This window comes from Cricetulus griseus (genome assembly GCF_003668045.3).
Source record: "Cricetulus griseus strain 17A/GY chromosome 1 unlocalized genomic scaffold, alternate assembly CriGri-PICRH-1.0 chr1_1, whole genome shotgun sequence".
In the NCBI taxonomy this organism is placed as follows: Eukaryota; Metazoa; Chordata; class Mammalia; order Rodentia; family Cricetidae; genus Cricetulus; species Cricetulus griseus.
The window spans coordinates 32847460-32991638 of NW_023276807.1; the positions used below are offsets into that span (position 1 = coordinate 32847460).

At 37.4% G+C, this 144179-nt stretch overlaps 3 protein-coding genes across 10 annotated transcripts in view; 1 reads left to right on the forward strand and 2 right to left on the reverse strand.

The window, feature by feature from the left end:
* Positions 1 to 46919: 46919 nt before the first annotated feature.
* Wdr17 (WD repeat domain 17) lies at positions 46920 to 115729 on the forward strand. 7 transcript variants are annotated; one of them, XM_035452822.1, is made up of 30 exons: positions 46920 to 46985; positions 51274 to 51402; positions 54072 to 54255; positions 56513 to 56747; positions 61084 to 61331; positions 63128 to 63250; positions 66150 to 66334; positions 67178 to 67346; positions 68392 to 68483; positions 70448 to 70530; positions 72308 to 72394; positions 79052 to 79216; positions 80976 to 81178; positions 82896 to 83045; positions 83134 to 83264; positions 83568 to 83693; positions 84557 to 84712; positions 87393 to 87457; positions 90365 to 90497; positions 91316 to 91407; positions 94309 to 94408; positions 95234 to 95373; positions 97499 to 97519; positions 98583 to 98694; positions 108432 to 108573; positions 108854 to 108956; positions 110169 to 110270; positions 112679 to 112777; positions 113391 to 113574; positions 115557 to 115729. In XM_035452822.1, exons 1-30 carry the CDS (start codon positions 46920 to 46922, stop codon positions 115674 to 115676), a joined length of 3945 nt encoding a protein of 1314 aa, XP_035308713.1. In that variant the 3' UTR covers positions 115677 to 115729. The 7 variants fall into 7 exon arrangements, with proteins under 7 accessions (XP_035308713.1, XP_035308715.1, XP_035308714.1 ...); XM_035452824.1 differs by having other exon boundaries at positions 56513 to 56743; positions 61131 to 61331; XM_035452823.1 differs by lacking the exon at positions 97499 to 97519 and having other exon boundaries at positions 56513 to 56743; positions 61080 to 61331.
* Positions 115730 to 120246: 4517 nt separating this feature from the next.
* Positions 120247 to 129159, reverse strand: Spata4 (spermatogenesis associated 4). Its single transcript, XM_027391008.2, has 6 exons — positions 128963 to 129159; positions 128083 to 128212; positions 127614 to 127732; positions 127283 to 127503; positions 123766 to 123882; positions 120247 to 120365 (listed from the first exon to the last, which is right to left on the reverse strand). The coding sequence occupies exons 1-6, from the start codon at positions 129157 to 129159 to the stop codon at positions 120247 to 120249; spliced, it is 903 nt and encodes a 300-aa protein (XP_027246809.1).
* Positions 129160 to 137107: 7948 nt separating this feature from the next.
* The window catches only part of Asb5 (ankyrin repeat and SOCS box containing 5), a 38658-nt gene continuing 31586 nt past the window's right edge, over positions 137108 to 144179 (reverse strand). For both annotated transcript variants that reach the window (XM_027391041.2, XM_027391040.2), the window contains 5 exons: positions 143027 to 143134; positions 142056 to 142206; positions 141765 to 141899; positions 139252 to 139443; positions 137108 to 137710 (listed from right to left, as the gene is read on the reverse strand). In XM_027391041.2, the coding sequence (XP_027246842.1) occupies positions 137583 to 137710; positions 139252 to 139443; positions 141765 to 141899; positions 142056 to 142206; positions 143027 to 143134 (714 nt within the window). In that variant the 3' untranslated portion in view covers positions 137108 to 137582. The remainder of the gene's footprint in view (positions 137711 to 139251; positions 139444 to 141764; positions 141900 to 142055; positions 142207 to 143026; positions 143135 to 144179) is intronic.

The following is a 144179-nucleotide window of genomic DNA, read 5'->3' on the forward strand; positions in this document are numbered from 1 at the left end:
AGGCAATGTTTTGGAGCAAGAGAGGCAGTTGGAACTCATCTGGTTACCCACATGGAACGCCTTCTTAGTTAGACATACTTGCGTACCATCCATTTATCCTCTGTTCTATAGCTGACCCCAACTTCTTAAAACTACAAGTCAAGCTACAGAATAGCCTAACAATACACTCCACTTAAATAAAGAAAGAAAATTTAAGCAATTCAAATGGCCTCTTGGGTCCCTCACAATAGGGCTACCCTAATATTTTCCTTCTGACCTCACTTGGTTGTGATTTCCTTCATTGATCTATTATGTTCAACATTCATAATATCAAAATGATATTTCATTTTGTTCCTACAATCTAGCAAGCTTCCTCTCCGTGAAGGGCTTTTAGTATTCTGTTCCTTCAACTAAAGACCATTTTCCCTTCACTAAATAACCTCTGACATTCTGTACTTGATGCTGTCATTATCTGTTGCTTTCATTTTCCAACATGGATGGAAAATGGATTTTCCAGTCATGACTTGGAAACTTGGATAAACCCTCATTTTTCACAGAACAGTTCTTTCTCCTTATGTCCATGTCTTCAAGAAATTGGGACCATAAAAGTGAAGACAGAGATTGACTTGTAGACTACTTTAATTCCTTGTTTTTATTTGTTAAAAATCTTCTAACTCTAAGTGAACACAATCCATCTTAGTCTCAGAGAGGTCTGTAAAGGAATTGGGTAATAACCCAGAAAACCGAGCGAGGCCTAGTTCTGTTTTTGAGCATGCTAGTCAGGTTCAAGTTACAAATGATTAATTTTAATATCACTCCATTCAGGTTTTGGTCCTATTTTTTGTCATTGAATTCAGCCTCTGACAGATTTTCTATTTACTAGTTCTGTTGGACAAAATCACTATAGCTTCAATTTAATTAAGAGAGAAAGTGGGGAATCTCATTTTTCAAAAGAGACCAGAAAACTGAACTTTAATCCACTCACATGACTTTCATCTAGATCATGTTTTCATTCCTGGGCTCAACAAATAAAAATCATGGGGGTATACTCAAAACAGATGGACTGAGAGAAGGAAAACAAAGTAATTGCTGGCAAATGTGAGAAAGTAACTTTGCTCACATAAAAATCTGCTTTTCTTATTGTTAAAAAATTATATGACAATTTTTTTCTCTTTCATACGTACACTCATGTAAATGAAGTTCATTATTTGTACATTGGAATCAGGCTGAATTTCTAACCTGATCACTCAAAAAATGGAGTGGAAGCTGTACTCTTCCAGGGTCAGAAGTAGACAATGTATCTCATGAGATTCTTGAGCCACTAAGTAAAATTTCCAGAATATCATGATTATACAATGGATCTGTGAAGAATTAGACACCACATGGAGAATAAGATGCCACAGTAGTGGTCAGTGCTCATGTCCCTGAATTTGCAGGTTTGGGGGAGTTATCAACTGAGTATAGACATATTAAGAATCCCAACCGCAGCCACATGGAGAGAACCACTCAGCAATCAGTCATGAACAGAGTAAATCACTGCTCTTTTAAGCCATTAAGTTCCTTATCCATTTCAAGAACACCTCACAGAGAGAAGGAAGCACTGAGCCAGTCACGTGCTAACAGACAAAGGTGAAGAAGAATACAAACAGAGCTAATGCCATTTTTCAACCCATCATTCTTGGAATCCACTGGTTCCTAACTGGTTGACTACCACCTGTGATATTGGTCCTCAACTATGAATCAAGTGTATACAATTGCCAAATGTGAACTGGACTGGCAAAGAAAATGACTGGGCATTTGGCCTCTTACAAAGTATAAATTAGAGCTCTTGGAGAGAAAAAAAAAGAAATCATTTCAGAAAAATGCCATCAAAACCATAATGTGACTGGGCATTGGTGACACACACCTTTAATCCCAGAACTTGGAGGCAGAGGCAGGCAGATCTCTGTGAGTTCAAGGCCAGCCTGGTCTCCACAGCGAGTGCCAGGATAGGCTCCATAGCTACACAGAGAAACCCTGTCTCAAAAAACCAAAAACAAAACAAAACAAAACAAAAACAAAAACCCAAAAACAAACAAACAAACAAACAAAAAAACAAAAAACTATAATGTGAAAAATTGTGTAAAATAAAATTTTATTATCTAAACTGACCAGAGGAGTATAATAAATTCAAATAGTGGTTTATCTTACAAGCTCAAAAGACAGGTGTCAAGCTATAAAGCTCTCATTGTCATTATTTTTCTTTTATGTCATTGATTTTCAAATTATATGATACTAATTCAAACTATGAATAAATCACTTTATCAGAATAAAATACATCTTACATATCTGTTGCCTATGGTCCTGTAAAAATTACATTTACTAAGACTGCATAATAATCCAGGCAGTGGTGGCACACACCTTTAATTCCAGCACTCAGGAAGTAGAGGCAGGCTGATTTCTCTGAGTTCCAGGCCAGCCTGGTCCACAAAGTGAGTTTTAAGACAGCCAAGGATACACAGACACACTCTGTTTCAAAACAACAAAACAAAAAGAATGCATAATAAAGTTACAACAACATTTTTCCATGTACAAGTTTGTATTTATACTTTAACAATGTGATTGCTTACAATCCACAAAATGTTACTTTAAAATTAGGCCATTCTAAAAGGGGTCAAGACCAGGCTGGAGAAACCCACAGAAACAGCTGACCTGAACAAGGGGTTGCTCATGGACCCCGACTGATAGCTGTGAAACCAGCATAGCTGGTTTCACCTGATGGAGGAAGTCAGTTTGGAGGTCTGGACAATCTATGGAGCCACTGGTAGTGGATCAGTATTTACCCCTAGTACACAAATGAACTTTGGGAATCTTCTCCTCATAGAGGGATACTCTCAAAGCCTAGACACACTGGGAAGGGTCTAGGCCCTGCTCCAAATGATATGACAGACTTTGAAGATTCCCCAAGGAAGGCTTCACCCTCTCTGGGGAGCAGAAAGGGTTTGGGATAGGTGGGTCGGTGGGGGGCAGGGGAGGAGGCGAGGGAGAGGGAACTGGGATTGACATGTAAAATAATCTTGTTTCTAATTTAAATTAAAAAAATAAAATTAGGCTGTTCTAAATCCTTGCATTAAAACTTGTTTAAGATTTCTTTGCCAGTTTTGAATTTTTTCTTGATTCAAAAACTTCATATTCTGATCTATGAATATATTCAATCTGTGAAAATTATATACTCTAAACATGTATCTCTAAAAATAAAACTAGTTCTTAATTTGCAGAGTACAAAGACAATGCCCAGGGTCAGAAAAAAATCTTCACAAAGCATGTTTGATAAGGGAATAATATCAAGAATACAGAGAACTCTGAAATCTTGGTAACAAATAATTAGATTCAAGATGTGAAAAGGACTTGAATAGACATTTATTCAAAGATGATAAACAAATTGCCAATAAGCACATGAAAATGTTCAGAATCATTGTTGCAGAAATGCCAATCAAAACTACAGGGAGCTAGCACTTCATACCTATTAATATAGAAATTCTAAAGAAGAAAACCACAGGTATCAGTGAGGATGTGAACTCACTGAACCCTTATACACAATTAATGGGGTGTAAAAATATACAGTTTCTATGAAAACACTATGAATGTTTCTCAACCTGGTGATAAGGCTCTGTGGCTGAAGACAAAATTTACTTAAGTCACTGAACACACAGCAGTTGAGCTGGTGCCTAGCTAGAAGCTCTGGGACTATTGATTACTGTTCACTGTAGCACGATAAATAAAAGACCCAATGACAGATATTGGGGCTCAAGCTTCAAGCTGAAGATCAGAAAAGCAAAGCAGCCGGCCACTAGCTCTTACCTTCACCTCAGACTGAAAACCTAATACTGTTATTCCACTAAAGAAGCACAGCAATAAAATAACTCCTAGTGACATACAACCATACCCATAGATCAGTGCCTTGCTCAACACACATCAGAGATACTTCCTCTCTCAATACATGGAAATTAACTCAGACACCCATGTTGTGGAGTATCACTTTAACTATGTAAAGGTGTGTTACATTTTGTTAATGCTACATCTGTTTAACATGTAAAGATGCATTGTTTTGCCTACCTAAGGCACTTGATTGGTCTAATAAAAAGCTGAATGGACAATAACTAGGCAGTGGAGAGATAGGTGGGACTGGACGGCAGAGAGAATAAGTAAGAGGAGGAATCTAGGCTCAAGAGAAAGAGAAAAGAATGAGAGAGAAAAAGAGGGAGATGCCTGGGGCCAGCCAGCTAGACAGCCACCAGTCAGCCAGACACAAGAAGCTTAAGTAGAACATACAGAATGAAAGGAAAGTAAAAAGCCCCAAGGAAAAATTTAAATGAAGAGAAACAGGTTACAGTAAGTTGTAAGAGCTAACAAGCAATGAGCATACGCTAAGACTGAGCATTCACAACTAATAGTATGTCTCCATGTCATGATTTGGGAGTTGATCAGTGGCCCAAAAGAAAGCCTGCTACATATCCACAACTGGAAAATGAACAGAGAGTGAGACAATTTGGAGCAGCCAGTGCTAAATTAAGTAAGTTCACCAAACCCCTCCCATCTAGATTCAGAGATTCATATAGAAGAGGAGGCAGAAAGATTATAAGAGCCATACTGATTCCAAGGAGAAGAGTGTCTTTCACACTTAAGAACTCAAAGGGACTGTGACAGTACACACAAGAGCTGCACCGGTTAAAAATAGGCAGGTTCCCAGCATCTAGACAGGGAAGAGGACACAGAATTCTACCCCTAACCAAGAAGCTATTTGCAATTTATACCCACTGGCAAAGGAAAAATCCCTATCAACCTCTTCTGTCAGTCAAATTTACATTCAATAAGCTTGTTATTTAGACCACATTCCCAGTGAGCAAATATAACGTGTGTTTAACGAAACAATAGGGAGCAAATCCAAAAGTATAACAAGTTAGAGACAAAAAAAGTAGACATCTGAAAGCTTTCATTAGGAATTCATATGCAAATTATTTTTCATGATAGTGTTGGATGTTAAAATTAATTATCCACAAACCACCAATAAATGTCACTCCAGAGTTCCATGGTAGAATTTTTTGTACATTCAATTTTTCTCAAAGTTATTTTCAAATTTTCTTTGTGGCATCACCAATTTATATCACTTTCTAACAGTGAAGACTTCCTCCATTCTTTTTAAGTAGACTATAAAATTTGACAATGATGATATATTGAATCTGAATATCCAGAGATAAAATGTGTATAGATTTGGAGGCAATGTTTGCCTATTGGTAAAGATTTTCTGCCCTTCACATCTTCCTATCATATGTATACATAGAGAAAACTTTAGAATGCAAGCAATATCCAGCATTTTAGTTTGTCTATTCAAATTGGTAAATTTAAAAGCTGCCATTGCTATAATTGCTTGATATTATATTCATATATACATATATATCCATATAGTTACATATTATCTCTCACAATATGTCAGAATACAGACAAAACCATGACACATGCTGAACAATGCCTTGGGGAACTGTGAGAGAGGCTCCAGGAAAAAAGGCAAAGGGCTTCTTACCTCAGGTAGATTTTGTTCCCTGGTTTGTTCTTGGATGTTCATGTCTTCTGTGTTAAACATTTGCACTCAATTTATAAGACATGTCTATTCTTGTTGGATGTCAGAACATAGCTAAAGAACCCAATCTGATTGGTCTACCCTGAATCTGTATATGGCCTTCTGCCTTGCTTTCATGCTCTACCAGATATAAGCTATAGTACATGCCAGGCAATTGTCTTTAAATCAATCTGTCCTGAGAAAGTTCTGGGAAAGGGCTGCTTTGGTAATATTTAGTCTGTGCTTACTGGTATTTATTTATATGTTTCTCTAAACTCAAACAACTTTCCTTGGGTTGTTGCTTTCTTATATTTGTGAATATAAGTACACTGAAACTGAATTAAGGTTGTCTACAGCGTTAGACTGTGGTGCACCCAATCTTTGAGTCCTCAGGTTGCAGATCCGCATCCATCAGCAGAAGTTGACTATGATATACTTAGAAAAAGAATATAGTTTAGCATAAAGACAACTTTCCAAGACTGTAAGGAATACTTGAGGCAAATTAGTTTATTAAGAAAAGCTTTATTAGGCTCAGTCTTTGCATATAAACATAATTGCTGTACATATAGTCAGGAAAATATATATATATTGTATAATATATATTCGTGTACTGTATGAAGTTCTTTTCCCAGCAGTACTAAATAATACTTTCTCTAAACTCACATTCATTATATAAAATAAATTTTTATCTTTGTAAATCACACTGTGAAAGTCGGGCATTGGTGAACATCTTTAATTCCAGCACTTGGGAGGCAGAGGCAGGTGGATCTCTATGAGTTCAAGACCAGCCTGGTCTACAAGAGCCAGTTCCAGAAGAGCCTCCAAAGCCACAGAGAAACCCTGTCTTGAAACACCCCCCCCAAAAAAGTAAAATAAAACACACTCTGAAATACATCTAAGAAAAAAGTAAATTCAAATGAAAGTCATTTTAATTAAAAAAATCTACCTATTAACTCTGCTTTCTGTGGTTATCATACTGTCAATAAGATGAGAATGACTTGGTGAATTTCATGTTTATGAGAAAATCTAACCTATGTCAGTTAACATAAAACATTAATCCATCTTTATAATGCCACATTCCAAATTTAAAAATTATACTCTAAAAGATATTCAGCATCATTTCTTAAAATGATTAAAACAGTTAATACAAATAATTGTTTTTATGTGGGAAAGCAAATGAACCTATAAAATAGCTTTTGATCAAATGGCCTACACAAATTTTAGAAACTTTGATATTGGGAAAGAAATGGAAACATAAAAACCCATTAGGAATTACACTATGAGAGCATAAAAACAATTATAGAATATATCTTATTTCTGATTAAAGCAGGACTATTAAGAATTAGATAGTCATGTCTTGGCAGCCATTATACAGCAACTGATTCCAAAAGAATCATTAACAGATACTAAAATTAGTGGATGAAGGTCTGATGAGTAAAAGGATATTTATATCTTAGTTTCAAATCATCTCTTATAATAAATATACTTAGTTAGGAAAGGAATGTAGCTTAATTTGGAGACAATGGCTGTATAAGTCAGTGTTCCAAAGCTGTAACAAAATACCAGAGGTATATCAACCTTATTGGAGAAGCTCTATCTTGCTTAAAGTTTTAGAGTATTCATTTCTTGTTTTTTTTTTGTTTTGTTTTGGTTTGGTTTGGTTTTTTTTTTTTTTTTGGCTGCTTTTCACCCTGTGATTGTATGTTATATTGGAAAGGCATGCTAAAGGAAGAAAGCATTTCATCTCGTGTCAGCAAACTTATACAAGCAAATCAAGGAGTCCTGAGCAATAGTTCAGACTATAGAGGAAGACATTCAGCTGACAGCAATGCATGGTCAGGAATTTATTTGGAATTACTGAGAAATATGAAAATATTTGAGTGTCTGTAGACTAGCTAACAATCTCAATATCAAATTCCTAATTTAGATAATTAAAATTGATTGGTTAATAAGTTGTTTTATTTTTGTAAAAATCTTTATTGAAATACTTAATGGCAAAGGAACACACACTGTGCCACCAAATTTCTAAAGAATGCAGCTTCTCAGTGAGGGATAGAGTCCAGAGAACAGTTCCCCAGTCTACTGGGCCTTTGGCTGGATCAATCTTGTGCATGTCTTACGCGGGTAAACACAGCTACTGTGAATTTTTGAGTGTTGTAGTCTCTCCATCCCAGATGTTGGCATTTCACACAACTTCTCACCATCTTCTGGCACTTACATTCCTTTCACTTCCATTTGCACAATGCCCCTTGAGCCTTGAAGGAGTCGGATTCAGGGTTAAAAGTGACATACCACTCAGGGGTGAGCACCCAGACTCTTATTTTTGTCACTTGGATGAATTGTGTACTTGCAGCATTGACTGATTGACTATAGGCCACTGCATAAGGAAGTTTCTCTAAGACTGAGTGCCTCCCAACAGCCTATAACCTCCCCAACTGTACTTGCTACACCTCTATTGCTGTGATGAAACACCATGACCAAAAGCAAGCTATGGAGGATAGCGTCTATTTGGGTTACACTTCCACATCATAGCACATCACTGAAGGAAGTCAGGACAGAAACTCAAATAGGGCAGGGGCTGATGCAGAGGCCACAGAGCAGTGTAGCATATCAGCTTGCTCCTCATGACTTGCTCACCCTGTTTTCTTAGAGAAGCCAGGACCAACCAGCCCAAGGATGTTCTTACCCACAATGGCATGGTCTCTCCCCATCAATAACTAATTTAAAAAATGTCCTACAGCCAGATCTTATGGAGACATTTCCTCAGTTGAGGTTTCTTCCTTTCGGACAAGTCTAGCTTGTGGCAAGTTGGAATAAAACTAGCCAACACACCAACCTTGGGCTTTTGGAGAAAATTATAGTACCATGTATGAAATTCTGTCATCTAGAACAGGCCTTAACTCCGATCCAAATGCAGTTAGTGTCTCCATAACACTTATGCTTCTCTGGCACCAGTGGAACATCTGGCCTGAGGGGTCAGTATTGTGGCATGTAGGACATGCTGCTTGGTGAGGTTGCTGGTGTCTTTTTTTCCCAGCAGCCTGCTAGCACTTTCTGGTACTAGGAAAGCTATGAGCAGGGGATAGTTGCTGGGTAGAACCATTCTTTTTTGAAGCTGTGGCCACGGGTCGATTTCTAATACTCCAGCAGATGGCTCCACACCCAAACACATCATAGAAGCACTAATTGATCTTTGTGAATTAGCAAAACAAAATAGAACAACAACAACAACAACAACAACAACAACAACAACAATAATAATAATAATAATAAAGTTTTAAAAGGACATGACATTGGAAGGGGCCATTGTTGAAGGAATTGGGGCAGTTGGAAGGAGGAAGTAGCTGTGAATATGGCTGTGTTTCATTGTTACATGTTGAAATTCTCAAGCAAAGCTGCTGACCTTTGTTCTGGATTCAGACATTTGATTAACTAACTTCTCCATACAAGAATCTTACATAGGTTTTTAGATAAAATTTTTGCTTTTACACTAATTTTTACTTTGATGATGTACTCTCTGAATCTGACATTAGTTCACGGCCTGTCCATTAAGTTGAGAGTCCATTCCACACATTCTTGGATTGCCCAATTTGCCTCCATTTTATGTAATCATATTGTGGCTGGCAAGTCACCATATGCTTATACTGTATGACATATTTCTATAAAAATTCATGTTTTATCAGTTCTAAACACATCCCTAGTTTTGAAGCTACACTGGGAGGCCTCAGTGGCACAGAGAAGAGCTAAAGTGGTTTGTTCTCCTTTGCTCCCCACATCCACAGGTTTTCCTCTTCAAGCCACAAGGCAGTTTGAAAACTTTTATCTGTTACATATATTTTCTTCTTGCCTTATAGTAAAGTGTGCTCTCTTCACTACTATTTCTGTGGTCATTCTCCCCACTAACCTGGCTATAGAGTGAGATGTAGAATCTCTGCTGCCCTTACCTTCAATAAAAACAAATACGATGACCACTTAGTGTTAAGGAATTTACTATTGATTGATTCTGTTTACAGTGTTTGAGACCTTCCCTTTAGAATGGGAAGAAATTAGTGGGAATACTCTATAGTACCAGGTAGAAAAGGAGGGCTTCGGATGGTGATTCGACAAGGCTACACCAAAGACCAATGGGTTGCAAAGTGTAACAGTTAAGATCATTTCCATAATATCCACATAAAAATCATTAGGTTCCATTTGCTGTGTTTGTATCATGTTTTCAAAATGAAGCTCTAGAAGCCTCACCACAGCACCAGAGCCAGATTAATGTCAAGCATTCAGTCTAAATATTCAATCCACTAGTCATGTTCTGTTTAGATACTCATTGGAGAAATTTCAAAATATCAAGTAATTTTTTCTAATTATTTTACTCTAAGTATTCTAAATAGAAATATTTAATAGAAGACATTTACCCAGTGGCTAGCCATTGGTGGCACACGCCTTTAATCCCAGCACTCGAGAGGCAGACACAGGTGGATCTCTGTGAGTTTGAGGCCAGCCTGGTCTACAGAGTGAGTTCCAGGACAGGCTCCAAAGCAATACAGAGAAACCCTGTCTCAGAACAAAAATAGCTAATTATATTTGCAAGTAATTTGTTGGTGCTGTAATAAGATAAATTAGAAGTATTTTAAATATTGTTTTAATTTATCATAAATTTCAATATACATGAGACATTGAAATACCCCGGGAGGCACAGGACTCCAGGATCTCGGTCCAGGACCGAGGCCACCCCAATCACCATGCAGAGGCAAAAGCTTGATGCAAACAGCAAGAGGCTTTATTGTAGTTGTTTAACGAGCTAACCCCATATTAGCTCGGGCCTTCCATCCACCCGCCATGATGGATGGCTAGGAAAGATGCTGCAAAGCCACTGCATAGAGATCTTATAGGGCAGCATAAGGGGAGTGTCCAGGGGTGCACAGGCTCAGGATTGGTATGCCTCCAGGCTTGGAGGGTTTGCCCTGTATTGATTGGTCAACTGGTTGTTATGGCCAGTGGGCCCTCCCAGGGTGGTTGCTATGCTCTGCGCATCATTGCTGTGCACTTGTCCAAAAAAGCACACCCAGAGCCGTAAAGCATAGCACCACCAGCTAACTTCTGATTGGTTACTTGCCACGAGGCAAGCATCTGACCTCCTAGTGACCAAGATAAGGTCAGGCAAGTACATGTTCAGCTGTTACGGCTGCCAAAATGGGGAGCTGGTCCCTTCAACATAAGCATAAACTTTTGGGGTTCCCCAAGAATTTTTAAGGATATAAAAGACCAAGGTCATAGGTTCCTGCTTTTCAACAGAGACCTGAGTTAAGGGAATCAAACAGCTATACTGTGAACAAATAAAGCCTATTTTAAGAGATTTCAAGTTTGTTTTATGTATACACACATTCACAGTTCATGTATGCTATATATGTATATATACATACACACATAAGTAATAAATACATCATGGATATGTTTTATATATGGATACAACATTGCTGACATCTTAAGACTCTTCATATTTGCAACTTTAGTATGTTGATCCTCAGAATTATGGAATCAATCTGAGTATGTTAGAACAAAATAGAGACAGTGAAGATAAGGAAAAAAGAGGCTTAACTTCAGAACAGGTCATGTATGAGGATGGCATCACTGTGTGCAGAAGCAATTAGAGAGAAAAGCATTATGCCATGAAGTAAGGTCGTGAGCACAATAGGGAGTTGAGAGAAGGATTGGCATATGAAAACAGATTAGGGCAGAGTCTAAAACAAAAGGCTTTTGTTTCTGCTCACAACCCTTCATCCTCAAGGTGAGGGAAGAAAGAGAAAGGAAGAACCGCAACAACATGGAAGAATGTAGCTATGGGAGCACAAAGTCTGTGTTTAGGTGCTGGGAGCAGAGGGATCAGTAACACATTGTCTATTTATTGACATGGAATAAATTATACTTGCATTTAAAATTTTTATTTTGTGTTTCTTTTGCTCTGTCATTAAATTAGAACATTTGGAAAATAATAATATTTTGTTTGACCAGACATTTTTTTCTCTATGAAGGCATCCCAATTTCTCAAATACTTTTCCATTTCTAAAACTCCACATACTGATCTATTAGGACACTTATCACGCTATGTCAGAGTTGTTTTTCTGTGTTTCCATTAGACTCTGACCTTTTTGAACACAGAAAATTGGTCTTTCTGAGTTTATTATCTCAGAACCAAACACAGGCCTACATCACAGTCATAGTCAAGAGGTTGGTAAAATCAAGAATGAGTAAATGAACATGACAGTATAAAGTGAAAGTGGATTAAAACCATTGCATTTTCTGGTGTCTCTAAAACAAGCTAGAGAATACTCTAGTTTTCCCAATGTAGTTTTCATTATTAATATATAATTTCATAAATTAGATCTTCCAGCTCTTTAAAAGTGAGCCTACCAATTCCTATTTATTTATTTATTTATTTTGCTGGGAGAATCTGGGTATATCAGTAAACTAGTACCAAGAATTGGTTTTGGGATTAGTCAATATAGAAAATGCAGTTTTGTTTATTTGTTAAGTTCAAAATGACAGCTGATGCTGATGGCCACTCCTGATGACAACTGAAATGGCTGCATGGCAAGAAAACTAAGTCATTTGTCAATGGTGTCCAAGCATTCCTGAAAACTGGAACATGCTCTATTGTTCCTTCCTCAAGCATACATATTGTATCTTGTTGATTTTGTTCCCGTCTTTTGTCAGCAAGAGTAGACATCTCTGCTCATTCTACAGTAGTTTTCTTATTTTTCAATTGAATTACAATATGCTCCCCATTCCTCCCCAAACAACATCGAGTTTCAAATTTCTAGATGTCAAAACAATCTTCTCAATCTTTCTGTTCTTTACAATGTGGTATAAATATATTTTGAGATATAAAAGGAATTGTCTTTGCATTGGATGGAAAGTGTAATGTCAGAATCTCCAAAGCTAAAGTTTTGTCAGTTTTAAAGTGACACAAAGACATTTTTTAAAAAGTACAAAGGATGTGGGATGTTATTTTAATAAAATATGGAAAGTGGTACATGTCTCAGATAACAGTAAGTTATTGGTAACAGTGTAGGAGATGACCAGATTACTAAAATGTGGTTGTTTTTGCGTTTCTAATCAACAGTGTATGGCAGGTAATACAGCTGGCTTATAGCTTAGAACACCTGGTGGGAAGAAGTGGCTTTATAGAGGGGTGCCAAGGTAAGGTAGGCCTGTGTTGTGGTCTGGTGTAATCTCATTATTAATGCTGTCTGGAGCCTTCTCGGCCATGACTAGTGTTTTCACTGGGTTCTCATTTTTTTATATATTTATTTTTTATATATTTGAATTACAAACAAGATTGAATTACATGACGATCACAGTTCCCTTCTCCCTCCCTTCCTCCTCTACCACCCCCCAACTAAAATCCTACCTTTCAGATGTCCTTTCTTCTAATCTACACCTGACTCAAAATTTCTGCTTCCTCATGACCTCTGCATCCTTCCTTTTCTTCCCTTCTCACTCTTGTAGCTTCCTCCCCCTTCTTCCCATGTTCACAATTTGCTCAGGGAATGGTGACCCTTTCCCTTTCTCCAGGGGACAAAGTTTGCCTTTTTTAGGGACTTCTTTGTTTACTAGTATCTCTAGAAGTGTGGATTGTAGGATGGTTATCCCTTATTCTATGTCTAAAATCCACATATGAGTGAGTACATATCATGTTTGCTTTTTGTGATTGGGTTACCTCGCTCAGAATGGTTTCTTCTAGTTCCATCCATTATCCTGCAACTTTCAAGATTCCATTGTTTGTTTCTGCTGAGTAGTACTCCATTGTGTAAATGTACCACATTTTCTCTATCCATTCTTTGGTTGAGGGTCATCTAGGCTGCTTCCAGTTTCTGGCTATTACAAATAATGCTGCTATGAACATTGTTGAACAGATGTCCTTGTTGTATGAATGTGCTTCTTTTGGGTATATGCCTAGGAGTGGAATTGCTGGATCTTGTGGTAGACTCATTCCCGTTTTCTTGAGGAGTCATCATACGATTTCCACAGTGGCTGTACAAGTTGGCACTCCCACCATCAGTGGAAGAGTGTTCCTCTTTCTCCGCATCCTCTCTAGCATAAACTGTCATTGATGTTTTTTATTTTAACCATTCTGACAGGAGTAAGATGGTATCCCAGAGTTGTTTTGATTTTCATTTCCCTAATGGCTAAGGATGTTGAGCACTTTCTTATGTGTCTTTCAGCCATTTTAGATTCTTCTATTGAGAATTGTCTATTTAGTTCTGTACCCCATTTTTAATTGGATTGTTTGGTGTTTTCAAGAATAGCTTCTTGAGTTCTTTGTATATTTTGGAGATCAGCCCTCTGACAGATGTGGGGTTGGTGAATATCTTTTCCCAGTCTGTGGGTTGCCGTTTTGTCTTGCTGACTATGTCCTTTGCCTTCCAGAAGCTTCTCAGTTTCAGGAGGTCCCATTTATTAATTGTTGATCTCAGTGTCTGTGCTACTGGTGTTATGTTCAGGAAGCAGTCTCCTTTACTGATTAATTCAAGGGTATTTCCCACTTTATCTTTTAGTAGGTTCAGTGTGGCTGAGTTTATGTTGAGGTCTTTGATCCATTTTGACTTAAGTTTTGTGCAGGGCGATAGGCTTGGGTCTAACTGCAGTCTTCTACATGTCTGCAACCTGTTATGCCAGCACCATTTGTTGAAGATGTTCTCTTTGTTCCATCATATAAATTTGGATTGTTTTTCAAAATCAGGTGTTCATAGGTGTGTGGGTTAATATCAGGGTTTTCAACTCTATTCCATTGGTCTACCTGTCTATTTTTGTGCCAATACCAAGCTGTTTTCAGGTCTATAGCTCTGTAATAGAGCTTAAAGTTAGGGATGGTGATGCCTCCAGAAGTTCCTCTATTGTACAGGGATGTTTTGGCTATCCTGGGTCTTTTGTTTCTCCATATAAAGTTGAGAATTGTTCTTTCAAGGTCAGTGAAGAATTGTGTTGGGATTTTGACGGGGATTGTATTGCATCTGTAGATTGCTTTTGGCAAGATTACCATTTTTACTATGTTGATTCATTCCAGCAACTTGCTAGAGTCTTCTGCCTCATAGAGTGTATCAATGACTATGGAGCTCAGCTGTTTGACATCATTGGAATTACAGTTCCATATTGCCAATGCCTCTGGTATGATTCATATAGAAAAGCTAAAATTGAGTGTTTGATGGAGAAGAGAGGTTAGGAACAGGGAAGGGTATATCATGACAGTTGTCTATTTAATAGGAAGATTATCACGTTCTTAATAATATAGTACCATGATTACTTTTCGCTTGTTCTGAGAGTAGTTTTGGGAAGGAGTAGGGGGACCTTTCCAACTCCGCTGCAATATCTATGAAATGTTCACAAAACTAAAATAGCCCACTAAATTTTTGTTTAACATTTTAAGCCTTTCAGTGAAACACAATGCTGTTTTTGGCTTGACATGGCTAGACATGTTGGTAATGTCAATTTAAGTTGCACAGACTGAGCTAATTGATACTTGCCTTCAGAGTGTGTGTGTGTTGTTCCTCTGTTTATTTTTTCAGTGACTCATTTGACAGCAAAAAAAGAAGCATAGCTCAAAGGCAGTACCAGAAGATCTTGAATGGAGCAGGCCTAGATTACTCATTTCTATTGGGATTCTTTCTTTTGTTTGTTTTTTATTTTGATTTTGAAGACAGTTTCTCTGTGTAGCCCTGGCTGTTCTAGAACTCACTCTGTAGACCAAGTTGACCTCAGACTCATAAATCCACCTGCCTCTGCTTCCCAAATGATGGGATTAAAAGTGTGAGCTACTACCTCTACTGAGGTTCTTATTGTGAACTCACAGTGGCATATGGTTGCACTAAGAAACTGACTATGCCAGAGCAGACCCTCCCTTTACTGTTTCTGCTTCCCTCCATCCTCATAACTTCCAAAGGTGGTATTTTAGAATGCCCCTATTTTTTATGACACCCATTCTGCAAAAAAGACAAAGATGGATTCTGAGACAAAAATAAGCTTTGTTGGTAAGATGTGGAGTCCTAAGAGAGTGAGTAGAGAATCTAAAGGAAGAAGTGACTTGGTTACTGTTCTATTGCTGTGAAGAGATGCCATGCCCACAGCAACTCTTGTAAAGGAAACATCTAACTGGGGCTTGCTTACAGTTTCTGAGGCATAGTCCATTATCGTCATGGTGGGGAACAAGATGAACAACATTTGCAGATTTGGTGTTAAAGAAGTAGTTAAGAGTTCTACATCCAGACTCCAGCAGCAGGAAGAGAGAAATAGCTGAGAGTTCTATATTAGAATCTCCAGGCAGCAGGAAGAGTAAGACACTGGGCTTGACTTCAGTTTTAAAACCTCAAAGCCCATCCCTAATGAAATTTCCTCTAAACAAGGCTACATCTACTCTAACAAAGTCGCACCTACTGTAACAAGGCCATACTTCCTAACCCTTCTCAAGCAGTGCCACTCACTGATGACTAAACATTCAAATACATGAGCCGATGTTGGCTATTTTTATTCAATCCACCACAAGATGGAAATAGTTTTACAAAGTAACAATTACTGATGGAAAAATACCAAGATGAGGAATTTCTGAGTACCCATTAGGAAAATCTTTACATTGCAAAATTAATTTAATAGTGTTGTTTAAGTTTGGTTTTGATGCTTGGAATTTGAATGGTAATGAAACACATGTTTTGCATTTAGTGTGAAGTTCTATCCTATTACATCAAGTTCTTTTGTGATAGCAGTTCTTTTAGGAAGTCTGATGCATCCTTTATTTCTAGGTGCTGCAAGGGTGGAATGTGAAGAGACTGAAAACTCACCTGATCTGTGAATATTATGTACTTACCCATTCTTTCAGCTTTGGCAAACAGAACAGCATCTCACCAGAGTAATTCTGCTTAGTTATCTAGTCATTGTTGGCAAAGGAGTGGCAAAAGAGAGAATAAGAACAGCTAGGTAGGCGAAGCACAGGACTCAGAAGCAACCTCCTGCTTTCCACAAAACACAAGGCAAGAGGCCCTCTTGAAGAAGGAAAGCTGATGCTTGGATTTCACTGAATTAATTCTATTGGTTTGAATGGGTACTCCATGATTTCAAGGTTCGGAAAATCAACAATTTAGAGCTATTTGAATGAGCAAGCAGATGAAATGAACACGTTAAACAGGGAGTATGGCTTCCGTTTCCCAAACATTCACAATAGAAATCAACCTCTATGCTAACTCTTCTAAGGAGGCAATAGTGTCATCTAGTGGCAATTTAGAATTGTTTCACATTTTAAAAACACTAGGAAAGCTAGAATTGTCTGAAATAAGACATTTATAAATTTGTTCAGATAATATGAAAAATATTGTCTTAAGCTATATACTTTGACCAAGCAAAGAGTAACCATAATTTTTACTATTAAGAATTTAATACTTTTCCCACTAGAGAGCAATTCTCATCATATATTACTCCCTGTTCCTAGTTCCTTGCTCTACCAAAAACATTCTGCTAGAAACCACTTTAATTTTGAAAATAGAAACTTTGGAATAACAGTAGGTAATAAATGAACCAAAGTCTTCTTTTGTAACTACATGACCACATATTATTCTGCACCCACATTTTTTATTAATTTATTTTTTACATTCGAATCCCAGTTCCCCCTCCCTCTTTTTCTCCCACCCCTTCCACCTCCTTCCTCCCATCTGCTCCACAGAGAGGGTAAGTCCTCCCACAAGAAGTCCACTAAGTTGCACCCACAATTTTAAAGTAATTTTTAATTTAAATTAAAAAACAATCTTATTCCCTCTCCCTCATGCTCTCCCACTCCCCCCACTATCTCCCCATCCCACCCCCCCTATCTACTACTCAGAGAGGGTGAGGCCTCCCATGGTCGATCATCAAAGTCCATCACATAATTTGGAGCAGGACCAAGGCCCTCCCTGTGTACCTAGTCTGAAAGTCTCCCTCCATAGGGATTGGGCTCCACAAAGCCAGTCCATGAACTAGGGATAAAAACTGGTTCCACAACCAGCAGCCCTCTAGACTGCTCATGCCCCTCAACTGACACCCACATTCAGGGGACCTAGTTTGGTGAACCTTATACAGGTTCCCCAGCTGTCAGTCTGGAGTCCCTTAGCTCCCACTTGCTCAGGTCAGCCATTTCTGTGGGCTTCCCCATCATGGTCTTGACCCCTTTGCTCATTGTTCTTCCTTCTTTACAACTGGATACCAGGAGTTGGGCTCAGTATTAGCTGTCTGCACCTACCTTTGATTATCATTTCAATCTTTTCATATGCTAAGAATACCTTTGTTCTTAGGGAACCTACATGTCATGATGTCAGTGAATGTGACATGTGCCTCCACAAACTCATTTTTTTAAGCATGGCTCCCCAGCTAGCGGCTGTGCTTTGGAATATGGTAGTGAGTATGGTGGGTGGGACCCATCTGGAGGAAGTGTCTCACTATAGGATGGGACTTGAGATTTTAGAATCTAGTTCTGCTACTGGTCTGATCCACCCAGATGTGATTAAGTTGTCACATTTCCCACAATGGTGATGTACTTTATCCCTTCATACTTTGAGTGAAAAACAAACTAATAACAACAAAAACAAAACAAAACAAAAAACAAAACAAACCCTCCTCCTAGTATTCCTTTCCTTGAATTTTAAATTAATTTCTAATTTCTTTAAAAACAACAACATAGTATTGTAATAAAATAGTAAGTCAAACACAATAGGGGTTCCGTATATAACTCTAACAGATTGTTGACATGTTGTGGTGTATTCACCAGGAAGACTGCTTCAACATGGGTATAAGCTAACAGGAACTTTCTTAGCCACCCATTGAGTACACTTGGTGTTCAGGATCCCAGTGTAGCCTAAAGCCTTTCTCACTGTGAGCTGTTAAGCACAAAAACCACGTCCTGGGTTGACACACTTCAGTTAACAAGAACCGTTAGCCAGAAGGACTACAGAAGCCAAAAACAAAACAAAACAAAAACAAAAAAACAAGGTTAGTACATTTAGAGACTTTCCAAAAACTATCGACTTAAATGAATCGAGTCTTTGTTTTCATTTTTCATAAGTGATGCTGCCTACATTCTGAGTTTTGCAACCTTTATGGCACTTCCATCCTGGGAGTCAGTTGTGCTAAGGTCTGGCTGGTGGCTTCCTAAGGTCTGGGGCCACTGGTCTTAGTGAATGAGTCAAATCAGGACTCATCCTGTTTTAGTATAAGATGCTGGGCCCCACTGTTAATCCAATCAGAATGAGATTAAAGGCCCAACCAGTGCTGATGGCAAAGTACTTAGCCATGAGGACCAAGAGATCAGAGACAATATGTCTCTCTTGGCTTTTCTCTCTCTCTCTCTCTCTCTCTCTCTTTCTCTCAATTCTCTCTCTCTCTCTCTCTCTCTCTCTCTCTCTTGCCTCTTCTCTTTCTCTTTGGTCATGGCAAGATTTCTTTTATTACTTCTAATCAATTAGCATATAAATAACAGGTCCCCTCCTCCCCCCAACCAAAGCCAAACATAATTTGCTTTATTTCCTGAGTAGTAAGTCTAAGCCTCTCTGATTTTATTTGATTATTTCTGTAAGGGATCATTTCTAAGCGTTGTTTCATTACCTCTATGTCCTCATCAACCTGTCTACTTAGTTTGGAAGGCCTCAGAAGGGGCATATTTAGTCAAACCATTGGCATGTGTCTACCAAGTAGCCTCAGGTGCTCAGTAATATTTCTGTTATTGAGATGAATTAACCCATAATGCAGAATAGCAGGTATCAGAGTAAGGGGAGTTGTCTTGGATAAAAGTTTTGGATATTAGACATATTTTAGCCCCTTGTAGTTCTCCACCATTAATTTGGGATGCCCCCAGTCACAGTAAGTTTTTTTTTTCAGTCAATGGACTGGCAATCTGGTTAGTTCCTTTCCCTATGTAGAATAAGGGCTGGGTGTCTAATCATAACCAGCAATCCTTGCTGAATTTTGGCTGAGAGTGATTAACTCTATCCTTGGGTTCCCCTGCTGGGGCACAGAGTCTGATTCTCCAGGCTTTTCCTGTTTCTCAAAGGCAAGAATCTGTTTAAAGGTATTTTTTTTTAAGGAAGCTTTAGCTTTATACAGTTTTTGTAAAGCAATTTATTCCTTTACTTCTGGTAACTAAAGGTGGCCAGCAGCAGGGCATGCATAGAATTGTAAAGTTTGTGTTTTCATCTCAAAAAATAAATTCCCATACCTTTAAAAAATGCAACATGATGTTTAAAGTGGGTGTCAGTAAGTAAAGGTTAAGATGGAAGCTGGGTCTCTGTATCTGTCTCTGTCTTCCTCAGTTTGCAGTCCAGGCCTGAGGGCAGTGAGGGTTTGGAACATGACCCTGTAGTCATACCAAACACAAGACTCAGGAGAAGGTAGAGGGGCAGGGAGTGGAGGGGCCCAGGGGTCAATGAAACCTTAATTTCAATGGGTCCATAGTCCAGAGAGTCCATTTAGCAGCAGTGTCTGTGGCTTCCACTTTTTTGACCTGATGGGTGTGGTGGACTCATGGTGTAATGCCAGCTATCTTCACACTAAAAGAGTGTAGAGGATTACCTTGTAGGGTCCTTCTCAGGTTTGTTTCAGCACCCCCTTGGCTATTTATCTGATCCAGATGGTATCACTGGACTCAATCAAGGTGAAACTGGTGGTGGACTCTGAAGGTGGCTGGATCTTTCAGATAGTTTAATGAATAGCATGTATGGAGAACTGGAGGGCCTGTAGTGGCTTATCTTCCAGAAACAACCTCAAAATACCTATGACATTAATACAAGTTCAGAAACCAACAGAGGAAAAAGTAAGAACTATACCTGCTGAGAACTTAAAATAGGGCTCTAGATGCTCAGAAAATGAGACCAGTGTTTGACAAATGGGTCCTCATGAGATTAAAAAGTCTCTGTACAGCACAGGGAACTGCTAATCAAGTAAAGAGGTAACCCTGAGAATGGGAAAGAATATTTGCCTGATACACATCTGATAGAGAAATAACATATTGTACATACAAAGAACTAAAATCCCTAAATATCAGGAAAACAAACAACCCAATAAAAATAGTCTATAGAATTGGCAGGGTGTGGTGTCACACACTTTTAATCCTAGCACATGGGAGGCAGAGGCAGATGGATCTCTGTGAGTTGAAAGCCAACTTGGTCTACAGAGTGAGTTTCAGGACAGCCAGAGCTCAATAGTGAGACTCTGTCTAAAAAAAAAAAAAAAAAAAAAACAGCAGTAACAACAGAATTCATCACTCAACAGAGAGTTTTCAAAAAAAAGAACTGCAAAGGAGCAATAAATATTCTTTTTAACGTTTCCAATGGAGCCATCAGGAAAATGTAAATCAAAACCTCTTAGAGATTCCATCTCAACACAGTCAAAATGGTCATAGTAAAGAAAGCAACTGACAACAAATGCTGGCGAAGATGTGGGGAAAGAAGAAACCACATTCACTGTTAGTGAGAATACTAACTGGTGCAACCACTGTGGAAATCAGTGTGGGGTTCCACAAACCTCATAATAGAAGGACATCACTATTACACAGGTGTGTGCATGCTCACACTCATGCTCACACACACACACACAATATTACTGTAAATATATAAATATATATATATATGTGTGTGTGTGTGTAGCTATTTCACATACATATATATATGATATATCTTACTGAAAATAAGATATTTAACTATATCTTACTGCAGAGGTTGATGAATACCCATGTTCATTGTAACATTCTTAGCTTATAGCTACAAGAGGAATTAACCTAGCTGTCCATCAAAAGATGAACAAACTTACACAATGTATTTTTAGTCAACTGTAGAAAAATATGGAATTGTGAAATTTTCTGGAAAAAAAGTAGAAAATGCACTTACTGAGGTAAGCCAGAAAGACAAACATCATGTGTTTTCTCTCAGGTGTGAGAGCCTCACTCTGAGTTTTTAGATATGTATTTTTCAATTGTAGTGAATGTCTACAGAGGCTGAAAAGCCAGAAAGGGGTCATGGGAGGTTAAAGATGGGAGGGAGGGTGGTAGAGCATGTAAATATGAAAGTAGAGGGAGTGACTACTGGGAATCAGATGCTTTAAACAGAGATAGAGTGAAGGAGTGGAGAGCAGAGGAGGATGGGGCGCATTTAATTAAGATTAGAAATATATGCAAAAATGTATGGAACTCTACTCTGTAAGCTACCAATTGATTATGTAATTCTCAATGCAGAGCCCAAAACAAACACACAAGTAACATTTCACAGACTGAGCAGGTTGGGTTTATATATTCTGAAATATATATACACATACAGACATATACATACACACATATACACATATACATGTGTGTAGGTATATAAGTTCGTGTGTGTATCAAGTATGTGATCCCTCCTTTGGATTGCTGTTCAGGGAGGTCCCAAAGACCTCAAGACAATACATGGTTTTGCCATCTATTTGTGACTCACCAGACCCAAATAACAAAACTATTGCTGAAGATAACACACACTTTGGTTGTAGGACAAAGGAACATCAAACTGCAAGCTTCCTGCCCACTGGCTTGTTTCATAGGACTGGAAGGTACTGTAGGCTGCTAGGGGAGAAAAGACATCACTGACCTTGCCCTGTACTAGAGTTCCTCATGAGGCCCCACTCCTCTCCCAGTGGAGGCAGTTATAGGTTGTAGAGGGAGTGGGAAGTCATATTCCTCAGTCGGCTAGCAGATGATAAGCTGCCATTTTTGAGTAAGTCACTCCTCACTGAAGCTCATGCAAGCAACTTTAATTAAACATGTTAGGTCACACAGACACAGTATAATTAAAAAGAAAAGAAAGTGGAGGAGTGTTGGGGAGACGTGGCTGTTCAGGTAGAAGGGTTAAGCAAAGATAATGAGTAAATATGACTGGTGTACATTGTATATTGTATGAAAAAATAAAACTGTGTAACTGTTGAATGAATTTTGGCTTCAAATTAGGACACAATGTCCAAATACTTTGAAATGGCCTGAAACACACTTCTGTACTAAGTGTCATGTTTAGTGTTTACCATAACCAAATAAGAATATTGCTCAGTTAAAAGCTTTGAAGATGCTCTGTGCCCTACAGTGTCAAATAATTGGCTGTGATTTAGTGATTTATGTAAAAACTGACCAAGCAATCTGTCTCATTAGTATGCAAATTTACTTTAATCTTTAATAAACATTAAAAAACATATCCTAGCCAGGTGTTGGTGGTGCACGCCTTTAATCCCAATACTCGGGAGACAGAGGCAGCTGTATCTCTGTGAGTTTGAGACCAGCCTGGGCTACAAGAGCTGGTTCCAGGCCAGTCTCCAAAGCCACAGAGAAACCCTGTCTCGAAAAACCAAAAAAAAAAAAAAAAAAAAAAAAAGTATCCCGAAAAACTGTTTTAAATCAAGATCCTTTATTATTTATTATCAAAGTATGTATTCATATAACATGTATTTGTATGGTTTTGAGTTTTCTTTTGAACTGTTTATCATACAATTCTGATCCCTAAATTGCTTATAAATGTGGAGAGATTATATTTATTGAATAAAAGAACACTTAAAAATAATTTTTGGAGACAGGTTCTCACACTGTATCCAAAGCTATCCTAGAACCTACTATGTAGCCCATGCTGGACTCAGACACAAGACAATCTGCTGGAGTCTCCCAAGTATAGGGGTCACAAGTGTGAGGTACCATGCTGGCATACAAACATCAAAATTTGACCATGTCTTTCAAGAACTAGTTGGAAAATTCCTTTGCATAATAATAATAATAATAATAATAATAATAATAATATAGGATGCTCTAGCAATTAAAGATTTAGACAATACCTAGAAATTGATAACTATTCTGTTTTGCTTGCCTGTTGTAATAAAACACTGATCAAAGAGAACTTGAGCAATAAAGGGTTTATTTCATCTTATGTTGTGCGAGGTTCTCGGAGTCCCAGAGACTAACCCAAGGAGTCCACACTCTAATGAAAAAGCAAAAGTTTTCTTTTTATTGTTAAAGCTGGCCAGCTTTGGATCTCTCTCTATGGTGGGGAAATGAGATACCAACCAGCCAAAAAGAGAGGCTTTTAAAAGGGCAGATCATAAGGTTGAAGGCCACAAATTTCAGAGTTTCCATGGTTACTTAAGGTCATACAAAGTACAGAGTAAAACAGTAACTATATATTTTAAGCAATATACATTTGAGTGAGATAAGACAGGGCATGGGCTTGCAAGATTATGGGGTCCCAGGGTCTGTCAGTTATCCCCTGGGCTGGGGGATCTTTACAACCAGCAGGGTACCTTTATGACCAGCAATTAGCAAAGGGATGTTAACAGGAGTGGTGGTCAATCACTTCCCCTTCTCTGAGAGCAGGGACTCAGGTGCCAGCCATGGCACTCCTGATTTAAGGAGTTAAATTTTCCTTTACCAGTAGAAGTTCCCTTTCTGTGTATAGATTTAGGGCCTAAGTTTTTAAACTTTTATTAATTTTAATTTTTGGTTCTTCACTTACACTTCCAAATGACAGTCTATCATCCAGCAAACCCACGGCAGGAAATGAAGCAGAGACCATGGAAGAGCAATCCTTACTGGCTTGCTCTTGGGAGCAGAGGCCAGAATATCTCTGAGTTAGAGGCCAGCCTGGTCTACAGAGTAAGTTCCAGGACAGCCAGGGCTATGTGAAGAAATTCTCTTTCTTGAAAAACCAAAAAATAAAAAAATGAAGAAGAAGAAGGAGAAGAAGGACAAAAGAACAAAGAAGATCTATATAATAAACCCATCATTTTTTTTAATTTTACTATCATGAAAAATATAAAGCAGTGCGCTAGTTTCATATTTTATAATGAATTCCTGAGATATTTTTCTTTCTGGTGAGCATTCTATGAACTGAAAATACCATGGTAACAGAGGCAATGCCCTGAGGCTTAGTTTTGTAACCACTCTGAAAAGCATGCCCAAAGGGAATTAGCCATATTCTGAACAGATTTTTATGAAGACTGGATTTCTACTTATTGCTATGATTTTAGGATTTAAGATGAAAAATTAACTTCCTTTCAACCTGGTGTCATTAAAAAAAAACCTTAAACCTTCAATTAAAAATAAGTGCTGCCAGCCAGTTTTAAACAAAATTGGTTGTATCTAGGGACTCTAAGTCTTCTGAAATATTCTCAACAAATTGCCCCATATGGGACTCCCAGACAGCAACATCTTGCTTTGTTTTCACAGCAAAATCGCTCCAGGTATACTTTCTGGAACCAGAAGTCTAAACTTTGCTTTTATCTTTTGTACCATGTTAGCATATTTTATGCTCATTTTAATGATGATGAGCTCCATGTTCTGGAATGGCAAGAACTAATAATGATTCAGAAAATGTCAGTCATCCAGAGTAACTGACATATTTTTCCCTGGTGAGATGGGAACACGACATCAAATATCAGTTGAATAAAAGACTGAAGAGCAGAGTGAAGCCGCCCTTCCTTTAGAAATGAGATCACGTTGCTTCTCTGCACCCAATTGTTTAAATCTCCTATTTAAAAACTACTGAATCAAATTGTTAGATGAACAGCTCAACTGCCTAGCACCAAACTAGACAACCATACTTCAATTCCCAGGATTCACAGAGTGGAATGCTCTCCTCTGGCATCCATATGTGTGCTATGTGTATGTGTTCATAGACACATGAGTATATGTGTCCATGTATTTAATAATCTTTTTCATGCATCAGTATTTTCTTTGTCTATAAAAAGTGAGTACACAGCTAGAGACTGCTGGGTGTGGATACCTGATTCAGTGTATTTTCTTACATGGAGAGAATTTTTTTTTTTCTCTTCAGGGCCATTATGAAGCATCCATCCCTGGAAGATAAGCCAACCTAAAAATTGCAGATTTTTTCATATGAATGTTCTTGTTGTTCTGTGATAGCCCAGACACAAATACTTATTTTTATCCCAATAAAGCATGCATTTTACCTCTCTGTATTCTTATATACAACCTCCAAGTTATCATTCCTTAAGGAAAAGGTCTGTTTTTATTAATTTTAATGGTGTAGTATTTTGAATGTAATTGTCCTGCATAAGCTTATGAATGGCAATTTTAAGAGCTGTGGCATTGTTGGAGGAAGTGTGTCACTGTGTGGGTGGGTTTTGAGGTCTCCTTTGCTTAAACAAGGCTCAGTCTACTTCTTGTTGCCTAGGGATCAAGTTGTAGAACTATCAGCTCCTTCTCCAGCACCATGTCTGCTTGCACACTGCCATGCTTCCTGCCATAGTGATAATGTACTAAACCCCTGAAACAGTAAGTCAGCCCAATTAAATGTTCTCCTTCAGATGAGTTGTGGTCATGGTATTTCTTCACAGCAATAGAAATCCTAACTAAGACAACTGAATTCTGGTGGCCACAAGAGATTAATGTTTGACCTAAATACTGATTTCTGTATCTCCTTTAATCTGGCTTTTCTATTCTTCTAGCTTTATCTTTGTTTTCATAGTCTTTAGACCCTTTCATATCTGTGGATAGCCACCCTCACCTCCCACAAAGAAGGCAAACAAGACAAAATTAAATTCATGGTATACTTTTCCCAGTGTGGTCTATGTTGTACAGTTTGCCCGTCTCTTTCCCCATCTAGTAAAACCCTATTTGTTTCTGTTTTCTGAATAATGTGAAAGGAAATTTTCTCCACAACTCCCTCAGCTAAAATCAACTCCTGACATCATTGCATAACTACATTGAAAGTTTAACAATAATGTTCTATGTATTAATTCTTATATGTTTTCAGGTATATTGTGTGCCATTTAGTTTTCATTCACTCATTCCTTCATCAAACATTTGTTGGATATCTACTATTATTAGTTACTTTGTTATGATGTAGGGCACACAGTTGTAAGAAATAGTCTCAGCTTTTATCAGATTTATCTTCTGCAAGGAGTCAACTTTTAAGTTAATTTTGATTTACAAATATAGTGTAAGTGACCCCAAGGGAACAATATTTCTAGAGAATATGTTGGAAGAAAATAGCAGCCAAATGTATTATGAAGGTACGTAGGAATTACTTCACACACACACAAAAAACTCCTGTAATGGTAGATGATCATTCAGAACTTCTCATATGATTGAAACTCTAAATGTCACAATGAACTACATTCTGTGAGCTGAATCTTTCTGAAAAAAATCACAGTTATGTAGAAGAGACTTAAAACTGATGAACTAATTAAAACGCTAATGATTGTAGAGAGTTGGGAAAAGATTCACAGCCAAAATTATTTTGGATCTCTTTACTCCCTTTAGTAGCTGTTTATTGTTCAGTGTCTAATATAAAATCCCTTTCACTATTATGTAAAACTTTTCAAATGCATTAACTTAGCAGACCATTAGCTTCTACTAACCAAAGGCTAAGCATGTCTCTAGACAGCCTCTAGATTTCCCAGCTTGCCTGATGTTCCCGCATCTGACAAATGCTTTATTTGTGACTTTTGTTCTGTGACTATAACGAGTTGGTTAACTACATCCATGGTGGAACCCACTATTTGGGGCAACTTAAGAACCTTTGCTATGGCCATTCACATTGATTCTGAACACCTGTTTTCTCCCCCTTGGGAGTGAATACTGTGCTTTTTGGGGGGGTCAATGTCAAGTACACGAAGGCCAAATTCCTCTAATGTGTTGACTAAAGGACCTAATTAAAGAAGCTATTTTAGAAATATGTAGACTCTAATTACATGAGTAACAGCACCAAGCATTTGCATTCCAGCAGAGTCCACAGGGGAAATACATTTTGGTCATTGTATGGACAGATATGTGCATGCAGTTGGATTAATCGAAACAACCTTAATTCAAATATGTTGTCTATGGGGCTACTTAGGCCAATCAGATTTAGAAGGCTGTCTGCGGAGCATTCTACATTCACATTCCAAGCAATGGTTCAAGACTAATGTAGAAATCAGGTGACTTGTTTCTTGTTCATTCGACCCATTTTTATATATGGTACAACTCTGATGTGGAATATTAGGCGGTGACAACGCAGGTGGGTCATAGTCCTTTTGCCCCACTTTTAAAAACCTGGTTGCTCACACTGGGCTTGAAGCTTAGCCTCAGTGCTTAAGAATTGCATCTTCCAATGAGCAGCCGCGTTGCTAGGTAACCAGTTTGCTCCCAGCCTGGTTTCCAGAGGTCACCAGAGACTTCCGCCTCCCTGTCCCAGGTGCTCCAATCAGACAGTAGCATGCCTGTCACGTGCTTTAGGGGGCGGGACCCGGAGTGCTGTCGGCCCCACCCTGCACTGTAGAGGGTGGGCGGGATCCAACTCTGGCTCAGGGATGCTCAGGGCCTCCCCGCCCCTGAGAGTTGAGTGGGCGGCGAGGAGGGCGTGGCGGGTGCGCGGGCCGGGGCGTTCCCTCTGGCCGTTCCCGCTTCAGCACCTGCCAGTTGTCCTCACCTGCAGCTGCCGTCTCCTCCAGGTAAGGCTCCTTGCGAGATGACAAAGTAGGCGACTCGGGTCAGCGCCCCGTGGAAGAGGGTGATGTTGTAGGAGTTGGTTTTTCCTCAGAAACCAGCACTCTGAGGTGGCAGACTGGGGCTCTGTGCCTCCTGCAGTGCTGTGCAAACTGTGATGCCTAACCGGCTAATCTCCGGAGTTTTACAGCCACACACCAGAGGATTAGAAGGCACAGTAAGAACTCAACAGTTATGTATGTGAACTCCCTCTGCATGGAAACTGTGGTTGTTTCCAGACACATTTATTTTATTTCTAAGGTTATTAAGAATGTCTAGAGCCTAGAATGTTACTCTTTCAGTGTGGCAGACACATTTGCATAGATTACCCACTCCCTTTGAAATGTGGTGCCAAGAAAGCTTCGAAAAAGAAATTTACTATAATACCACAGCTATGCTAAACCTGAAGAAAGATTGTTGCATGTTAAGAAAATCTTGAAAATACTTTCTTGTCCTGATCCCCATATATCCGTTTTTTTTTAGGAGCAAAAATTATACGTTTTAAAATCAATTAGAATTAAATGCACCAAAAAGTTGGCTCATATCTCAAACACAAGTCATTTATTTCATATAAATATTTCAACATAAATTTGAAGATATGTTATATTTCTAGTTTATTCAGAGCAAACTATCCTCGAAAGAAAACTAAAAAAGTAAACACACATTTATTCTTTAAGACATGAAATATTCAATTTAAAACTCAATGATATTATATTGTAATGGCCAGTTTTAGCATTATAATATCATTTCTGGGTTGCAATAATTAAAAGTTGGTTATATGCAAGAGAATTTATGAGGATTTAAAAATTTGAGTTCAACAAAGATGGAAACATTCTACATATTTGTTGGCTCACGAATTGTCTTATCATTTCACATGAGGAGAACCTAAGGTTGTCACAGTAGTGACTAACATGTATAGAAAGAGTATTCTGTATTCTTTAAGGTGTGCCATAAGCAGCCTGAATGTGCAAGGCCAGAGTTATAGTTTTATGTTGGAAGGCAGAAATTTGAGATTGTCTGATAAACACAAGTTACTCTGAAAAGTTGTCAGTTTAAGAAAATGGGGAAAGTTTGTTTTAGTGAATTATCTATGGATTAATGTAACTCACGGTAGTTTTAGGTCATTAAACTAAGAGTGCTTTGGAAGTTTTCTAAATTGAAATCAACAAATGATCTATTTCAAAAAGACACCCATTAAAGGAAAAGCATGTTGTTTTTGAGTGCATGCTACAAACTTACATATAAACACACACACACACACACACACACACACACACACACACACACATGCACACACACGCATGCACACATAAAGACTAGTTGGATTTTTTAATTTATGGTAAACTTGTTAGATTTTGTGTTTGTTTTAATAGAAATTGTTCAAGAATCATAGACAACTGAGGAAAATATTATATGTAATTTACTTTTAAAAACATTCTTTTTCAATTTATAATTAAAAATGTGTATTTTGGAATTCTAAAGTCACACTTTTGTAACAATATATAATAGTATTATGTATAGAAAACTAAAATGCAGAGGCAGGCGGATCTCTGTGAGTTCAAGGCCAGCCTGGTCTCCAGAGTGAGAGAGAGCTAGTGCCAGGATAGGCTCCAAAGATATACAGAGAAACCTTGCCTCAAAAAAACCAAAAATAAAAAGACAGAAAACTATAAATAAATTAGCTTAGAAAATTCATTTCTAAAATTCATCTGCTCTAAGTAAAGATGACTAGAGTTAGTTTGTTATTGTTTTTTTGAAATGACTTTGAAGCCCTTAATCTGAGCAGAGATGGGCCAAGAGAATTCTTTGAATCATCCTGAGAAGAATGTGACCTGGTTTGTGTTTGTTTCCTTGTATGTTTTGTTTGTTTTAATTTGCTGAGCCATAGAAGGTCAACATGAATGGTTACCATGTCAATATTAATAAGATGTATAAATTCTCTAATTTAATCTAATTTCGTTTTCTGAAGCATTGTAATGAAGACTAAAATGTCTTCCATTAATTTGGAGGATTAGCATTCCTATATTCTAGATTTAGTTGAAATCTGATATATACAGGAAAAGTAGTAGTTAATGTTATTTGCATAACTAGTTTAGTTAGCCATTCATGGAGATGCTGAGTCTATGCATAGAAGGATGAAATGCTGGTCATGTGACTACCAGTGTATTTTCATGGATGGATAATCTATGCAGTATATTTTATTTTTAAATAAACCTTTTTTAGGAGATAGGAAAGGATTTCTTTTTTCCTTCATATTTTTACTTCTTTTTTTCAGGAAAGATTTCTTATGAACTTATTAATCATGCTCTTTCATTTGTATTAGAAGCATGTTAAACTACAAGTCATATTTCCAGTACCTATGACCATCAGTTCCCCTTTGATAATATCATAGCCATTATTCTTCCACGGTTAATGAGACTGTGCCTTTGAGGTTTGAGGGCAAGCAATTACATATGAATGCCTAAAGAGAATTTTAGAAATTCCCCTAGAGAATCTGCTATAGAAACAAAACCTAGAGGAAAACTGACATTATTTCAAAGTTCCAAGAAGGACTCACCACTCCTTGGGCACTGTGAAGTTGCAAAGCATCGTTAAATCTTTGTGAAGTCTATTAAAATCATTGTAGTGCTGCTTGTCTGACAGCAAGCAGGGACTCCATAACACTAAATTTGCTAGCTCCTGGGACAGGTTTCCTAGCACAGCATACCATCAGTCATTGCTTGACTGCTGAGGAAAGGTGGGGTGGAGGCCTTAGATATGGCACAACTGTAGGCTCCATGGATCCTGCTTCCAGTGGTGACGGGGAAGCCTGTGCCTGATTGATTCCAACCACACTTGACACTCTAGTTTTTGAACAACCCCCTGGGTGCTCTGGCTTCCAAGTATTTTGAGACAGAGGTAAATATTGCTAGTTCTGGCAGGGACCACTGATAATCAAAAGTTCTAGAGTGGCCAGGGCTGGAGGAATAAAACCTGCAGATATTGATCACTAGAAAAGTTTCAGAGAGCTCTTAATCTTCAGGGTCAAAGGTCTCATACCAGGGGCTGAGAACTGTTAATCTTGTAAGGCTAATGATCCCTATGTCCCAGGCCTGCATCGGACCGTGAACTTGCTACTACTTCCCACTGCCTACTGTCACTGCCCCAGATGCCAACACTGAAACAAAACCTCCTACAGTCCAGGATTTGAAAAGTTTCTTATATATCTGAGACTTTAATCCAGGTGAAGGAAAGAACCCTCAAGCAGCTGGTTGGAGACAAATATGTAGAAAGAAAATACCATTCTTATTTTTAGAAAGATTGAAGGGAAATTCAGTAATTTCAAATTTGCTAGATTTTGCTGAAAAGAAAGGAGAAGGGGCATTCTGAATTAGGAGTCACAGATGTTCCTTTCCATACCACCTTACTGTCAGCTGTGTGGATATGAAATAGTGTTTCTGTTTGCAATGGTAAAGATAGCATGTATAATCTTACAAAATTAAAGAGTATGGCTTCTTAGGCTATCTCCAAATTCCTGGAATTCCACATTCCAATTTATAAATCCTAGCAACACAGAAACTGGCAGTAATAGAAGTCTTCAAAAGTAAGACACGGTAGGAGGTAGTTCATCAGCCTCATTTGCCTTTTCAAGGTTGTCTGATAAATTTCATAGTCAGGTGGTCCTGGCAGAAGAGTCATCAGATGTGTCCATGAGGATGTTAGAACATGTAATGCTTGATTCTTGACTCATGCTGGGAGATGTGGCGTTCAAACAGAGTTCCTTAAGTAGCTTTCCTTGTACTCAGCTTTACGACTTACCAATTTCAAATTCTTGACACCTTAAGTTACGTTGTTAATTTTCCAGGACAATTTCATCTATAATCAGCTACATGTCATATTATACAAGCAGAAAAGTTACTTTGTAATTTAAAAGTACAAAGGAATTTTTATTACACAGAATACTCATGTTTGATGTGGTTAAAAATAGCTTTCATATTTTTTATTTAAATTAAAAACAATCTTATTTTACATACCAATCCCTGTTTCCTCTCCCTCTGGTCCTCCTATGACCTAGCCAACTCCCATCCCACACCCATCCACTCCCCCGGAGGGTGAGGCCTCCCTTTGGGGATCATCAAAGTCTGTCACATCATTTGGGAAACCCTGCCCCATGTAGGGTAATCTGAGAGATTATCCCTCCATAGGGAATGGGCTCCCAAAGTCCATGCACTATGGATAAATACTGGTTCTACTGCTAGAGGCCTATAGACTGCCCAGGCCTCCCAACTGACACCCATGTTCAGGGGGCATGGTTCAGTCTTATGCAGGTTTCCCAGCTATCAGGCTGGGGTCCATGAGCTCCTATTTGCTAAGGTCAGCTGTTTCTGTGAGTTTTCCCAGCATTGTCTTGACCCATTTGTTCATCACTCCTCCCTCTCTACAACTGGATTCTAGGAGTTCAGCTTGGTACTTAGCTGTGGGTCTCTGTTTCTGCTTCCATCAGCTACTGGGTGAAGTCTCTAGGATGGCATTTAAGATAGTCATCAATCTCATTATAGGAGAAGGGCATTTAAGGTAGCCTGTCCACTGTTGCTAAGATTCTTAGTTGGGGTCATCCTTGTGGATCATTGGACATTTCCCTGTCAGAATGGCTAGGTTCACAACCAAAAATATGAGCTTTCATTTTTTATACAAATGTCTGCACACAAAGTATTGAAAATTGTGTAGTTGCTTAATTCTTTGTTTTTCAATACACATTTGAGTAAATCTCAATACAAATGTAATTATATAGTGTTTTGTTTGTTTTGTTTTGAGATAAAAACTGACACTGGCAGCAAGGATGGCCTGCAAATCACAGCAATCCTCCTCCTTGAGCCTCTGGAGTGTTGGGTTTACAGGTGTAAGCCACCCCACCCTTCTATCTAGTATTTCTCTTAGATAAAAATATGACAATGGATTTGAAGAGGTCATTACAGAATTTAAGATGGAAGGTCTGTAGAGCATGGTTATTGAATGAGTGAGGACCCAAGGCATTCAAATTGGCTCTTAAAAAGGCTCGGGATTCCTAGCATTCTTCATTCCCTCTCAAGAATTGCGAAGTGTACTCCCAACATTTTTTCTCCCTCATTGTAATTCTTCCAATGCTAATCCAATTATTTTGAATACTTCAGGTTTAAATTACTTAAATATTCCTAAAATAATAATTGCATCTAACAAACAATATACATGTATTTGATCTCATCATATAAAACTGCTTACTTAAAATACTATTTGAAAACTCCCTTTCCACAATTATTGTAACTTGTTGATTTGCTTATAAATGAATGCAGTTAAAGTTTGCATGGAAGTCTTTTGTGCCTGCAATTTTGTCCTTCAACCCAATGTTCCCCTTGGTGCATAAGTTTACAAAGCTGACACACTTACAATTAGTCATTAGGAATATTAGAGTTAAGATGCTTTGGGAAGTTCTATGTGAAGCATAGATTATGGCTACCTTTAGTTAAAATTTTAAAGTGGGACATGTTTAAAATCTAGACTTCTCACCTGCTTTGGTACTAAATGGCATCTATAACCCATTTACTAAAAGTGTACCTTTGACCAGCTGCATTAGCTTTGATAATTAGAGTTGATAAACATTAAATCAGCAGGTCACACATCTGCTAAATAAGAATTTCTATCAAGTTCCTGGGAATTTTTTTAAAACTAGCCTCAAGTTCTGGTGAGGTGGACACAGGAAGATCTCTGACCATGTACTCCAGCCTAATTGGGGAGCCCCAAACAGCAGTCCTGAGGAAGAACCCCCAAGGCTGTCCTGTGGTATCCACATACATGCACAGATGTGCACACATAGCTACACATACATGCAAGTCCACACATAAAAACACATATCTACACACTTACATGAAAATAATTACATTTAGATGGATGGTGAAAATAACTCATTACATTTCCACCTCTTTGAATAAGTATCTTGCTTTTCTGGTTTATACCTATTATTAGACCTTACACACAACTCCTGGCTTTGCTGTCAAATTGAAATTTACACAGGTATAAGCATCAGTTTGTGAGCCATTTAATAACCTTACTCTTTACTCACAACCTAATCCAGGATTTCAAAGTAGGCTAATACTGTACTTATTGTAACCTATTTTTATCATGTAAGCTTTTAAGAACACTGCAAATTGGCATACACTGAGAATCTTTACATGAAATGTTGTGTCAAGCATGCAAAACATAAACTCAAGTACGACAGGAATTTAAGAGATTAATTCTTGTTCTTATAAGATGCTGGATGTGCCTTTCCCAGTAAATTGTCTCTACTGTTGACCTTAGCCATTAGTAGTTCTCTTGCTTTGCTGAGAATCTAACTCATGTGAGGGTACGCTGCCACACACCAACCACGATTCTGACTCAATAGAATTACACATGTGATCCGGATGCCTGCATTGGTAGAAAATTTCTAAGTCACCTGAAAAACACAAATGGTGATAAACTGATTTAGAGAATTATAAAATACACTTTCTGTTTAATAAAGCATCACCTTGAGGATAGCAGTTATTTCGATTTATAAATACTAAGAAGAAGAATCTGTGATATTTGTGAGCCAGAAAGATGATTAAAATTAATCCTTGCAATTTTCTGTAGTTTTCAAATGTCTTACCAAACATGAATAAAACATTATATAATTAGAGCACAAATTTTTTGCATGTCTCTATTTGCATTCATATTTTAAACACTGCTAGCTACTGGCCATTTTTACCCACCACAAATCATTTTATTATATATATGTATATATGTATTTATTATATATATGTGATATATACATATTTGAGTTTATGTTACATATATATGTATTTATTGCTTTGATTAATCACATCTAATACTTGAAGATACATGTATATGTATGTATAAAACACTTGATTGTTTTGGTCATTTTATACCTCCATTCTATAAAATAACAGTTCTAGAAAAAGGTACTTTCATCAGTTTTGTTGATTAAATTGTCTTTCCTGTCTAGTATATATTGGTTAATGAATGTTTATCTTAATAAACAAATGATTTGAAAAGTGGTCAATAAAATTATAAATAGCCAAAGGACTATTATATTCTCCCAGATCTTATCACTCATAAACAGCTAAATATTTTGTGATCCATATTTAATTTTTAATGATGTTCACATACCGATATATAGATGTAATTGTTTTAATAATATGCTACTTAAAATACCTGGAAACTTTTTCCAAAATATTTATTTCTAATAATTCTTTGTATAGTAATATACTTTATTAGTCCCTTTATCTGAAGTAACAAAACCTAGTATTTGAACTTTTATAGCTAACTTTGTATGTCATCTGCCTTCTTTCTAAGTTTGCTGTCTTCACTGTTATCTTCACAATCATGTTCAGGTTTTCTGCTTAGTATATTTTAAAAATTACAGTATCTTCAATATTCCAGATTTTTATTTTCCTTTTTTTTGAGAGAGAGGGAGAGAGGGTGTCTCTGTTTAGTCCTGGCTGTCCTGGAAATTACTCTGTAGACCAGACCAGGCTGACCTCGAACTCACAGAGATCCACCTGCCTCTGTCTCCCAAGCACTGGGATTAAAGGCATATGCTACCACTTCCCTGCTGTTTTCTCTAATATTCAGAAGCCTAGAATTTTTGGTCAAATAATTTTAACAAGATAGTGTGTGGAATTTTTTTCTAAATTGTAATTATAAGGTTATTTTAAATTTTTTCTTAATAGATGAGTGATATTTACTCTATAAGACAGTTACACTACAATAGTTCTTCAGCTAAATATATAATTATTGTGGCTCTGATTTTATGTTTCTTTTCTTTTCCACTTGCTTTGTTTCAGCATTAGTTACTGAACCTATGGCATCACATGTGATAGACAAGCATACTATCTCAATAATACACACCAGCTCTTTTTGACTTTGTGTTAAGGTCTCACTAATCACCTAGGTTGGCTTTGAATTTTTCTGTAACCTAAGACAAGCCTCAAATGTGAGACTCTTATACCTAACCCCAAGTTACTCAGATTACAAGCTACCACCAGGGTCAGCTATATCTCTGGGTTTTTAAATCAATATAACAGAAAGAAATGATGCCAACATGAATTTTCTCCAATTGCATACAACTCTTAAAAATATATTTATAACCTCAGAAGGCTGTGAAAGAATGAAATCTATACTCCTGGATACATAAACAGGTGTGTGTGTGTGTACATGCTCTGAAACACATGTGGAGGTCAGGCTTGACACAGAGTCTCCATTTGTTGTTGAAAGCTGCATACAGCAGATTAGTTCACTTAGGAGCTTCTGGGATTCTTCAGTCTCTGCCTCTGGTTTCCCCATTTAAGCCCTGAAATTACAGAACATGTTGCTGTACCCAGTTTCACCTCGAGTCTGGGGATTTGAACTCAAGTCTTCTCCCTTGTGTAGTGAGTATTTTACCCACTGAGTTCCTCCAGCCCATTTTTTTTTCCTTTTGCCTATTTTTTTTCTTTAAAGTGAGACATATAATGAGTTATGACATTCTTTCTGGGATTAAGGCTTTTGAATTTCTATCAGCATTGTCAGATATTAAGATACCATAGTACCTTTCAAAAACAGCTATTATATCCATGTTATAGGTTCTTTAGTGAGAACTCCTCTTAGTTTATCATGTAGCCAAGAGATATCATTTCTCTACCCTCCACATTTTGGGTCTAAGCCTCCATGTCTGAATTAGTTCTAACCATTGACATCTGATATCTACTCTGCACTCAATGTATCTGCTGTAGGTGGGATCCTGGGTGACCCGAAAGGAGGTAGAGTCCTCACAAGTGGTGACACAGTGACATCTTCAGATTGTTAGGGTCATGAATTGAGGGAAATGTGGGACCCCATCCCCCTCTTCCTGTCTATCTTGTCTTACATGCATGGGGTATATTGTTTTGTTTGGCTGTGTGCTTCTACCCTGCTGTTTTGCTTTTCCATAGTGGAGGAAAAGCAACAGAGACCACCAATCGATGACACCAATGAGTTGATTTGCTTGGGAACTCACTACAGTGTCAGAAAGCTGACACACTATCTTAATAAAGCTTTACCCCATATATGATATCCCTATTAAATGACAGGGATCTAGAATCTCCCTTGGGTCTTCCCTATCCCTCATTTTCCCTTAGCTTATTAGATGAGAATCTTGCCATTCTCTATGTAGCTCATGTCTTGCTGTTCTGTTCCCCATCTGCATAGTATTAGAATGATATTTATCAACCATCAAATCTGATTATCAGTGTGTTTAAAATGGTTCAAAGACATCATGTCACTCACAAAATACCGTTCATATTCTATGTCATCAGCTATACAATTTGACATCTCCTTAGCCCCACCAATTTGTCCATTCTCACGTTTCACTATCTATTCCATTTGGGCCATTTCGTCTTAGATGTAGGAAAAGAATGTTTACCTGAAAGCTTAAACTTCTCTTTTCTTTCTTTTGTATAGCCTTCTTGACTACCTAAAGCAGATTAAAGCACTCCCCCTGCCCCCCCTCTGTTCTGAACTTCTGTCCATTCTCTGAAGTAGCTGCTGTTACATATTGTACATGCAAGTGTTTATGTCACTAGAAATAGTCAGGTTCACATAACAGAAATACCATAAATTGAAACACTACTCTTACACACCTATGCAGATGAAAATAGTGTGTCTCAATAGTGTTAGAAATTCTACAAGCCTGCATATTTCTTGACATGTCTGGATACAGTTGTTTCTTTTGTATCATCTTTTGTATCATTTCTTTTGTATCATCAATTCAAGCAAAAGAGTGGGAGAACAGCACCATAGATTTCCACTTACAGCTCATTTCCAGAAACAGGAGTAAGCACCCACGTTTCACCTGTAAATTGTCCATTGAGGATAGAATTATAACTGGTTTAGATCAGTCAGCATCCCTCTTTAGAAAATGGCTAAAAAGTCTGTATTCCTAAGATTGATTTAGTTCCATTTATAGCAAATTCATTTGGGACATTGTTGGAAAGGGAATACATAACTTTCATTGGTTTTTGTTTATTGATTAGGTAATGTACATGGTCTGCCATGTATCTAGTTTCTGTGCTGTAAATTTTCCAAAGCAGGACTGTTTCTTATCTGCTTTGTGTCTTCAAGAATTCTCTCTGCAGCTTATCCATTATGTATGCTTTCTACTTACTGAAGGGAATGAAAGGAAATAAAATGGTGGAATAAAGACACAGAGATTCACATATTGTTTTAATAAACATGCTTTGATAAGAATGAAGTATGTATGAGTAAATATGGTATGTGGTAGCAGAAACTTTATTGGGCTGTTATAGAAAACAATGACCGCATCTTTGCAAGAGTGTATTCTTAGAGTAATGTACATAGTAGTTAAAGACAATGTAGGAGGCTATATCTAATTGACACCACTGTTGGGCTAATTCCATATCCTAAACTATTATTTGAAATTATGTGCTGTCAGAGCCTAAAAGAGGTTTTGTTATCAGGGCACAGGTCCTGACCCAGTGTTCTCAGTTTCTTATTTTGTTTTTATACAAACAATGGAAATAAAGATTCACACAGATTTCTAAATGCTACAAGGAAATTATTCAAAGCAAAGCAATAGAAAATTCAAATTACACTATAAAAGACCAGTGGGCCACATAAATGAAGATTCCCACAGGATTAAAATATTGTTTGCAGCTTCCTTGTAGAGGATTCAAGAAGAGGATGAGTTTGGTTAGTAGGAGACATAGTTAGGATTGGTTACTAGGGGGCATAGGACCATAGTTAGAGTGCCTGTGCTTCGGTTGATAAATGAAGTCATGTAATCATTTTTCTACTGTACATGTCCCTTCCCATAACTCATCTAATCTTAATCAAATGTAGCACCAGTTATGCATAGGTATAATATAATAAATGAGAAATTCTTCTAAAAGTTCATTTGAGGACATAGTTTACTGTATGTGCACCCAAAACCATTTCAGGCCAGATGAGTTGTTCTGCTCTCCTATTCAGACATATAGATACTGCTATTGGATAGATTTTGTCTAATTATTATGGTTTTCAAGGAGAAGTGAAACATTCCATTGTTCAGATAGAGGTGTATGTGTTGCCTGATACAAGTGTGGTTCCTGCGTTGCTCGGTGTGTTCTTCACAAAGGGGTATGTAGACAGGATATATGGTAAAAGAGTTAGGCTGTCTAATACACTAGTAAAAGAGGGGATGTGTTTAACCTAAACCAAATAGAATCTTAAGTTGTTAACTATTTAATAGCAAAAATACAAAATAATATTAGATTGAACAAAATAGTAACTAGTGTCTTCACCACATTAAAAAATATGGTAGAGGTAAGAAGTCTAGGTATGCATAAATTCAAATTTCTTCAGTTGTTCTGCTTTGACACTAACTATCACTAGATGGTCCAAGATGTTTGCTGGAGCTTCATAAAACAGGGCCAATTTTCCAGTGGCAGATAAAGGGTGGGGTGAAATGGAATATGTCTTAGTGGGAGTGACAGGTACTATGCTATTTATTATTAAAATGTGTATATATTTAGTACTTGGCAATACATTTCTTTTTATCTTAAACTTATTTTCTCTAATATGAGAGTTATCTTCATTGGTATCCAAACTTTTGACATTTGTGACATGATATTGCCACTACAAATGTGTTAGGTCACATTCATAGATACCCTGGGACATACATAACCTGCAAGCTGAAGTTTGGGCATGCATAATACATTCTATGAAAAAGCTTTACAGAGAACATTTTGAATTTATTTACCATGAGTTTTATGAAATAGAGAGGACAAGGATGTGTTTTAGACAGGGAAGTATACCCTTAATAAAAAGTAAGACATCTTGTTAGATTTTTCTGCTGAATCAAACTGACTTGTAGAAAGTAAAATGCTTGTCACTGAATGTTCTTTGGTTGCCTTTATATTTCTTATAAGTATAGTGTATTTCGCAGGAACCCAAGATTGATTTCCTTGGAAAATGATATCCTTTTAATTAGCTCTTGGAACTCCATTTTATAGTATTATAACCAAAAGTATTTAGCATATGACATATTATACTACACGCTGGGCAGTTTAGAGTTGCATTAGCATTAGAGAGTTATTACTACAATGAAAGCCTTGCTTTGATTTTGTTTGTTTTTCAATTGTTTTAGATTGGAATGACTTAGAGATTCTAATAAAAAATTTTGCTGAAATTTTCAGGAGGTGTCCAGTTTTAAATTGCAGTCCAACTGCTGAGAAATAAATAACTACAAACTCAGACAATATTTTTAAATGAAGAAATAACAAGTTATAGTTACTTGTGCAGATGATGTGATAGCATTAAGACAATTCATTAGCAACATATCTATTGAACTAGTGTACTATGTCAGTGGGGGATTGTATTACAAAGTTCATCTTCTAGACTGAGATCTTAGGGGAGATTTGTGAGGTTCCTCCCCTGTACCCAGAACCACACTCACGTCAGTGATAACCAGACCTTGGGATGCTTGGCATTCAGGAGAGGTTTCTTGCACTAGGTACAACGGTGACAAATATATGCTTTAATTTTGGTAGAGGATAAGGCCCAAGGTGTTTTCCTCAAGAAAAGACAAACTGGGAGATGGAGTTTAGGAAAGCAAGTGTTTATTTCTCTCTTTTCTCCAGCAAGCTCAAGGACTGTTCTTTCATCAGAGGAGGATTTGGGAAAGTGTACAGTATAGTGGGAAATTACCAATACGGAGTCAGGTAGAAATATAAGGGTATTTAATAGGGAAAAGCCTTACTTACAGAGCGACCTAGCCAGCCAGCATGGCATCAGTCCCTACAGCAAGCTGAAAGGGTGAAAACTGAAAGTGAAACCCAGCCAACTAAAACTCTTACTCTATATCACCCTGACCACGCTCTCACAGATATGGTCAGGCAGACCTGTAGCCAGCCCCTAAGCAAGCGTGGCTACAGGTTTCCCTACAGTACAGTGTTACTGGGCTATTAATATCACAAGCAAGTTGGACTCTACATGTCAGTACCACTAAAGGATTGTCCCAGGTTCTCTTCTAGCCTTTCTCCAAGGCTCTAAGTTGAAGGTTGTGGGAAAGATTATGAAAAGAAATGCAAAACCAATCTGTGTCTGGTACTTCCCAGTATTCTAACCTAATACGGCACTTCACACATTCCATTTGGGAATTAATTGTACTTTTATCACAGCTTAGAAGATAATACAATGTGGAGGAGAGGTTAGTACTGTAAAAAGGATAGGCGGCAAATAGCACCATTTCAGAGTCATAGTCAATACCTGGGCCTGAGATATCAAGTAAAATGGGACTGCAAGTCGAAATGTAGAATCAAATCAGCAATGATGGAGGCCAAACTTCAGAGAACATGCAGAATGTTATTTTTCTTGATCATCCTTACAGCAGTGGAATAGACCCATGGTTCTCAACATGTGAGTGAAGACCCATTCAGGGGATTGAATAACACTTACACAGAGGTCACATGTCAGATATGCTTCAAACCAGCTAGTTACATCATGATTCTTAATGTTAGCAATATTGCAGTTATGAAGTAGCAACAAAAATGTGTTTTTTGGTTGGGGCTGCTACAACATGAGGAACTGTATTAAATGGTGGCAACAGGAAGGTTGAGAACATTGCTATAGAATGTTCTTTTCTGAGAAACACAAAGATGTCAGTCAAGCAGCCCTACAAACACGGCCTGTAATGGAAGCAAGGATGAGACTTTTGACCATCTGTCATTGGGCAAAGCAAGTTGCATGGCAACCTCAAAGGCAATAGGCAGGGATGTGGAGTCTGCCATAATGAAGTTAAGAAAAGACAAAGATGCAGAGAGAAATATAAGGAAATCAGGAGTAATAATAAGACCACAGATTCCTTGTAAGTTTGGATGTCTTACACCTATAGTATTTAGCCTTAAAAAATTACAGTACTTCATTATCTTTAAGTGCTAACAGTTAGTATTTGATTTTTATAATCTCCTTTCGTTGCTAAGTGCAATCTGGGTAATAATCTTCTGATGTGAATTGATGACATTTGTGGCTAATAAACTATTAGGCGTTTACACTGGTGGACATAGGTTCTAAGGTGCAAATATGTGGAATAAATCTCACTGTGACTTTTTCCTTCCTGTCTCAGTTATTGCTGATTGACTATGACATGCATTTTTTTATGAAATCAACTAAAGGGTTCAACTCTGCCCCCCAGAGAAGTGCAGGAAATAAACACCTTTTACCATTCTGACATTAAATGAAGTAAAATCAAAATTCATGGAATCAGACCAATAAATACATTTAAAAATGCAATCTGGAGCCAGGCGGTGGTGGCACATGCTTTTAATTCCAACACTGGGGATGCAGAGGCAGGTGGATCTCTGTGAGTTCCAGACCAGCCTGGTCTACAAGAACTAGTTCCAGGACAGCCTCGAAAGTGACAGAGAAACCGTGTCTTAAAAAAACAAAAACAAAATAAATGCAATCTGGTATAACATTGCCCTGGTCACGAGGGCACCACGAGAGCTCAAACCCCAATGTGCTGCAAAGAACCTAGAACGATAGAGTCATGGGAGAACAAAGAACACACAACAAGACAGGTTTCTGATCAAGCTGCCATTTTTTATTTTTCTCAGGGACCTTATATAGGGGTGCCAAGCGGAGATCTTGGCAGGCAGGGAGAGGTCGTTTGAGGCCATTTGCCTAATAACCAGACTGAGGAATGTCCCTGTGCATGAGTCCTTGAAGGAAAGTGCAAAGTGCACAATGCTACCAAGGTAGGACAGTGCAGGTGTTATTCAGAGGACAAAAGGCTTGTTTAGATTAAAGAATGCATGGGGGGAAGGGTTGTTAGGAAACCTGACCGTGAAATGTATCTTTCTTTCTATTAACTACTTCTGTGAGCCCAAAAGCTATGTATCAGGAGGGAAGGAATAAAGGCAGCTATTCTTTTGACATAATGGGTTATTTTTAAAATGCTGGCAACTTTATCTGAAGCAGCCCAAGTATCTTACAGGTCTAAGGTTATTTCTTCCATGGCTCCCGACATAACATGACAGGAAACAGTTAGCCTTTAGTATTGGAGGTAAAGTTAGCACTTGTTACTTCTGCAAAGGACCCAAGTTCAGTTCTCAGCACTTCTTGTGAAGCTCACAACCACCCCAATCTCCAGCTCTGGAGTATCTGATGCTCTCTTTTAGCCTCTGAGAGTTCCCTCACTCATGTGCACACACACACACACACACACACACACACACACACACACACACACACACACTCACACAATTAAAACTAAAATAAAAAAAACTGTTAAGTAGCTGTGCTAGTGACTTTTCTATGGCTGTGATAAAAGACCTTAACCAAGACAACTTGCAGAAAGAAGAGTTCATGTGGGTCACAGCTCCAGAGGCTAGAGTCCATATGGTGGGGACTGTATGGGAGCAGGCTCAGGCATGGCAGCAGTAGACAGTGACAGAGGAATAGAGTCCATATGGTGAGGACAATATGACAGCCGATGCAGGCATGGCAGCAGTAGCAGAAGAGCTCACACCTCAATAGCAAGCAAGAAGCAGATAGCTAACTAGAAATGGCACGAGTCTTTAACCTCTCAACTCCCACCTCCAGTGACATACTCCAACAAAGCCACACCTCCTAAACTTCCCCCAAACAACACCACCAACTGAGGGACCAAGTCCATGAGGTGAGCCATCACTGGACATTCTCATCCAAAGAGCTAAGGTGGTGCTTTTGAAAATGTATCAGTAATTAAGACATAGCTATTACATCATATCTCATAAACAATGTATTAATAGTAACTACACTGGGCTAAGAAGAACATCATGCCCAGTAACACATGTGCATAAAGCACAGTAACACATGAAATGACATGATTCCAAAACATATTTATCAACTCTGGCTTGTGTTTTAACCTCTGAAGCTTTTTAGTAAGTTATTTGGTTAGCCATGTCACTACAACAAAATGGATCATAACTCCTATATGGTTGCAATCTCATTTTATTCTGAAGGCATTCTTTTGTATCACTTCCAAGTATCAGGAGTATGTGGTGTTTGTTCATGGGTACCACCACTAGATGGCAGAGTTCCCTGACACTGTGTGTGTCTACCAAGCAGTTCATGTCTTATATAACAGTGAAGCATAGGCACTTTTTTTGTTTGTTTGTTTTGTTTGTTTTGGCTTGGAGAATTCACTTTATATTATACCTTCAAAAATAATCACCATGGAGTTCTTAACATTAGATATTAATATACATAGATGAGAAACTTTGACAATATGAGAAGAAAAAAGCATGTTTAAGCTGGGTTTTGAAAAATGAAAGAGCTCATTCACAGAAAAGGGTGAGAGGAAAATACTGCCCATATAAGAGCATCAGGAAGTAAAGACCAATACATGTTTAATGTGCTGGTTAGGTTTTTCAACTTGCCACAGAATAGAGTCACCTGGGAATTGGGAATCTCTTTTGAGGAGTTGCCTCCATTAGATTGGCCTGCGTTTTATTAATTTCTAAGAGATGTAAGAGGGCCCATGCTACTGTAGACAGTGCCATTCCTAGAAGGATGGGCCTGGGCTATATAAACAAAGTAGCTGAGAAAATCAGGGATAGCAGTTAATAAGCAATCTTCTGTGGTATCTGCTTCAGGTCCTGCCCCTGGTCCATCTTTATATCCTGCCTTGCCTTTCCTTGGTGATGGATGGTAACCTGTAAACCAAATAAGTCCTTTCTTTTCCACCTTGCTTTTGCTCATGATGATTATCATAGCACCATAGAAGCAAACTAATACATTTGGGAATTGCAGCGAAATCAGGGCACTAGTTATTAGCCTACTTCAGTAGTCTGTATTAGACATCATGAGAGGCTTTGTTAAAAAGCAATGACATTAGCGTGGTGAAAGGGCTTTGTAAAGGTTTGATAAACCTTACTGAACAAATGTAGCAGGAAGGAAAGATACATTAATGAAATGACCAAAGACAGTTTGATTTTTTTTTTTTTTTGCCTCTGGTCGCTTCCTAGAGTATGATGACAGTGGATCAAATGATCACTAAAGAAAAAAGGTTTGTTGTCCATAGGAAAGGAAACTTCCCTTGAAAGAGACAAGGTAGGTTTAAATATGTTGATGTTGAAATGAGCAGGTAAAAAACTGAAGCTTCTAGGTCAAGTAGGGGGCTTAAAGTGAAGTTGATGGGATTTGTGTGCTTAGAGTAGGTTCCATACACTGGGAGAGGAATTGGCTCTAGGAAACAATCACCAGAATGGGTAGTGCCAGCTAAAATTCACTATTGGGTGAAAGTCATATGGCAGAATTTAGACCAACAATTGTAAATTGCCTAGGTGGTGGTGATACCTTTAATCCAAGCACTTGGGGGCAGAGACAGGTGTATCTCTGTGAGTTCAAGGCCAGCCTTGCTACAGAGCAAGATAGAAACCCTGTCTGGAAAAACAACAACCACCACAACAAAATACAAGTCAAAATGGTCTAAGAAAGAGAGAGAAGAATGAGGAGGGTAAGAAAAGGTCTGAGATTCCAACTCTGAAGTCATCAGGAACAAAATAAAAAGCCTGCAGAAGAGCCAACATCTCTTGTTCAGGGACAACATCAAAATGTAATGACAAGAACAAGCACCTGGAACCTCCTGTAGAAGCAGGAATCTATGCCCATGCTTTTTGGTCTGAAGTTGAAAGCAGGTATTAGTGAAAATACTTCTGAAGAGCAGGGACCACAGTAGAGATGGGACTGTTTTCCACTAACTAGAGATGCTGAATTTTCACCCACGTGCATCTTTCCACATCCGAACAAAACCTGCCTTTATCCTTTTATGTAAAGGAGAAGGCACTCAAATAGAAACATAGAACACACACTTTCTCCATATGCCATAGGGTTTTGTTGCTGTAAAGAGACACCATAACCATGGCAACTTTTATAAAATAAAACCTATAATTGGTATTGGCTTACAGTTCAGAGATTTGGTCTACTATCATCATGGCAGGAAGCATGACAGACAGCATGCAGGCTGACACAGTGCTGGAGGAACTGAGAGTTCTACATCCACATCAACAGTCAGCAGGAAGTGCCACATCTGGTTTGACCATTTGAGACCTCAAAGCCCACCCCCTAGTGACAAACTTCCTGAAACAAAGCCAAGCCTACTCCAAAAAGGCCACATCTCCTAATAGTGCCACTCCTTATGAATCTATGGGGGCCATTTTTATTCAAACCATCACACCATATACATTGACATATATCTATATAATATTATGCAATTGTAGCTAGTAATTATTTTTTCCAGAAGCAAATAAAACTAAACTAATATTAAATTGATTGTTATCACCCTCTAACTCATTTGTTACTGTATTAAGTGATGCACAATCTTGAAAATTTTGATGTAGCTACCTGATTTGCAGTTCACTAACTACAAAATGATTTATCTCTCAAGTACGGTAATAGAAACAAACACAAAAACATGACTGATATATTTCTCTTACTTTTTGTTATTTTACTGGAATTTAAAAACCTGTCAACTTTTATAAATCGTTTGTTTCTGAAAACAATTAAATCTAAGGTGTTTCTACAATGTGAGATTAAGGCCTAATATAGTTTTTTCTGGAACTGCCTACTATAAAATTACATTAGCTTTCATTTTTGAATATAGGTTTGTATTTTCTGATTTAGCTTTTTCCTCAACAGCTATATGCTAGTTATTAGAACTGTTTCAGTTTTAATGTTTGTATAATATTAGCTTCTTGTACTGAACATGATTTCACGGGGAGATCCTGGTGAAACTTGTTTGGTTGAAACACATTGTTGTTACTTCAGGCGCTGACAATTCTCCAGCTGACTTGATTAAAGTGCAAACAGTCTATGGCTTGGATGACTTACGTTTCACACTGGTTTGAGCAAGATGATTGGTATGAAGGACTACAAAGAGTAAGAAATATTTATGTCGTAATTACAATTTTCTATGAGGGTTTTTTTTTTTTGCTTGATATTCTTCTTATAGAGCTCTGTTCCATTCCTTATATTTCTGGACATTTTGTAATACAAAATTCTGAGACTATATAGCCATTTAAACAGAGGTAAGAATATAGTTTATAAAGCTAATTCTAGCTATACATTGACCAAAGGTCCCCTCCCATTGCGCTTTTAGATGGTTTTCTTTTTCAGTTCTAACTGGAACCTAGGGTCTTCTGGATGCTAAGTGGGTGTTCTACTCATGAGCTGCATGCCCAACCCTCTTTATATCTTTGTTTTGAGTCAGGATCTCATTAAACTGCCTAGGTTGGCCTTGAACCTGTGGCATTCCTGCCTCAGTTTTCTGAGTAGCTAGTTAATAGGTCTGAGGAATCATCCCTGTCTAGATAAACTCACAGTAATATTTTCAGACTGTCTCTAAGATTGATGAGTGTGATTCATGTGTAAACATAGCAATGATTATAAACCTTTTCCCATAAATAAAATAATGTAATTAAATAGAAGGCAGTTGTATGTTAATACTTAGTATTATGATACTATTATTAGAGAAGAAAACATCCTGGGTTTTTTTATTGTATCTGATAAAGTTAAAGAGAATTAAAATGCTTATAATTATATTTCAAAGTGAGTCAAACTGTTACTATGGCAACTCAACTCATTATCTTGAAGAAAGTACAATTTAGCATTATAATAGTATAAGAAAAAAATCTTATTCAAAATATACCCTGTTAAAGTTTTTTCTTAAACTTTTATTATTATTATTATTATTATTATGTTTTTTCAAAGCAGAGTTTCTTTCTTTTTTTAATTTGTTTTTGAAGACAGGGCTTCTCTGGCTTTGGAGGCTGTCCTAGAACTAGCTCTTGTTAGACAAGGCTGGTCTGGAACTCACAGGTCCACCTGCCTCTGCCTCTGGAGTGCTGGGATTAAAGGTGTGCGTCACCAACATCCTCCTGTCAAAGTTTTTAATTTTACTTTTTCAATGGAGAGTTTGTTGATATTTAGAAGATGATGGTAGATTTTCATTGCATTAAGTTATGAACAAAAGAGCCAGAGTGTCTATGTGAGGTTTGACCATGGTTCTTCTTATTGCTGTTCAAGGGTATATGCTACTGAAGATATACAGCAATTTTTCTTCTTTTTATTTGCTTCCTTGCAGTCTGTTCTAATCACACCAATCACAAATGCTTTCTCAATATTTTGCTTCTTTTTAATTATAAATGCTCAGCAGTGTATAGCCTCTGGGGACTTTATTGTTCCAGATAGTTCATTTTTCTTTCCTGTGGAACAAGCTGATAAACATTCTGGATCTTGTAGCCATCTTTCTCTGGAGAAAAACACATATAAAGTAAATTCTAAAGCATTCTTCAGAAAAGGTGCTGTGATGTAGTAAAGAGCTCTCCATCCTGGATACTAAACTTCAATACTGGTGTCATGCAATGAAAATGATGGGGAAATTTTAGCCTATGAGTTTTAACAGCAAGAGTCCAAACTCCACGGAGCAAACACTGCATTACAATGCCAAATGCCCTTTTTAAGTGTGTGAGCTCACCTTAAGTACAATAACAAATTCATTCTTTATGTTTCAAAAAAGATTTTCTTTGACATGAAGTCCGTATGGTGATAGTATAATTTAGGGTCAAGAAAGGACTGACTTTAATAAAAAATGCTTTTTAATAAAATGCATGTTATTTAAAAGTGCCTTTGGAGCATCATATAGAGATGGTGAGGGCCTATAGTCTTTCCCATGCCAGTCACTAATATTACTGTGGTCCTTTTGTAAATAAACCAAGATATTAAAAATATTTTTTTTGTTTTTCAAGACAGGGTTTCTCTGTGGCTTTGGAGCCTGTCCTGAATCTAGCTCCTGTAGACCAGACTGGTCTGAAACTCACAGAGATCTGCCTGCCTCTGCATCCCGAGTGTTGGGATTAAAGGCGTGCACCATCACTGCCCGGCTTTAAAGAAGTATTCTTAATCACAAAAATAGTTTACTCCTAAAATTGGCCATATCATCTTCAAGAGTTTGGGTTTCTTTCTTGCTCAGGCTCCACTCATTTGTATACAGACACAGATGAGATGAAACTCACATAGTAAATGTAGAAAACCGGCAACTAAGTGTTGGCTTTTATCACCTCTGGGCTTCCAGCTTATTTTCAAGGTTGTATATAAGTATAAATAACCTATATGATCACCATTTTAAAATGTTGATAAAAGACAAATTAAATTTTTGAGTTAAAAATTACAAATTCGAAATGTTGAGTTTGAAAATTGTCTTTTAAGTGTGAATTTGATATTTAGAGCCATAAGTTGACACTTGTACCTTAATATAAGAATGATTTCTGACTTAAATATACAAATACACATATACTTTACTACTATAATTTATTTTTGACTGTATTGTAATTCCATACCACTGATATTTAAATTTTAACTGAGTTTAAATCATAATAATCCCACACATTCAAAAGTAAACATTACTCCCCCTAAAAACCTAATACAAAAAAATTCTCTGGCTTGTTTTTTGTTATATTTCATCCCCTGACTATGAAGGAGTAAATTTTCCATAAGCTCTGTGTGTGTGCATGTGTGTGTGTGTGTGTGTGTGTGCACGCACGCATGCATGGGAGCGCGCACACGTGTGCATTCTTGCGCATGCATGTGTGTGTTTGTGCATGTTTTGTATATGGGGTTGAGAACAAACCTATAACACAGGTTTACGAAATGAAAATAATACCCCTGTGGTCAACTACTGATTCTGCCATTTGCATGTGACTTTAACAATGTTCAGGCTTCTTCCTGAACCCACTACAAGCCCATGTTATTCAGTGAGCTTTCTCATGCTTAGTTTTCCATCAGTAAAGGGCTCGTGTTCTTTCTAGACCAAAGGGATTATTTTTCCCAAATAACAGATACTTAGAAATTCTCACCTGGTTCACAAACCATGCCTCATGATGAAGGGAGGGTGTTGAGGATTTATTCTGTCTACCTGTATAAAGACTACTTGTCACAGTGAAAAGTTTAATTGTCTTTTTGTGTGACTTTTTACAGCTTTTATTGTGAGAATAGCTTTTAAAACATCCCTTAAGTTCAATATATTCTATTTTTGGTAATAGAGAATCATAAATTGTGTAACTATTCATGCTGATGACAAAAATAATAGAGACTTTTGGGAATTTCATTCCATCTCCTTAGTAACAGATTTACACAGTTTTACATCTATTTTATGATCCTGTGGAAAAAAATATTCTAGAAGTTCCAAGTACTAGGATTTATTTGAATACCCAATGTGCGTTTTTAAATGCAATGGTATTGATTTGTTTATTGATACACATTTTTTTTAAAAAATTACTTCATTAAAAATCATTGATTTTTTTAAAGAATAAAATGTCATTTTTATTTTTTTCCATTTACTATTTTAGTAGCTGGCTTAAAAGATTACTCAGTCCCAAATTTTCCAGGGAGTTAAGAGTGAGAGTGGTGTAACCCTGTAATCCCAGTATTCTAGAGATAGAGGCAGGAGAATGACTGCAATTTCAGACTGTCATGTATTACAGGGGAGTTAGATGGCACTTTGGGCAAAATAACAAGACCCTGTCTCAGGGAAACCAAAATACAAATAAAAAAATTACATAGGTGACGAATGTAGTTTATTGTATCTTAGGTTTGCAAAACCTATTTAAGATGGACAGTATATTGAATTTTATACCAACAAAGAAATTCTAATATTACAGAATTTTGGAAAATAAAAAATAGTGAGTTAATCTATAACAGTGAATGGCTTCTTGTGTAGATGAGCGGGGAAATAAACTATGCTACATTCAAATAAAAGAGTATTATTTTATGCTAAAAATCTAGTTATTCCAAATTTGAATTTGCTACCTTGAATGAATTGCCAATATTTGAAAATTGGGCTATGTCTCAGAACGATCTGGGTATTTCTGTCTTTAAAACCCTGTAGATGAACTTTCACCTGTCCTCTATTCCCCATCAACTCTGACAGGCTTCCCACCTAAGCCCATTTTATTATATCCTTTTCTATCTCAAATTGCCTGCTTTGAAGTCTACTTGGTCTTTTCAGCTATTTTTGTCTGAAAATAGTAAGCGGAGATTAATACTAGCAATAATATATTTTCAGTGCATAAAGGCAAGTATCAGGGAAGATGAAATTCTGAAGTTTAGCAAATGATTCACAGTACCAAATGATAAAAATGATTGACATTTGTTCAAATTTGCTTTTAAGGCAACCATGACCCAGGTCAGGCAAGTGGGACTGCTGGCTGCTGGGTGTCAGCCATGGAACAAAGATGTGTGTGCTGCCAACGGAGACCGCTTTGCATACTGCGCAACTCTGGCCATCTATATATACCAGGTCCAATAGCATGGATTATTTTGATTTATGATTTTAGTGCATACATTTATTATTTAATTAATGTTTAATTAACTCTGTATAATATGGGAAATGATAATTTAATCAATATTTGTGTTTTTGAATATTTATAGTAAGAGGGTAAATTATGTTATTAAAGAACAGCATTCATCTGAATTAAGCTTATGGTTTTTAAATATCATCTAAAGTGCTTTGAAAATTATGGTACACAAAGGGAAATGGTAAATTAAGAATTCTTACTACTCTTCCGGAGAACCTGAGTTTATTTTCCAGAGTCCACATGGGACAGCCAGCAACTGGCTGTAACTGCTGCTTCAGGATATCTGATGGCCTTTTCTGGCCTCCTTGGGCACTATATTCACACACCCACAGACAGACAGAAAGACAGACAGACAGACAGACACACACACACACACACACACACACACAAATTAAAAAAAAATAATTTCCAGAGACTGTTAAATAGCTCTTGGTAAAAGTGAACACTAACTATATAACTAAAGTGAAATAATCTTTCATATTCTAGACATAGCAAAAATTTGCTATCATATTTTTCTGTGTTATTAAATGGAATTTTTTTCTACCTGGCATTAGAATTTGATATAACTATTCAATTACAATGAAAAAATACATTAGACTAAATTATTCAAATAGCAATTTATGATTCCTATCAGTGTAACAGTACACTCTCATAACAGTGTTATAATAGAAATTGTTAATAAATTAACATTGGACAATGTGCTAGTAACATCAGTGAAGACCACTGGTGTACAACATTGCTTCTTCATATATTTGTGTATATATAGATGGTCCTGCTGGACCTCAATATAAAGCACATTAGTTTGTTAGACTCATTGGGGACATTCACAGTATTGCTACAGATAGTTTGCATTACTAACCAATTTTAAATTTTAAAATGTAATAGCTACACAAAATTAACAATTATGTAAACAGAACAACTATGAAACATACAACAGGACAGAGTCTTACAGTTTTAAGTTTTGTCGGGGGAATTGTGAAATTAAGGAACTTTGTCTGAAAACATGTTTCTAGGGGGGTGGTATTTGACTCATATTCAGGGATGGTGAATGAAACATAATGAGAAAATCAGTGAAGAAAGCATTAGAGGTCAAGGGAACAAGATAGAAGAAGCTTGATCATGTAGGAAACTATACTTCAAGCATGTGTTGAAAGAGCTAACCTTTAATTTAATGATTTTTAAAACTTCAAGGGCTGCTATTGGTATATGTTAAAGGAAAAAGACCAGCCTTAATGAAGACATAATAAACCCAAGTGATAAAATAATGAGAAATGGATTCCTGCAGTAATAATTATGAAATAGGAAAAGTGGGGTATTCACTTCATCCACTTATACATACAAACACAAATAATCCAATAGTTTATGAAGGGTCTGTTACACCACTAATAGTTTAAAAAATGAGTAGCTGAACCATAAAAGAGAGTGAGAGCGAGAGAGAGAGACAGAGAGAGAGAGAGAGAGAGAGAGAGAGAGAGAGAGAGAGAGAGAGAGAGAGAGAGAACTTAGAGACCAAGAGAGCTGTGGCCCAAATGGCAGTTATATGGGAAAGAAGCTGGGGAAGGGAAGGGGAGGCTCCTGGGCTGGAGAGGTTTAGGGTAGGGGGCAGGGTGAGAGGTGATGAATGGAGCCTAGATTTCCTAACAGGTACTTGTTAGAGGCCAACAGACACTTGGGTATGCTAATAAGCACCGAGGAGTTAGCCATTTGTCCTGAGTTTCTTTGGAACCTAACAGACATTTTTAGAGAAAGGGCCAGTCATTGCATTTCTTTGGGTAGCCACTGTTGACCTGACCATAGTGGATTATCTTAATCCAGCACTCACACAGATAGGCCTGGTTAAACTAAATACCTCTCTCTCTCTCTCTCTCTCTCTCTCTCTCTCTCTCTCTCTCTCTCTCTCTCTCTGTGTGTGTGTGTGTGTGTGTGTGTGTGTGTGTCTGTGTCTCCCCTCCACTGCCTTCCTTCCCTTCACCCCCCCTTTCAAAATCCTGCATCTAAAACAGTGACAGTAGGGAGGATGTGAGTTGAAAGAGACTAGTGGGAGACAACAACCAGAGTGCATTAAATACATGCCTGAGTGCCTGCCTGAGACAGTCAAAGAAACTCATTTTAAGAAAAGGAACACCTATAGTAATTTGGAGAATTGTTTTTGAACATCATTGAAAATTTAAAAGTTAATATCAACAGTTAAGTGTTTTTTTTAAATAAACTGATTTTAAAATAACCTAAAAGCCTAGTTTTGTTTTTATTTTTAAAAAAGAAGAGTTGGTTTATGTAACCTAATTTTTTTATTCAAATATCTGAAAATTTAAAAGATTCTAAATCAAAAGGGTTCTTATACTTCACAAAATATATTGATAAAACAATAAAATTATAAAATGTACATGTTTTATATTTAAATAATTTACCACTTCTAATATAAAATCTTTGCTGGTTTCTTTCTGCTTCCTGAATTCAGTGGAATGAAAACCAAAGCATGAATTGAATTCATATTTATTATTATGAAAACTATAATTTCTGTGCATAGTTTCTTTTTTATGTAGTGTGATTCTAATAGAGAGTGTACTATTTAGAAAAGGAGAACTGAACTGCTTGACATGCTTCGTTTTAGTTGGATCACCGTTATAATGAATTCAAACTTCATGCAATTATGTCGGAACATAAAAAGACAATCACTGCAATCTCATGGTGCCCACATAACCCTGACCTGTTTGCAAGTGGCAGTACTGATAACTTAGTGATCGTTTGGAATGTTGCAGAGCAAAAAGTCATTGCTAAACTCGACAACATCAAAGGTATACTTACAACTCATGTTTATTTTATCAAGTAAAGTATTTCTACCTTGATAATCACTATTTAGCTAGTTTAGATTTTAAAACTATATTTAAAATTTCTAGTATGTATACATGTATACAAAATACATTTCTTGCCATGAAAAATGCATGGTGCAAAGCTGAAACAAAATTTCTCAAGATGAATATTCATAGGGGATGTTATTAACTAAGGATTAACCAATTACAAATAATTAAGGTTAAAATTCAATATGAAAATTTCCAGAATCAATACACAAACAAAGGTAGAAAAAAATTAATTAGATAGGTATTAGGCCTTGCCTGTTCATTAGGGTGCTCCCTAATGATCTTTGACACGTTAGGACAATATGCAGGTAATACTCATCTACATGATGTACTGCTGAGCACATTTTGTGCAGTTTTGTATGATTTGGTAGAGATGAAAACTTGTTTCAACACGTTTTTGGGAATTTGATAATATCACAACCCTATTTTACTCAACATTGGGTTTTAATTTTACCTTTAATGATGACATAATTTAATAACCATTTTATGTTCAATGTCATAGTTCACTTTATTTTTCTGTACCAATGATAATTACAATGAATACTTAGAGTTGTGTAAGGTATTTCTAGATATAATGTCAATATTCAGTTTCTTTTAAAAGTAATATAAATAATTTTGAGATAGAAAACTGAGACACAATATTGCAGTAGTTGAATTTTGTTCAAAATTTCTTTATCATATTCTATCATGTACTTGCAATATTGGCAATCCATACACATTTATCCCTATGTTTTCTGTAAAAATAGTCTTTTTTTTTTACTTTCTATCCATACTTAACACATTTAGTATATTGTCTTTTCTATTTGGGTCATTAAAAATGTTTCAAAGTTCAGTGAAAGTAATTAATTTTGTTACTAAAGTATGGTTTAAGGGTATTTGCCAAATTAGATTAATTTGTAACTGTAAAGAGTGAATTTTACTTCTAACTTCATGTAATCTGTTTTTTGTTTCTAGGAATAGCCAGTTATTAGATAGTGAGTAAAGTTTGCTCCAAACTCTGAAAAAGCCAGCCATTTAGTGAATGTCTATTAATATACTTGACAGTTTTTCTTTGATTTTTTTCAGTGAATCACTGAGAAGAACATCTATTGGACATAAAAACAGCCATTTGTGGCCTGAATCAGTTTTCATATCTCTCCATATTTTTTGATAATCTCATTAATCAAAAGTCCTATGGATCATTCTAGTATTTACAGTAATAACAGTACATACTCCCAATACTTTATATTTTTGTAGATGATCTTATATAACACAGAAAACTCTACTTGAAATTAATTTTATATTTTATGATAAAGAAATTAAATATTTGTGATGCATTATTCTCATAAAGTCACAGCACAGAATCTGTATTGGCTTATGTTTGAAAATAACAGTTTCAATGCACTTCAGAAATACAGATAATTATTAGATGTCTTTGTCAGGAAGTAATGAGCAAACCTTACATAAATCTAAGGTTTATTTATGTGGGAGGAGACTGTTTTAGTTCGTTAGCCATAGCTCCCTGTATCTCTGGATATATAGCTTAAAAAGACTTTTGCACTGGCATCTGTAGAAAAATTAAATGATTCTGTTAATAGTGTGGAAAAAAATCTTAATTTAATTTTTGCTTTGAAAAATTTCAAGGGCTCCTCCAGGTTATATCCTAATTTGAAGATTGAAAGCTTTAGTAGTTTTTTTTTTTAGAAATGTTTAAATACTTTTTTTTTAGTTCCAGTATGAATTCTTAAGGTATCTTAGACTTCATTTGTTAGGAAATTGAACTTAAACCAAGAAAAAATTGCTATTCAGTGGATTTTTTTTCAAATTTCGCATACACTACTGGACATGTGTAGTTTTCATTTCTATTTTCTTCTCTCCTCTAGTAATCTGTCTTGTGAAAAAACGAGTGTTAGATTTGCCCAATTATTAAATGTTAAAGTTGTCACCAGGTCTATACAGTAAGGTATTGGGCAACTCTACATATTTCAAATATAAAAAAAAATTGCTGGATTAAATGAATTGGTATTCTTTGTGTATATTCCCTGTAGTTTTTAAGATTAACTTGTAAGTACAATTCCCAAGTAAGAAGTTGGATTGTTTTCAAAAGAGTGAGATAATTCTTATATTTGAAGTTTTGTAAATGTGCGATGCAAACAACAATTGTTCAAATCTTATACCCATCTTTCTGTTGTATGTGTTTGCTTATTTTTTCCAGGGATACCTGCCTGCCTCGGCTGGTGCTGGGACACAGATGATGCTGTGGCCTTTGTTTCCCAGAAAGGTCCCCTCCTCCTTTGGACCATCTCAGGACCAGACAGTGGAGTGTCTGTACACAAAGAAGCCCACGGTTTTGTGTCTGATGTCAGTATATTTAGGTGGCACACCCAAAAGAAGGGAAAAGTTGTATTTGGTCATATTGATGGAAGCATATCACTTTTTCAGCCTGGTAAGTATTTAATTAACTTGATCTCATCTATTTTTCTTAAAAAATGTATGTTCTTATTCACATGCATGTATTACATTAGTCTGAGAATCAACAACTTGAAAAAAAAAAAAAAGAAAGCCTCATTTCAGCTCAGTTTGGCTCACCATGTGGGAGGTTCCAGTCTCTAATCAGTCGCTTTGAATCTGTGTGAGCACACTTCCCCTTAAAACATATGACAGGAAAGTCTTATTCATCAACTGGCTGGGTCTGAAAAAGAGAAGAGGAGAAGTTAATCCCTTCCTTCCATTCAAAAGCATGTTCTTAGTGACCTAAAAGAACTTCCCAGTACAACCTGCTTTAAAAAATACTTTTCTTTTTGAGATTTTAATGTAATTGCACCATTTCTCCCTCCCCTTTCCCCGCTCCAATCCTTCCCATATGAACTCCTTTGCTGTCTTTCAGATTCATGGACTCATGTTCCATTAACTGTTATGTGCATATGTGTATATGAAAAGACAATATATCTTCCTAAATGCAACCTACTCAGGCTGTCTAATGTTCCTTGTATGTATGCTTGGTATTGGACAGTCACAACCAGGTGTTTAAAGGCTCTATGCCCTCCCCACTCACTATCTGTCATCAGGACCACAGGCTGTAGACCAGACCCACACATGAAACTTTGGAGGACTCTCCAAACTCTGAACTATAGCAGTGCTTAAAGTCCAACTTCACAAAATTTTAGTATAAGCACAATAGTGAAAATATTATTCAGATTGTGCTGAGACCTACTGTTCATCTTAAGCAAACTTCACTGAAAGTTCTGGCATTCACTTTCTGTCATCTGTGTTACCTTCTGTCATTTGCTTGGCACTTTCTTTGAATAAACTCCGATCAATCATTTGTCGTGGCTTGGAATGTTCACATCAGTTCTTTATATCTGCACATTTATGGAAAATAAGTCAAATGAACAAGAATTTTTTGCTGGGAGTGTTTTCTAATGCTATCCACAGATGATTCACATTTTAATAAAGGTATTAGGATACCCCTGTTCTTTATCAAAGATGTTGCCCCTCACAGAGAAAAAGACAGTAAATCTTTGAACTCCTAGTTACTTAACTAGACTGACTGGGCCTGTTATGAATTGCCAGGTTTACATTCATTTTAAAATTTAGGCAACAAAATATTTTATTATTGCTTTTTCAAGAATAAAAATATCTTATGTTCAAGTTTTTCTGACACAAATAGAAAATTAAAATTGAGTGGGGAAATAGGGAAAGTTTTATTTATGAGTATATATTTTGTTTGTTGGTTTTATTATTTTTCTCCTATGGGCATAGTGAATTGTGTGAACTTACATAATTTATTTACTCTTTAACCATCTAATCTCAAAATCAAAATTTTAACCTTAACTTTCCCTGACTACTGTCCTCCTCCCCTGCCTTTTTTATTCATTTTACATACCAACCACAGTTCTCCCTCCCTCCCATCCTCCCACCCAATACCTCCCTCCCTCCACCCCACACCCCTCAGAAAGGGTAAGGCCTCCCAGGGAGTCATCAAAGTCTGGAACACCAAGTTGGGATCCAACAAGCTCCTCCCATCTACATCAAGGCTAAGCAAGGCATCCTGCCATAAGTAATGGGCTCCAAAAGGCTGGCTCATGCACCAGGCATAGATCCTGGGCCCACTGCCCATAAACAGATCAAGTCACACAACTGTTGCCCACATGTAGAGGGCCTAGTAAGGTCCCATTAGGGCTCCCCAGCTCTGATTACTGTTTTTAATACAGAAGCTTCTAAACTTCTATCACAAGATTTGATTCTTGTCTGATAGGCCATGACAACTGATTTTATAATAAAACATAACAGTAGCACATATTAGTAAAAACATTATCAGCTACATTCATCTGATAACTGGCCACAAAACTTTATGGATTAATTTTTTTACTGTTCTTTACAATAAAAACAGAGGATCCCAGAAAAGAAGTAATAAATATAATGTTATCATTTTGACTATAGGAATTTAATGCAGCATGATTAAGGCATGTCCAACCCAAACCTGTGAATTTTGCAAGTGACAATGTCCTTTCAAATTCAAAAAGATTGGACACACCTAACAGCATTCACAGTTCAAGTTCTCCATTTGGTTTGCATGTTTTGAATTTTTTAATATGCTAGAATACCTTTGAAAGAACACAAATTAACTGGCATAAGAAAATGCCTACATTTCTTAATAGTCTTAGATATTAAATCCTTTTTATAACTTTCAGTTTTATAGTTTTTAAGTACATCACTTTTTATCATACCAAATAGACATCTAAGAAGAACTTTTCTTGATAAATAAAATGTAATTTTTTCTTTGTGCATGTATATGGGGAGTGTGTACACATGTCTGATTGTGTGTGTGTGTGTGTGTGTGTGTGTGTGTGTGTGTGTGTGTGTGTGTATTTTCAAATCTACATCTGTACATGAAGAATGAAGGACAAAATCAGCCATCTCTCTTAATTACCCTCCATTTATTTTGGAGACAGGGTCTCTCCCTGGATGGTGAGGTCACTATTGGCCAGTCTAGCTCTCTAGCAATCCTACCTGCCTGCCCTTCCCAGCTTTGCCATGGGTGCTCGGGATACCAACTCTAGTCCTAGGCTTACATGGTAAGCACTTTACTGTGTAAGGCCATCTCTCCAACCAAGATTAAACCTATTTTTATCTTAATGTACAAAGTATGTAAAGCTAAATAAACAAAATCCCACATCCACTTTCTGTGAGTACATAAGAAAAATTCTAAATAAAATACTACCTATTTAAGATAATCAGTATATTTTGAAAATAACATGGTTTTGTGAGCTTACTCAAAGCTGAAATAATAAAATATAAATTCACTTCATAAGTAAATAGTTTATGTAGCTAGGGGACATTAACTTGTTTTACTTTTATGTTCTAGGTTATTTAAAAAACATGCAATATGAGGCTGACATAAGAGTGATTGTATAGTTGGATTTTGTTGTTGTTTTGTATTTGATGTGAGTGTTTCTGTGTTGGGGAGGGTGTGTGTGTGTGTGTGTGTGTGTGTGTGTGTGTGTGTGTGTGTGTGTGTGTGTGTGTGTGTGTTGTGTGCATACTTGCATGTGTATGTTTGAAGATGCACATTTGTGTTTAGACACAAGTGCATGTGCAAATGTGTCTGTGTCAAGGCCAGAAAAGAGTTTCAGTCACCATTCCTCAAAATTGCCATCTCAACTTTTGAGACAGGCTGTCACATTGGCATGGAGCTTGCCCATAGAGCTAGAATGGTTGCCCAGCAAGCTCCAGGATTCTGCTTGTCTGCAATTCCAGAATGCTGGGATTATAACCATGAACTGTCATGCTCAGCATTTTTATCTGGGCTCTGGGGATTGAATGGAGGTCCTTACACTTTCAAGACAAGAACTGAGCTGTCTTCCGACAATCCATAATCATGTACTTTTAAACAAGTACATTCTCTGAAGTTTATAATTCTTCAGACCAAAAATAACCTTTCATATTTGCAGTGTCTGTGCTTAATTGCATCATTTGTTATCTTTTGAGAATAAGGGGACTGGCCCAGAGGAGTTCTCATGTGGTTCATCAATGAAAGATCTTTCTCACACTGTTTGTTATATATTTAATTTGCAAAAGCAAAGACTATTTCTGATAATTCTTTGTATATTTAATTTCACTTGTCAGATTTATTGTTATAATGCTCTAGTTTGAATTATGACAACTGATGATGATAAATGAGAAAGGAATTATTGTAAATACTGATAATGCTATTTATAGCATACCCTAATGTGATGAGCTCTTTAATGAACTACTCGTGTAATGGCTTTAAAATCTCTGTGAACAAATATTGAACCCTCCATTGTAAAACCAGAGAAACTTAGGCACCAAACACTATGTCTTGTCTAGGAGAGCAAAGCTAGCCAGTGGTAGAAATTAAGTATGGCCCTAGGCAATCAACTCCAAAGCTACTGTTTTTACTTATGAAACACATTTTTACTGATATTCTTTATTCCACAAATACTTTCCTGTCCCTGTCCTGTCCTGAGAAAGTGAATTCTTTTTCCTGATGAGATAAGTAAATCTTTTTCTTCCAGATTTTTAGTAATAAATATAAGGAATACTTAAAGCATCCAAGAGTATCAAAGCAAAGCAGTTAAACCTGTTTCTCATCATAAGGGCCAATCAGTTCTCTCTTTCACAAGCAAAGCCTGCCTTCCATGTAAGAAAGCCAGGCCATGCTGCCAGGAGTCTCAGAGCCTGGTGACATGCAGTTAGAAAACATGAATGAAACACAGATCTTCGATGCTCTTTGACACAATTTTCTTTTAATGATATAGGTAGTAAACATCAGAAGCACGTTCTGAGACCTGAGTCTCTTGAAGGAACAGATGAAGAGGATCCAGTGACAGCCCTGGAGTGGGACCCACTCTCCACTGACTACCTTCTGGTGGCTAATTTGCATTATGGCATTCGCCTGCTAGATTCGGAATCACTTTATTGCATCACAACGTTTAGTTTTCCCAGTGCAGCAGTGTCTGTGCAGTGCTTAGCCTGGGTTCCCAGTGCTCCAGGCATGTTTATAACAGGAGGTAAATGTATCGATATTCCTGAAAGTTTTACATAAGTGAATATTAACTAACCGAATTAGATAAGTTGTATTTTGTTAATTGATTAGTACCCACAAATATTTAATATGCTAAATGTCTGATTTATAAAGTGTTTATTGTCTTGACTAAAGTAAAATTAAGGTACCATATTTCCTGTGTGTGAAAATACATTGATACATATATACATATATATATATATATATATATATATATATAATCTGCGTTTATATGTGCACAAACAATAAACAGTTGGAGTCCATGAAGAGAGGATAGCGAAGGTATTGGTTGAAAAATAATCAAATTTCCTGATAGGAGCTTGATTAGCATCACTACTTTGAACAGATCATCACCAGATATGCCAAATTAGTTAAGTATTTTCAATCAAATTTAAAAATGAAAGTAGTGTATAGTTCCCGCCTGAGAGAAGCTGTCAAGTTAGACAATGCCATCTGAAAAGATGGAAGAATTAAGGAGTAGTAATGTGACATCCAGCTTTTACCATTTACTAAGTAAGGCTCAGAGGGGGGAGGAGTAGAGAGAGATGGCCAACCATTCCATGAGAGTTACATTTATTCCACAAGAGTTACATTTACTTGGCATAGAATAATATTAGTTTTCCTCTCAATGGTTTGCAAGATTCTGTACTTGTTTTACTTTTGCAGTTTTAATTTTAAATAAGGAATAGATGGATTCCTAATTTATATATTAAACTTTAAGATTATGGGATTTTATGAATAATAGATAAGAAAAAAACTTAAATGTATTTATTACTATTAAGATAAACTTCATATACCACAAAATTCATATGTTTCAACCACAGCTCAGTGGTTTCTAGTCTATTCTCAAGGTTGTATGACTGTTATATCAAACCAGAGTATTTTTTACCCAACAAAACCTGTACCCACTAGTAACCAAGTATCACGTTCCTCTGGACACCCGGAAAAGCACACATGCATATAAACAGATAATCTACTTTCTGTCTCTGAGTTTGCCTATTGGGAGAATTGCAGGCAATCATTCCAAATGTGGTATTTTGTGTTTGTTCCTTTCACTTTTAACACAGTATTTTCAAGATTCATCTGTGTGGTAGCATAGATCGGCTTTGTCATGGCTTCCTGTCATAAATAATATCTCATTATGTGATTTGTCATTGGTAGCTATTTACACTATTCACACTTTAGGTGACTATGAATACTACTGTTATTATGAGCATCAATATAGAACTATTATGTAAATTTACTTATAAACACTGAAAAAATTGCTGGGTAATAAGGTGATATTATGTGTGATTGCTTGAAGCACAGGCAGACTATTTTCTCAAAAGCAGCTACTGAAGAAAGATTTGGAGGACAGGGCAATTTTACAATTGGTTTTCAAGCATGATTGATTTATCTGGCTGAAAGCAGATAATGAGAAGTTGATGGACATTTCAATACAAAAGGATTCCTTAGTGTTAGAAATGGACAACTTTGCCTAGCCATTTCCAATAAATAGTGTCAGTGGAGATTGTCTGTGATCATCCTGTATAATGACCTTCACAGTAGAGAGCTTCTAAGAAAGACAGTTTCTAACCCTGTGATAGAGTGCAATGGAATAAAACATAATCATGTCCCAAATATAAAACTGGAACAGGATATCAGCCATTTCTTTTGATTGCATCATTACTATTTCAATGACACCAGTGATTACCTCTGGACATCTTATTGTTACTTCTGTGACTGGGTATTTTAATGCCAAACAAAATGTATTGACATTTGTATTTCTGATGATCTGACTAGATTCTCAAGTGGGCATTTTACGAATTTGGAATGTTTCAAGAACAACACCTATCGATAATTTTAAATTAAAGAAAACAGGATTTCACTGCTTACATGTAGTTAATTCTCCTCCAAAGAAAAAATGTAAGTAAAAAATAAAAGCTTTAGTATTTCACAATATTGTATTTCTACACATAAAGTGATACAATATAAATTTATCACATATTTTATACTGCCGAAATGTATTTTAAAGAGTTAGTCTTGATAATATGCATACTGAAGGGTCCTTCAAAACCACAGAATAGCTAGTCTTCCTAATATAAAATTATTTAGATCCAACCTACATTTGCAAAATGCCATTAAATGATAATATTCAGATAATCTTAATGGTGTGAGGAAGAGGAAACCATGATATTGGGGAGAATTATCCAGAATGATGGGATTAAATAAAATTGGCCCAGCAGGTATAATTTATATTTTAAGTATACCTCATTTACAAGCTACAAGGTTTATGGCAAAAAAAAATGTTAAAAAAAAATCTCAGTGTTCTAATTACAGGACTTAGGGCCAGGCGTTGGTGGCTCACGCCTTTAATCCCAGCACTCTGGAGGCAGAGGCAGGCAGATCTCTGTGAGTTTGAGACTAGCCTGGTCTCCAGAGCGAGTGCCAGGATAGGCTCCAAAGCTACACAGAGAAACCCTGTCTTGAAAAACCACAAATAAATAAATAAATAAATAAATAAATAAATAAATAAATAAATTACAGGACTTAGAAATCTGGGTTTCACTTTTGGCCGAATTTATAGAATTTTGAGTCCTCTCTACTCTTTTTGCTTTTGCACCTTACTTGTTATTTGCTGGTTTTCTAATGTGAGATAGTCAATCACATCTTCTAAATAAACGACCTGGACCTCTGGAGGAAGTTTTTAATTAGATATGTTTATTAAAGTAAACAAGAATAAAATTGACTTTCTGTTGGGTCTATCATAATTGTTCTGCCCAGCTGCTACTGCAAAAACCCTTCTCATGTCTAATGCCCCCAAATTCAGACTCCTCTTCTTTTGCCATTGCTGTGACAGATAACCTAAAAGAATAAACAGAGATACAATCTGTTGAGTTCATTCAGTGTTGGATCCATGTATATGTTTCTAGGGATCACAACTGGCTATAGTATAGCCAATCATGGTTCTTTTGATTAAAAAATAGTACTACTAATAATAATCTAGGACTGGGGCTTAGTAGTTAAGAGAGAGCTTGCTGTTTTTTTCAGAGGACATGAGTTCAGTTCCCAGTACTTACTTCAGGCAGCTCACACTACCTGTAAATCCAGCTTCAGGACAGCTGACACCTTCATCTGGCCCTGATAGGCAGCTGTACACATGTAGTATACACTCAGATACAAATACACACACCCACTCACACACACACACACACACACACACACACACACACACACACACACACACTGATCTAGGGTAATATCATTTCCCCTTTAATCAAGCCTATGTTTCTTCATAAAAATATAAACAATGACTATTCAAATTAAAGTTCTTTTTCTAATTCAGAGATCATTGATAGAAGTTATTATATTTGAACCCCAACCATTTTTTGTAAACTTAAGCCTTTCTGTAGAATCCCAACTTTTCAGGGATTTGAACCTGAGTTTAGAAGAATCAGAATTGGTGGATAATGTTTGAAAGGCTGGCTAGCATTTTGCACATGGCTTCTATGTGCTTTTTCTGTCTGCATTACTTTCTTTGTTTTGTCATAGTGAACCTCCATATCTTGGAAAGATTCAGCCTTCATGATTTTTTTCTTTCATAATTTTCTGACTATGAAATTGTCCATATCTATTAGCAAAAAGCCAGAAAATGTAAAGAATTATATACTAAAAATATTGTTATTTTTGAGTAGTATCCTTCAAATAGTGTGTTGTTAGATAGACTTCCAGGCTTATTTTCCTAGTTTGCATTAAATATAATACAATGAATTAAGAACCATTATGAAATGAAATTTAAAAATGAAGACATTTAATTCTAAACAACAAGAATTCCAAGCAGTTTGACATAGATTGTTTGTTAAGACCACTCATGATGTTAAATAATTAAATTATCAAGGGAACATTACGGATCATGTTAACTTTTGCCCATATTGTATGTCATTGAACCAAACTGATTGCTATCAAATGCCTATTTTATTATTATCATTCTATTTTGGACTCCCTGTCACTTTCAGGCTCAAAGAAATTATCAACATCTTTAATGAATGCAACAAGGACTTTCTTATATTTTAAACAGAAAATAAAATACTAAGAGGTATTTATGCATATTTTAATGCATAATTAATAGTAGGTTGTGCTAATAATTTACAATGGCATCAAGTAACAGAAGCAATTCTCACTGGCTTGAAAATTAATTCATAAAGTTATTCACATTGACAGAAAAACATCACCTATGTGTGTGGTTGGATATGAAGCTTTTGTACTGCTTACTTTATTTTGTGTGTGTGCCTGTGTGTTTCTCTCTGTAATTGTGGAGTATATGTGCACATGTGTGTACCTCTGTGTGTGGAGGAAGCAGAGGGCATTGGATCCACTGGAGACAGACCTTCAGATATTTGTGGGACAACCAGATTTGTTACACAGGTTCTTGAATTCTAACTCTATTTGTCATAATTGTACAGCAAGCTCTTACCTGCTGAGCTGTCTCTTCCAGCCTCTTATGGCAGTGTTTTGAAAGGAGATTGTTTTTAAAAGTCACAATATCATATTTTCATTTATGGAGATAACAAGCTACACATTCTTAAAAGACTAAGATTCCTGACTAATCTTCCGCCATACTGGTTTATCTGTACTTGTATACACACTTCTATAACATAATCAAGTTTTATGCTCATATTTCCACACTTTTGGTGATTCTGAGGAAGTAGAAATTGTGCTCACTGATATAGATTATGAATTTAGAACAAAACAAAAATTGAAGTATAAGTTAGTCCTGTGATTTTATTCTAGAGAGAAGTGATTGCTATTTTCTTTCATGTTTTAGTTTCAGCCCAGTCTCCAAACAAAAATCATTACACATCTTCAACAAGTGAAGCTGTTCCACCCCCGAATTTGACACAGAATCAAGCGTTTTCTCTTCCTCCTGGTCACGTTGTGTGCTGTTTCTTGGATGGTGGAGTTGGGCTTTATGACATGGGAGCCAAGAAGTGGGATTTTCTTAGGGAATTGGTATGCCCTCCTTTTATTCCTTCTATTAGGTACAATGCTTATTTTGTATAAATTTGTAATACTTATATACATTTGTGTATTAATATTGCTAAACATTATTTGGTAGGTAATAATACTATGATGTTTTCGTTGTTGAAACATTTAAGAAAATAACACAGTAATAACAACAGCAAAATGCTGGGGATGTGGATCGTTGGTACTGGGTTTGTTTTATGTTTGAGACCCAGTTTAGTTCCTAGCTTCACAGATGAGAAAGAAGCAGAGAGGACAGCAGTACATTATTGGAAGAAAAATGATTGGAGTGTCCTCTTCTCTTGGAAGCCAAGAAGCAGAGATAAGTGGGGGAACTGCAGAGATATACCCTTTTAAAACAGGGCCCCCAAGATCTATACCTGTTCATGAGGCCTTACCTGTGAAAATGTCTGCCACTTCTGAAAAATATGGACAGGTTGATCTGTTGATGAGGCCGGACTCTCAGGGCATCACTTAGCATTAGGGAGGCCTGCTTCTGGTTGCTGCAACACTGGGCATCAAAACCTTCAAAACAAGACTTTAAAATTAAGGAAAATTCTCTAATTTTCTCTCGCACATGTACCAGTTCCTTTTGGCACAAAGAAAACAAGAAATTATTTGATTTCGCTATATGAGTTTCTAGGTTTCCAAAGCTGAAGTTTGAAAGCACAACAGCAGGAAAAACTTTTTAAAAAAAGTATAAGTAATAGAAATTATCAACTTGTGTATGTTCTTTTCAATGAACATGTATGAATTTTATTATGTATTATGTTTTATTAATAAAGGCTTCCTCCAGAATATGATTTTCTTTAAAAATTTAATGAATTCTAGGGCCACGTGGAAACTATATTTGACTGCAAGTTCAAGCCTGATGATCCAAATCTTTTAGCAACAGCTTCATTTGATGGCACTATAAAAGTCTGGGATATAAACACCTTAACAGCGTTGTACACCTCTCCAGGTAATGAAGGTGTCATCTTTGCTCTTTCGTGGGCTCCAGGTAAGACTTCCTTTTTATTGAAATCAAGCGACTGTCCTAAATTTTATTCAAATTTATCTCCTTCACCCAGATTTAATCTTGTTCCAAATGGCTGTAAGAGGCAAGTTAATAGCCACATTTTGTCAGTTCAGCTTCTATGGGATATAAGGCTTTAGCATAGATCACCTGCACAAGAACTTTGATTCCTGGACTGTTTTGATAACAGTCACATAGAAAAACTACAGTAAATTGAGATGATCTGAATATTATCTTATTTTAGTTGTATTTGTAGAGCTATGCCTTTAAAGATGAATGGATTTTGCATGACAAAAACTTTTCCCCAAAAATTTTCATGTGATTCCAATTTGTGAAAATAAAAACTCCCTAACAGTGGTTTCATTTTTATGTATTTTTTTTCATTTTTTAAAAATGAAGTATTGTTTGTGTTTTCAAGTGAAATTTTTTTATTTGATCACCTTACAAAAATATTTTCCTAACCATTAAAATGTTACTAGATTGTCAGGAAATATGAATAGTAATACATTCATACAATACTTAGGAGCTATTGATAACTTCAGGGATTATGCCTATAGTACTTGGTTTGATAATACAACCATCTCTGTCTTTTCAAAAGCTATGCTGAATTATTTATGATCTCCAAATGTTATCAGAGATTTGTTCAAAAAAATTTAGTAGGAACTATAGACTAAATAAATTGGCCATGTAACTATGGAAATTATATAGCTAATATATTCATATCATGGTTCTCCTTCATAGTGATTCATTAATAATAATCATATAATTATACTTTTGAAATTTTTCATTATAAATATTATATGAGCCAAGCGCAGTGACCTGCTGGTACATGCACTGTAGATTGGGAGAAGCAATTCCTACAAATCTTCCTCTACTAAGTTCCAAAACATGCTCATTCCCCTCCCCACACAAAGTATCAAATAATTTTTAAATGAAGTTCGTCTTCCCTTTTAAAAATTACATTTTTTAAAAGAAAATCAAATTTGTAGAAAATATTAAATGTGTAATCTCCAACCAATTGTGTCCTAAGGTGACTTAAATTGCATTGCTGGTGCGACTTCCAGAAATGGTGCTTTTATTTGGGATGTTCAAAAGGGCAAAATGATACAGCGATTTAATGAGGTAAGATTAGTTTACTGCAGTCAAGTGGAATGCTTGTAAGGATTCAGGCTTTATGCTAGCCAGCCCCTGTCACCTGGTAGAATACACTCAGGCAGTACCCTGGTCATCCCAGGTGCAAAGGACCTCTTATTCTTAAAAAGTGCAGGTGTGCTTTTCAAATATAGAGGGACTAGTCCAGTTTTTTAACTCAATTGTATAAATTTACCTTCTGTGGTTCTTCAACATAATAAAAACCACTGAAAACTGTCTTAACAATTTGAGGGTATGTTCTTATAAATCAACCTTAAAATGGTCTTTATAAATTCTTTTGGATTTACCTTGATAACAGCTGTGATTTAAGAAATTCATAAAACAGAGAAAGTTTGATTAAAATCTGGGAATGAGTTACTTACAATGTTTATTTCCTCATCACAGAGTTGATGAAAGACATTCCCCAGTTTAATAGACTCCCTGTGCTTTAAAAGTTGTCCTCACATGACATATAACTGCACCTCTTAGGTCTGTCCCAGTCCTAGAAATTCTCCAATTATCTTAATGAAAACCAACCTTTGAAAGGAGAGCAATGTGAGTGAAAAACTTACTGACATTATACCTGTGGTAGCCTGTGTTTGAATGCCAGAAAGTGAATATCAGCAACTGTATACTGGCCTTCACAGGGACAGACAAGTGAATCTAAATCTATGGATGGCCAGAGCTAAGAGATAAGCCACCTTTAACTCAATTTGACTGTATTTACATATAACTAGTTTGAGAGCACCTGGTCCAGTTGACTCTTGTGTCCAACAAAAACTAGAGCATAATTTATGCTTACCAAATCTGTTTGTAAGAGTGGACACTCCTTTATATATTTTTAAAATACATATTCAGGTGCTGATTGTGAGGGCCTGATGGAACAACCGAACTAGACTCCTCCATGAATGGAAAGAAAGGTCATTGGGGAACTGAGTATAAGAGAGGGCCTGGTGAAACCATGAAACTAGACACCTGCATGAATAGAAAGAAAGGTTTATTGGGGAATTCAAACTGTCAGGCTGTCTTTCAGAAGACAGAGAGGGTATCAAGAAAGCAGGGAGAGCCTTACCCATTTTAAAAGACAGGTTGTGTGTGTGTTGAGGTGGGGGACCTGTACACTGGAACAGCCTAGGAGCTAGAGCAATGGGAGTGGGACTGAACAGCCTGGGAGCTGGTTGTGGGACTTTGATCTGTTGCGAACTTCTTTGAGTTAATAGGGAACTGGAGTTCCCATTATTGAGGTAGTTATCTGCCAAGTTGGATAAGGGAAGTAATGGCTTCCCCTGGTAAGCAGAAACCCACTTTACAAGATTCCCAGGAATGCTGAATTTAAGTAGCAATCCTGTTTGACCAGTCAGAGTCCACCCTGTGCTGAGCCTACACTGTCATTCAGGACATTGTCAGCAGTACTGCTGTTTGGGACCCACTTTGAACCTAACACTGGGAAGAAGTCAAAGGACTCGCAACAAAAGTGGAGAACTTGACTGTTTGAATCCTCAGAACCTACCTAAACCTCTGGTGCAGTAGTGTATGTGCTTTAATCCTTGTGTTTGTGCAAGGCAGTTTGTGGAAAACAGTATAGGAGAATTCCTGAAGATTTCAGCGTCAGCTAATCTGATATATGCAGCTGTGATCATCAAAAAGAAACTTTGTATCAAAAAATGTGCAAAGCAAGGACTGATAATAGGATCGTCCTCTAAACTCCACATGCATGTCATGGCAGGTGTACCCGTTTTTCACACACATACACATACATGGACATACACACATCATACACACATTCAAATAAAAACTTTATGTATGAGTATATACATACTCAGATTTCTGCCACTGACATTCATATTTATGTATCACCTAGAATAAGTTACTAATAAAGATAATTCCTAGAAATAATTAAAATTTTTAAAAAGGGAAATTTAATTTTTACTGAAAATTGCTTTATATTTTTTAAGCATGGGAAAAATGGAATATTCTACATTGCCTGGAGTCATAGAGATTCTAAGCGAATAGCAACCTGCAGTGGCGATGGCTTTTGGTAAGTACTGTACCTGATAGTAAGAAGTTCATCCATCTAGAAAGGACGCCTTTGCTCATCTCATTTGTATATTTTGTTTGTACAATGTACCATTATAAATTTTATTTAGATCCCCACCTAGGCACATGCTATATTGGTGTGATATATCATTATAAAGAACAATGCAAGGCAAAAGCATTTCAAAATACAAAATGAATCAAATATAGAGTTTGTTTGTTTATCTTGAGACAGGGTCTCTTAAGGCTTAGGCTAGCCTTCAGCTCCCTAAGTAGCTGAGGATGACTTTTGAACTGCTGATCCCTTTGTCTCCACCTTCCAAGTTTGGGATTACAAGTGTATGCCGCCATGCCAGGCATAGATATTGCCTTCTAAATGAAAACACTAAACTGGAAGAATGAACTGCCGTATGGGTACTCAACTTCCCAGAAAAATATAAGATTCACAGATATGTATTAAAGGATGAAAGCTTTTGAAAATAGGAATATGACAATGAGCTGAAAAGGCCTTCCTGTGGAGCTAATTTCACTGTGCTTCCAATGTACATGTGTTCTTAATCCTGATTAGTCCCAGGAAAAAGTGAATTTCCAAGTAAAAACTCATACATAGATAACTACCTTGTTTTAGGTTAATGCTACTTTGTGTTAGGAATGAAGTGAAGTTATCATTGAGTGTTGCTTGTTGAGGGTGGGGAAACTTGTCTTAATTAGACTTTGCTGTACAAAGGCTATTTTTTCATAGTCATTTAGAAAATCACAATGGAAAAAAAAAAAACCAAGGTTAAACAAAAGCATATTTCACAAGTCACCATTAGTGACTTTCCTCCTTAAAGAGTGATTTGATAATTGGCATATACTAATTGCTAAAAGACATGCTTGAGAGTTTTAAAATTAAATAATCCATTACAATAAATTACTTCACCATTCATCTTCAGGATATCATTTAGCTTTATTTGTCAGCATCAGTCATCCCCAATGTGCAGGCATTCCTAGTAAGTTTTGACAGGCCAAATGTAATTCAAAAGCATCTTCCATGGAGATCTGGAACAGCTTCTTGTATTTCCAAGGGAATCAATGGCACTTGCATTGTGGCAATAATAAAATAGGTTATTTAGTAATGCGACTTAAATTCAGAGATCCTTAGTGTAGGAAAGTATCCTTTAAAATTTGATCACAGGATCCTGCAGTAAGGATCTCTGAATTTAAGTTGCACATCTGAATATACACCAGGGAAAATACTGTAATATAATTTTTAATCTTGGTGAAATAGTCCATTGAATGAACTTTGTGAATGAGCAAGCAAAAATAAATTTTAAGCACTTAAATTTCAAGCTGAAAATGTAATCTATGTGTTATATCACATCTGACAGTACATGAAATTATATTTTTCTATACTTAAGAAACCTTTCCAACAAAATAGCTTTTGAGTCAGTATCACCTCTAATTTGATCTAAATGGATTATGGTAATTAATAATTATGTGAAGTAGACTTGTAATTGGTATCATCTTTCATGTATAGTTTCTCTCAAGGGTGTGTGTGTGTGTGTGTATCTTTCAGGGTCTTTCTGTATAACCTGGAACTTTTTATGTAGACCAGGCTGGCCTTGAACTCATAGACAACTACATGCCTCTGTCTCCTGAGTGGTGGGATTAAAGGCCTGTGCCACCACACCTGGTACCTCTTCTTCCTTAAGTGTTCTTTGCAATTTTCAGATATGGCTTTTATCCTAGAATACTGACCTTTGAAACTTGCGATTATGACTTTGTTTACCTAATTTTAGTATTATTCGAACAACTGATGGTAAACTGCTACACAAGTACAAACACCCAGCTGCAGTGTTCGGTTGTGATTGGAGTCAAAACAACAAGTAAGTCCTCTTTTCCTAAATAATAATTATATTTCAGAGATTGAAAAAAAGAAACTTTGAAACTACTCTCATAGAATACCTATTTTCCATGGCTATTACTCATTTTATCTAGCAAACAAGGAGCTTTGGAACGTCTGGTTTGTTGTTTTGGCTGTTTGTAGTCCACGATGTTTTCTTTCTTTCCTTCCTTCCTTCCTTCCTTCCTTCCTTCCTTCCTTCCTTCCTTCCTTCCTTCCTTCTTTCTCCCCGCCTTCTTCTTCTTCTTCTTCTTCTTCTTCTTCTTCTTCTTCTTCTTCTTCTTCTTCTTCTTCTTCTTCTTCTTCTTCTTCTCCTCCTCCTCCTCCTCCTCCTCCTCCTCCTCCCTCCTCCTCCTTCTCCTCCTTCTCCTCCTTCTTCTTCTTTTTGGTTTTTCAAAACAGGGTTTCTCTGTAGCTTTGGAGCCTGTCCTGGAACTTGCTCTGTAGACCAGGCTGGCCTTGAAAACTTACAGAGATCTGCCTATCTTTGCCTGCTGAGTGCTGGGATTAAAGTAGTGTGCCATCACGATGCTTTCTTATATGACTTAAGAATACTGATTTACCACCCTCAAAATAATTTTCTAAAACACTGAAAAAAAAGTACACTGCTAATAAACCAATAAAAATCAGAAGTGTGCCTATTTGGTGTGTCACTCCAGGACAGAAATGTGGTTCTTGCAGGCATCTATGCAGTTCTGCATTAGCTTTCTACCTTTCCCCAGATTGAGCGGCAGTCTCTGCATTGCATAATTTCCTGAGATGTAGAACTTCAGTGGGTGGATTTGAAAGACAGGCTTACATGAGAACTACTTATCCTGTAAAAAATCAGCTCCCATTTAAAATTCAACACAAGTAAAATTCCACAAAAAGTGGACCTCCAACTGACTGCATTTCAAATAATTTTGCTTAAAAGCTTCTTTTGATGGGGTATAAATATATGTTTTAAAAGGAAGCTTTCTTTAGATATTGTCAAAAACAACATGAATTCTCTTATGCTGTACTAAAAATGGAAAGCATAAATAAATATTAAAAACATACTTCCTGAATCAAATAACATACAGTACAAAATAATGGATCTGTGTTTCTTCCATAGGTATGCCCCAGTTGATAACAGAATTTATTTGTATATAACTATATGCAAAATTAGCTGATGACCAGGCCAGCTGTCCCCCATCATTTCTTGTCCTGAAGACTAACAGTCACTGACAAGAAAAACTGCCATGAGGAGGCTATGGTGTTGGATTTTTTTCTTTCCATTCTCTATCATTTCACAATGCTGGTTATACTTGTAGGAAACATGAAGCCGAGAAACAGAATCAATCTCAATCTCAATGGGCTGAGACTGCTATATTGAAATTGCAAGGGGCCCCGACCCATGGGATGAAGTTGAATCACATTTAGAAGGGCTGAGGTCTCTCTCTCTCTCTCTCTCTCTCTCTCTCTCTCTCTCTCTCTCTCTGTGTGTGTGTGTGTGTGTCTGTGTCTCTATCTCTGTGTCTCTGTCTCTCTCTGTCTCTCTCTGTCTCTCTCTGTCTCTCTCTTCTCTCTCTCTCTCTCTCTCTCTCTCTCTCTCTCTCTCTCTCACACACACACACACACACACACACACACACACACACACACACACACACTCTACCGGGAAGTATAAGGTTGGGGCAAAGCAGATTTTTTGGTTTTGTTTTTAATTCTTTAATTACTACTCATATTTACATATCCATCCCTCCCATTCCCTCAACCTCCCATCCTCCCATGTTCCCCACCAACCCTCCCACCCCATCCCCCAACTCCTCCCTATGGATAGTGAGGCCCTCCACAAGGGACCTTCAAAGACTGTCATTATCATTTGGGGGAGGGCCTAGGCCCTCCTTGCTGTATCTGGCCTACAATAGTAACCCTCCATAGGGAATGGGCTCCCAAAGTCCATTTGTGCTCTAGGGTTAAAGACTGGCTCCACGGATAGAGGTCCCATTCACTGTCTTGCCCTCCTAGCTTGAACCCACATTCAGAGGACTTGGATCGGTCCAATGCTGTTTCTCCAGCTTTATGACTAGGGTCTCCATGCTCTCATTAGGTCAGGTCAACTGTTTCTGCAGGTTTCTGCAGCACCATCTTGGCTCCTTTGCTCATCCCTACTCCCTCTCCACAACTTAATTCCAGGAGTATGGTTCAGTACTTAGCTGTGGGTGCCTGTTTCTGCTTTGAACGACTACTGGATGAAGGCTCTAGGAATGGTAACCAAAGTAGACATCAATCTCATTATAGGGGAAGGGCATCAATGGTATCCTCTCCACCACTGCCTGTCTTCTTAGTTGGGGTCATCCCTATGGATACCCTAACATTTTCTTTGTGCCAGACCTCTCTCCAAACCTGTACTGTCTCCCTCTATCAAGGCATCTCCAAAGGCTAAACAGTATTTTATGGCTGGGGACTATTGCCCAATACAGCCTGACAATTCCTCGTGACCTGAGGCTACTATTCTCTGTTTGAATATCCATATATCTTCATTCCAACACGGCCCTTCCAGATATGCAGTTTAGGTATTTATGTGGTTGGTTTTGGATTCCTTCAAAGTCCTTTCAGAAGTTAGACATTTTATTATGTTTGCCTGTTCTTCAGTCACCTGTTTTTTTCCATCAACACAGAGGCTGCGCTTTGATCTACTGCTATTTCAGCTCTGCAGTTACTGGCCTGCTTTTCTGGCTGCAGCCTGGCAGGAATTTGTTCCCATCATGTACCAGCTCCATGGCTGCCACCAAATATAGCTTTTAATTAAATCGCTCTCATTCTATTTATCAATAAGACTCAGGAATCAGAAACTGGGGTGAAAACCTGCTAGCTCAGAGAGGTTAAGTAGCAACTAGCCAACATTCTCTCTATGCTATCTTCCCTGAAAGAGACCACCATTCCCCTCCACCAAAACAAAACAAACAAACAAAAAAACCCACACCACTCAAAGTCCCTCCCTACTACTTCCTGTGCATCTCTATCATCTTCCAAATGCCCTCTGACTCTCTATGATTACTTTCTGTCAACTAGTTGCTAACTAGGCCTCCTGACACAAGGTTCATTTTATTTAGTTAACACAAAAATGCGAACTCAGGGTTCACAGTGTGATTGAATATACAGCAACAGTCACGTTTGTTACATTGTGATCAGGTGGAACATTTTAAACACAGGTCTGAGTACCTGGGATCCATCTCAGAGGCAGAATGCTTGCCCAGCATATGTGAGCCCCTAGAGCTTCTCCTCACAGGACAAGGAACATAAAGAAACCACAGATCTGCACACACAATTCTTCTGGGGAAATCCCTGAATACTGTCTCATTGACCGTAGGATAAAAATGCAAGCTCTCTCTTCAAGCATTAAAAAAAAAAATTCATTAAATCTTGGAAGACCTTTTTAAGCATTAAAAAAAAATAATTGTATCTAGGAAGACAACCAGTGTTGTAGTCCTGGAGACAGAAACTTTATAGTAATAGACGAAAGGTCAGTCTTCTAGTTGTTCTTTAGAAAGTAAAAAGAATCCACAAGACCCTCAAAGTCTCTTCTTAGGAGAGACGTGTTAATTTTTTATGAATATTTTAATTTTTATTAGCACATACAGTATTAGGTTTTGATACTGCATTGTCAGGCAAAACGTGTTTCTGTTCTCTCTTCCTATTTTCTCCCCCATATTCTTGAAACCCCTGTTTCTTTTCACCCCTCCCCAAAGCCTCTTTTCTGCTCTCCTATTGCATTTGTCCTATTGGCTCTTCAACTCATCTTCCCTCCTGTCAAGGTCTACCAGATTCATAGCATATGTCTACATTCACTCCAACTTATACTCATACAGACATTTAAGCCTGAATCTGAATCTGAGAGAGTCGGTGTTACCTGGCTTAATACAATACTTTCTAGATTGGTCCATACCAAGCGCTACAGATTAACTCTGTTTTATCTGATTTCTGTCTGTGCCTACCAAGTGAACTGTAATAGAGAAACAGTAAAGAAACCACCCAGATGGTCACTCCATGATTGGGGGGGTGGGGGTGGGTATTGTTGAAGGGAGGGAGGTGGAGAGAGAGAGAGAGAGAGAGAGAGAGAGAGAGAGAGAGAAAGGAGGGGGGTAGCGAAGAGGGGATAAATCATGTGGTTATAAGGAGGATGAGTAGCTAGGAGGAGGGAAGCCAGAGAACTAGAGCAGCCTAGGAGTTTTGGATAGAGGAGGAGGTGGGGTGGGCTAGTGGTGGCTTTGAGATATGTAAAAACTACATTTGCATAGGAGCTGAAGAAGCCTGGAGACCAACATGGGCTTTGATAAGCTGATAGGAGACACAGGTAACTGCTAGAGGCAATGGAAGGATGAGAGGGAACCTTTTATGAATTAGTAAAGAATGCCAGATCTTATCTAATGGCAAGAAATCCATCTATAGTCCAGTTTAAGCTGAGCCTAGACTGAATTTTGAACCATGTCAGCGGGCCTGCCGTTTTAGGGGGAGAAATAGGCCATTCTTTGAGCCTGACATGAGCCTTGCCCTTGTTTCTCCAAGGCATCCAAGCACACTGAGTGCCAGTTTCCTGAACTGTTTAGTTAATTTTTTTAACTTCAAAATTTCACTCATGTTGTCCCCCTCTTTATTTTACATTTTGTTCCTTGCCATACTCACCTAAGGTTGGACTTAGATAATATCTACCTGGCTCTCAGTACAAAAACTATGTTTTAAATTTTAATTTTTATTTATTCTTTGAAATTTTTATGCATATATACAATATATTTTTTAATATTCTCCACTCACTCTTCTTCTGTCTCCCAGGCACTGCCCCTCCTAATACCACATCCTGCTAATATTGTATAGAAAACTTTTTCATGACTTCAAACTCCTAACAAGTTTCTCCTAAAATACACATCAGTGCATTTGACAGTTTGAACTATTAATTGTGTAGTTGGCACATTATGACTATTTCTCTCCCACAGTGAACTGGGCCCTCTTGTACCAATTAACAATAAAGAAAATGATCTTTAGGACAGTTTGATGGGGGCAGTTTTCCACTGAGGTTCCTTCTTTTTAAAGTGTGTCAGGTTGACAACCAAGATTAACTGTCACCATTTTGTTCAACCATTAGATATTGAAAAACCACATTGTCAGGTCACCTACAAAGTTCACATTCAAGAACTGTTCCATCAAATTACAAAATAAAAAAAAAAGAGGAAGAGTTGCAAAACCAATTCTCACAATGTTTTGAGTAATGTTAGGAGTTTGTATCAGGCCACATTCATAGTTCTCCTAAGTCACTTGTGGCCATGGGATGAGTGTTGGACATGCCTACCAGGGTAAACTCTGTGAGATTATTGGCTGTCTTATGTTGTGTTCAGCAGAATATTTTTTGTAACACCATAAATAAAAGACACAACTATAAATATTGGGACTCAAACTTCAAGCTGAAGATCAGAAAAGCAAAGCAGCCAGCCACTAGCTCTTACCTCTACCTCAGCTGAGACAATAGGGATGATCCTCAAACTGCTCCTGACTTCACTGCTCCTCAGATTTACTCAGACTGCTATGCTTTCCAGAGACTAACTCTCAGACTGAAGGCAAGCTCTGAGACCCTGCTCCTGTCTTATATACCTCCCTAATGTTGGGATTAAATGTGTGTGATCTCAGGTGCTGAGTTCACCTTGTTCACCTTTGAGTGAGCTGTTTCTTTTAGGACTGGATCAATTTCATGTGGTCAGTGTGGCCTTGAACTAACAGAGATCCATTTACCTTTTAATCCTGGGTCCTGGGATTAAAGGTGTGGCTAACTAGTATGGCTACTTTGCTATTTTGATCTCCAGTGGTGTTAATAAATCATAAACAATATATCACTACAATTCTTATCTAATACAATTCAAAGTGTCTAAGTTCCCTCTTCTCTCTAGAAGGAAGAGACTGCTTTAATGTTGGTCAGTGTAGTTGCCCCTTAAATAGACTTGTGTCTGGCGGGTTCAGGATTTCTTCAGTATTGCTTAGTAGCCATAGTTCCTTCCCAGGCTCAGTTTTGATCATAAGGTTTAAGTAGAATTGTGTTCTTATAATTGTGGGAATGAACACATTAAAAGATTGTGTTGTATTTCCATGGGATTCTTATTTGCTTCTAATACACGTTAAACTGAATGGAAAAGCCACCAAAGAGGAATGGAAAGGTGAAGGTGACTTATTGCAACAGTCCTTGTCTGCAGTAGTAAGCTTTCTGGTTTCCTTCCAAAGAAGTCTTTGCTCTTTGTTCCCATTCCACAGAAAGAAAAAAATTCAATAAAGGTCCATGGTGTATCATAATAATTGGGTGACCAGCAAGTAAACAAACTTCCTCACTCATCATGTGGGGCCCTTCTTCAGACAAAATAGTTGAAAAATGTACTGTTTGAGAAACATAAGACATTTTAAGCCTGAAATGTTGAACGTCAATTTAGGATCTATAATAAATGACGCCCAAAACCAACCAAATAAAATGGAACACTGAGAAAGAATTATTCAGTTTCAACAGATGAATAGCTACTGCAGGTTTATATGAAGTAAGAATAACATCCTTAGTAATTAGAATTGTGACCTATTTTAAAAATTGCTAGTAGTAATTAATTTTTAATTGTCATATTTTAATATTCCATGGGTGGCATTTCAGAGACATGATAGCCACTGGCTGTGAAGACAAAAATGTCCGGGTCTTCTATGTAGCCACTAGCTCTAACCAGCCACTGAAAGTGTTCACTGGGCACACAGCCAGAGTCTTCCATGTTAAGTGGTCTCCTCTGAGGGAAGGCATTCTCTGCAGTGGTTCTGATGATGGGTATGTATTTATGAATTCTAATTTTCTTGTAATTTAATCATAAGCTTGCAGTTCCCCAGAAATACATGTTATATTAACACAAACACACACATATGTTATTTAAGGAGAGATAAAATAAGTACTTAACACATAGACAACTAAAAAGGAGACAAAGTAAGTTCTAAAAAGTAAGTTAAATCTCATCCTATCTATACTTGCCACTGTATTCCTGATTTTAATTTTCTTGTATATTTTGCTCAATGTGGATGCTGGATTCTGGTTTATTATCAAGAATATTCATAGAAAATAATTGTAAAATGAAAGATCTAAAATAAATCCTTATAAAATGAGATATTTTATAACAGTTTTATGTTTAATGTAGAAAACATTTGTACTCTCATCAAAATTGGAATGAAAAACTATGAACTTTAGCATAAAGAGAAACAATAGAAATGAGAGGAATTTAACACTTTTCTCCATTGGCAAGAGATTCTGAAATCTTATGTATATTTTTTCTTTTACTTTTGAGATTATTAATTGAAAATCACTATTTGCAGATAAGAAAAAACATCAAAAATAATCTTACTTTGCACAAATTAAAGACATAGTGCATAATACCTCCAGATTCAAATTGTATAGCCGAGGATTTTTTGCTCTTTGCTTCTTTGGATTACATTCCAGTTAACTAGGAGAAATATTTAAAATGTGACTTTTAGTTTGATTATTGTGTGAAGCTGAATATACTTTTATTGATGAGATTATTCCAGTCTCTCAGCAAAGGCTTTAATATCTAAATTCTATTCTGCAAGGAAAATTGTGTCATCTTATACTTTTCTAAGATGTAACCTTAAAAATGTGACATTTTCACTTGAATGTCCATTATAAGTCTTTACAAAACACAGCTTGTTTATTCCCATGTAGTAGTCACCATTAGAATAGATGAATTTATAGATTTCTAATGTATCTTTTACATTTAAAAGCTTGTTTGTTTACATGAAGTAGTCACCATTAGCATAAATGACATTTATAGATTTCTAATGTATTTTTTACATTTAAACAAAGCAAAATGTTCTGGGTGTCCTAGCCAGTCTTTATAGGGGTTCATAGTAAATCCTTTCTTATATATTTACATAAATTCTGAAGCACTTTATTTTCCTCCTTTTGATTTAAATTTTTTTATGTAATGTATTTTGATCATTTTCCTTCCTCTCCCCCAGCTCCTACTTTATGTCCCTTCTCTCTCTCCTTCTCTCCCCCCAAACAAAAATAAAAACAAAATACAAATAAAAACAATATAAAAATACCAAAATTAGTTTTCAAAATTCCAAAACACTGTATTTTCTATCAGTAACGTATTACCAGTAAAGGGTAGGAAAAACTATGATGGAATAGATAACTCTAAAAAATTCATTTATGTCAATGTTAAAGAGAAAATTCTCATATCTTGGACATAAAAAGCTTTTTAGGAATTTTATGGTTTTACACATAGAGGTGCTTTGCTTGCGTCTGTGCACCTTGTGTGTGTTTGGTGCCCAAAGAGGTTAGGAGAGGGCACCAGATCACCTGGACCCAGGGTTACAGATGGTTGTGAGCCACCCTGTGGGTGTTAGGAATTGAACCCGTATCTCCTAAATGAGCAGCAATTGTTTTTAACCTTCCAGCCATCTTTCCAGCCCTGTACGATGCTTTTTAAGTATGTTAAGAAATAAGTGTAGTGTCCTAATAAGACAATGTTAATATTTGGGAGAAATTATGATGGAGACATAAAATTGTCTTTCAGCTCTGTTCGAATCTGGGATTACACTCAGGATGCTTGCATCAACATTCTCAATGGACACACTGCCCCTGTGAGGGGATTAACGTGGAACACTGAGATTCCATACCTACTAATATCTGGAAGCTGGGACTCTACTATCAAAGTATGGGATACTCGGGAAGGAGTTTGTCTAGACACTGTGTACGATCATGGCGCAGATGTGTATGGTAAATTTTTTTCCATGTATTTGTTATTTTGGTGTAATAAGTATTGGGGTGCTTATTTTTGGAACAATGAAGTATTTATAAGTTGAAGCATTTCATTTTGAAATGACATTATTTCACATTGAAGAAAATACATGTCTTTTTTTTTATAAAACTATTAGAATCACCAAAAACTAGACAAAGAAGACCAGATTATTCAGAAGATGCTGCTCAGTAGCATGTGGAGTTCATTCTGCAGGAATTGTGTTTCTGTGTACATACTCGGTGTGCCCATATATGTGTTGGGTTGGGTTTTGTCACTCCTCTTACTCCAGAGGAAATTAAAGAATATGAAATTATTAACAGCACAGACACAACGTATCTGTGTCTCAGTGTTTCTATTGCTGTGACGAAACACCATGACCAAAAAGCAAGTTGGTGAGGAAAGGGTTTATTTGGGTTACACTTCTGCATTGCTGTTCATCACTGAAGGAAGTCAGAACAGGAACTCAAACAGGGCAAGATCCCAGAGGCAGAAGCTGATGCAGAGGCCCAGGAGGGTGGCTTCTTACTGGCTTCTCATGGTTTTTTCAGCCTACCTCTTTCTAGAATGCAGGACCAGCAGTCCCAGAAAGGCACCACCCACCATGGGCTGGGTCCTCCCCCACTAATCACTAAATGAGAAAATACCTTACAGCTGGATCTCATCTAAGCATTTCCTCAACTGAGGTTCCTTCCTCTGATGAGTCTAGAGTGTGTCAAGTTGTCACACAAAATCTATCCATTACCTTATTTGTGGCTATTTTTAGCAGTGTTTTTTTTTCTTGACTATAACAATTTTAATACAACTAAGCTTGGAATAGAAAGCAAATTACTCATCTATATTTGTGTTTTCTGTCATTCTTAAGCATTGCTGGGAGTACGTAGGAAAATTAAGAGTTAAAAATATGTTCTAGGGGAAGACACACAAAATCTATACATTCACAACCATATGCCTTCCCTCAGTAGCCTTCTAGCTGAGGGTGTGTGGCTCTAGCCCTAGGTGAAAGGCCAAGGGCAATCAGTGACTTCTGAGGGAGGGAAAATGAGTTTTTTCCCAGGGGTAAATATTCAATAGTCATCAGTCTCAAGTGGTCAGCCCTAAACACATGTATATGTGAGCAACACTTAATAGGATCAGTAGGCTATGTGTGTATATAAACACATACAAGTACACATAAAACAACAATAATTATAGAAGTATACATCTGAATCTGAGGAGTATGGAGTAGGAGGTAGAAGGAATAGAATGTTATCGTACTTATGTATAAAATTCCATATACATAATATATATTATAAAATATATTTTTATAAAATATATGTATAATCCTTTTTCTGGTATCAAAACTTATAAGTCTCCAGCTTTTCATTTTGAAACTAGAAGTTTCATTTATTCATCTGTTAATACATAGATATCATGAGCCCGAAGGGAATTACAGTGTACTTTCTGCTTAACCAAGTGAAAGTTTGCTTTCTCATAATCATACATTTCTAACTGTATTTATAGGATATACTAAGCAAGTCATTATCTTCTAGTATTAATGAAATTCAAGTAGAGGTTTGGCTCAGAGAGAGCTTTTGAGTTACATTTCTTCATAGCTTCAATTCTGTCAAAGTTTAATAAAAGAATGCATACATTTTTTAATAAAGCATTTTTCCAGGCCTATCTTTGTTAAAACGGGTGTTTTTTCCCCCCAATCAGGTTTAACTTGCCATCCAAGTCGTCCCTTCACTATGGCTTCCTGCTCCCGCGATTCTACAGTGAGACTCTGGTCATTAATACCTTTAATCACCCCTTTACAAATAAATATTCTGGCAGACAGATCTTGGGAAGAAATTATCGGGAACACTGGTATTGAATATGTGCATGCACTTGATTTTATCTTTAAATAATATTTTCTAAGAAGCATTTCCTTACTGAACCATGTTTTTTTCCTCAGACAATGCTGTAAAAGAAGGCAGTCCTCCTCTCCTGTGTGGGAAAGTGTCCAGGGACATTAAACAAGAAGTAGAAAATCTCATGTGTAACCCTCGAGTGAAAAAGCTAAGGTTGTTTTCAGAATGTTTATCAGTAAGTAATACAGAAATTCTCAGTGGAAATTTTCTCATTATACAGATTACATCACCACACGAATCCTTAAACTGTAGCTTGTTTGCACTCACCACCCCAGCTCAGTACATTCATTTTACCATGGTCTGTACAATACTAGAGAGTAGATCTAAAACCAGAAGAGCAAATGAGAATGAGTGTTTAGTTTTCTGTTATTTTTTCAATTCAGAGAACTGTATGACATAATACCCCTGAAGGGCTGAAATAACTGTGGATTTCTCTTCTGTGAGGATTTCTCTTTGGTTATTCCATACCTACTTGCAGCCTCCAGGGGGCAGTGACAACTTGTGGAACTTGGTTGCCGTGATTAACGGACAACATGATAGCTTGCTTCCTCAGAACTACAGCAAAGGAATGATGCATTTGAAACACCTGATTAAATTTAGAACGGTAAGTCACGTACACAGGTATGGTATGCTCAAACCAAATTTTCCAGTTTTAGCTATTAAAGCAAAAATAATTGTTGGTAGACTGAAATAAACACTGAGAAGATAAAATAGTAAGACCAATGATAAAATTCAAATTATTTGAGAATTGGCTAAGGTGGACGTAGTTGGTATAGATTACATTCCATGAGACTTCAAGTTGAGGTGGGACTCTATGAAAAGTTTTATCTGTTACCTCAGGTGGTCATAGCTTAGCTTATGGACTCTTGTGACTATTAGCTACATTATGCCTGAGATAATATACATCAACAACAAAATCTGCCCTGGGGGCTAAAAAAAAAGCAACACTCTCTATATTTTTAATGAACATCAATGGTTCAGACAGCAAGGAAATATGGTATTAAGAACAAAAGGCTAGGGCCTGGAGGGGACTCTGTGGTTGGAGTGCTTGGTGCTTTTGCAGAGGGCCAGAGTTTGGTTACCAGCAATCTCACAAACACCCATACCTCCAGGGAATCAGATTGATGGCTACCTTCATAAAAATAATCCTTAAGTCACAAATGAAATGTTTGATAACTATTCTAGAAAAACAAGTTTACAACATGGGAACTGAGGTGAACCAGGAATTGTCCCCTCATTGGAAAGCCTTTTTATAGGTCTAAACAGTTTTGTCTCACTACCTTTGGCCTCTGGAATTCTAGATAACCCACAGTGGAAGAGAGTAAGAAAAGTGGGGTACACCTCTTCCAAAGGGCTTGCTCAAATTCAGGATTAAAAATACCACTTTAAACCTTTAATTTCCAATAGTCCATGCTTTTAAAATATCTGTTCTCATACTCATTCATCTATTTATGATTTTCTTTTCAGTCTGAGGCCCAAGAACTAACAACAATCAAGGTGTCTAAATTCGGTGGTGGTATTGGAGCACCCACTAAGGAGAAAAAACTGAAGGAAGCTGCTGAACTGCATCTGAGATTAGGACAAATTCAGAGATACTGTGAACTTATGGTAGAGCTTGGAGAGGTAATGTGCTATTAAAGGAAAAGTAATGAGTCTAACATAGCACCCCATATATTAGGAACAGAATTAATCCCTTATAGAAGTTAACTTTCCCATATATAATTATTTCTTTGCCAACAAGACATCAGGTGTATATCCTTGGGCAATAGCAAAGTGAGGTCTCCAGGGTAGTAACATCAGTCCCATGTTAAATGCCTTCCGGGGTCCTAGCCCAACCATGGAAGGTTGAGCTGGACCAGAAGAAGAGTAAGTACGCTGCTTGCCCGTTCCCAGCCTCACGGAGACAATCAGATGCATCAAGGAGTCTAGTCAAGCAGGAACTCATTTATTACCACACAGCGAGTTTCTTTTAAAGGAAAAAACCACAGAGCAGGGAAAACAGCCAGCCAATGGTTTTAAAGGTCAGCCTATCACGTGCCTGGGTGCTTTACCTAGTGAACACAAAACAGTTCATGCAGTTACCTCATCTGGTTCAATCTAGGCAACCAATCAACTTTTTTTTTTTTTTTAAACAATCCAGGGCTCTGACTTTCCCTTAGTGCCATCTTTGTCTGGCTAAACACACCCAGGTCCCACACAAGACCTACAAAAGCACAAATTTTGGAGTGCAGTTCAACTATCTATGCTTGGTTTAATAAGCCCTCCTGCTATTCTCCATGCTGATGTGTGAGAATGTTAAGACCTTTTTAATATATCTGTGGTGGCTGATCTGCTTAGAATAGAATTTCTTCCACTTGTCACAACTGGATTCCACCCTGGCCAGAGGAGGAATTTCTCACTGGGTGCATTTAAGATGTGATTGGGACCATTACAATTTCTGAAGAAAACTAAAGCAACCAAGCACATTGTTTTCAGAAAAGCTTAGAGTGAATATGTACAAATAAAAGCTTAGAACACAGGTTTTCTTTGACAGGTGGGTACCAAATGAAGCAGAATATGGAGACAGATGAAGGAGATTCTACTCTTGGGCCTGAATACTGATTACATGGTCATGAAAGTCCATTAGTCTTTTACCTTTTTTTCCCCAAACATATTTTAGATCAGGAGATCTACCACAACAAAACAAAGGGGAGGGTGGCATGGATACAATACTTTATTACTTTTTAAGAACCTCAAGGTTAGTAACATTTTTATTAGCAAATATGGTATTAAGAACACATGTCTAGGACCTGGAGGGGACTCTGGTTTGGAGTGCTTGGTGCTCTTGCAGAGGGCCAGAGTTTAGTTACCAGCACTCTCATAAGCACCTGTACCTCCAGCTCCAGGGAATCTGACACCTTCTTCTGGTGTCACATAGATAAGCACGTACATATATCCATAAATAAAAATAAAATCAATCTAAAAGGAATATATAAATAACATAAGTAAAATTACCTTACAGTTCAACTATAGCAAAATGCAATTTAACCCACCTTTTTATAACTTTTGATTTACTTATAAACAATAAATTGCAGATTGACCAAAAATAATAAAAAAATCCTGATTATTATCAAAGCACTTAAAAGTATTTAAAAGTAATAATTTTCTTTTATTTGTCACATAGTGACAATTTGATTAAATGTTACATTTTCAACAGAGCCCTTAAAGTCAGGGTGACAAATGAATAAATAAGTTTTGGGAGACTGGTACAAGTATTCACTGATGTTTGTCTATATTTGAGTACATAAGATTTTAAACTCTTAACTCCACCACTTTCTCAGTTGGGAAACTATTTAAAAGCTGTATAGTTGTACTGCTGTGTCCACGCCGATGGCTTCAATGATTCCTGAATTTTTACTTGAATTCTTCAGAAATCTGAGTGTGCTTATATGCACTTGTCTCCACCACTCTATGAGCAATTTCCATGTCAGTGAACACTATCCTATGGGATTAGGGAAGCATTTCGCCTTTGCACTTACAAGATTTATTTTTTTATTGAAACAGCTTAGTGAGTTCAAAGTTCTACATTTCAACTTTATTCTTCCATTCCCCCTATACTAGATATTTTTTCAATAAAAGCATATCTAAGGAACTTTTTAATTAGCATGATTTAATAGACATTTTAAGACATGACATCATGCATATCCACACAAACAAAAATGTATACAGATAATTAAAAATAAATATTTATTTAAATTTTAACTTAAGATTTTTAGTTAATTACTAGTCTTGTAGCCTTAATTGCACTATAAATCCCAGTGTTTCGGAATGCCTAAATTAAAATGAAATTTTTATTTTGCAGTGATATTTAAAAATATTTTCTCTTCTATTTTTCATTAGACCTCAAACCCATACTTTGAAGTAACAATAATAATCAGTTTTGATTTAACAATAAGATTCTTCAAGTGTTGTCCAAGTTACAAAATATGACAGATTGTTTTGATTTTAAAGGAATCCATGACAGTAAATAATATTTACAAAATAAATTATACAATAGAAACAAAGAAATTATTTAACAAAAGAAACTAACTGATCCTTCAAAGATGGTAGTTGGATTTTCCCTGAAGTAGTAAAATTTAATGTATTTTATTTTATGGTATGTTGGTATTTATCCATTTTAGACTGCATTAAATAGTTTACAGTTATATTCCTGATATTCTAATAATTCTAAAAATTATTATTAGCATGAATCTCTAAAGTGTCTGCTTGGCATTATACAATACAACCTAAACGTGTGTATTTCTATTCTTGCTCAATTTTGTAGTGGGACAAAGCCCTGTCCATTGCACCTGGAGTCTCTGTGAAATACTGGAGGAAGTTAATGCAGAGGTAAAGCCAACAGTCTGTGTCTAAAGGGAGATCTTAATGCTATATATTGATATAGGAAGAACATACAAATATGGCAGCAGTTCTTAATAGTTCTTAGAGGTGTGTTATATTAATTAATAAGAGAATTTTGCATTTACCAGTATAACAATTAGATGGATTGTTTGCAAATCATGTTGGTATTATAATGTTTAGCCTGATCTCTAATGGCCATAGTAGCTCGAAGTTTCTCCTTGCCAATGGAGAAAAACAAAGACCAGCAAATTACCAAACGTATATTCCTACTGAAATATAAGTGGGAAGAGTCTTCTGAAGGTCATCAAAAGCTTGTAGAATACTATTCTAGCCAGGTATTGGTGGCACACGCCTTTAATCCCAGCACTCAGGAGGCAGAGGCCGGCGGATCTCTGTGAGTTGGAGGCCAGCTGAGAGCAAGTTCCAGCACAGCTTTCAAAGCCACAGAGAAACCCTGTCTTGAAAACAACAACAACAACAAAATACTATTCTACGTATAACTGCAACTATCTGAAAACACTAATTATTGCCATGTCTCCATGTTAAGTCTAAGGTAATAATGAAAAATTTATCTGACCACTGAAGGAACTTTAAGTACATTAAAAAACATATTTTTCTTCAGTTATATTAATTCCCTAGAGTTACTATAACAAACAGCTCAAACTAGGCTATAATCTCACAATTCTTGAGGGTAAACATCCAAAGCCAGTTTGTTGGCTGAGTTATTTTAACCCTGGAGGCTCTGAGGAGGAATCTTGAGGGGGCAGGGATCTCCTGGAGGCCGCTGCAATCTTCAGTATCTACTAGCTAAAGATGCATCGCTGCTCTCACTTGATTTATCCACTGTGTCCCTTTGACCAAATTTAATTTTTCTTTTAAAAATATTCATACTGGAATTCCTGCCTACCTTATCCTGATTTAGTAGAGTACATAGGAAAAGGTGGTATTGAATTGTAATATTGCATTCACATGTCTCACATGCTAAGAGTTAAATGAATGCTTTTTGGAGCACATTTTTACTCAGAACACATTTTATCTAATCTACCATCAGCAGCTGTTTATTTTATACCCATTATGTGGTTATGTGCTAATCTCTGTGCTAAGCCAGTGGAGTACTGTTCAAGAGTAATTATCTTTCTTTTGCTATTATGAAGATAAATTTGAGAGTTTTTTTTTTCCTTTAAGACTTGGTTTAGGAAACATCCTATTTCTAGTCATGCCCACAAATTAAAATTAGTAAAGGCTAAGCATGATAGCTTGAAGGGTGTGTACAATTTGCCATGGGAAAGTAGACTGTTGGCTAGCATCCAGTCTTCCAGAAATAGGATAAGTATGCCATTTGCTTGAGCCTTCAAGCTCCCAGAATGGCAGATCATTTCTGTACTTTATCAACACACTTGGAATGACACTGTTTCTATGAATGCTTAATAAAGTCAAGTTAGCAGTGACTTATTACATAAAACACTACTTTGCCTCAATGTAAACTTAAGTGAAAGTCACTTAGGATCAAGGTATAGTCAGTCACCCACTCATTGTTAATAGCAGTCAAAACTAAACAGTATTTTGTATTTCATAACTGTCAATATTCTTTTGTAGCACCTTTATCATATTAAAATTTGAATATAATGTTTTTGATGGTAGATATTTATGAGATAAATGTTACCAACCTTCAAATATATTATAAAAGAAGACATCAGGAATAGACTTATATTTGCACTAGCTACCACAAATAAAAAGAAGCTAATAGAAAGCACTAGAAAAAGTGTTTGAGACTTAGCCAGTATGGAAAAGAAATTAAAGGGTTCTGTTGTAGCTGGGGTGTTTAGGTGTGAGTCCCTAATGGGAATGGTAAAGAATAAAAACCTAACTGTTCTGGGCTTTTGAACATTTGTTTTTTTGTTCCTAAGACCAACAGAAGACTTTAAAGGATCTTAAACAGCATAGAAATGGACCAACTCAAACTTCCATGTAAAAAATTCGCATAAGCTGAAGAATGAGGCAGATTGGAGAAAGTCAATAACAGACATGAGGAGAGCATAGTGGCATCTGCTTCTTCCCTCTGCTCCAGAGGACAATGGTGGCATGCAAGCATTGCACAGTGATAGGGAGGAAGACAGGCTGGCAAATTTGACATGTTTCAGAGTTAAAGTTCCTGGCTGCAGTAATAGACATGAGGGATTGAATAAAGAGTTCTTGGGTCTTGAGATTTGAAAAGACCCAAATAGGTAATATTACTTCTGTAGTCCCTACAAGAAAGCTGGACCTCATTAGGATATTATTTTCCTTTGTAAGAGTTGAAAGGTCAAAAGTTTTGGGCAGAAAAGAGATAAAACAAGATTAGAATATGTTGAATAAGACAGGAGGAGCAGATTGGAATGTAGAAAAAAACCTCCAACTTTATCTTAAAAAGCCAATATCTGATTTCTTCTTCTATTTCTTAAATGTTACTCTATTGGCAGGAGCTTTTCTAGAACATACAAATCCCTGGGATCGATCCCTAGCACCCTACAAATTGGGCAAGTGGTACATGCCTGCAATCCCAGAACTCTAGACATGGAAGTAGAAGAAAATAAGTTCAGGGTTATGCTCAGCTATATAGTGAGTTCAAAACTAGACTGGGAAACATATGACCCTTTCTCTAATTAGATAGATATACAGACAGACAGACTTACAGACAGACAGACAGAGTAGATAGATTAAAGTGTTCTAAGGGAAAAATCAAGTATTTTATAGAGCTTTTATTTATATTCCTTATAAAAACTATGTTTAAAATATGAACTTCAGTCTTTATGAAATCTAGAAATTTAGGACATATTTTTGAAAATATCATTCTAATTGAAAAAAACCTCAAAACTAATATTTCAATTTAATTAAAGATAGTCTTTATCTCTTCAGGAGAGCTGATCAATTAATTCAGGAAGATAAGGATGATGTCATTCCTTACTGTATAGCCACTGGTGATGTGAGAAAACTCGTCGATTTTTTTGTGTCCAGAGGTCAGCTTAAAGAAGCTCTGCTTGTTGCACAGGTATAATCACATAGGCATGCCAGGTAAAATGCATTGTGGCTGGATATGGAGAATGGAGAAAGCCATGTTGTTCAGTTTGCCTGCATTTGATGGACAAGAACAGACAGTTTGTTGTAGTCAGCGCACTTTCCCAGCCTTCTGTCCTGACGCTTCAGACATGCTATCCTAGCCTGGTCACATTGGACTCATTCTAGACTTTACAAGGCCAATAAACATGTGTTTACCTGCAGCCATCTCTGCTGTGATCATCCCTTTTAAAATTTGACATTTGATGTTGGTACTCAAAAAATAGTTAATATTGTCTCCTTTTTTAAATTCTAAGGTTGTTTACAAAACCTACTGTAAACTGCAAACATGGTTTAAGTATAATTTGTTCAAGACAATAGCCTGTGCCCAGAGGGTAAGCTCCATGTAGGAAAGTGATTTTCACACAAAGCCCCTGCAACCTGAGTTTGCTTCCTGAAACTCACTGACTAAGCCAATGTGGTTGATGTTGTCTCTAGCCAAGCACTCTTATTGCAAGATAAGCGGCTAAGACAAGATGATCAGCCAGAAGCCAGAGTGTGCAGTGCAGTGCAGTGACAGAAACTAGAGAGGCTGAGCATCAAAATTAGGTGGAAGGAAAGAACCCACCCCTAAAGTGATGTTTTCTGCATGGCCACATACCTGTACACAGATTCACGCAAATACACCCATACCCACCCACCCCATCCCATACATAGGGAGGGATGAGTCAGTATATCATCTTTTACAAAATGATCTGAAGTTGGTTGTTAGTAATTTTCTAATGGTTAATTAAAACTCCAACTGAATTCTAGGCTGCCTGTGAAGGAAATATGCAACCCTTACATATTTCTACACCGAAAGGAGCTTCATCTTCTGATGATATCTACAAAGAAGATTTTAATGAGTGAGTGATTTGCCTTTGTTTTGGGTCATTATGTTGTGGCTGTTTTTCCATTTGGACATTTTGAAAGTGAGGCCATTCAGCCTCTTTTTGTGAAGCAAGCAATTGCTGCCTAGTGTTCATATGCATTCCTTGCCATCATCTAGCTCTATGAGGAAATCCATCCCTGTGAATGAATGAAAAACTGTTGGGCAGGTAGACACAGCCTCTACCCACTCTTAGAGCTTCCTTGGGGAGAAAATAGGAACACCTAACTAGTTTTAAAACAGTGCAAGACATACAGTAAATGAGGGTGGCTTTGTTGTAAAAGGCAGAATGCACAATATACAAATCTCCTGGTAACCACATTTGCCAATGTTAGTGCCTAGAATACCATTTAACTTTCTCCTAAAGAAGAAATTCTTGTAAAAGGTTATGACTTATAGTAAAGACTTTCAACCTTTTCTTTAATTATGTTGCTTATCTGTCTTCCCTGTGACTTTTCTAAATCCTATTAATTTACCAAACAATATTAGACTTATTTTTTAGGCGATCCACCATGTAACAAAAAATTGTGAAATGTTAAACAAGTGTTTCTTTTCGTGTGTGTCTTAGCTGCTGTTCTTTGCTTTCTTTCTTCTGAACTTGGCATGTTAAAGATGCCACATCATGGATAGTAATTAAATTATTTTAAAAATGTCATTTCTGCTGGGCAGTGTTGTTGGCACACACATTTAATCCCAACACGCAGGAGGCAGAGGCAGGCAGATCTCTGTGAGTTCCAGACCAGCCTGTATACAAGAACTAGTTCAAAGACAGCCTCCAAAGCCACAGAGAAACCCTGTCTCGAACCTCACTCCCAGAAAATGTTATTTTAACCTTTCTTTTTTTCCATTTTTAATTTAAATTAGAAACAAGATTGTTTGACATGTCAATCCAAGTTCCCTCTCCCTCCCCTCCTCTCCTCCCCCCACTAACACCCTACCTATCCCATCCCCTTTCTGCTCCCCAGGGAGGGGAGGCCTTCCATGAGGGATCTTTAGAATCTGTCATATCTGATGGGATAGGGCCTAGGCCCTCTCCCATATGTCTAGACTGAGAGAGCATCCCTCTACGTGGAATGGGTTCCCAAAGTCCATTCCTATGCTAGGGATAAGTACTGATCTACCACAAGAGGCCCCAGAGATTTCCAAGGCCTCCTCACTGACACCCAGGTTCATGGGTTCCAGATCAGTCCTATGCTGGTTTCCCGGCTATCAGTCTAGGTACCATGAGCTCCCCCTTGTTCAGGTCAACTGTTTCTGTGGGTTTTCACCAGCCTGGTCTTTACCCCTTTGCTCATCACTCCTGCCTCTCTGCAACTGGGTTCCAGTTCAGTACAGTGTTTAGCTGTGGGTGTCTGCTTCTACTTCCACCAGCTGCTGGATAAAGGCTCTAAGATGGCATATAAGTTAGTCATCAATCTCATTATCAGGGGAGGGCATTTAAGGCAGCCAATCCACTGTTGCTTAAATTGTTGGCTGGTGTCGTCCTTATAGGGACATTTCCCTAATGCCTGATTTATCTATAAACCTATAATGGCTCCTTCTATTATGGTATCTCTTATATTGTTCTCCTCTATTCTTCCCCCAACTCAACCTTCCTGCTCCCTCAGGTCCTCCTCACACTCCTCTTCTCCCCTTCTCATTCTCCTAGCTGCCTCTCCCCTCCCCCCATGCTCCCAAATTGCTCAGGAGATCTTGTCCCTTTCCCCTTCTCTAGGAGACCATGTATGTCTCTCTTAGGGTTCTCTTTGTTTACTAGCTTCTCTGGCAGTGTAGATTGTAGGCTGGTAATCCTTTCTTCTACATCTAAAATCCACATATGAGTAAGTACATACCATGTTTGTCTCTTTGTGGCTGGATTACCTCGCTCAGAATGGTTTCTTCTAGTTCCATCCATTTGCCTGTAAATTTCAAGATTCTATTGTTTTTTACCACCCTCCATTGTGTAAATGTACCACATTTTCTGGATCCATTCTTCAGTTGGGGGGCATCTAGGTTGCTTCCAGGTTCTGGCTATTACAAATAATGCTGCAATGAACATGGTTGAACAGATGTCCTGAATGTGCATCTTTTGGGTATATGCCTAAGACTGAAATTGCTGGATCTTGTGGTAAACTGATTCCCATTTTCTTGAGGAGTTGCCATACTGATGTACAAAGTGGCTGTAAGAGTTGGCACTCCCACCAGCAGTGGAGGAGTGTTCCCCTTTCTCCACGTCCTCTTCAGCACAAACTGCCATTGGTGTTTTTGATTTTAGCCATTCTGACAGGTGCAAGATAGTATCTCAGAGTTGTTTTGATTTGCATTTCCCTGATGGCTAGGGACGGTGAGCATTTTCTTATGTGTCTTTCAGCCATTTTATTTTCCTCTAGTGAGAATTCTCTGAACCCCTCTTTCTAATTGGATTATTTGGTGTTTTGAAAACTAACTTCTTGTAAATTTTGGAGATCAGCTCTCTCTCAGATGTGGGGTTGGTGAATATCTTTTCCCAGTCTATGGGCTGCCATTTTGTCTTATTGTCTGTGTCCTTTGCCTTATAGAAGCTTCCCCATTTCAGCAGGTCCCATTTATTAATTGTTGCAGTTCAACCTTTCTACAGTCTGCTGTAACAAAATATCTGATACAGAATGGTAGACAACACAGTCATGTCATGACTCCCCAAGCCTTTCTGTTGAGGTTTGTAGGGACCAAGACTGGGAAGGGCTTTATATCACACTTTCTAAAAGACTTATTTCCTGACTGAAATCTCAAATCAGGCTCAAATGTAAAACAAGACTGTAAACTGAACTGTTTGTTCTCTTAATCACCTTAGAAGGTGCATTAATTCACAATTATGATAGAATTAATAGTAAATACTGGTTACTTTTTTTTTCCTTTCTAGGCTCCTACACAAAGTCATAAATGAGCTGGCAGAATGGTATTTTCAGGATGGCCGGGCAGTGTTGGCTGCATGCTGCCACCTTGCTGTAGATGATATTGAGGTACAAAAATTTAAAGTGGTGCCTAAAACTCTGGGGTTCTCAAACTATAGGTCTGTGACCCCTTTGATGAGGTTCAACTGATCTTTTTAGGGCTTACCTAAGACCATTGAAAAACAGACACTTACATTATAATCCATAACAGTAGCAAAATTACACTTTTGAAGTACCAACAAAACAATGTGTGGTTGGGGCACACCATAACATGAGGAACTGTATTGAAGCATTGCACCATTAGGAAGGCTGAGAACCCTGATATGGCTGAATAGCTCTCAGATATGTCGTAGTGCTTGAGAGGGGAAGACCAGATGTCATTCATTCGGTGTTGCATGCTTCCAAGTTGTCATGGTGAATTAGTCACAAACATACTATGTACTGTATGTTGTCTTGTTCTATCTATTTCTCTTACCAGATAAATATTTGTAACAACCTAGGCAATAATTTAGTATTGTTGCATAATCTAGAAGAACTTTAAAGATTTTATGTTCTCTTCTGATGGAGACCACGTGACATGTTCAAGACACTGGACAGTATTATAGGAGCAAAAAGGATTGGGATCATGGCTCATTGATGAAACACTTGATTAGCATGTATGAAGTCTTACATTCCATCACTAGCATTCTGTATTTCTCACAGTCAGCTTCAGTTTTTCCTTCTGAAAGTGGAAATTATTATTGTATAGGTACTTTAATTGAAATAGTATATTCAATATATTTAATAAAATTAGTATCTAGGTTAATATTAATTTATCTGCTTATGAGCTTGGATGAAAATGACCATTCCACCAAGCATCTATGCAACTGAAGGAACTGTTTTCTGACAAACAAGCTTGCTATGGCATACCTGATCCGTGGGAATGAACTAGAGCTGGCTGTCTCAGTGGGCACTGTCCTAGGAGAACCTGCAGTCCCAGAAACCCATTATGCCCTGCAGTTACTTGCAAGAAAATGCATGATGATTTCAATGTGGTAAGAAACTTCTCATTGAAAGAGTAATTGTGCAGTTATAGTATGCATTTTAGAAAATGATAAACTGCTTTTGAAAAGATAATGTGAAGTACATTATGTGTGATTTTCTATAACCCTATAATATCTACATCATCTATCTATGTACATATATTTGAGAAATCATGGCAAGGGAATAAAATCTATCATGACCCTTTCTGATGCAGACTAGTTATAATTTTGTAATACTTCAAGTGTTACAATATCATGAGAAAATAAATCTATATTCTTCACATTATTAGGACCACCAATTCCAACTATTAAAATTTTTCACATCTATTCCTATCTATTTTTATCATATCTTTTGTATCTTACTTTAAGTCTGAGAAAATTAGCTGAAGTCTTGGAGGAGTCTTTGTTCAAACTCTGTACTTTCAAGAGTTAGAGCTTCCCAGGGCTTACATGAAAATCTGGGTTTAAGGTATTCTCATTCGGTTTTACATCAGCCTATTCTTAGGTCAGACAATCTGTCACTATGCAGGCACTTTCAGAAAATATACAATGCTGTCATTCAATAGGTAATTATTGACTAAATATAACTATAGAATTTGTTTGTTTGTTTGTTTGAGGTTGGAGAGAAGGCCTAGCAGTTAAGAGTAATTACTCTTCTTACAGAAGACATGCGTTTAATTCCCAGCACCCATTTCAAGCAGTTTCCAAGTACCTCTAACTCCAGTTCCAAAGCCCCCTTCTGGCCTCTGTGGGCACCTGTACACATGGCACACATATTTATACTCAAACACAAACATTCACATAAAACTAAGAAATAAATATAAATCTTCAGAATTTTACTTTATCTTTCTCCAAAATACATAAGTCCTTGGGAATTTCTCAATAAACTTTTTAATGAAGACCTTGACTTCTTCCTAGTCCATACTTTATGTGAACAAATTGATAAAATTTGTGGATGACCGTCAGTATTAAACCATGCATCTGCGGAGGAGGAGGAGGAGGAGGAGGAGGAGGAGGAGCGGGGGATGGATTTGGGCACAGCTAACATGTTTGAACTTCTTACTGGGTACCTGGCAGTAGTTTAAATAGTTTCTATGTCATTGACTACTGGGTTTTGTGGAGCAGATACTGTTTTGCCAGTGGACTCAGTGAATCATGATCAAAATTAACAAGCTAGCAATAAAGCTTGTGCCCTTAACTACCAAAATATATCAATGCCTCATTGAAAAGATGCTTTCTTTTTTTTCCTTGACCTTGTAATTTGATAGTAAACTGAAGATATCATTACTCACAGTTTACTCATGACTTAGAGTGATTTAAGAGCACACCCCACTACCAAATATAATGGTACCCCATGATAGACTCAACTGTTTCCAATATCAACTATCCTGTGAGAGTTTCAAATGACCCCCATCCCTGTCAAAAGCCTGCAACAATCAACTACATAGTCTACTATGATTTTTCAAATCAAAAACTTTTAAATTTAATACAAATGATTTATTTCCAAATATAGCTGACTCCATGATCATAGATGACATCTAATCTGCATGAAATGTTGTATTCATACATTTTGGGTTCTATTTGTATGCACATAACAAAAAGAAAAATAGGACATGAATTTGAGAGAGGGGAGAATACATGGGAGTTTGGATGGAGGAAAAATTATAAATGGTGTAATTCTAATTTTAAAAAGTAAAAAATATTCTTTTGAAAAAACAGAAAAAGTAAAAATAAAATCATTGCTAATTGCTAATTAGTTTTGTTTTATCCAGATGTTTAATTTAAAACTGCCGATGAGCTGATATCTGTCATACTTCCTTCTAACAAAAATCAAACTTCCATTACCTGGTGTCAACACCCTGGTATTCTTCCTTTTCATAGCCAGACACCAGAAACCAGAATAAAGTTCAAATTCTGGAAAATGTCATGCTTAGTATGATAATTTTCACAAGAAATGCATAGCTATTGGAATCATACAGATTAGAAATCAACAAAATTTAATTATTTAGTTTAATGTAGCTAGACATAATTTCATAAATCAAAAGTTTGTGTAGTTTACATTTACTGATGTAGTTTTGTTTGCCTCTTGGTATTTAGGATGTTTGTCTGATATTAATATTCAATATCTTTTCTCCAGCTTCCCATCAGTTTCATATAGGTACTGTCTAGTTTTGTTCTTTTTAACATGTTATTTTAGAAATTCACACAATTTTAAGTATTTAAGACTATCTCAATAATATTTGGTTTATAATATATCAATTTGTATAAGTAAGTTATATATTTTAAAATCTAAGCATAGAAAAATAAGAATATTTTTATTAAATTTATTTTTTTAATTTTATTTTACATTTCAACCAAACTTCTCCTTCCCATCCCTCCTCCTGCCCCCCTCTCACCTCCTCACAGCCCATCCCTGCCCATCCACTCCCCCCAACAGTTAAAGGCTCCCATGAGGAATAAGAAAATTTTAAAGCTTAAATATGTCATTTTATAATTAAAAGTTGTACAAAAAAAGCACACTGTGTGTGTGTGTGTGTGTGTGTGTGTGTGTGTGTGTACCATTCTTGAAAGTTAGATATTATCTTGAGCCGCTGGAAATTTGGTGTCTCCTTAACTGTAATGCCTGAAACAAAACAGTCCTCACTTAACTGCTTTGAGGAAAGCTTCTCATAGAGAATATCTTTTATCATAATGTTAGCAAGTCCACATCATTATATCCCTGTAAGCAATTTTTTACACTAGCTGAAAACTTTTTAAATATTTTAAACTATATTTCTTTCTTTGGTTTCCTCCCAAACCTTAAAAAGCATGCAGAACAACAGAATTCAAAAAAGTTAAAATGGCTGAGTATTCTGTGGAGTCAGAGCACAGGCTAATAGAACTTCCCATTGTTGATGACAATGATAAAGAGGGCAAATGTGTTCCCTTTCTCTTTATGATTTTCTCCAAAGTCCTATCTACACTTGCATAGTCTGCTAGAGAATTCTTCTCTAATAATAAAACTGAGTGTTATAGTCCAAAACTTAAGTTATGCAAATTTGGCATTTTGTAAACTTTTGATAATGTACTCATCCTTCATAATGTGTTTTCTGTAACTTGTATTTGAGACAGTGAAGCAAACTTCAGGCAGATGGAGAAGCATTGTATTAGTCTCCATTCTTTGAAATGCTTGTGAATCTATTTTTGGATCATTGAGGTTTTCTCCTTTGTTATACAAACAGGAACTTGGCAGCTGATCTTCTACTGATGACTCCTGATAGCAAAGCACAGTTAGTAAAACTCTGTGCCTTCTACCCAGGGTGCAATGAAGAGATAAATGATCTTCACAAGAAGGTAGCTGGTGATACATTAATGAATCTAGCCTGGAATGAAATACTATGATTTGAGTAAATGCTATAATTTGGGTTCAATCAAATAGAAATTCATAACAAAAATTAAATAAGCACATGGTCACTTTGGGATACCTAGTGACTCAACAAATACAATAACCCAAAGGAAGAAGTATTATTGACTTCTATTCAGGCCTTGGAATAGATATACAAATAGATTTGATATATATATATATATATATATATATATATATATATATATTTCTGCGAGTTTTCTTTCTGTGTAAAAATTATATACATATAATTTTTACACAGAAAGAAAACTCGCAGAAGTACACAATCTGCCCAAATTAATTGAAGATGGGTTGGAAATTTCAACTCCAAACAATGTAACCAACTCTTTGTCCTTTCTCCTGTACCATTTTGTATCTGAAGGCTTGTTTACAAGTTGAGACAGTATTTTAATCTCTCTCTCTCTCTCTCTCTCTCTCTCTCTCTCTCATTCTCTCTCTCTCTCTCTCTCTCTCTCTCTCTCTCTCTCTCTCTCTGTGTGTGTGTGTGTGTGTGTGTGTGTGTGTGTGTGTGTGTGTGTGTGACACACACATACCTCAGGAAGTCACAGCACAATATCTGATGTTTTTCTCTATTGATCCTACATTTTTGTCTTTAGAAAGTCATTCATGGGACCTATAGATCTCACTGGTTGTCTAGACTGGCTGACCAGTGAACTCCAGGATTCTTCCTGTCTCCATCTCTACAGTGCTGATACTATAAGCAAGACTGATATGCTGGCCTTTCATACAAGTCCTGCAGAGCCAAATTCAGGACCTCATGATTACAAGCCATGTGCTTTATTGACTGAGCTATCACACTACCCCATTAATAGCTTTAAAAAAAAAATCAATGAATTACATATGTACTATTCAATGACTGCCAGAATCTAATTACCAATATTACATATAAAAAGAGCCAAAGTGCTTAACACAAGAGATTATTCATACAAATTAGAGTATATTTTTAGTAATATTTAATAACATTAACATTAATAAAATCTCATGAGACTTTTTAATAGTGTGAGTAGTTTAATAGTGTGAAAAGGTTTCATTTCAAAAGTAACCGATAATGTATATATTGCTATAACACATGTAAGAAAATACTAGATTTACGTTTGAAACAGAGTCTCACTATGGAGCTCTGGCTGTCATTGACCTCACTATGCTGACCAGGATGGACTCAAATTCACAGAGATCCATATGCCTCTGCCTTCTCAGTGCTAGGATTAAAGGTGTACACTACTACATACAGCCAAAAATACTACGGTGTTTAAGGAAAAAAAAAAGTGAACCATATTTCCTCATCCTTAACTTTCAAAGTAACAAAATTTTGTTTCATATATTTTTTCTTTTTTATTTAAATTAGAAACAATCTTGTTTTACATGCCAATCCCAGTTTCCTCACCCTCCCCTCCTCCCCTGGCCTCACTGCCCCCCTATCCCATCCCCTTTCTGCCCCTCCCAGAAAGGGTGAGGACTTCCATGGGGGAATCTTGAAAGTCTGTCACATCATTAGAGCAGGGCCTGTACCCTCCTCCATGAGTCTAGGCTGAGAGAGTATCCCTCTGTGTGGAATGGACTCCCAAAGTCCATTTATACACTAAGGATAAATACTGATCCATTACTACCGGCCGCATGGACTGCCCAGATCTCCAAACTGACACCCACGTTCAGGGGGTCTGGATCAGTCCTATGCTGGTTTCCCAGCGATCAGTCTGGGGTCCATGAGCTCCCTCTTGTTCAGGTCAGCTGTTTCTGTGGGTTTCACCAGTTTGATCTTAACCACTTTGCTCATCAGTCCTTCTCTGCAATTGGATTTTAGTTCACATCAAGGTTTAGTTGTGGGTGTCTCCTTCTGCTTCCATCAACTACTGGATGAAGGCTCTAGGATGGCATATAAGGTAGTTATCAATCTCATTATCGGGGAAGGGCAGCCTTAAGGTAGCCTCTCCACTATTGCTTAGATTGTTAGTGTCATCCTTGTAGATCTCTGGAAATTCCCCTAGTGTTAGATTTCTCTTTAAATCTATAATGGCTCCCTCTAATATGGTATCTCTTATCTTGCTCTCCTCTATTCTTCCCCCTACTCAATCCTCTTGCTCCCTCATGTCCTCCTCTCTCCTCCCTCTCTCCCTCACTCATACCTCTCTCTCCTGCGCCCCCTTGCTCCCAATTTGCTCAGGAGATCTTGTCCCTTTCCTATTCTCCAGGGACCATGTGTGTCTCTCTTAGGATCATCCTTGTTTCCTAGCTTCTCTGGCAGTGTGGATTGTAGGCTAGTAATCCTTTGCTCTAAATTTAATATCCATATATGAGTAGATACTCACCATGTTTGTCTTTTTGTGACTTGGTTACCTCATTCAGGATGGTTTCTTCTAGTTCCATCCATTTGACTGTGAATTCCAAGATTCCATTGTTTTTTTCAGCTGAGTAATACTCCATTGTGTAAATGTACCACACTTTCTGTATCCATTCTTCAGTTGGGGTCATCTAGGTTGCTTCCAGGTTCTGGCTACTACAAATAATGCTGCTATGAACATGGTTGAACAGATAACCTTATTGTATGAATGTGCATCTTTTGGGTTTATGCCTAAGAGTGGAATTGCTGTATCTTGAGGTAGACTGATTCCCATTTTCCAGAGGTGCCACTATACTGATTTCTAAAGTGGCTGTATGAGTTGGCACTGCCTCCAGCAGTGGAGGAGTGTTCCCCTTTCTCCACATCCTCTCCAGCACAAACTTCCATTGGTGTTTTGAATTTTAGCCATTCTGACAGGTGCAAGATCAGAGGTATCTCAGAGTTGTTTTGATTTGTATTTCCCTGATGGGTAAGGATGTTGAATACTTTCTTAAGTGTCTTTCACCCATTTTCGATTCCTCTACTGAGAATTCTCTATTTAGTTCTGCACCCCAATTTTTAATTGGATTATTTGGTATTTTGGTGACTAGTTTCTTGAGTTCTGTGAATATTTTGGAAATCAGCCCTCTGTCAGATGTGGGGTTGATGAATATCTTTTCCTATTCTGTGGGCTGCCTTTTTGTCTTGTTGATTATGTCCTCTGTCTTACAGAAGCTTCTCAGTTTCAGGAGGTCCCATTCATTAATTGTTGATCTCAGTGTCTATACTACTGGTGTTATGTTCAGGAAACAGCTCCTGCACCAATTCATTCAAGGCTACCTCCCACTTTTTCTTCTAAGAGGTTCAGTGTGGCCTTTGATCCATTTGGACTTAAGTTTTGTGCATGGAAATAGACATGGATCTATCTGCAGTCTTCTGTATGCCACCATCCAGTTATGCCAGCACCGTTTATTGAAGATGCTTTCTTTTTTCTATTGTGTAATTTCAGCTTCTGTGTCAAAAATCAGGTGTTCGTAGGTGTGTGGCTTAATATCAGGGTTTTCAATTCAATTCTGTAGGTTTACCTGTCTATTTTTGTGCCAGTACCAAGCTGTTTTCAAGATTATAGCTCTATAATAGAGCTTAAAGTTAGGGAAGGTGATGCCCCCTGGAGTTCCTTTATTGTACAGGGATGTTTGGCTATCTTGGGTCTTTTGCTTTTCCACATGAAGTTGAGTATTGTTCTTTCAAGGTCTGTGAATAATTGTGCTGGGATTTTGATGGGGATTGCATTGAATCTGTAGATTGCTTTTGGCAAGATTGCCATTTTTACTATGTAGATCCTACCTATCCAAGAGCATGGGAGATCTTTCCATTTTTTGGTATCTTCTTTAATTTCTTTCTTTAAAGACTCAAAGTTCTTACTATACAGGTCTTTCCCTTGTTTGGTTAGCGTAACCCATGCTATTATAAAGGGTGATGTTTCTCTGATTTCTTTCTCCACCAATGTGTCATCGGTATATAGTAGGGATACAGATTTTTTGAGTTTATCTTGTATCCTGCCACTTTGCTGAAGGTCACTATCAGCTGTAGGAGTTCCCTGGTACAGTTTTTCAGGTCACTTATGTAAACTATCATATTATCTTCAAGTAGTGCAAGTTTGACTTCTTCTTTTCCAATTTGTATCCCCTTCATCTCCTTTTGTTGTCTTATTGCTCTAGCTGGAACTTCAAGTGCAATACTGAAGAGATATGGAGAGAGTGGACAGCCTTGTCTTGTTCCTGATTTTAGAGGAATCACATTGAGTTTCTCTCCATTTAGTTTGATATTGGCTGTTGGCTTGATGTATGGCTTTTATTATGTTTAGGTATGTTCCTGTTATCCCTGACCCTCCAAGACCTTTATCATGAAGGGGTGTTGGATTTTGTCAAAGGCTTTCACAGCATCTACTGAGATGATCATGTGATTTTTCTCTTTCAGTTTGTTTATATGGTGGGTTACATTGATGGAATTTTGTATGTTGAACCAACCCTTCATCCTGGGGATGAAGCCTGCTTGATCATGGTGGATGATTTTTCTGATGTGTTCTTGGATTCAATTTGCCAGTATTTTATTGAGTATTTTTGCATCAAAGTTCTTGAGTAAGATTAGTCTGTATTTCTCTTTCTTAGTTGTGTCTTTGTGTGGCTTCAGTACCAAGGTAATTGTAGCCTCTTAAAAAGACTTTGGCAATGACACTTCTGCTTCTATTGTGTGGAACACTTTAAGGAGTATTGGTATTAACTGTTTGTTGAATATTTGGTAGAATTCTGCACTGAAACCATCTCTTCCTGACCTTTTTTGGTAGGAGATTTTAATGACTGCTTCTATTTCATTCAGGGTTATACATCTATTTAAGTTGCTCACTTGTTCTTAATTTAATTTTGGGTAAGTGATATCTGTCCAGAAAATTTTCCATTTCCTTTAAATTTTCAAATTTTGTGGAGTACAGGTTTTCAAAGTATGACCTGAAGATTCCCTGGGTTTCCTTAATGTCCATTGTTATGTCCCCCATTTCATTTCTGATTTTGTTAATTTGCATGCTGCCTCTCTGCCTTTTTGTTAGTTTGGATAAAGGTTTGTCTATCTTGTTGATTTTCTCAAAGAACCAACTCTTTGTTACATTGCTTCTTTGCATTGTTTGCTCAGTCTCTACTTTATTGATTTCAGCCCCCATTTGATTATTTCCTGGCATCTATTCTTCCAGGTGAGTTTGCTTCTTTTTGTTCTAAAGCTTTCACTTGTGCTGTTAATTCTCTAGTGTGACTAATCTCGTTTCTTCATGTGGGCACATAGTGCTATGAACTCTCCTCTTAGCACTGCTTTTAAAGTGGCCCATAAATTTTGATATGTTCTGTCTTCATTCTCATTGAATTCTAGGAATTCTTTAATTTCTTTTTTTTAATTGCTCCATTGACCCAGGAATGGTGCAACTGCCCATTGTTCAATTTCCATGATTTTGTAGGGTTTTTGCAATTTGTGTTGTTGTTGAATTCTAACTTTAAAGCATGGTGGTCTGATAATATACAGGGAGTTATTCTGTTTTTTGTTGTTGTTGTTTTGTTTTGTTTTGTTTTGTTTTCTGTTGAGGTTTGCCTGTTGCCGAGTATGTGGCTGATTTTAGAGAAAGTTCCATGTGGCACTGAGAAGAAGGTATATTCTTTTGTGTTTGGATGGAAGGTTCTATAGATGTCTGTAAAACCCAATTGGGTCATAACTTCTGTTAGTTCCTTTGTTTCTTTGTTAAGCTTCTGTCTGGTGGTCCTTTCTAATGGTGAGAGTGTGCTGTTGACGTCTCCCAGTATAACTGTGTGAGGTTTTATGTGTGATTTGAGTTTTAGTAATGTTCCTTTTATGAATGTGGATGCCTTTGTATTTAGGGCATAGATGTTCAGATTTGAGACTTCATCTTGATGGGTTTCTCCTTTGATGAATAGCAAATGACCTCCTTTATCTCTTTTGATAGATTTTAGTATGAAGTCTAATTTGTTAGATATTAGGATTGCTACACCAGCTTGTTTCTTGGGCCCATTTGATTGGAAAATCTTTTCCCAACCCTTAATTCTGAGGTAATATCTACCTCAGAAATTGAAATGTGTTTCTTGTATGCAGCAGAAGGATTGATTCTGTCTTCAATATCCATGCTGCTAGCCTGTGTCTTTTTTTAGGAGTTAAGACCATTAATATTGAGGGATATTAATGACAGTTGATTGTTAATTCTTGTTTGTTTTGGATTTGTTGTTGTTGTTGTTATTGTGTGTGGATTTACCCTGCTTTTTTCTTTTGGCTTTTGGTAAAGTGGGATTATCTATTGCCTATGTTTTTGTTTGTGTAGTTAACTTGCTTGGGTTTGAGTTTTCCTTCCAGAACTATCTGTTGGGCTGGATTAGTGGATATATATTGTTTAAATCTGGTTTTGTCATGGAATATCTTGTTTTATCTATCTATAGTGGTTGAAAGCTTTGCTAGGTATAATAGTCTGGCCTAGCATCCATGATCTATTAGTGTTGGTAGAATATCTATCCAGGACCTTCTGGATTTCAGAGTTTCTATGGAGAATTCAGATGCAATTCTCATAGGTTTGCCTTTATATGTTACTTGGCCGTTTTCCTTTGCTGCTCTTAATATTCTTTCTTTATTCTGTATTTTTGGGTTTTTGATTATTATGTGGTAAGGGGATTTTCTTTTGTGGTCAACTCTATTTGTACTTTCATTGGCAAGTATTTCTTTAGGTTCACCAAGTTTTCGTCTACGATTTTGTTGAGTATGTTTTCTGCATTTTTGAGGTAGGTTTCTTCACTTTCTATACATATTCTTCTTAGGTTTGGCCTTTTATGGTGTCCCATATTTCCTGGATGTTTTGTCTTAGGCATTTGTTGGACTTAAGATTTTCATTAGTCGATGAATCTATTTCTCCTAGTGTATCTTCAATGCCTGAGATTCTTTCTTCCATCTCTTGTATTCTGTTGGTTATGCTTACATCTGTAGTTCCTGATTGGTTACCCAGCCTTTCTATTTCAAGCATTCCCTCAGACTGTGTGGTGTTTTGTTGTTGTTGTTTATTTGTTTTGTTTTGTTGGCTCTATTTCAGCTTTCAATCCTTGCCCTTTTTGAATTGTTTCCTTCACTTGTTTGGTTGTTTTTTTATTGGCTTTCCTTGTTTTCCTTAAGAGATTTGTTTATTTCTTTAATTTTTGGTTTGTCTTTTCCTCCACTTCTTGAATTTTTTGTTTGTTTTTCTCTTCCGTTGCTTTAAAGGATTTTCTTATTTCCTCTTTGAGGGTCCCTATCATCTTTATAAAAGTTGTTTGTAGGGTCGTTCTCTTCTGCTTTATCTATGTTGGGATGTTCTGGTCTGTAAGCGTCTGGTCGGATCAGATGGGACAGGTATTCTGGCACCCAGGAGTCTCAGAATACTGAGTGTTACACAGCTCAGATGGAAAGGTATCCTGGAACTTGGGAGCCAAGGAATACCACAGGTCACAGTAAGCATAGCAGCTTCTAGCGTTGCTTCAGGGAAGGCTTCCCCAGTATATCAGCTCTGTTCCTGCAGGAGAGGGTTTTACCAGCTGGAAGGTTTTCCCAGTGTATCACCTCTGCTCCAGCAGGAAAGGGCTTCCCCAGGGAAGTTGTTACAGTTCAGCTCTACTCCGTGGGAGAGTGTTACAGCCATGCTCTTCTCTGCTCTGCTCTGCCCAGGGTTGTCTTGCTCTGTTGCAAAAGAAGGTCTTCACCCAAACCTCATTCAAGAGATTTATTGGGAGGGAAGAATCCAGGAGAGTGGCTGCCTCTACCAAAGTGGTAGAGGACAGCCTGGCAGTCCAAACAGCTCCAAGCTGAACAGACACAGGGTTTATACAGGGACTTTTAGGGGGCGGGGTTTTTCCAGGTTGGGGATTGACCAGATTTCAATCTCTTGAGTTAAGGATGGCTAGATCTCCTGCTCAGGTATCTGTTAGTTTTCTGCACAGGTTTAGGGTTAGATTTCGCTTATGGTTTCAGGGCCAAAGTGTGTTTCTTTCACTGGTCCTTTTTAGTCTGTTGGGTCTAGTTTTAGGGCCAGGGTTTATTTCTTTTACTGGCTCTGATTCCAGGGACAGTGTATTTCTTTGGCACTGGTTTCAGGGTCAGGGTGCATTTCTTTGGTTCTGGTTGCAGGCCAAAGTGTGTTTCTTTGGCTCTGCTCAGGACGTGTTTCTTTGTCTGACCCTTTTCCCCTACAAGATCCTGCTGGTGTGGAGTCCCTAGACTTTGGTGGCATCATATTAATCCTTCCTGTTGCTGAATGTGTTCTTATACTGTCCTCTTCCCATTCCTTCTTCCAGTGGGTGCCAGTGGGGTCTCTCCTCCTGGTGGATACGGGTCCAAGGTTCTCTTCCAGTGGGTGCAAGCAGGTCCCATACTCTGATGGCTTTCCTCTTCCTTTGGGTGGAGGCAGGACTATCACTACAAGGTGGGCAGACTCTGGATGGTTTAGTTTGCTGGAATGCCCCCCTCTCCCCTCCCCTTGAGACCAAAGTCCTCAGGCCTCAGTAGGCTCTGAGCAGGGCACCAGAAGGCCTTGTTTTAATTTTCAAGTTTGAAGTTTTTTTTCCCAATTAGTAATACTCATCATTTAGTTACTTATTATTATGTTAACACACACAGATCAAAAGCATAAATTTGTTATAGAGTAAATGTGTATATGTGTGTCCATATCTGATATTATGGGAAATAATGTTTGTGTCATTGTTGGAGATTTTCAAATATTCCTCGTATATTTTCTGTTCTTTGAATTCCTGTCTGAAAATTATCTAAGAGATTAGCACTGTGGAGATGGATTGTGAGTAAGGGTGCCTGTCCTCAATTCTAATGACCTGAATTCAATCCCTGTTTCCCACATGGTAGGAGTAAGATGATGGATGTAACTTGCCCTCTGACCTCTGCATGTGTGTCATAACTCACAAAGTACACACATAAAATAAGTAAAAAAAAAAGTCTAAAGATAAATAAAATTTTTGAAGCGAAAATCATCTGTGTTTCATTTTTGTAAATACCACTAGAAACTCTTAGTTTAAATTAAAATGCCTGTGGTAAGAGGCATCTACTGTAATCGGATTGGTGTCTACCCTAATTGTCATCATAGATATTCTATCCAGTAACTGATGAAAGCCAATGCAGAGATCCATAACCAAGCACTGGGCTGAGCTCCAGGAGTTCTCCTGAAGAAAGGGAGGAGGCATTATATGAGCCAGGGGTGTCACAGTCATGATGGAGGAACCCACAGAGACAGCTGACCTGAGCTGGTGGGAGCACATGGACTCTGGGCTAACAGTTAGGGAGCTCCATGGGACCAACCTAGGCCCTCTGCATGCTTATGACTGTTGTATAGCTTGGTCTCTTTATAAGGCTCCAAACAGGGACCTGTCTCTGGTGCTTAACTAGGTCTTCAGGCAAGGGAAGGAGCTTGGCCTAGGTCCTGCCTCAACTTGACATGCTATGCTTTGTTTAAGCCCATGAGAGGCCTGCCCCTTTCTGAATGGATATGAGGAGGAGCGGGAGGGGAAGGTTTTAAGTAGGGAGAGGTGGGATGACCAGGAGGATAGGAAGAAGGGGAAACTATGGTCTCTATGTAAAATAAGTGAAAAAACATAAAGTAAAATTTGAAAAGTATTTCCATAAATAACTTCATTTATAAACAATTTCATTTACATATATTTTGGGCAACTTTAATAGGTGAAACAGACAGATATTATTGTGGCAATAATGAGTGCTGTACTATAGCTTTTATCCCTGTAAGTCTCAGTAACATTGTCTTTCAATAAATTTTAGTGCAATCTACCCCCAGTAGAAGAATGCATTGAGTTGGCTGAAAAGGCCCTTGCAGATGGCAATGTATTTGACACCATAAAGTATTATTTACTAAGCCAGGAACCTGAAAAGGCTCTCCCTATTGGTATTGACTTTGTCAAAGGTAAGTTCTAGTTGGTGGTTGGTTTTCAGGTCTCCTTGTTCATTTGATATGTTCAATAATTGATAATCAAGCACTGGTCATCCCACATTTCACAAGGAGAGATGTAATATTTGGTGTCCCTCCTGATTTTATGGTATGGGAGGACCTAGAGATAGTGAAGGGTACAATAGTTTGTTGTACCAACTACAGACGAGTGTTGATTATATAATTTTTAAAATGGGATGAACAAGACTCAGTACTGTAATTTAAAAATACATTTCATTTGGTTTTATTTCGCCAGGATGTATGAAAAACTCAGACTGGACTCTGGATACTGTATACCCTGTGCTTGACCTATTGAGTTTTATTCGTACTGAAAAATTACTCTTGCATCTGTGCACCAAGTAAGTACTTTTCTTCAAGATGTGAAAACAATCAGTATACCATTTTTAATGGCCCTGTTGGTTTTGGCGTTCAAATAAAAAATAGGATCATCTTAGGTAGCTGAACTTATTAGACAAATTAAACCTTTTGTTATAACTTTTGTTGTTATGACAAGAATAACAAAAGAAGACAATAACATGAACTTTAAATGCATAATAACTATTAACAATGACTAGTATGTGTACATTTATGTGTGTGAATGGATGTGTACTTTCGATTATACACATTTGTTCAAAGAAGGTTAATTGAAAACACTTAGATGGTTGTGGGAATGGAATTCTTAAGAAACTAAAGGTCATATTTATTCAATATCTACTGTACATAGATATCATACTAAGCCTAGATGAGAGAGATACAAGAGCTATTAAAAAAAAACAGAAAATGACAGTAACCATAAACTCAAGAACCACCTAGGGAATTTTTCATATAACTGAAGTCCTCAGAGATTTGAGGATAATTTGTAAAGGATTTTCAATGAAACAGCCTGGAAAACTGTCAAGTTCATCCCACAGGAAATGCAATTGATTTGACTAGTTCTTTCCGAGAGTCGACATATTGGGCCATAATTTCCTAAGTCTGATGAGAGGAATTACTTAGTGACAAATGAGATGAAGAGAAAGGCTTGAGTGGCCTCAGGGTACAGATCAACTAGAACAGTAGGACACTTGCTTTTTTTGAGGACTCTAGTTTACTTTCAAGCATGAAAACACAAAAATATTAGATATATTAAATAAGCAGGTAAGAACTAAGTGCTGTTTAAAGACATTTGTTTTAAATTATAATTTATGTCATAGTGTTAATTTTGGGATAAGAATTATGCATTAATTTTTAGCTAATAAATTATTTCCTCCCATTTTACAAAATTTTCTAAGTGTATTTTTTAAGATTTCAGCTTTTTTACAAACATTATTTATTCTTTATGTATGAATGCTCTGTCTGCATGTACACGTTCATGCCAGAAGAGGGAATCAGATCCCATTATAGATGACTGTGAGCCACCATGTGGTAGCTGGGAATTTCACTACACATCTGGAAGCCATCTCACCAGCCCCCTAAATGTATTTTATAGGTATCATCTGTAAGAATATAAATAGAAGTATTTGAATTATGTAAGAGAGTAATGCCCTATGCTTCATTTTGTAAAGATTAAAAATAAACACATTCTCTTTCAGCACTCGAAACGAATTACTCATATTATGTGGCTATGTTGGTGCCTTACTGGCTATCAGGAGACAGTATCAAAGCATTGTCCCAGCTCTTTACGAGTACACAAGGTAAGAATAAAAATATCTTATGGAGAAATCCTTTGTACTAAGATATATAGCCTCTGAGTAGATCACAGGAAGTGAATGTATTATAATATGTATTCACTTGTTCACTTAGCGTGTGCTCGACAATAAAGCAAGGACCTAGTATATGCATTAGGCTACAAATGAAAGAGATACTAACAGATGTTTAAATACATAGGAAATGTTGATGTTTGCCTATCGGGGTGCTTCAGAGAGCACCCCAGAATTCATAAAGTGGTCCAGCAATTCCATCAAGGATCTGGATCCTTCCCTTTTGTTCTACTCTGAAACTCTCAGCCTCTTTCCTTCTGTGCGAATTTCCCAAGGTTAGAAGATAGATGCTAGCCTTCTGTGTGTCATGATTACAACCTAGGGAGGACACAAAGGTGTGGGAAAAGGGGATTTTAAAGGATGTCTTCAGGCTAGACTTCTGCATTTTCTGCATCAGGAAGACTTCTGGAAAGTCTTCCATCCATATTCATGCCTACATTTCAATTCCAACATTGCGTAACACCATTATTAAATTATAGAAGGCCATATGTATTAGCTCCCAATATCTGTGGCAGAAAAACTCGAGTAAAGAACATTTTTAAGTAGCAAATAAGCTAGTATTTTATATTCATAGTAGACTGTGTTTTATAACCCTGTCAGCCAAACATCTACATTCTCCAACAGTTTGCTAAACCTTAGTCATAATCCATTATCCTTGAAACTTACTTCATTCAAAACTAAAATCTAAGGCTGAAACAAGGGATGTTCATTTCTAATCCATCCCACTACTTAACAAGACACATCCCATTGTATGAGTATGATTGTGAGTCAACAAATTCATAAGAGTATTTCCAGAAAATTAATTTCCAAGCCCATTACCTTGTAGAATGGTACAGTGTGCCACCCCCTTTGATTCTTCATGTTTAGAATCCTGGGGGAAATGTTTTGATGAGCACTAGTTATAGAAGGTAGGGAGACGTAGAAGGTTTGCTTACTGTTAACTAACTCTGATGAAGCAGCAGCAGCCACTGCTACCTAGTACAAGCTAAGTAGTAAGATAGACTAATACCTTCAGGATACTCAAAGAAAATTGTTTATGTACAGGCAACAAACCAAACGTCAAAGCCCACTTTCCGCCATAAAATTTAGGAGCGGTAAGGTGTGTCATAGACATTAAAACCATGCTGAAATTGTTCAGCTATGTTTGGCTAATGACAAGGGAGAGAAAAACAGTCTCTTAAATTAGTATTAATAACGAAAGATGAAAGAAGGGAATGGCAGCTCATATCTACACTCTCATCATGGGAACCTGAGATAAAACTATTCCCACTGGTTCAAGGCCAGCTGAGGCTACATGGAGAGTTCCACAGAAGCCAGCATTCAGAGTGAGCCTGCCTCAGCAGTTGGGAAGCAAAAAAGCAAACGAAGTACAAAAGCAAGTTATTATGTATAAGGCATGAGCAAGTTCCTAGGTTATGGAAAACATGGTAATTAAAAGAGAGAACTTTCAGAAGTCTCAGTTTTAGAGAATTTCTTTTTGATGACGGTTCTGTCTGTTATGTCTTGTTAGTCTATGTTCTTTTTTTTTTTTCCATACTAAATCTCAAGTTCCCCATTGTCTTGTTCTGTTTGGTTTCCACTACTTTTCTTTTCCTGCTTCCCCATCTCTAAACACTCATATCTCAACACTTCTCCCTGTGTCCTATTATTTGTCCTAGAGAAGGCTCATTTGTAAAGTGTGTGTGTGTGTGTGTGTGTGTGTGTGTGTGTGTGTGTGTGTGTGTGTTGGGGGTGGAGTGGTTAATGCCCATCCTAAGGCACACATCTAGAGGCAGAGGAAAACTTTGTGGAGCTGATTCTCTCTTTCCACAATTAAGTGGGTTCTGAGATGAAAACTCAGGTTGTCAGGTTTGCACGACCAGCCCCAAAACCTTCTTTCTGAGCTTTACCTATCATTCTTTTGGGGAGAACTCACTTTATATTCACATGCGATGCAATCTCAAAGCCCATGTGTGTGAGTCTAGGAGCCTGCACCACACTCCAGCCTAAACTCAGTGTGTGCTCAAATCTTATTCCAGAATTAAGCCAAGGTTCTCATCAGCTGTTCTATCTCACTTCTGCGTTCAACATTGCTTGTCTTGTCTCACCACGCTCTATAGACTATGCAGTGTATTTAACTACAGTCACTTGTCCAACTCTGTTTCTTGGACATTTTAGACTTACCATGGATTTAAATGACAAACATGTAAGTGAACATATATATGCCTATGCATACATAATTGTATTTCCATACACGCTGTTGAACAATTGTTATATATAAAATTCCAGTTATTTATTAAACTTCATTTATCTTGTCTGATGTTTTACTATTAAGCCTGATGCCATTCTTTTTCATGTTTCAGTCAGCTATTAAAACGCCGAGTGGTGTCAGTACCTTTAAAAATTGAGCATCTCTCTGAGGAATTGGATGCATGGAGAGCTTGCACACAGTCTGCCAACCAGTGAGTGAATACAATGTAACATACAAATGTAGAAGGAATTTAGTGTTACAGACAAAAGTGTTGAGATGTTTTTGTTTTTTTAATCAATTTTAGGAAAACAGTTTGTCAATTTGTTTTGCATATATTCGGTAGTAATATATTGTAATGCTAATTTCTGCCTTTCTGAAGTCTTTTGTTTTTCTATAACTTAAGTTTAAATTAATTTGTCTCCATCTAGAAAGAAGGGTAAGAACTAATTAAGAAGTAATGAGTCTTATTTTCCAAATTATGACATGAACACTCATTAATAATTATGAAAACTCGGCTGATAGCTTAGGTTTGTTTTTTTTAGATAGCTCTTATAATTTATATTAACGCTTTTCTATTAATCTGTATACTGCCCCAAGGCTCATTTGTCTATTCCTTTTTCCTGCCTCCTCTGTGTCTCCTGTCATCCTCTGTACCTAGAAATCCTGCCAGCTATGTCATTCAACATTTTATTAAACCAATCAGAGTGACACACCTTCACAGTGTACAAAAAGATTATTCCACATTAGAGATCATTTCTCATCTAATTCTCAGTAATTCTGTAATTCTATAAAGAATGAAACATGAGCATTTATTTACAATGTAGATCATCAGAGGAGTCTCCATGTACACCTCCTTCTGATTCACAACGAACTGTTTATGAAACTTTATTAAAAAGACTGAAAGAAGAGCCACTCAAAGGAATTACTGGACAAGATTATGTGACTGGATCAAATCTTCCAAGCCATTCAGACATTCACATCTCTTGTCTTACTGGACTAAAAATTCAGGTACAGACCAATATTAGACATTAATTTTATAATTCTCTTATGCATTTTCATGTTATCCTAAAGCAAATATAAACTCAGTAAACTAGGCAAATGTACAGGTTTCAGTAAGAAAATATTGCCTTTGATGCTTCTGTGATAATACAAGTTGTCTCTTTCCCCTTAAAATAAACCCTGGGAGATGATCACCGAGTTACTATCACTAAAGCAATGGTTTAATGCATACATTTTGCAACACTTTATTACATAGATAGTAAAAAAAAGATGTCTTAAAATAAATACACTTCATATCTTAAAGGAAAGTAAGTCAGTGATATAATCATTTACACGTGATTTTATCACAGAAGATTGTATTTTACTTTCTAGTATCCATTTGTGTTGCATAAACACAATGAGATAAACCAATAGATGTATATTACAGATACAGCAAGTGATCTTACATTATTTTGCTGAACTTTCAACAATTAAAATTCACTGTGATTCATGTCAGAGGATGACTGATTACTGAAGAGCATTGTCTAACATAAGTCAAATTAATGATGAACAGTGTTTAGAGCCTCCGAGTGGAACCCAAGGGGATTGTTATAAGAGAAGTCTTTGCTGTCTTAAGAGTAGATGCCCCTGCCAGGTGAACAAAGCCGAATTCTGCCAAGTGAGTTATCACAGTCTCTCTCAGAGTGCTTCAGCTGCCAGTGTTATGCACATTTTAATGGGCAGGTCCTGTAGTTCTAATGTAATATTAAAATCATGCTTATTATCATAACACGCCAGGCTAATGAGTGATCCAGACACTCAAAATAAGTGGAATAGTTGCTCATTAATACAATGCCTGCCTATAGCTTAGCTGGCCAATTATAAGCCATTCTCTTGAGAACACAACCATAATCTCCAAAACATAGGACACGTAACTGTACACACTAATATCATTCACTTGTGTTGAGAGATTAAAAAATAATCAGCCAACCCGGTAGCTTAGCAGTGAATCATGAAACTTTGGAAATTTGTCTCAGAATCACTTTCTGCTTTCATGGGCCATTTTAATACTTGGTCCCTTCATCCCTTTTCCCACAAGACCCTTTTGCTCCATGCAGGATTACCAAAACACGAGTGGACACCAGCTACTTTTCTTCTTTACACAGGCTCACACCCACAAAAGATCTACTAGTTATCCCAATGCACACATAACTAATATAGAATAAGTACTATCCTTCCAGAGTATTTCTAACTTGAAATTGATAGTGTTTTATGAATGTGTAGCACTTACTAATGTGAAGGTAACAAATGATTAGCTTTTCCAACTCAAAAGATAAATTGCAAACAATAGAACATCATTAAAATTTATAACCAGAACTTGATAGATCTATAGCCTAATCAAAGAATTAAAATTAAAATTTACTGTCTTGTGATTTTTTTTCATTATGCTTTTCCTCCTCAGAGCAGAGTAAGACTTTCAAAACTATTCAGGATGTGCTCATAACTGATGGGACAAACCATAGTCTCTCAAGTCATGAGACAGAGTATAATTTTAAATCACACACAGGCAGAGCAATATCTTCCTCCTCTTTTGTAGAAAGGGATGCAAGCTCTGGCTTCAGTCACTTCACAGCCACGCTGACATCAGCTACATAACTAACACAACAAAGTAGATCCAAGTCTGTGAATTGACAGTGGGGTTTCATAAAACAATTTAACTTTGGGGCAATTAATAAACTAACAACACTTATTCTCATTGATAGTACCATTGTATAGCATAAAGCTGTTTTAACAGCCTTCCCAGAATAGTAGTACATGAATAAAGTACTTGAAGATGCCCCCACAGTTGGTAACCTTTAGAAAAAAATGCCTCTTTTTTCGTTTTACTAAATTGCCTATTATCATTGCCTAATTATACCAATGGTTTCTCGATGTGGTGAATATTTTGAAACTTTAAGCCGATGCTGCAAATATACAGTCTCATTTTTCTCTTTTCTCAACTCGGTGCACAGGGCCCTGTGTATTTCCTGGAAGATGGGAAATCGGCTATTTCTTTAAACGATGCTCTGATGTGGGCAAAGGTGAATCCATTCTCACCTTTAGGAACTGGAATACGTCTCAATCCATTTTGACTGAAGAGTTTTTTTTTTTTTTTCTCCAGAATTAGTGGTTTTTGTAAAAAGGAAATTTGGGGTATTTGTAATCTCTGGTTGTTCAAGAATAATAGGTTGGGAGGTGGGTTGGTGATTAGAAGATACAAAGGAAATAATATTAAATTTTGTTAATTTCAAAAATAAAATATTTATATAATTCCAAAGGAAAAGTATGTATCTCATTGATAAATGATGTCACTTATACATTTACAGGAAAGTTTTAATTGAATTATAAAGGACTGCAGAACAGATAGGCTTCAAAAGACATGAAAATACCTACCTACTCTGAGTCCCAACGATGAGCTCTCCAGGCCATGGGAGCCATTGCAGGCCCCTAGAGCCAGCTTCTTCTACAAGACAGATACGTCTCCCTTATGCTCAGGCAAAGCCCTTCCTGACACATATCCACAAGTCCTTTTCTATTGTGTCTCAACCTCTTCATGGCTTCCTCTGACCTCTCTTCTTCCATTCCAGCCTTTCTGGTCTTCTCACCCATTGATATCTCCCTCTGCCCCCGCCACACACACACAAACCCAAAATTCCCCACACGGAGCTTTGTGAACCCTCATTCCTTTAATACACACTAGTTTTGGAGTTGACATCCTGAGGAAGACTGGCAGATAGATTTTACAGGTATGCCTCCTAACAAAGACACATAAATATTTTCTTACTGCGGTAGACACTTTCTCAGGATGGAAAGGAGATTTACCTACCATGGACAAGACTGCAGAATTGGCATAGTTCCACCTCATGAAGATTTTGCTCATATTTGAACTTCCTAGGTCTAGACAGTCAGATAATGGCCTGGCATTCATCTCTAAAGTCACGAGGTTAGTAGTGTCAAGAGCTCTGACGTCTTCACATTCCCTGTCGTTCTAGGACCTCGGAAAATAGAGAGGGCTAATGTTCTTATTAAAACTCACTGGCTGAAATTGCCTTTTGAACTTGACCTTCCTTGGACTGAATGCTTATCTCTCACCCTAACTTGCATTCAGGACAGGCCCCAGCCCTCTCCTCCCTCAGCCCAGTAGACTTAATGTACTACTGTCCTATTCTCATAGGAAATTGACCTCCTCTGGAACCAGGCCCACTTTATGACTGTTTACCTTCACATACTCTCTTAGGACACCTTCTCAGAGGCCATGCTGATTGCTTGCATCCAGACCCCCTTACCATGGAACTGGGTTTATTTGAAATCTTCTCATCCACAGGCCCTCCCACATCAGGTCATCCTCACCATACCAACAGTGGCTAAGCATCAGGGAGTCTTGACATGAGCCCATGTATTACAGCTCAAACAGACTCCTGATCCCTTCTCTGAGATAAGTACTCCTGACAATAGATGGGATCACTAAAAGCTAAGAATCGCTTGCTTCCCTCCTATGATGGCTATTCTTGATTGTCAACTTAGGCCACATACGAAATTAACCAAAACACAATTGGCTGAGTATAACTATGAAGGTTTTTTCTTAATGAAAGCAGTCGAAGTGGGAAGACCAATTTTTAATCCAATTCATGCCTATAACCATTCTAATTATCTATATCTATCTATCCATCTATCTATCTATCCATCCATCCTTCTGTTTGCCCATCATCTGTATTCATTTTATCAGTTACACTCCTATAAAGAATGCTGACTAACCTACTATCCTTGAGAACTTCTAATATGGGCTCTTTCTTCCCCCTTTGCTGGTATTTTTCTCTTTCCTCCTGCTCTCTCTGAAAGGGTGACTGGCATAGAAATTTCAAATATACTCTGCCCAGACTTCATTCATCTTCAGTGCCACCTTCTGTTTCATCTCTGGTAGCAGCTCAGAGATCCACCTGACCTTTGACTCTTATTTAGCCTGACTCAGAACTGTGACATCTTTACCATCTGCACAAACTATCAAAGCCAATTCCGCATTTCACAATAACCCCAAATATTTAGTTTTCCTCCCGATCAAACAGATCAGAACTGACTGACTGACTGACTTTTCCTGGGGTAGATATCACAACTGGATATGGAGATATCATTTCTCTTGAGGGTGAGGCACACAACCCCAACAACTTCACTTCCAACTTGCATGAAGTAGGGTTACTTTCACCATCCAAAATCCCCAGGACAAAAGGTGGACTGGGGGTGGGTTACAGGAGCTATTTATATCAACATGAAAGAAGCTGTCCCAGTTCACAGGGAGGGTCTTAAAGAAGCCTCTTCCACCCCTATTGGCACTGTAGTCAAGGCCATTAAAATTCAGTATCTAACATAGACTCAGACTTCTCTAAACTTAAACTATTCAATCCTGCCTCGTGGATGACCATCTTCTCATAGGGTGCCCTATATCTTCTCCCCACCTACAGTGGATATGGGGTCCCTCCACACAACCTCTTGTTTCCTCTCTGCTCTCTTGCTATATATATCCCTTGTTGTGGCCACCCTCTTTCTTCGAGGGAACCCTGACACCTACTCCATTTAATCCTGCCTAGGTCCATTTCCCCCTAGTTCTCTAGTGCTTTTTCACCCTCTGGAAAATCCAGGAGATTGCCTGTTAACAAGGTCTTCCAGTCTTGTCCCTCATCTGCTTGTGAGGCTAGCTCAGCTTCAAAACACTTACTAATGCCAGAAGGGGATCCTCTCCTGGTGTCACTCTAAGCTCTCTAAATGCATAGATGCATCCACTCCTGCTCCCTGCTTCCCAACCTTTTTAGTTGCCCAGATGACCCTATATGTTGAAGGGGGAGTCTGTCTTCTTCTCCAGCACTCCCACAGGTACTGGTATGCACTGGCTCTTCTACTCATAGTTGGAGGAACCCTGGTAATCTCAGTGGATGCCAGGGGCTTGGCAGCAGTGGGATGGGTCATAGTCTGCATCTTAGCAGATCTTCACCCACATAACAGATATCACCCAGAATGTTGCTTCAGTCCTGCTGCTAACAAAAGAACAGCTCACCTCCCTGGCCTCAGTGGTATTGCAAGACTAAAGTCCCTAGACCTTCTGGCAGCTGAGGAAGAAGGCGCTTGCTTCATTCTCAATGAAGGAAACTGCTGCTACAGTGTAAACCAATCTGATGAGGTAAGAGAGTGGATTAATACCTTCCATGAGCTGGCATGCAAAATCTGACTCCCCGGGCAGATTCTAATACTAGAGTCTGACTGTGTTCTCCTGCGGCCTCATGGCTTGTGTGTCTCCTTGACCTCCCATCTGTATTCTCATAGTAACGATTGCTCAGTCTCTTGAGACTTTTTTCAGGCAATACTGAGCTGACCCAATGGCCAATGAGCCAGGTGATCCTGAGAGAATTTCCTCAGGTCTATCACCAGTCTGAGGCCCTGCTTGGGGCCACAATCCTAACCTTCCCTTTTCTAATACTTCTACTCAGCTCTAAGTGGCTTAAGACAACTACTGTTTCCCCGTATCACCACCAAAAGACTGGGATGTTAGGTCTCCAAGACAGGGACCCCAAAATGGCAGAGCTAACGGCAATATTTTAGGGTGCTGCTTCAGGCCCCACCATGGCTATCTTTGCTAGGAGACTTGGTTTTGCTGAGAAAATTGAAGCAGTCTCAGAAAATCCCTAATGGACGCCTGAGCATTGCTGACCAGACCAGTTACACTTGAACATTCCTAGCCATGGCAATTGGTACTTGAAAACTTCCCATCACAATTGAAGTATCTCCAGTGTTACCATGGTTACTAACCTGAATATTCCAGTATTTGAGCCCCCCTCCCACTAGTGCCCCTATTAAAACTCAACAAACTTTCCCAGATGGGTGCTGCTATTTCTTGTCCATAGAGTTTGACTGTGTTCAGTGATCTTTTGATGTACCTACTTGTTGACTTTTGCTGACTTATATAGATCTGTCTGCAAGACCTGGAAATTGAGAACCTTAAAAAAATAGGTCAAACTATAGAGTAACACTGTAGATAGTTTTAGTTTAGTTTTAGTTCAGTTTATGCATGAATGAAACAAAGAAAGCAATGAAACAAGAAAGATGAGAAGAAAAACCTGTAAATAAATGCCAATAAGCACATACTAAATATTAACAGAGCAGCCCTTTTCTAGAACTTTCTCAGTACAGACCAGTTTAAACACACTTGCCTGTCATATATCTGGGAAAGCCTGAAGGCAAGGCAGAAGGCCACATTCTAGATTCAGGGTACACTGACCAGACTGGGTTCTATAGCTCTGTCAGACACCCAACAAGAACAAACATATCTTACCAATTGAATGAAAATGTTTGTTGCAGGAGGCATGAAATTATGTCCAAGAACAATCTAGGGAATAAAGTGCACCTGAGGTAAAAGGCCCTCTGCCTTCTTTTCCTGGTGTCTCTCTCACAGTTCCCCACAGCATCGCTCACCACGTGTCATTCTTTTGTCCATGTGCTGACACTACTTATAAGCTAACTATGTATTGAATCACATAAAAAAGAAATGTATTTTTTAGCTCAATTACAGCTAAGACACCAATTTAAGCTATTTATTATTTAAATACATCCAAGATTAGATCATTATGTTCCCATATCGTGGTAGATGATAGTAACGTCATTTCTTCAAAGCCACTTCTATGTAAACTTTGTTTCGTCTGCACTTCTCATAGGTTTTGTAACAGACTCACAAGAAGGTTTTCCACTTTGCTTCACATGAATTTCTCTACGTTGACCGTAATTACCGCTTGATTTTGCTGGGATGTTTAAAGTAACAAAGAATTAATTCATGGTTATGAAATATCTATACCATTATCAGTATCTCTCTAATATATCAAATATATTCAGAATAAACAATAGTCTGAGCACTGGTTGTACTTAATAAATTAGTAAACAACATTTAAATCATTAATATATGATATAATATGTGAATGTGTTACCTCCTCCAAAATTTATCAGCAATGCCTAAAAATGTCCAGGGTTTATTTTGGTGCATTCGATATAACTCGTGTATTTTTAGATATTGCTTCAGAAAGCAGCTGAACAAACAGAGACATGATTTTGTACTCAACTTTGGCAAATATGCATGGGTCATGATACAGTTTATAGAACTCCCATTACTCTGTCATCCATTCTGGGTGCCCAGACTCCCAATCATTTAGTTCTAATGTGGCCAGTGGCAACTAAGAAATCTGCCTTTTCTTGTCTCTTGAGACACAAGATTTCGGCAAATGGATATAGAAACTCAAGAGTGTAACTTTTTAATGGTGACTTGTTTTACTGTTAATTGGGATTTTGTTTTCCAGAGCACAGCCTGTAATTTGAGATTCTGACCATCCATAAACAACAAAGTCCCTGGAGTGTAGTATTTGTTTCTCCTCCTTTGATTAACTTTCAATTCATAAAAGCTGACTTGAAGTAATCATTGTATCCTTTCGTCAAAAACAAGTGAATGGAAGTTACTTGAATAACAACTTAAAAATAGTTTTCATAAATTAAATTACCCAAATCAAACTCACACAATTCCTACATTCCTGTGTGCCTTGAGTAAGAATCTAGTGGCTAGAACAGGACTGAGAGAAGTAAAGATATATATATATATATATATATATATATATATATATATATATATATATATTGTGTGTTCAATATCCCATGCAGAGGGTATCCTCCCTCAAATCCATCAGGCATTTGAAAGAAGAAGAGAAGCACATATAAAGGGTCACTCACAGGGTTACTAAGGGGAATGCTGAAGGAACATGATGAAGGAGGAAGTGTCTATACTGCAGTACATTTTCAAATGGTAAAAGCAACATTCATTCTATTTGAAGTCCTTCTGAGGTAATGATAGCAGACTCCCTTCATTTCATGGTTTCTTTTATGCTTTACTGTCTGATTTAGTTCTTTAGACTCAGCATCACACTGTTATCCAAGCTGGTCTATGACTCAAGACTCCTGGCTCACACTGACAAGTAATGGACTTAAACACATAAAAACAATACCCTGTCTAGTTTGGCATTCAGTTTTTCTAAATACCTGTGTGAGCTTTTAGAGTGTCCCAGGTTAAATAACCATAATCAGAAATATTCTTTAGCAATTCATTAAGCATTTGGGATTTTATTTTGTTTTGTTTTGTTGCAATTAACTAGGTGTCAGGCTGTCTTGGTTAGGGTTGTTGTTGCTGCAATGAAACACCATGACCAAAGCAGCTTGGGGAGAAAAGAGTTTATTTTATTCACAGTTCCATACAGCAGTTCATCCTCAAAAAAATAGTTGATGCAAAGGTCATGGATGAGTGCTGTTTACTGACTTGCTTCCCATGACATGCTCAGTTGGCTTTCTTATAGAACCCAGGACTAACTATCTAGGGATGGCACCACTGTGATTTGCTGGGCCCTCCAACATTAGTCACTAATTAAGAAAAATACCTTTCAGGCTTTCCTACAGCCCAACCTCATGGAGGCATGTTTCAATTTAGGCTCCCTCCTCTCTGATGACAAATTGATATAAAAGTAGCCAGCACACAACCCTGTTACTAAATCCTTTTTTATTAATTAATTTACTTATTTGTGTACCACTGTGGGAATGTGGAGGTCCAGGATTTTGTATGCTGCCTCTCTTTCTTACACAGGAAGGAAGCCATGGTATGAGTTCCCTGCTCCCTCCCACCCTTCCCCATCCCTAGTCTGAGCCATAAGGAAAAAAAAAGCAAGGAGAGGAGGATGGAGCAAAACTCCTCTGTGGTCTTCCCATCATGACCAATTCCATACTGTTTCTGAAGTTGCTACTACAAATCCTATTCAGAAAAAGGCTCATGGAGGTTGAAAGATAGGATGTATTCCTAGAATCCTAAGAGAGATTCTGGATACCTTTTTCATAAAAGCATTGTTAGTCATGTTTGCTGGATTCTAACATACAATGTGTTGTATGTCTCAGGTAGATGATGAGTTAAAGGGTTTTGATGGGCAGCTTCATGTGTGGATATTACAATCTACAATCTGGGACCTGAAAAACATTTGTTCAGCAAGGCCACTTAACAAAGAAAAAGTAAATAACAGTAATTTATGATTATTTTAAGAAAAGATTGAAACACTTTAAAAAATAATTGCAATACATATTAGTGTATTAAAGGCACCCACAGGTCATAATTCTTTCTTAATGGATCCTCTGAGATTGTTCTATCATATCTGATGGAAACAAGGAATAACCCAACCTATTAAAATTTACCATGTAAAGAAACATGTTCCAACACAAACAAGTATGTTCTATAAGGGACTTGATAATATTTTAGAATAGTCAAAGAAAATGCAGAGTACCTACTAAAAAGTATATTCAAGATAAGCTTTATCCATTAAATGAAAATGTATACTAAGTATGTTATCCATTGTCACCAGGTATGGCACTAAATGTCTATAACCTCAACATTCAGAAGACAGGAGGATTGCATGGACTTTAAAACAAATGGTGTCTTAAAACAAAAACAAATTTAAAAGAATTTTAAAATCCAAAAAATTTAAAAAGAATCTTGGTTTCTATTAGCTGAATCTGGCAAATCTAGTTTGTGAGCTGTAAAATTTTTTGGGCAACTATGTTCCGCTGGTACTGTAGCGTACAGTCCCAACCAGACAGAAAACAAGCTACATGCCCTGTGTAGTTTATCAACACAAAACCTTGAATTCCATTACATGTTCTTGTGTCTGGAAATATTTGTTTTTTTTTCTAGCCATCCAAAGTGCAAAAGGCTTTCTTAACTGATGAGCTACACAACAGCTGAATCGGCCGACATTGTTCTCATGACTGGTTTGCTGTCATTAAGATGTTTTCTGTGTTGAAGAGTTTAATACGTGTCCTCTTGTTGTTGTTCTTCTGCGAAGCCTGGCTCATCCCCCATTTATGGAGGAACTAAGTTTTGAGCTCTGAGTGAAGTGTCTCTTATTTCAAACAAATGCACCGGAGGATACATGAGAACGAAGATGTGGTTGGGGGGGAGACTTAGTGGGCTTCATTACTCGGCTTGTCAAGAGGCAGATTATCACTAAGTGAATGCCTAGCCTTAGGATTAGTGAAGTTCAGGCCAACATTATCTTATTCTAAAACTCTAAAGGAACAATTTTTAAAACTCCAGTTAGCAGACGAAAACAAAAAGCCAAAACTTACCTAAAGCAGACATAGCTCTTTCCTTTGTAACCTTTGGTTTATATCTGCACCCACAGCTTCTCACAGGAAGATGATCGATTGTAATTTCTCCCACTGTTGGCTTGACGTTAAACCACTCTATAAAATATAAACAACACAGTTATTTTTTAAATTCATATTGGAATTATTGTAAGAAGACATTGGGTTTTATCAATTAAAGACACTATTTTGTCATAATTTATAGGATAATAACTCTTCTCCCCATTAGTCATTTTTGATAAACAAAGTAGTCACTGTGGTTTAAAATATAACTTTAAAGGTAGTACCTTTATGTTCCTGTATTGTTTTATTTTGTTGTTTGCATTTGTTTGAGTGTTACGTGTGAATGCTAGGCGAAAGGTTTTAAGGGAAATGTGGAGGCAGCAGAGCTTCATCTCTGTATTACAAGCTTCTTACGGCTTAAGGAAAGTGGTGCAGAGATTAATTTTAGACTATAATAAAGTACATGTTAAAATTTCTAATGTAGCATTAAAGGGTGGAAATTTGAAGCTTTCAAAATTGACAACAATGAATGTTCTGAAAAGGAAAGGAAAGGAGAGATGCTACAGGAAAGAGATAGATTAAAAGTGTAAACAGTTAAGACAGATCTGAATACAGACATGACTATAGACGGCCTTGATGACCTAACAATGACCACTGATATAAAACAAATAACCCAAGTCCATTAAGAAGGACACTGCATAGCAGAACAAGATTGGGGGCTTCGTGAGCTATCAGCACTTACTTATAAAGTAATAGTTGTTCAGACAATCTAGATGTTGAGGTGGGTGACTAAGTGGACAAGAACTCAGAGAAATGGGTACACAGGAAGTGGAACATGAATAACCAGTTCCCAGAGTGGTGCTACAAGTCCCTCCTCAGAGAAAACACAGGTGAATGAAGATCTTAAAAGCAAAAGGCTCCACTCGGTCACTTTAAGTAAAAGTGGTAGCACTGACAGTGTATTAGGGACACAGAATTAACTAAATTGTTTTTAGTCTTCATTTCTACGATAACACAGTACCATACATTTTAATTATAATAGCCATTTTAATGTCAATTTAGAAACCTGGGTCCTCTATGTGGAGTCTTCCAAATATGAACTTTAAGTATCAGTTGGGCTGTGTTCCTTGCTGGAAGTTCTGGGAATAAATCACCCTGCTGTTGCATGCTCATGTCTGCATCCAGTCTGTCTTTGCAATTGTGGCTCTGAGTCCTTTCCTAACCATCAACCAAACATAGTTTTGTTGTTGTTTTGTTTGTTTTGTCCTAGAAGCTGGGCCACATAGTTTCTCATGTTTCTATGTCCCTCAGGCAGTAATTTCTCTTCTGCAGTTGCATCTTTCTACATTTAGCTGGAGAGAGATCTTTGTCAATGAGGGCCCACCTGACTAATCTATTGCCTCTTCCTATTTTCAACTCCAAGCTTTGGTTATGTCCGTAAAAGACTGTGCAATGTAACGTAATAAATATAGTCCTCAAAGGTTAAGGTAACGACGTGAAGACTTGTTCTGCACACTACAATGCTTGATAAAAGAGCATGTGTGTTTCTCATGTTCTTAGTTTCTTTTCTTTTTGTTTTTGTTTCTTTGTCCTTTTTATTTGTCTGTTTTCTTAAAAGAGAGAGAAAGAAGGTGTAGAGTTGGAGTTGGAAGGGTGGGGAGGATCCAGGAAGAGATGAGGAGAAAACCATAATCAGAATATATTGTGTGAAAATAACTTTATTTTCAATAAAGTGAGAGGGAAAACGGGGGAACTGGAGGGAGTTGGGGAATGAGGAAACTGTAATCAGAATACAATGTGTGGAAAAAGTCTGTTTTCAATAAAATCAGAAAGTGACAAAGAATTTCTCTGAAAAACAACAAAAGCAATAAAAATAAATAAAATTAAAGAAATCCACTAAAAAAGAAGAGGAATGAAGTATTATAAGACTTGGAGATATATAGCTAGGTATGGTGATGCTCGCCTTTGATCCCAACACTCAGTAGGCAGAAACAGGCAGAATCTGTGAGTTCTAGGCCAATCTGATCTAAAAAGCAAGTTCCAGGACAGCCAGGGTTGTTACACTTGCTACACTTGTTACATGAAGAAAAGAAACCTTGCCTCGGAAAAAAAAACAACAAAACAAAGCAAAACACATGGAGATATAACTAAGTGGTAAAGAACTTGCCTAGCATACATGAGGCCCTTGATTAAATCACTCACACAACACATGTAAAACATGCAAACACAAGTGTGCATATGTGTGTGGCTGAAACTGAGAGTAACCTGGTAGTATATAGAGATGGACTATTTTCATCTAGGAAATTATCAACCCAAGCAGGAAGACAGTGGTTTCCTTCGGAGGAGAGCCTGGTGAGTTCAATCAAGAAGGTTCCAGTTAGGGAAGGGGAGGAGGTTGGAAATGCTCTGTTTCTTAAACTGGGTAAAGATGCCCAACTGTTTACCAGCAGGGCATTGGTGGCGCACGCCTTTAATCCCAGCACTCGGGAGGCAGAGGCAGATGGATCTCTGTGAGTTCGAGGCCAGCCTGGTCTCCAGAGGGAGTGCCAGGATAGGCTCCAAAGCTACACAGAGAAACGCTGTCTCGAAAAACCAAAAAAAAAAGAAAAAAAAAGTAGCAACTTTTAAAACGTTCCTGCATTATATACATGGGTGTTACATTTTGATAGATGTTGCAGCAAAATTGTAATGTTTAGCCTTAATGTTTAAAACATACACATTTTAGATATAAAGTCCTGCAAAGTATTAATACTTTGATTTATTTCTTTGCTCACAAATAAATCATAAAAAGGAAGCGAAACTATGAGTTTGGAAAATGAGCATAGTAAGAGAAGACAAAATGCCAAACAGCACTCATGTGGGGACTATACAAATAGCCCAAATGGGGAGAATTCAAGTTTGGGCCTTCCACCTTCCAGAGACCAGAGAGAAAATTATTCTTAACTTCAGTAAATATAGCTCAAAGGAAAGAAACCTCAAAGAAAAAACAGCGGCAAAAAGAACACCACTTTCACTTACTTAGCCACCTGCCTGGGACAACCGATGGGCAGTATGACAAGAGTTTAAGTCAACTTGATAATCACTTTGGAAAGCTACCCTTCCATTCATACCAACAACTAAGCCATGGGGAAAGGATCTCTGACCACATTCTCCCACACAGCACTGAGAATTAATCATGATAATCTAAGCTGCTTCCAACAACTACAGGATAGCTTGAGTCAAATGCTCTTGCTCTCTTGAGTTATGGTTGATATGTGAACTTATTTCTCACAAAAGTTTAATTAATAGACTGACAAAGATTTTTTTTTCCTGAAAATGGGCATCAATCCCTATGTAACCTATGCTTCAACAGAAAGGAATGTGATGAGAAAGAATCCACTCTAGTGATGATAACTCATTTTAATCTTACTGCTATCTCGTGATTTTTCCCTCAGCTGAGCCCAAGAACAGCCTTGCTGATTTTAGAAGAACTCACCTGCCTCTGAGGAAAGCTTACCTGGGTTCAATTTTCTACTTAATTTTCTTTGTAACATTTGTAAAAGGAAGAGGAATTCTATCTTGAGTTCATTGTTGAGCATATTAGGATTGCATAGTAACTCCGATAACCTAATGTTATCTTTAATCGACTTTGAAATTGTAGACCTGGGAACGAGTGGCAAACGCATTTGGTAACTATAGTCTGTGAAATTAGCGTAGTCATCCTGGATACTTTTAATTCTGGAAATAAGAAACAAAATACTGTTGGCAAACCATGTCTTATTAATGAGCCTTAACATCATCACAAGCTTCCATTAAATTACATAGCTAGAGAATTTCAAACTACTCACTCTCGATGTGTTAGTAAAGTGTAAACCTCTTGAATCAGTATTTCGGGCACCCCAGCTTTACAGTGAATCGTGCCATGGATCAGTTCTTTGGGTAGTTTAAATTTTTTTCTTGCTAGAAACTTTAATAATAGAAAAAAGACTGTCATCAGAAGTTCTAGAAAAATAGCCAGATGCTATGAATTTACTTTAGGTAACCCTCTTTTCTTCTGAATTAAAATTTTTTGTTAATTATCAACATTGCTCTGCAAGAAAGCCATTATTATCCACCACACTAACTGATAGATGCTAAATTTCATAAATTATGATTTTGTAAAGCAAACAATTGGAATTTGACAAACTTCAGTTATATCCCAGCCTTGACACATTCTATCTCTCTCTCTCCTTTCTGTTTCTCTTTCACACACAGATATCTCGAATGCATTTTCTAACACAAACTCCACAGCAAACTGTTGCTAATTTATTAATTTACCTTCTCTATCTGTGCCCAGTTATCCAACTTGACCTTTAAGGAGGTTCCATTTTCAAAGGATGATAATCTAAGTTCCCAGGGGTAATATATACAGAATATCTCGGCAACTAGGTAGCCATTTGAAAAATCCCTGATGCACAATAAGGAAATGAAAGAAGTATAGTTAATATAATTTATATAATTTTGTAATTATTGTCTAATACGTCACAATGACAAAATATCTGGACAAAGTTGTGTTGGTTCATTTTTCTGAACAGGACTGTCAATGGGAAAACAGTTTATTAAAATAATTCTCTAAGGCTTTGGTGTTCCTTTAATGAATCCATATTATTAGATTTAGCAATATTTCCACATGAACCAAATGCTCATTGGAAGTTTCACAGATGTTTGTTTGAAAACTACACTACTGAAATTAGTAAACTAGAGTTTTCCTGCAAAAGATCCATGTATGGAATTTTGGTCACATTCCATAGTTAACGGCCAGTTACAGTCAGTGTAGTTTCCGGTAAACAGTGGCTTTTTAAACCTCAGGTGACACTCAAACCAGACGCCATTTCTAAAGGAGGGCAACTGATTCTTATTATTAATGCGAGGAGCCCTTGGCTTTTGTAGTTATCAAAGCATTCCGCATTAGCGTACGTCTACAATTTAATGATCAGCTGAATAAAATCAGTACAAAAAATGTTTCATTTCTTTCTTGAGCTTCCTGTCGTGGTGTGTATGCCTTGTGGGGCGAGTGAGCAAGGTGGGGAGGGAGAGGGTGGGAGTGTCTCCATTAAGAGCAAAAGTCAGACCAGGGCCGCCAATTTCGGGCCTCCAGCCTGAGCTGAAGAACCGAAGGTGGCGGAGGGGAGGGGTAGGGCCTGGCTGTCTCCTGCACCTGGTGACGTTCCTAGGGAAAAAGCTGAGATCCAGCCCCTGGAGCCAGCGCAAGACGGAACGAGACAGGCGGGAGCACCTCGGGGGGTGCGGATACACCAAGCATTTCTTAGGCTTCTTTCTGACGGGAACTGCTGCCTTGAATGGGGCTGCCGCCGGCAGTGGTGAACACTCTTCCGCTTGGCCGGCGGCAGCCATAGCGCATTCTGGGTTTCTATGGCAACAGGCAAGCTGTGCGCGGGAGGGGGCGGGACGCTTAGCTCCAAGGGGCGGGGCCTCGGTTTCTAAGCTGGCTCTGCTGCAGTGGTTGCTATGGACCTTCTAAAAGCTTTACAGAAGTTTAGGAAGTGAAGCCGAGTATGTTGAGTTCAGGTATCTCTGGACCCATTAGGCCTACCTTAACAGTCTGAGGAACTTAAACCTTACATAGAGCTTCATGTGTGAGTTGTTGGTTTCACTTGCAATATGTTGAGAAATCTTTCTTTTTATATCCGGGTTCACACATTTTTTTTTTTTAATTATATGGTCTGTCAGCAAAGGCTAAAAATGTTCAATAAAGCGTTTTGGAGAGAGATTTAAGAAAGCTCTAGAATGCAGTGAAAGTAGTTTTTGGGGGCCGGGTGGGTGGAAGTGGAGGATAGAACTGGTAGCCACAGGAATTTTGTTCCAAAAAGAAAAATTTTAAATGTGTCATACAAATTTCCTTAATGATTACACAAAGTTTCCATTAAACTCACATATTTTAAAACAATTTATAGATTTATATTTCAAGGTGTCCTGGGATGTATGTTTTAATTCAACAAATATTTACTGAGTCCTTCCCTGCCAGCACCTAATCTAGACACTTGTCAATCATTAGCCAGTGATTTAGAAAATGAAAAAAGTGGTCATATGCAATTGTAAATTAAATAGATATGCAGGAAAGATTATGGAAACCCCTTAAAGTCTTCATAGCAAGAATATATTTAATGTCAAATATGAATACATATTCCACAATGTAAAGCATAGTTTGGATCTTGGTAGTACTATATAATATTTTATTGAATGTTTATGTGTATGTGTGATGATTAATAAGGTAAAATAATGTGAATTTGTACATGGTTATGATGAGGGCAGAGGGACAGCTCAGACAGTGAAGGTACTTGGTGCTGAATGTTACGGCTTCAGTTTGTCCAATGGTAGAGTGAGAAAAGCCAGCCCTTCAAGTTGTGTTCTGACATCATATGCATGTGTGGCACATAGGCATCCTTGCAAACACATGTACTGAAAAATGTAATCCTTAAAGAGTAAAAATGAGAGAAATGAAGGTCTGTGTTTTCTCTTTGCTCATCGATATTATTAATGATTCATTCACTTAAAGACTGTTTTTAAGAAACTATCTTAAGCTATGAATTAGATCTTCACTGTCTATTTTTGTAGCCCTTAGCCACATATGAATGTTTGTAGTTAACATGTAATCAATTTAATAAAATTAATTCAGTAACACCGACTACTTTTACCTGTCCAATACCCATGCATGGTCCTCTCTATTAAATTAGATAATAATGATACAGGCTTCACCACTGTGGGAACTTCTTATGAGGTGCAGATATATTTATATGAGTGAAAAAAATTGCCTACACTGACAAGGTGGTAAAAGTGTGTGGGGGGAGGGGTGTCCAACAATGAAATAAGGAATTTGGCCTGAGGGAATCTATCCAGTACTCTCAGAAGAACTGATCTGTGAATTGGATTTCTGAAGGCAGTATTCTGAGTTGATTAAGACACAGTTTTGGTGTGTGGAGAGATAGCTCAGGGGTTAAGAGGATATACTGTTTTTGCAAAGGACCAGAGTTCATTTCCCAGCACTGTGTCAGGCAGCACACAACCACTACAACTCCAGCTCTAGCAGAATGGATACCCCTGGCCTCTCTGGAGAGCCTGTACTCACATGAACATATCCACACACAGACATAAACATATAATGAAGTACTTTGAAGACATCAGCTTTAAAGAACTGGTTCTGTTTCTAACTAGCTATTTGACTTTGGGCAAGTGACTTAACCAACCTTATTTGTAAAATATAGATATAGTATAAAACTTATGAGGTTTGTGAGGATTAAATAAAGATATCAAAGATGTAGTTCTTAGAGCAACAGAGGAAATATGCAGTATTTGTTCCTCAGTGTATATTATTATTTTTATGACTCTGGAAATAAATTTTATAATAGAAGAAATGGCACTTCCACATGGAATGACTAGTGTGAGCAAAGGCATAGAGAAATAGTTTTTTTAAAAAAAATGATTTTAATCAAAATAGAGTCACATCACTTTCTCCCTTTCCTTACTCCAGCCCCTCTCTTAAACCACTCCAATACCTGCACTCTCAAGTTGATATCCTTTTTCTTAATTATCATTACCTATACTTGTATATGCATAATTATATATACATCCTAAATATATGTACAGATATATATGCATATTAAAGATTTCCCCTACTGCTGGCTCCCCTACCTCTTACTTCATTGGGTTAAGTTAATGTAAGTTAAATTTGGGGAACACACATGTGTGCACACGTGAGTGCGCGTGTAAACACACACACTGCTGTGTCTGTCTTTCTTTGTGGTGTATCGGTGATTTCAAAACTGGCCACTCTACATTGGAAAACCAATTATGGGCTCATCCCTGGGGGAATCTAATTCTCCTTCTCTCAGCAGTCAGAATTCCTGTAGTTCTTTGTTTAAATGTAGGACTCCATGAAATTTCATCCTTCCATGTTAACATGTCCAGGGATATTTCCGAAGGAAACAAGTTACCCGTTAGGCTTATAGAACGTGTTTATACCTGAAGACTAACCCAAACTTGGTTGCTAAGACCTACAGAGGTAAATTAGCAGCTATCACTGGGGCTGAATTCTGGTGTCTTACTCTGAAGTTAGTAGTTTCTGTAATGTGTCAATTGTTAAGTACTTGTGTCTCTGCTACAACATACTCTCTATGCTTCTGAGCTGCAATTCTGAGTCTGACTTCTCTTTTGCTAAACATTTGGTAAACTCTGCCAATAAAGGAGACTGAAGAGCCCAGGAGACTAGAGGAAGAAAGGCAGGCTTTGCTATTCCCCATTTGCTTGCTATTCATTTCTGTGTTGCCATAACTACAAAGCTGCAACTGGCACTGGTAGTTGGTTCTAGTATCTAAATCTAATGCTTCTCTTTTTTTGTTTTGTTTTTCTTTTTTCATGCTTGCCTGTTCTTATCATACTCTCACAGGGATTTTAGCAACCACCTACAAGTTGTGCTCCTTGGAAGTCTGAGGCCCAGATATTTTTCTGGGATGGTCCCCTGGAGCTCCTGAAATGCAGCACTAGCTAGGGACACCTTCTGCTCAGAACTGTAATTTTATAGAGCTTTGCCTCCAAGCTCCAGTTGCTTATAACCTCAACATCCACAGTGGGGTTGGTAATTGCTGCCAGAAGCATCAATAGCAGTAGTGCCTCGATGTTCCTATTTTAGTTGCTCAGTTTCTAACATCTGTTTAACAAGTTCCTTACATTAAGTTTTCAGTGACTGGTACACAGAGCAACTTCTCTTTTCTGAAAGGATGCTGACTGATAACTGAAGAAAAGATTTCCCCTACTGCTACCTCACCTACCTCTTACTAAGGCAGTCTAAGGAACTAGCTGTTTCTTGTTCATTGGGTTGTTTGTGTAGTATCATAAATGTAGGGAAGATAGTAACTGGCTGTGAGATGTTAAGACCCCACAGCTCTCTGCTGCTCTTAGAGCAGAGAGCAAACATCTCCATGCTCTCACTAGAATTTGGTCAAGAAATGGGTTGTAATTACTGAACCCCTTCCAGGATCTAATATTGGAAAATGGTTTTATTTTGAATCACTGAGAATAGTTTACTTGCCCATTATATTAAAGTTTAGAGACAATGGTGTCAAGAATTGTGAAAGATACAAGGGTTTTGTTTCTGTGCAGGGAGTTTTTGTTTGCCTTCTTTTTGCTGCAGAGACCATGTGAAGAGAGTTACCCTATCTGTTTCATGGATCCATGGAAGACCCCAGACTCTGGGAACAGAGTTAAAGAACTTGATATATCACAGCATAGGAAATGGAAGAACTCTGATTTCAAGTCACACTACTCTTGCCCTTCACACCTCACAGCATAATCAAAATGCTGTAAAGAGAAAGTTTGGACATAAAGTGAGCACATCATAGCCAGGGATTCCAGACTTTGGGAAACCCCATTCTTATACAATGGTCTACAAGAACACCTATTGAAAATTTGCTCTATACTAGAGAGAGTCATAACCAAGTGAACTTGAACTCTGCCTGTGAACATATTTTCTCAGTTGGCATGATTCAGAATGGCCACATGTAGTTGTTTGAATGAGACTCCCATGGATTCATGCATTTGAATACTTGGTTGCCAGTTATTGGCCCTGTTTGAGAAGGTTTAGGGAGGAACAGCCTTACTGGAGGAAGTGTACCACTGGAAATGGGCCTTGAGGTTTTAAGCCCTATGGTTATTCCCAATTTTCTATCTCTGTATTGAGATTATGGCTCAAGATGTCAACTCTGAGCTTTCTGTTACAGCTGCCTGCCTGATGCCATGCTATGAAAGCAATGGGCTCTCATCCCTCTGGAACATGGGTTCTCAACCTGTGGGTCATACCCCCTTTGGCAACCCTCCATCTCCAAAAATATTTACATTATGATTCATAACGTTAGCAAGATTACAGTTATGGAGTAGCAACAAAAATAATTTTATGGTTGGAGATCACTATAACATGAGGAACTGTATTAAAGAGTCACAGCATTAGGAATGTTAAGAACCCACTGCTCTTGAACGATAAGCCCAAATAAGCCCTTTCTTCCCTTAGTTGTGTTAGTCATTGAGTTTTAGAAAAGCAATAGAAAGGTAACTAATACACTCCACTCACATGGTTGGTTCTTGGTATTGGGTTACTAAGCACTCTCACCACATTTTCTCACCTTCTAGTAGACCAACCTAGGCTTCTTCCCTTGGTGGCTTCAGTCTTTCACATGAAAACTGAAGTTTTCAGAGGCCCATATCAAATAGTCTCATATTGCTTTTACCATATTTCTTAGTCATGGTAAGAAATAGGACCCATCCAAACATGAGTGGCAGGAGAAGGCTCCACTTCTTGAGGGCAGTAAAGAGACAGACACGAGGCAAAGATGCCTCTCTAAATTCAGGATAATTTCATTTTTTCTAGATAATTTTCCCAGGAAGGGTTTAAGGCAGTGGGTCTCAACCTTCCTAACAATGTAACCCTTTAATAAATCCCTCATGTTGTGGTGACCCCCCAACCATAAAATTATTTTCGTTGCTACTTTATTACTGTAATTTTGCTACTGTCATCAATTATAATATAAACATGTGCTTTCCAATGGTCTTAGGTGACCCCATGAAAGGGTCATTCAACAGTCTACAAGGGTCTTGACCTATAAGGTTGAGAAACACTGATTTAAGAGAATAGAGGACAGGTAACATTTCCCAAGGTGAAACTGTGATCTGCTTTTTGTCTTGAGCATCAATAAAAACAGTAACCAAAGACAGCTTGGGCAGAACAAGATTTATTGTATCTTACAGGTTAGAATCCATCATAAAAGGAAATCAGGACAGGAGCTTAAACAGGAACCTGGAAGTAGGAACTGAAGGAAAGATCACATAAGAATGCTGCTTACTGGCTTCCCTGTTGGTTTTCTGGTCTGATTTTCTTATACAGTACAGGCCCACCTGCCTAGGAATAGTACTGCCCACAGTGAACTGGGCCTTCCTGTATCAATTAACAATAAGGAAATTATATGGGAACAATAACAATAGATGACAAAATAGGCCATGAGAGCAAGGAGGGGTATAAGGAAAGATTTGGAGAGAGGAAAGGGAAGGGAGAAATGTTGTAATAAATGACAATATCAAAAAATGAATAAAAAGGGAAATATATCCTACATGTCAACCTGATAGAGAAAATTCCCCAGTTGACATTTCCTCTTCCCAGGTGACTTTATATCAACTTGACAAAAATTAACCAGTGGCGATTTTTCCCCTGTACTCTATGTTCAAGGAATTACTGGAGGAATCCCCACCTGAAAACCAGAAAGGATGAATTCTACCAGGTGGGTATTATTCACTGATGTATGAATAGCTACACAGGAGGACAAAGTTGGCTACATCATTTCTGGACAGTAAAAAAAAAAATTCTATCATTCAAACTTGAAGATTGTTACAGTGTTGTTATCTGATAAGTCAGCATAGGACCCCCTCTAACTGTTCAGCCTTGCAAGGGAGTCTCTCTCAGTATTTCAGTGTGTGTGTGTGTGTGTGTGTGTGTGTGTGTGTGTGTGTGTGTGTGTGTATCAAAATATTCCCAATCACATAGTTCTCAATGTTTACATTTGTTGTGGGGGCATTGAATCAAGTCCTCTGTATGACAGGAGATTTTATCATCTAAGCTATTACCTAAGCCCTTGCTAAATCTTTTTACAAATAACTTTGGGGCTCAAAAATATTTTAAAATAATTTTGGCCTATGAAAACCACATATTGGGAGTGAAAACTGGACAAACTACATGCTCATGTTTGCAAAAATTCTGTCTACTCTGGAGAATTTATTTACTTTGATTATCTCAAGCTTCCCTTTCCTAAGTGAAATTTGGTCAAACTCAGCCAATTCAGTAATCTCTCACTTTCTTTGAAATTTGAATGACACAGTTAATCCAAATTTCTCCACTTTCACTCTACTTTTTTCAGGAGGACATAGAACTCTGAGAAGATTTCTATGCAATCCACTTTCAGTATTTGTGTTCGCCTGCCAAGAGCTGTCCCCATCAAGCTTTGGGTGTGTCAGGAAAGCAAATGTTATAAGATGCTATGGGGCTGGGATATGTTTAGATCGAAAGGATTTTCACACCAAAGAAGGTTCATAATACTAAAGACAGAAAATAGATGTCAAGGCATCATGTTGCTGCTCTGCTCCCTTTGCCAAGAACACATCTAATGTAATGCATATTATCTTAAAACTACATTTACATGAACAATTAACTAAAAACATCACTCCTTCAAGAATAATTAACACTTTCAGTAGGATTGTAGGAGTGATATTTTTAGACCTGGTGCAGGCCTGTATTCACACTAAGGAATAATCTTTTGCTTGCTTGTCTGTCTTTTCTGATATGAGTTTTTTTGTAGGTTGTACTGTGTCAGAGTCACATGTCTCCCCTTATCAGCCAAAGACATGTGTATATCACCTTCCTCTTAGGGAATATTAATGTGCCTCTACTAAGCTCCTTCTGCTAGAGCAGTGGTTCCCAACCATCCTCATGCTGTAACCCTTTCATACAGTTCTTCATGTTGTGGTAATGCCTAACCATAAAATTATTTTTGTTACTACTTCCTGTCATTTTGCTACTGTTATGAATCATAATGTAAATATCTGATATTCAGGATACCTGATTTGTGACCCCTGTGAAAGGGTAATTCGACCCCCATAGGGGTCATAGCCCACAGGTTGAGAACCCCTGCAGTAGGGGTATGTGTAATTGTACATGATAAGAATGTCCTCTTCCTCCTATTGTCAAACAAGAAATGGGATATGGAATAAATTCCTCTGCTTCCTTGATCATTGACCCCATTTCAAAGATGGAAGCCAAGGGGTTCACTTATCAAGACAGTGACCCAGTCACTTAAAGTGTGGAGACTAAGGAGTGAGGGAGACCTGGCACCCACTATTCTGGGACAATTACTGTAGAACTCAATCACTGTGTGGATTGATGGCCCCAGAATGTAACTCAGGACTTCATCACCAAGGCACAAAGTACATTTTCTTCAGGCGGCCACTGCTGGGAATGACGGTTTTTGAACTGGTAGAAGAGTCTGGGAACATGTGAAAGCACTTAGGTCAGACCTTGTGAAACATCTCTTGAGAAGGTCTTCAAATAGCTCTCATGGGTGGTTAACCTCCCATATCCACCATTGCAAGGGCAGGAATTACTTTCAGTCCTTCTACTGTTTAGTCTATCACAAGACTACCTATGTGAAAGTAAACTGGAGAGATTATCTGTACTGAGAGATTATTTTACTCTTGTATATTGATCATTACAACAGCAAGTGTATAATTCATCTTTATTTCAAAAAGCATATTAGTTGCTCTAAATTTTTTATTAGATATTTTATTAAATATCTCAGTATTAAAAATACAGAGATAACCAATGGCAGTAGCTGAAATTACAGTTAACCCATTGTTTGGGAAACACAGATCCTTCAAAATGTAACACAGTATGAAATTTACAATTGAATTAAAAATTTAGTAAAAGTATGCAATTTTTTTCTGCTCTATAATAAAAAATGTAAAATGAATACATTCCATTTTCCCCTAAGTCAAGAAGGTACACTGAGACAGCTAAGATAGTATATATATTTTAAACATATTATAATCCAAAAGACCATAAAAATTCATTAACAGTACTAATGAGTATTCTTCAAATGAAAATCTGGTGAGATTTTACTGCTTCCCTGGGTGACCTGTGCTTGCCTTCACCCATATCATTCTATATTTTAAAAAGAAAGTGAGATAGAACTTTTTGACTTTCAAAGAATGTAAAACTATTTACTGTGTTATCGATACTGTAAGAAATTCTGCAGCAACGTTGGTAACTGGAGCTGGGGGATAAGATACAACCTTTGTCTTCCTATGTAGTTGCGGATACAGAGTCGACAGAGTTGGCAGAGAGAACTTGGGGTAGCTACAAGAAGACATGGACATATTCATTAAAAAAATGAATGTTTACATGTGATAAGCTCTATTAACTAAAAGCATAAAAACAGTAAACTAATTTGGCTAATGACAAATGTCTTTTATTATTTATATTGCCTTTATTTGTGAGATCTAGAGATAGCTCATGACTGAGAAATGTCTCATACATGTTGTTTAAAGCATTATAGTCTTCAGAGTGCTGGAGTGGTGGCCAGAAGTTGAGAGCACTTGCTACTCCTACAGAGGACTTGGGTTCAGGTCCCAGCACCCACAGGGTGCAATGGCTGACAACCATTCTTAACTCCAACTCCAGGAGATCTGGTGCCCTCTTCTGGCTTCTGTAGGCACCAGGCATGCAATACTCTTACATGCATGCAGGCAAAACACTAGCACATGCAAAATACAAATAAGTAATAAAAGGCATAATCATCTTAAAGATTATAAAATTATTGTTTCACTGAAATTTTTAGAACAAATTCTTATCTTTAAAGGAGATCTAAATCAAAAGAACCAAGATACATATCACAAAGGCAGAATTTTAAATTGCAATTCTTTTCTGAACTAACCTTTATAAAATTTGCTTCAGAATAAAGTCTTAAAGGTAGAAAACTATCTTTCCTTATTGTGTGTCTACAGCACACTACAGAATATGCATGGTGCCTTATAAAAGGGGGCATGAATGGGTTGAGGATGGAGCTCAGTGGGTAGACGCCTGGCCTAGAATACATGGAACTCTAGTTTGACCCACCACACTGCATGAACTAGGCTTGGTGGCACATGTCTATAATCCGAGCACTTGAGAGTCAAAGTCAGAGGATTAGAATTCCAAAGTTGTCCTTGGCTATCTAGTGAATTCAAGGCCAACACAAGATAAAAGAAACCCCGCCAACAACAACACTGCAAAAAGCAACTTGGGGAGAGAATAGGGGGATGGGGAGAATTCTGCTGCTTGGAAACATGACTCATTGGTAGAGAGAACTGGCCTAGCATGTGCTACTGTGTTTTGTGATAGACCTATGGCTCAATTATCTGTACTGAGTTTTTGTTATTGTTCATTTTGGTTTTTGTTTATTTATTTGTTTGTTGTTTTGAGACAGGGTTTCTCTGTGTAACAGCCCTAGCTGTCCCTGAACTTAATTGTAGACCAAGCTGGCCTCAAACTCACAGAAATCTGTCTGTCTCTGCCTCCTGAGTGCTGGGATTAAAAGCATGTGTCATCGTGCCATATGCCCAAATATTTTTAAAAATAATGCATGTAAGTAGATATTGCATCAGAAAACTGCATATTATGCATTATTGAAACAAGTTTGACATATTTTACCAAAGGAACATAAAAGTTTAGATACAATAAAAATATTAAAATCATATTTTCCTTATATAGAATCCAAGTCCAATTTTTTGGTTCTCACAATAAATATTTGAAATTTTATGCCATTGCTACTTCATATGATAACAAAGAACTTTTCACTTTTGTCTGCTTTAGGGAAGTATATTTTTGCATTTATAAACATTTGCATATATTCTCCCTACCTTCATGTTGAAGAAGTACTCGTTCTACAGCACCATTAGATGTAGCCATATCAACAGGCCTCAAAAGTTCTATGTTCTTGGCATTGATGTCTGCTCCAAATTCTATCAATAAGTTCACAATGTCAGTACTGGGTTGCTGAGCAGCAGCATGTAGTGGAGTGTCCCAATACTTGCCTTTGTGTACATCAGCACCTATATGTAAACAGACAGGAATGATTTTTTTAAAAGCAACTATTACATGAATAATTACCTTTTTGGGAAGGGTATATAAAGGATCTTTATTGGGAATGAGCTGTTTTGTATATAAACATATATGTATAGATAGATATCATACATAAAATCTTAAATTTGCTACCTCTGGATGTGGAGGTATACACATTTATATTATTTTCAAATATTTTCTGGTTATTTTTTCTGACAGACGTCAGAAGAAAAAGACATAATTTTGAAAAGGTTCTTATTTTTTTATTAGTACTCTGTGTATGTATGTGTGTGTGCAGGTGTGTATGCCATAGTGTGTATGTTTTGGCACAGGACAATTTCAAGGAGTCAGTTCTCTCCTTCCATCTTCACATGGTCTCCAGGGACTGAATTCCGATCACCAGGTTTGCATGACAAGTGTCCTTATCCACTGAGTCATCGCACCAGCCTAAAAGCATTATTAAGTTCACACATACTAGTTTTATCATAGATAATAGTTCTTAAAAGTTATCTGGAATAATATTGCTTTTATTCTTTTCATTTAAGGTAAGAAAGTTTGTTGGTGTCTTTGAAAACTCATCGATATAAATGTGTGAGTCATTTAGGTAAAATGTGTATAGATTTACCTGTGAATTTTCACTTGTGTATTTTCAGTCAGTAAACACATAAAGACATAAAACCTCTGTAGTTGAAAAACACTTCAATGATATCTGCATAAAAACTCAAACTTATGAAAATGTTCTCATTGAGAAGCATAAGCCTACCTACAAAATTCTTCATTGCCTAGTTATTCATCTTAGCATGCAGGAGTCTTTCAATGACTGTGTAATGAGCAGATGATATTTAACACTATAAGAGTCTAATAAGACCATTGTCTAATATATAAATGTCAGAAACCAAGAAATACCGACAACTAAAGGCCATACATGCTTTCTGACCCAGCTTTCTGATAGTTTGTAAAAGCATCCTTACCACAAGAGTTTTACCTTAAGTTCCTTCATAGCTCTCTTGTACTTCCAACTTTCAGTAGAAATAATTGCTTTCAGTATTTTTAAACAAATATAAAATATCTAGTGGAGAAATGTCTCTCGGCCAAATTCCCTTAAAGAAATCATTAATTCCTTTTTGCTTATCAACTTTACGAGAACACAGGGGCCTGAAAACAGCAACCAGTCAAGCATTGCTAACAATAATTTTCCATGTTTGTTTTTTTAACACTTGTTAAAGTGTTTGGTGAAAATATTTCTCAAAGAATGAAGATGGGTGATAAAACTTATACTGTCTTAGTTATACTAAATGTATGGCTAATTTGTCTAGGAAATAACAATTATATGAATAGAATTCATATTTATCATTCTACGTGCAAGCTGGGCATTGGTGGCGCCTGCCTTTAATCCCAGCACTGGGAAGGCAGAGGCAGGTGGATCTCAGTGAGTTCGAAGACAACCTGGTCAACCGAGCGAGTTCCAGGACAGGTTCCAAAACAATACGGAGAAACTCTGTCTCCAAAAAACCAAAAAAAAAAAAAAAAATTCTATGTGCAATGAGAATAAAATAGTGAATTAAGTTCTGCTTATAAGACATTTATAGGTCAGGTAAGATAATGTGAGTAATATGTTAAGGGGTTGTTAAAATTGTATGCCCAAATATACCATAAGTAAATGGTAAATATATATATTCTACAAACAAAATAAATAGCACAAAAGTCTTGTATCTCATTCATGTATATCCTAAGTATCTACTACATGAAAGAGAAAATAGATGATGAGGGGAGGCACAGACCATCTCCAAGGAGTTCCCCAGCTCTAATGTGGGAGAGAACACCAAATTCTGAACAGGTTAGGACTGTTACTCATGAAGCAAAAGCTGAGCTTTGAAGAACTTAGTGGAGAAGACAGTAAGTCTTTGCAAACAACAGGACAAAAGTATGAAGTTTGGGACAGTCCATGAGTTTTTATGGTTGGAAGACAATAAGGTTATCTAAGTACTCAGAGCCTCTGAGTTTTTGTGGGATTTGTTTACATACTTAGCAGTATTATATTCAGTCAGGAGAATTCTGATTTTATGACTGATTATAAAGAAAGGCTCAATTATGTAACAAATGGTGTACTGATGACTCAGATGCAGCCCGTGGAGAGTGCATACTCATTTATGAGCTTTGAAGAATTCTCATCAGATAGGTTTCTTTAATAGCTTATATGTGCATAACTGATGTTTACAATAACATTTTTGCAATGAGATATGACTTTTAAAAGATGCTTAGTTAGATTAACAAATTGTTATCTATGAGTACGGACAGAATGGAAAAGTACCAGCATAAAGAAGCTTCCAGATGCAATGGAACTGTTGTGACATACAAGCGACATAAAGAGGAGTTCCCAGGTGAGGAATGTCTTGGTCAACGTCTATGCCCCAGGATATCAAAATGTCGAGACATTCATGGTGCCCTGCCAACACAAAGAAAAGCCAGCTTTACTTTTTGTTAATTATCTCTCTTGAACATGTACCTACACTCATGTTTCCCACAGAAGTAGAATTCATTGAAAGACAAATAGGTACATGCATGTCCAGGGATATTTCCCCCTCTTAACTCCATAACTAACCTTTACTGGCAGCCTCATGTGTTGGAGATGGAAAACAGGACTCCAGTTGGGCTTTGGCACCATATTCCAAAAGAAGTTCTGTGCAGCTTGCACTGCCTTGTGAGCATGCATTGAATAAGGGAGTTACACCATCTATCGTGATTGCATTTGCCTAAACAAAACCCGAAATCTGAGAATGAGATTCATAAATCATGCAGGACTAAGACACTTGTTTATGCATTGCTTAAAGTTACATGGTTTGCTAACTGGAAATGTGCACTGCAGATATGACAATGGGTATTTACTGCATACACATCAATGAGAGAAGCCTTAAACCTTCAAGAGATAAGTAGAAACATGATGTGGAGAAAAGTCACAGGGATGGACACTCTACTACTGTTCATTGAAAAACCAGCATTCAAGTATAGGACTCACACAAATCCAACAGTCAGTCAAAAAGGGAAGAAACAGGTAATGGTGAAGGAAATGATGAAGCCACTTTACTTGTGGATATTTAAATGTGGTATATTGGTTCTATTCTGAGATAGTGTGTGTGTGTGTGTGTGTGTGTGTGTGTGTGTGTGTGTGTGTGTGTGTGATGTTGTCTGAGCTAGCCTCAAACTTACTATATATAACTCCTTATTACCATGCCTCCAAAGATCCAAGAATACAGGCATTTACCACAGCTATTATTTCTGAGAATTTATTTTTGGAAACTTGTTAGAATATAAGCAAAGATACAAGATAGGGATGCTCATCTCTTGTTATTTTGATTCACAAAACCAGAAAATCTAAAAATCACTGGTGTACTGCTCTACGCAATGACTGGATTCCTCTGCAATGTGTCCTGAGAAGGCTGAGGCAGTCCTAGGGGCATTGTTTATATTGTTATGTTTTCAAAACTACTAAGAAAGAAGGAAAGAAAAATAAAGGAGAAGGTTGGTTCTCTTGGTAAGTAGATGTGAAATTCATAATTTCTTTTTAAAACTTACATTAGCTCCTGCTTCCAGCAGAGTCCTTGCACATGCCACGTGATCACCCAGGCAGGCCTCATGGAGTGGGGTGACATGGTCTATGGTTACTGCATTTACATTATAACCCTACAATGAGACAAAGAAGGTATACAGCGTCATCCCTGTAAATGTCTCAGAGACTGTAGAGATGGAAAAATCTAGTCAGTTTCCAGTGTAGTAGTTGAGCCGGCCAACTGTTGAAACTAGTCCCCCTTTCTAGTTATGCTCAGGATGCTTGTCGGGTTACCGGGACGTCACCTGACCATATTCAGCTAATCACTATTCTGTCTTCAAGTCAACCTTTCAAAGCTTTTCTAGACGCTGGCACTTGTCTTTCTGTGTCAACTGCCTACTTAATACTCTGCATCTCATTTTTCCTTGTGGTTCTGTCCTGGAGCCTTTAAGAGAAAAGGCCTAACTGGCCAGAGTGGACCACTTTCATTCAGGATGAGTTTATGCTGATATTCCTGATGCTTCTGGCCAGTCTGCTTGGCTTCTCTTTTGTGGAAATTTAAGAAGCTGTGTGAGCAGCTGGCTTCTCGTTCCAGCCAGAGACCCAGTCTCCCCTACATGACAGCCTGAGCCAGAGCAAACCTTCTCCCCCTACCCAGTGGCTTCTGGTAGGATGACTGGTCTCTGTAATGAGAGAAGCAAATAATATAAATTAATTAATTATTCTGGTTTGCCCAGTCACAGTGAATACCTTTGTTGGAACATCTTACTATACTAAATAAATATGCACAATTATTAAATGTAAATAAAAATTTAGAATGTGAGATATGGAAAGTTAGCAACCTTGATTTGGTCATTATACTTTATAAACAGATTTTACTGCCCTGTGCCTATAAGCATTTAATTATTGCAATGTGTCCCATTCACAAACCTGGGTGAGGCTTATAAACTCTGCTATCATTGTAGCATCATCACTTAATAATGTTAAGTATTGTATTAATAGATCTGGCGTAACTTCTTTAAAGTTTTTTTCTTAAGATTTTGGTGGGATGCTGATTCTCTATTTTTACTTTATAGACTTTCTATAAGCTGCATAACTTGTTTTAACTGTGATCATAAAATCAGCAGTCAACCCAGACTGGAAAAATCAATTTTAGTAAATTGAGTTATGAACATGCCA

Coding starts and splice junctions, on each gene's coding strand:
- Wdr17 (XM_035452822.1), top strand. CDS start 46,920: ATGGCTTGGATGACTTACGTTTCACACTGGTTTGAGCAAGATGATTGG. Junction 79,217..80,975: donor TGCAGTGGTTCTGATGATGG/GTATGTATTTAT, acceptor ATTGTCTTTCAG/CTCTGTTCGAATCTGGGATT. Junction 90,498..91,315: donor AAGCTCTGCTTGTTGCACAG/GTATAATCACAT, acceptor ACTGAATTCTAG/GCTGCCTGTGAAGGAAATAT.
- Spata4 (XM_027391008.2), bottom strand. CDS start 129,159: ATGGCTGCCGCCGGCCAAGCGGAAGAGTGTTCACCACTGCCGGCGGCA. Junction 127,504..127,613: donor ACTTTACTAACACATCGAGA/GTGAGTAGTTTG, acceptor TCTTATTTCCAG/AATTAAAAGTATCCAGGATG. Junction 120,366..123,765: donor AAGAGCTATGTCTGCTTTAG/GTAAGTTTTGGC, acceptor TAAACATCCCAG/CAAAATCAAGCGGTAATTAC.